The 142,051-nt window shown below is 42.3% G+C and overlaps 2 protein-coding genes across 11 annotated transcripts; both read left to right on the top strand.

The window, feature by feature from the left end:
* The first annotated feature begins 16,050 nt into the window (after positions 1 to 16,050).
* Positions 16,051 to 66,336, top strand: LOC106573052 (transmembrane and coiled-coil domain protein 3). 3 transcript variants are annotated; one of them, XM_045696855.1, is made up of 8 exons: positions 16,051 to 16,339; positions 24,718 to 24,812; positions 44,399 to 44,599; positions 54,002 to 54,091; positions 54,255 to 54,559; positions 54,804 to 55,247; positions 63,062 to 63,197; positions 63,609 to 66,336. In XM_045696855.1, the coding sequence occupies exons 3-8, from the start codon at positions 44,447 to 44,449 to the stop codon at positions 63,909 to 63,911; spliced, it is 1,431 nt and encodes a 476-aa protein (XP_045552811.1). In that variant the 5' UTR covers positions 16,051 to 16,339; positions 24,718 to 24,812; positions 44,399 to 44,446; the 3' UTR covers positions 63,912 to 66,336. The 3 variants fall into 3 exon arrangements, 2 of the variants coding, with proteins under 2 accessions (XP_045552811.1, XP_014003165.2); XR_001321250.2 differs by lacking the exon at positions 24,718 to 24,812 and having other exon boundaries at positions 16,053 to 16,339; positions 63,609 to 64,020; positions 64,487 to 66,336; XM_014147690.2 differs by lacking the exon at positions 24,718 to 24,812 and having other exon boundaries at positions 16,053 to 16,339.
* A 5,745-nt stretch (positions 66,337 to 72,081) lies between these two features.
* LOC106573051 (coiled-coil domain-containing protein 136) lies at positions 72,082 to 140,502 on the top strand. 8 transcript variants are annotated; one of them, XM_045696848.1, is made up of 15 exons: positions 72,082 to 72,346; positions 72,570 to 72,628; positions 75,481 to 75,561; positions 103,500 to 103,636; positions 107,088 to 107,238; positions 111,863 to 111,937; positions 114,569 to 114,669; positions 114,823 to 115,024; positions 116,047 to 116,164; positions 121,464 to 121,752; positions 122,178 to 122,309; positions 122,613 to 122,693; positions 124,880 to 124,992; positions 125,228 to 125,273; positions 137,564 to 140,502. In XM_045696848.1, the coding sequence occupies exons 2-15, from the start codon at positions 72,577 to 72,579 to the stop codon at positions 137,654 to 137,656; spliced, it is 1,671 nt and encodes a 556-aa protein (XP_045552804.1). In that variant the 5' UTR covers positions 72,082 to 72,346; positions 72,570 to 72,576; the 3' UTR covers positions 137,657 to 140,502. The 8 variants fall into 8 exon arrangements, 7 of the variants coding, with proteins under 7 accessions (XP_045552804.1, XP_014003163.1, XP_045552805.1 ...); XM_014147688.2 differs by lacking the exon at positions 75,481 to 75,561; XM_045696849.1 differs by lacking the exons at positions 75,481 to 75,561; positions 122,613 to 122,693 and adding an exon at positions 87,281 to 87,406.
* Positions 140,503 to 142,051: the final 1,549 nt, after the last annotated feature.

Here is a 142,051-nt window from a genome sequence, read left to right as displayed (position 1 = left end):
AAAAGTTTGGGGACACCTTCTCATTCAAGGGTTTTTATTTTTACTATTTTCCACATGTAGAATTATAGTGAAGATATCAAAACTAAGAAATAACACCTATGGAATCATGTAGAAACCAAAGTGTTAAACAAATAGAAATATATTTTGAATTTAGGATTCTTCAAAGTAGCCACTCTTTGCCTTTGACAGCTTCGCACACTTTAGGCATTTGCTCAACCAGCTTCAGGAAGTAGTCACCTGGAATGCATTTCAATTAACAGGTGTGCCTTGTTAAAAGTTCATTTGTGGAATTTTTTTCTTAATGTGTTTGAGCCAATCAGTTGTGTTGTGAGAAGGTAGGGCTGGTATACAGAAGATGGCCCTATTTGGTAAAAGACCAAGTCCCTATTATGGCAAGAACAGCTCAACTAAGCAAAGGGAAATGACATTCCATCATTACTTAAAGGTCAGTCAATGCAGAAAATTTCAAGAACTTTGAAAGTTTCTTCAAGTGCAGTCGCAAAAACCATCAAGCGCACTAATGAAACTGGATCTCATGAGGACCGCCACAGGAAAGGAAGACCCAGAGTTACCTCTGCTGCAGAGGATACGTTCATTAGAGTTACCAGCCTCAGAAATTGTAGCCAAAATAAATGCTTCACAGAGTTCAAGTAAGACACATCTCAACATCAACTGTTTAGAGGAGACAGCGTGAATCAGGCCTTCATGTTCGAATTGCTGCAAATAAACCACTACTAAAGGACACCAATAAGAAGAAGAGACTTGCTTGGGCCAAGAAACATGAGCGATGGACATTAGATCGGTAGAAATCTGTCCTTTTGGTCAAATGAGTCCAAAATTTAGATTTTTGGTTCCAACCGCTGTGTCTTTGTAAGACGCAGAGCAGTTGAACAGATGATCTCCGCATATGTGGTTCCCACCGTGAAGCATGGAGGAGTAGGTGTAATTGTGTGGGAGTGCTTTGCTGGTGACACTGTCAGTGATTTATTTAGAATTCAAGGCACACTTGACCAGCATGGCTACCACAGCATTCTGCAGCGATACACCACCCAATCTGGTTTCAAGACAAAGTGTGGCTACTTGGAAGAATCTCAAATATAAAATACTTTTTTGGTTCCTACATGAATTCCATATGTGTTATTTCATAGTGTTAATGTCTTCACTATTATTCTACAATGTAGAACATAGTAAAAATAAAGAAAACCCTTGAATGAATAGGTGTGTCCAAACCTTTGACTGGTACTGTGTGTGTGTGTGTGTGTGTGTGTGTGTGTGTGTGTGTGTGTGTGTGTGTGTGTGTGTGTGTGTGTGTACACACACACAGTGTTTTCAGACCCCTTGACTTTTTCCACATTTTGTTACGATACAGCCTTATTCTAAAATATATATTTTTTTTTATCCTTCATCAATCTACACAATACCCCATAATGACAAAGCAAAAACAGGTCAAAAAAATTGTTACTGTATGAACAATAAAAAACTAATATCACATTTACATAAGTATTCAGACCCTTTACTCAGTACTTGAAGCACCTTTGGCAGTGATTACAGCCTCCTAGTCTTTTTGAGTATGACGCTACAAGCTTGGCACACCTGTATTTGGGGAGTATCTCCCATTCTTCTCTGCAGATCCTCTCAAGCTCTGTAAGGTTGGATGTGTAACGTTGCTGCACAGCTATTTTCAGGTCTCTCCAGAGATGTTTGATTGGGTTCAAGTCTGGGCTTTGGCTGGGCAACTCAAGGACATTCAGAGACTTGTCCTGAAGCCACTCCTGCATTGTCTTGGCTGTGTGCTTAGGGTGGTCTTCCTGTTGGAAGGTGAACCTTCGCCCCAGTCTGAGGTCCAGTGTGCTCTGGAGCAGGATTTCATTAAGGATCTCTCTGTACTTTGCGCCATTCATCTTTGCCTCGATTCTGACTAGTCTCCCTGAAAAACATCCCCACAGCATGATGCTGCCACCACCATGCTTCACCGTAGGGATGGTGCTAGGTTTTTTCCAGATGTGACGCTTGGCCAAAGAGTTCAATCTTGGTTTCATCAGACCAGAGAATCTTATTTCTCATGATCTGAGAGTCCTTTAGGTGCCTTTTGGCAAACTCCAAGTGGGCTGTCATGTGTCTTCCGTCTTGCCACTCTACCATAAAGGCCTGATGGGGAGCATCACACATCGGTGGAGAAGGTGAAAAGCTTATAGTTCCTTTGTGTACACAATTTGACAATCAGAAATGGTCCACCCATATAGACAGTGTGGTGAAGAAGGCGCAACAGCGCCTTCAGGAGATTAAACTTGGCCCATAAGACTCTCACAAACTTTTACAGATGCACCATTGAGAGAGTCCTGTTCGGTTGTATCACCGCTTGGTACGGCAACTGCACCGTCTGCAACCGCAGGGCTCTGCAGACGGTGGTGCGGCCTGCCCAACGCATCACCTGGGGCACACTGCCTGCCCTCCAGGACATCTATAGCACCCGGTGTCACAGCAAGGCCAAGAAGATCATCAAGGACCTCGTGAGCCACGGCCTGTTCACCCCGCTACCATCCAGAAGGCAAGGTCAGAACAGGTGCAATCAAAGCTGGGGCCGATAGAAGCTGTTTTTCAGTATCTCAAGGACATCAGACTGTTAAATAAACTCAGCAAAAAAAGAAACAGCCCTTTTTCAGGACCTTGTCTTTCAAAGGTAATTTGTAAAAATCCAAATAACTTCACAGATCTTCATTGTAAAGGGTTTAAACACTGTTTCCCATGCTTGTTCAATGAACTGTAAACAATTAATGAACATGCACCTGTGGAACAGTCGTTAAGACACTAACAGCTTACAGACGGTAGGCAATGAAGGTCAGTTATGAACATTTAGGACACTAAAGAGGCCTTTCTACTGACTCCGAAAAACACCATAAGAAAGATGTTCAGGGTCCCTGCTTATCTGCATGAATGTGCCTTAGGCATGCTGCAAGGAGGCATGAGGACTGCCGATGTGGCCAGGGCAATAAATTGCAATGTCCGTACTGTGAGACGCCTAAGACAGGGAAACAGGACGGACAGCTGATCGTCCTCGCAGTGGTAGACCACGTGTAACAACACCTGCACAGGATCAGTACAGCCGAACATCACACCTGAGGGACAGGTACAGGATGGCAACAACAACTGCCCGAGTTACACCAGGAACGCACAATCCCTCCATCAGTGCTCAGACTGTCCGCAATAGGCTGAGAGAGGCTGGACTGAGGGCTTGTAGGCCTGTTGTAAGGCAGGTCCTCACCAGACATCACTGGCAACAACGTCGCCTATGGGCACAAACCCACCGTCGCTGGACCAGACAGGACTGGCAAAAAGTGCTCTCCATCCACTGACGAGTCACGGTTTCTTCTCACCAGGGGTGATGGTCGGATTCACGTTTATCATCGAAGGAATGAGTGTTACACCGAGGCCTGTACTCTGGAGCGGGATCGATTTGGAGGTGGAGGGTCCGTCATGGTCTGGGGCGGTGCGTCACAGCATCATCGGACTGAGCTTGTTGTCATTGCAGGCAAACAACGCTGTGCGTTACAGGGAAGACATCCTCCTCCCTCATGTGGTACCCTTCCTGCAGGCTCATCCTGACATGACCCTCCAGCATGACAATGCCACCAGCCATACTGCTCGTTCTGTGCATGATTTCCTGCAAGACTGGAATGTCAGTGTTCTGCCTTGGCCAGCTAAGAGCCTGGATCTCAATCCCATTTGAGCACATCTGGGATCTGTTGGAATCGGAGGGTGAGGGCTAGGGCCATTCCCCCCAGAAATGTCCGGGAACTTGCAGGTGCCTTGGTGGAAGAGTGGGGTAACATCTCACAGCAAGAACTGGCAAATCTGGTGCAGTCCATGAGGAGGAGATGCACTGCAGTACTTAATGCAGCTGGTGGCCATACCAGATACTGACTGTTACTTTTTATTTTGACCCCCCATTTGTTCAGGGACTCATTATTCCATTTCTGTTAGTCACATGTCTGTGGAATGTGTTCAGTTTATGTCTCAGTTGTTGAATCTTGTTATGTTTATAGAAATATTTACACATGTTAAGTTTACTGAAAATAAACGCAGTTGACAGTGAGAGGATGTTTCTTTTTTAGTTACCACATTACTCTGCCCCAAACTTTAGTCACTGTCACTAGACGGCTACCACCCAATTAGTCTACCATGAATCTTAGAGGCTGCTGCCCTATGTACATAGTCATGGAACACCGGTCACATTAACAATGGAGTACTGGTTACTTTAAATAATATTTACATATGGTTTAACTCACTTCATATGTATATACTGTATTCTAGTCCAGGCCTATCCTATTTAACTATAGCTGTACAAATACTATTCTTCAGATGTACAGTCATGGCCAAAAGTTTTGAGAATGACACAAATATTAATTTAACAAAGTTTGCTGCTTCAGTGTCTTTAGATATTTTTGTCAGATGTTACTATTGAATACTGAAGTATAATTACAAGGATTTCATAAGTGTCAAAGGCTTTTATTGACAATTACAAAGTTGTCAAAAGTTGATGCAAAGAGTCAATATTTGCAGTGTTGACCCTTCTTTTTCAAGACCTCTGCAATCCGGCCTGGAATGCTGTCAATTAACTTCTGGGCCATATCCTGACTGATGGCAGCCCATTCTTGCATAATCAATGCTTGGAGTTTGTCAGAATTTGTGGGGTTTTGTTTGTCCACATGCCTCTTGAGGATTGACTACAAGTTCTCAATGGGATTAAGCTCTGGGGAGTTTCCCGGCCGTGGACTCAAAATATCGATGTTTTGTTCCCCGAGCCACTTAGTTATCACTTTTGCCTTATGGCAAGGTGATCCATCATGCTGGAAAAGGCATTGTTCGTTACCAAACTGTTCCTGGATGGTTGGGAGAAGTTGCTCTCGGAGGATGTGTTGTTACCATTCTTTATTCATGGCTGTGTTCTTAGGCAAAATTGTGATACTGTTGGCATGATACAGGACTGATGGTAGCGCTCACCTTGTCTTCTCTGGACAAGCTTTTTTCCAGATGTCCCAAACAATCGGAAAGGGGATTCATCAGAGAAAATTACTTTACCCCAGTCCTCAGCAGTCCAATCCCTGTACCTTTTGCAGAATATCTGTCCCTGATGTTTTTCCTGGAGAGATGTGGCTTCTTTGCTGCCCTTATTGACACCAGGCCAACCTCCAAAAGTCTTTGCCTCACTGTGCGTGCAGATGCACTCACACCTGCCTGCTGCCATTCCTGAGCAAGCTCTGTACTGGTGGTGCCCCGATCCCGCAGCTGAATCAACTTTAGGAGACGGTCCTGGCGCTTGCTGGACTTTCTTGGGCGCCCTGAAGCCTTCTTCACAACAATTGAACCGCTCTCCTTGAAGTTCTTGATGATCTGATAAATGGTTGATTTAGGTGCAATCTTACTGGCAGCAATATCCTTGCCTGTGAAGACCTTTTTGTGCAAAGCAATGATGACGGCACATGTTTCCTTGCAGGTAACCATCGTTGACAGAGGAAGAACAATGATTGCAAGCACCACCCTCCTTTTGAAGCTTCCAGTCTGTAATTCGAACTCAATCAGCATGACAGAGTGATCTCCAGCCTTGTCCTCGTCAACAATCACACCTGTGTTAACGAGAGAATCACTGTCATGATGTCTGCTGGTCCTTTTGTGGCAGGGCTGAAATGCATTGGGAATTGTTTTGGGGATTCAGTTCATTTGCATGGCAAAGAAGGACTTTGCAATTAATTGCAATTCATCTGATCACTCTTCATAACATTCTGGAGTATATGCAATTTGCCATCATACAAACTGAGGCAGCAGACTTTGTGAAAATTAATATTTGTCATTCTCAAAACTTTGCGGCACGACTGTACAGAGCATTCGGAATGTATTCAGACCACTTTATTTTGTTCACATTTTGTTACGTTACAGCTTATTTTAAAACGGATTCAATTGTTTTCCTCATCTACACACAATACCCCATATTGACTAAGTGAAAACTATTTATTTGTAATTTTTGCAAATGTATAAAAAATAAATAACGGAAATATCGTATTTACATAAGTATTCAGAGCTCAGGTGCATCCTGTTTCCATTGATTATTCTTGATGTTTCTACAACTTGATTGGAGTCCAACTGTGGTCAATTCAATTGATTGGAAATTATTTGGAAAGGCACACACCTGTCTATATAAAAGGTCCCACAGTTGACAGTGCATGTCAGAGCAAAAACCAAGCCACGAGGTCGAAGGAATTGTCCGTAGATCTCCGAGACAGGATTATGTTGAGGGACAGATCTGGGGAAGGGTACCAAAAAATGTATTCAGCATTGAAGGTCCCCAAGAACACAGTGGCCTCCATAATTCTTAAATGGAAGAAGTTCGGAACAACCAAGACTTTTCCTAGAGTTGGACATCCAGCCAAACTGAGCAATCTGGGGTGAAGGGCCTTGGTCATGGAGGTGACCAAGAACCTGATGGTCACTCTGACAGAGCTCCAGAGTTCCTCTGTGGAGATGGGAGAACCTTCCAGAAGGACAACCATCTCTGAAGCACTCCACCAGACGCCTCACAAGTCCTCCAATGGCAGCTTCATAAAATAGTACTCGCAAAACACCAGTCTCAATGTCAACAGTGACTCCGGGATGCTGGCCTTCTAGGTAGAGTTGCAAAGAAAAAGCCATATCTCAGACTGGCCTTTAAAAATAAAAGATTAAGATGGGCAAAAGAACACAGACACTGGACAGAGGAACTCTGCCTAGAATGCCAGCATCCCGGAGTTGCCTCTTCACTGTTGAGGTTGAGACTGGTGTTTTGTGGGTACTATTTAATGAATGCGCCAGTTGAGGACTTGTGAGGCGTCTGTTTCTCAAACTAGACACTAATGTACTTGTCTTCTTGCTCAGTTGTGCACCGGGGCCTCCCACTCCTCTTTCTATTCTGGTTAGGGCCAGTTTGCGCTATTCTGTGAAGGGAGTAGTACACAGCATTGTATGAGATCTTCAGTTTCTTGGCAATTTCTCGCATGGAATAGCCTTCATTTCTCAGAACTAGAATGGACTGACGAGTTTCACAAGAAAGTTCTTTGTTTCTGGCCATTTTGAGCCTGTAATCGAACCCAAAAATGCTGATGCTCCAGATACTTTAATCAGAACAACAGTTTTCAGCTGTGCTAACATAATTGCAAAAGGGTTTACTAATGATCAATTAGCCTTTTAAAATGATAAACTTGGATTAGCTAACACAACGTGCCATCAGAACACAGGAGTGATGGTTGCTGATAATGGGCCTCTGTACGCCTATGTAGATATTCCATTAAAAAAATCTGCTGTTTCCAGCTACAATAGTCATTTACAACATTAACAATGTCTACACTGTATTTCTGATCAATTTGATGTTATTTTGATGGGTAAAAAATTTGATTTTCTTTCAAAAACAAGGACATTTCTAAGTGACCCCAAACTTTTGAACAGTAGTGTAGGTATTCTCTTGTCCAGATGGCATTGGGCAGTGTGCAGTGCAATGGTGAATTGCGTCATCCGTGGATCTATTTGGGCGGTATGTAAATTGCAGTGGGTCTAGGGTGTTGGGTAAGGTGGAGGTGACATGAACCTTGACTCGTCTCTCAAAGCACTTCATGATGACAGAAGTGAGTGCTATGGGCGATAGTCATTTAGTTCAGTTACCTTTTGCTTTCTTGGTTACAGGAACAATGGTGGACATCTTGAAGCAAGTGGGGACAACAGACTGGGATAGGGAGAGATTGAATATGTCCGTAAACACTCCAGCCAGCTGGTCTACGAATGCTCTTAGGACGCGGCTAGGGATGCCATCTGGGCCGGCAGCCTTGCGAGGGTTAACGCGCTTAAATGTCTTGCGGTGGTGGCACTGTGTTTCCCTTGAAGCAGGCGAAGAAGGTGTTTAGCTTGTCCGGGAACAAGATGTCGGTGTCCACGGCGTGACTTGTTTTTGCTTTATAATCCATGATTGTCTGGAGTCCCTGCTACATACATCTCGTGTCTGAGCCATTGAATTGCGACTCCACTTTGTCTCTGTACTGAATAATAAAGCATTGCATGCATTATCACTTTTGCATAGTGGCACAGAGCAGTAGAGTATAGGCGCTTGCAGAAGTTGCACACACATCACAGGAGGACAGTGGCACCTTAATTGGGGAGAACGGGCTCATAGTAATGTCTGGAACAGAATAAATGGAATGGTATCATACTCATCAAACACATGGCTGGTATACATGGTTGGTATATACACTGCTCCAAAAAATAAAGGGAACACTTAAACAACACAATGTAACTCCAAGTCAATCACACTTCTGTGAAATCAAACTGTCCACTTAGGAAGCAACACTGATTGACAATACATTTCACATGCTGTTGTGCAAATGGAATAGACAACAGGTGGAAATTATAGGCAATTAGCAAGACACCCCCAATAAAGGAGTGGTTCTGCAGGTGGTGACCACAGACCACTTCTCAGTTCCTATGCTTCCTGGCTGATGTTTTGGTCACTTTTGAATGCTGGCGGTGCTTTCACTCTAGTGGTAGCATGAGACGGAGTCTACAACCCACACAATGGCTCAGGTAGTGCACATCAATGCGAGCTGTGGCAAGAAGGTTTGCTGTGTCTGTCAGCGTAGTGTCCAGAGCATGGAGGCGCTACCAGGAGACAGGCCAGTACATCAGGAGACGTGGAGGAGGCCGTAGGAGGGCAACAACCCAGCAGCAGGACCGCTACCTCCGACTTTGTGCAAGGAGGAGCAGGAGGAGCACTGCCAGAGCCCTGCAAAATGACCTCCAGCAGGCCACAAATGTGCATGTGTCTGCTCAAACGGTCAGAAACAGACTCCATGTGGGTGGTATGAGGGCCCGACGTCCACAGGTGGGGGTTGTGCTTACAGCCCAACACCGTGCAGGACGTTTGGCATTTGCCAGAGAACACCAAGATTGGAAAATTCGCCACTGGTGCCCTGTGCTCTTCACAGATGAAAGCAGGTTCACACTGAGCACGTGACAGACGTGACAGAGTCTGGAGACGCCGTGGAGAACGTTCTGCTGCCTGCAACATCCTCCAGCATGACCGGTTTGGCGGTGGGTCAGTCATGGTGTGGGGTGGCATTTCTTTGGGGGGCCGCACAGCCCTCCATGTGCTCGCCAGAGGTAGCCTGACTGCCATTAGGTACCGAGATGAGATCCTCAGACCCCTTGTGAGACCATATGCTGGTGCGGTTGGCCCTGGGTTCCTCCTAATGCAAGACAATGCTAGACCTCATGTGGCTAGAGTGTGTCAGCAGTTCCTGCAAGAGGAAGGCATTGATGCTATGGACTGGCCCGCCCGTTCCCCAGACCTGAATCCAATTGAGCACATCTGGGACATCATGTCTCGCTCCATCCACCAACGCCACGTTGCACCACAGACTGTCCAGGAGTTGGCGGATGCTTTAGTCCAGGTCTGGGAGGAGATCCCTCAGGAGACCATCCGCCACCTCATCAGGAGCATGCCCAGGCGCTGTAGGGAGGTCATACAGGCACGTGGAGGCCACACACACTACTGAGCCTCATTTTGACTTGTTTTAAGGACATTACATCAAAGTTGGATCAGCCTGTAGTGTGGTTTTCCACTTTAATTGAGTGTGACTCCAAATCCAGACCTCCATGGGTTGATAAATTGGATTTCCATTGATTATTTTTGTGTGATTTTGTTGTCAGCACATTCAACTATGTAAAGAAAAAAGTATTTAATAAGATTATTTATTTCATTCAGATCTAGGATGTGTTATTTTAGTGTTCCCTTTATTTTTTGAAGCAGTGTATAACACGTGGTTTCCATAAAACACATGGTTTCCATTCCATTTTAGCCATTATTATGAGCCATCCTACCCTCAGCACCCTCCTATGACAGACAAAGCTGTGGGAAGTAAGGGTGCTGAGGATGCTGCAGCACCCCTTGAAACCATGTGTTTGATGCATTTGATACCATTTCACTGATTCTGCTCCAGCCATTACCAGGAGCCCATCCTCCACAATTAAGGTGCCACCAACATTCTGTGGATCATTCTGACAACATCCTACAATCTGGATTTTCAGTGCTTTGAAAAGTCACCACCTCACTGGACAACTCAAATAATTCTAAACACAAATACATGTTATCATCTGAAAACGCAACTTGAGCATCTTTCAAGCGTGCTTGGAGTAAGCGAATGCACAGTTTTGTCTCTTTGTTAGAGCATGACAACTTGATCTTCAGCAGACAAGTCTGCTTTTCTGCCCTTACAAGATATCCATAGGCATTATCACTGGTGTCTTTCTCAAGATGCATTTTATCCTAATCACTACCATAGAGCTTTGAAAAATGTCAAAACATCAGATTGGATGACCCAATCCTTATCCCTATCCAGATGATCAGAATCACATTTTTCAGTTTTGAAAACCCAATTCTAACATTTAATCCTATCCGATTGGCGAAATCCTAGCAGATCATTTTTGGAAAAACTGGCCCCTGGTCTGTACAGGCTAATTTAAATTAATTAATTACAGTAATTCCAGGTCAATTCGATGTAATTCCATAGAAAATGAGGAGGCAGAGGAATGGGGAGATTCCTGAGTTAAATTGCTTTACATATGGAGCCGCTTTCCCAAACACAGATGAAATCTAATCCAGATTAAGCCTGGACTAAAAAACCAGGACTATGCTTAATCTGTGTCGAGAGAACCTGCCCTTAGGATTTATTGATGGTAATCCCAAACTTTTATTCATATTCAAAAAGGTACAGTATGTAATATCTTAATGGACTCCCTGGAGTCAAGTGTACTTTCATTGTTGCTGATATTGATCTCTACATGAGGTGAATTGGAGTTAACCACATGCTCTCAGCTAAATGGTAATACCAATAACCCATACAGCCACTTGTATTATGAGAGGCTTTAGCTAAGAATGTATATAAGCATCCTATATAGGCTATAAGAGTATAGCTAAAAAGATATGCATGTGACTTGCTGCAGAATTTGAGAGAATTGATATTGCTGAATATCACAAAATAATTAGTAATTCAATACGGTTTGAGTAGGTGAGACACAGAATGAGAAATTGCCATTTCTATAGATCATGCTGCTGGACTGATGTTGCGTACCCACTGTTTCAATAAATTGAGAAAGTCAACAATCACAAAAGTTTCTCTATGACTATCAGAAAAGGGGCAATTATCTACCCACAATGCAGTCTCCTTCTGATAAAAGAATTTATAAGTTTAAAGATAATGATTAAATAATGCTACCCTTAAATTTAACCATTAGGGATTATAGGTTATGTAGCATGTATAAGGAATAATACAAAATATTAAACATAAATCCAACTAGTGTAACGGCTGTCTTCTGTAGAAATGGACCAAGGCGCAGCAGGTATGTGAATACTCATCTTTAATTAACATAAAGGAGTAGAGCATCCACTTAACAATTCAAATAATATATACGACAGGAACAGTTTTGCAGGCACACAACACGCAGTGCAAAAACAACTACCCACAAAACCAAGTGACAAACATACTCCTACATATATGACTCCCAATCAGGAACAACGATCCCCAGCTGTTCCTGATCAGGAGTCACAAGACCAACACAGAACAATCACACACACAAGACTGCCACGTCCTGACCCCAAAACTACAACAACAGCTCCATCTGCTGGTCAGGACGTGACAACTAGGTTGGACTGGGAAAGAGAGGAATGTGTGTGTGTGCTTAAGAAAACACAGAACAATTAAACTGTGTTTGATCCGACCTGGCTAGAACTCTGAGAATGTATGATAGGACAGGGAGTACCTCTCAAGGTTTCCCTAATCTCGGGGGAATGGAACTGTCGGCTGGGTAGTGATATACAGTGTTGAGAACTCTGGAGAAGAAGATAACTCTCCTAAAGGTTCGCGTGCATGTGGGTGCGTAAGTAAGCAGCATGGTATAAAATGGATGCCTTTGTATATGAACTGGAGAGTGCTCACGTGAATAAACATTGATTTGACTATTGTAAACTGGGAATTCTGTCTGTTTCATTTAAACGAGAACTTTACAAACTCTGGGTTGCAGACTGAGTAGATTAATTGAAGTTTATGAACACTGGTAACAAAATTCTATATCACCTAACCAGGGTCAAAGAGGCTATTTCTAACCTGGATTACCATATTTCCCAATTATATTGACTGACTTTTCAGTTTTCTTTTCTTCTGTAGTTTGTTCAGATTACATTGCTTACCATTCAAAACAATAAGAATCTATAGTATAATTGCCTATTATACTGTGTGTAGATAATCTTGACCTTATGACTATCTGCCTTATCCTGTTGTGACTTTGTTCTTGCAGCAGACTATGCCAGAGGTAGGAATATCTATTATTGTTATTGCAAAGAGGTGATCAATTATGACCAATTCGATAAAAATAGGCAAGTCTCCCCAGATCCAGATTACGTTACAGCTCTTGGTCTGTGTTTACACAGGCAGCCCGTCATTTATTTCACTAATGAAATCTGTTGACCAATCAGATCAGCTCTGAAAAGGATCTGATGTGAAAGATCTATTATTGGAAAAAATATAAGAATTGGTCTGCCTGTCTAAACTCAGCATTATTAAGTTGGTACCGTAACGAGCAACAGTAAATGTTATTCACATAGGCCTAGATGATTTACATGTCTTTCCCTTGAGTCTTTTCAATTATGCAAAATCTGTATATTGAGGTCCTAACAGCTTTGTGTTATCATAGTCAAATGTCTTAAAGTGGAAGTTAGTCTTATTGGTTGATCAATATTTTATCAGGCTGGTGCAAATAGGGTAGTGACGGGGGTAGTAGTGACACACACACACACAGACAGACAAGCATATATGTAAGCCCTGTTTTGCTGTTGTCACCTGGTGAATGTCTCCTAAAAATGAAACTCATTGGTAAGCACATTAAAACTTGATGAGCTAGTGAATACATTGCTGGCTTCTGTTTTTAGATTCCATTGTCAGGTAACCAGGGATCTAATATCCTCATATCTGATTCTACCGCTTCTGTACGGCCCCTATCATATTATCAATCAACTTCCTCAGCCCCTTTTGGCATTGGGACTATTATTTTACTGCACTGGGCACGAAGCATCTCCGAGTAAGATCAGGTCCTCTCTGTCCATATAATCAATCATATTCATTATGATTGTAGTGGAATTTTACTGTGTCTCTTTCTGCTTACAGTGTCTCACACTTGTCATACATGTTTGACCTGTTGCATACATAACTGATCTTGTGTCAGCACTCCGACTCTTTGTGAGTACGGGCCCTGTTCTCTGTTTGTGTCCATTCTGGTGACCATTCACTCATAAGTTTTGCATTTCAGACACAACCTGAGCCTCACCAACAGAACAGGAGACGTCGTAACAACAGCATGCCTGTCTGAGCAAAGAGTAAACACTCAAGCCAATGTCCTGATAAATCCTTAATTGCTTTGAGGGCTCTGTTTGGTGTTCGGTTGAAACTGGCTTCAGGGGGAATAGGTTATGGGTGTGGAGGTTTAGATAATGAGTGGATAAGTGAGTGTGAAATGTGTGTGTGTATGTATGTGTGTTTTTGTGTATGCGAGCAAGAGATGGAGAGAGATTAAGTGGCAGCCTGCTTTTGTCCTTTCAGATTTTCATGAATTTACCATGGTGTCATCCGTTTCTGTTGTTGCACATTTACGGTTGGAGTAGTGATAGGATAGGCTGAGACATTTACGGTTGGAGTAGTGATAGGATAGGCTGAGACATTTACGGTTGGAGTAGTGATAGGATAGGCTGAGACATTTACGGTTGGAGTAGTGATAGGATAGGCTGAGACATTTACGGTTGGAGTAGTGATAGGATAGGCTGAGACATTTACGGTTGGAGTAGTGATAGGATAGGCTGAGACATTTGTCAGACATTTGTTCATGTTAAACTGCTCAAGAGTCTCACAGATGCACAATATTCAGAACTGTTCTTGCTCTCTCACTTTTTCTCTCTAGGCTTCACAACAATGCTGCTAGTAATCCATGAGATGAAAGGATTGAACGACCACAACAGGTTCCAAACACGTCGAGAGTAGAGCGATAACACAGGCAAACTAACTTTTATAATATTAATACACAAATACATTGTAGCTGTACAGTATCACATCAAATTCAATGCAAGCCAACAATAATAGTTCCCAATCAAGTGGCATGTAACTGGTGGAGTTAAAACACATCTGGAAATATATTATTCAGGTTCTCCACGGCTGAGGCAAGCTGACTGTGTTGCATGATCCATCCCAGCATATTTTATGTCCTTCATGTTGGATTTGATTTATTAAGATCCCCATTAGCCGACACCAATGGCGATAGCTATTCTTACTGGGGTCTGACACGTAACAGAAAATACATTACAGACAAAAGACTTTACAATTGACATAGATTTAAAAACATTAACATGTAGTGTGCGTGTGTGTGCATCTATCCGTTACACATACATCTCAGTACATACACACAAGTAGATCACATGGGGGAGAGGCGTTGTGCTGAAAGGTGGTGCTTTGTTTTTCTTAAACCAGCTTTGCTGATCACTTGCACTATATGAGATGGAATGGAGTTCCATGCACTCATGGTTCTGTATAATACTGTACGTTTCCTTGAATTTGTTCCGGACCTGGGGACTGTGAAAACACCCCTGGGGACATGTCTGATTGGGTAAGTGTGTGTGTCTGTGCTGAGTGTAAGTTGACTTTGCAAACAACACGTTTCTTACAAAAACAAGAAGTGACGCAGTCAGTCTGTCCTCAACTCTTAGCCAAGAGAGACCGGGATGCATAGCATTAGTATTAGCCCTCTGATTACAATGAAGAGCAAGATGTGCCGCTCAGTTCCAGGCCAACTGCAGCTAATCCAGGTCTTTCTTTGCAACGCTTGACCATATGACAATAATCAAGATAATTTCAAACTAGAGCCTGTAGGACTTGCTTCGTGCAGTGTGGGGTCAAAAAAAATGAAGCATATCTTTATTACGAACAGACTTCTCCCCATCTTTACAACCATTGAATCTACTAAATAATATGACATCCTACAGGATCGGTGTCCCTAAACCAGGACGGTTGTTGCTAATGTGCGCTAATGTAACTAGAATGTCGTAAGTAACAGCCAACTTTCCAGGACATAGACATGTCTTATATGGGCAGAAAGCTTAAATTCTTGTTAATCTAACTGCACTGTCCAATTTACAGTAGTTACTACTGTGAAAAAATACCATGCTATTGTTTGAGGAGAGTGCACAACAACAAAACACTTATCACGGCAACTGGTTTGATACATTCACCTCTGAAGGTAAATAATGTACTTACATTCAGTAATCTTGCTCTGATTTGTCATCCTGAGGGTCCCAGAGATAAAAGGTAGCATAGTTTTGTTTGATAAAATCAATTTTTAGATTCAAATGTAGTAACTGGGTTCTACAGTTTGAACCCCTGCTGTCTCTGGCCCCACACCCACCCCTCCCGGCCATCTAGATGTGTAAAGGTTAGTGTATTTTCTGTAGGGAAGTTAATTATCCATCATGTATGACATTCCTGGGAGTGAATTTACGTTTTTTATTACTATAGCATTTTCGTATGTTCTCTATAGCTATGTAGTTACGCTTCACTGGATCAGTCTGAAACTTTGCACACACACTGCTGCCATCTGGTGGCCAAAAGCTAAATGACACCTAAACTATCTCACTGTGGCCTTTTCTCCTCCATTTCAAAGATGCTGAATTTTTGAAAACGCATTGTTTTTGTGTTTTGTATTATCTTTTACCAGATCTAATGTGTTATATTCTCCTACATTCATTTCTAGTTTCCACAAACGTCGAAGTGTTTCCTTTCAAGTGGTACAAAGAATATGCATATCCTTGCTTCAGGTACTGAGCTACAGGCAGTTAGATTTGGGTATGTCATTTTAGGCAGAAATGGAGAAAAAAAGGGTGGTAACTAGTTACGACCACTCTGCAGAGGCTAGGACTAGGTGGAGGGTGGAACGAGAAGAGTTAACTCCTCATCCTCGCGTTCGGCAGACCTTAAAGTGGGCGGTGTCGGAGTGCACATTGTTTTCTTGTATTTTAGCTCTTGGAAAGGAGAAACGAGAGTGGTCAGATCAGTGTGTGAAGGGTTGCTCGACATGGTGGGAGAGTACAGATGATGAAACATTGAGAACGGAACACTAGACCGACCATAGTTCCTAAAAACGGACCGCGAGACGAAACACGGTGATTATGCCCAGCGCAGCAGTGAGAAGTTTATCAGAAGTCGAAAAATACCTCAACAGCCGGAACGATATGGTAACTGACGACTTTTTGTTGTTGTTTTCCCTTTCTTCTACTCTACATAGCTTATATAGGCTAGGCTGCTCAAACATCGGAGGCATTGTACCGAATCGTCATCGTAATGGATCGAATGCCTCCATATGGGAACATCTGTTCTACTTCTCGCTCATATCCGATCATTCACTGGGTTATGGGCTATGCGTCTATTGCCCTGAACGTGGTTTAGTTGCGTTTTAAGGAACGTTCCGCGATTGCGCTCATGAAATGGTCAGATATCTGTTTATTGAGGCTCTACTCCGTTATGTATGCTACACTGTGTTCACTATTGTTTCTATTCTGTATAACCTTGTTAATGTTTTCAACAGATGTTAATAACATAATCATGCCATTCAGTATTGCCTAACATACGTTTGGCTTATTATTTGAGCATTTCAAATAACAAAATTGTATTTCATTGGTATTTCATTCTTTAAAAAAAAATGTTGTTGCCGTTTTTGAAAGGTAAAAGTTAAAAGAACACAATAGAATAGAAAGAGTTAGCAGCTCACCACGACAACCACTCACTTGGTTTTGGTCCAATATGACTTCCTACTGTCCAAAGCAATGTTCTGTTCTGTTCTCTGTTCTGTTCTCTTACGGTTGTGGCTGTTCCGATTGACAGCTGGATATACCTGTTATCACTCAGATAAAATGTTAAATATGGCTCACAGCGGGATACAGTTAGCTGTTCCATGATATTACAATGTTACAGCTGTACAAGCATTATCGAAACCCCGGTGTACTATTGAATAACATGGACTAGTGCACATCATGTAAATGACTGGAGTACTTGATCATTTATTGATAGTTTACCCCTTATTTCCAATTAGAGTATAAAACAACCTTATGTGTTGGCCTATGATGGGGTTAGACAGTTTACAAGGATGGCAATATCACAGAGTGGCCCTTTAATAAGGAAGTAGTTGAGCCACTGTTGAAAAATGTCCCTAATACTAGTCCACCATACAAATGAAAAACAGATTGGTCTTCACGTAGGCCTAATGACACACACACACACACCGAGTGTACTAGTACAGTGACACACACACACATTGGAATGCCCGTTCCCTCGAGCCTGGAGCGCGGTGTGTCCCATGGTTGTGTGTGAACACTCAGCGAAAACCCCAAAACATCACGCAACTGTCAAAGAGAGAGCATGCTGTTTCTATTGATCCTGGAGATATCATGCCTGCTGGCCAAATAACCACAAACCTTTGAGGATTAGCCAGTTTGTCTGTTGACTGACTGTTTGGCTGACTGGTTATTTCCAAGCTGTTTATCATGTTTGAACATGAGGAGGATGTCATCTTGAGCCGGTTGTTAAAGTGTTAAGTACACGTTCCTTGATTACTACACTCAACGCCTCACCTCTCCTTCGCAATATACACTACCGGTCAAAAGTTTTACAACACCTACTCATTGAAGGGTTTTTCATTATTTTTACTATTTTCTACATTGTAGAATAATAATGAAGACATCAAAACTATGAAATAACACATATTGAATCATGTAGGAACCAAACAAGTGTTAAACAAATCAAAATATATTTTATATTTGAGATTCTTCAAAGTAGCCACCCTTTGCCTTGATGATCAATGGAAACAGGATGCACCTGAGCTCAATTTCCAGTATCATAGTACAGGGTCTGAATACTTATGTAAATAAGGTATTTCTGTTTTTCACTTTGTCATTATGGTATTGTGTAAGAAAAATGTATATTTAATCAATTTTTAATTCAGTTTGTAACACAACAAAATGTGGAATCAGTCAAGGATTATGAATACATTGTAACACCAATGCCCTTAATGCATTGCACTGGGATGCAATCAGATATGTAGAAGTTTTAATATGTAGTTATGTTCTTGCCAATCTGACAACTTTTAATCAGGGTGCAATACGACTGAACATTGCGAAAGCTTATGGCTGTAACTCACACTGCGGTTATGCCACTTGATAATCCCCCACTGATTTAAAGGTTTCACATTCACAAGCTGTTGAACCTTTTCATACTTCTTCCTTACAGGGCATTGTGCCATACAGCTCAACATTTTCAAAAGTTATAGCTCTACTAGCAGTTATACCACTTGATAATGCCACTAATTTAAGAGGTTCACATTTGTAAACTGTCTGACTGGTTCATACTTCTTCATCTTACATTCTTAGTTGCTTCTTTACCCTCCATTCATGCTTTCTTTCCTTCTTTCTGCAGCTAATGAATTGACTGCACTTAATCTCCAATAGTCAGGGTTACGCAACACTTTAAAATGCACTGGGCCTAGGCTATACCTACCTAGTCAAGGTTTGTCTGTCTGATTGGTTCTCAGACAGGTACTGCTTCTTCCTTACCTTGCTTTCCTTCTTTCCATTTTTCCTCCTTTCCTTCTTTCTGCAGATAATGACTGTGCACTTTTCCCTGAAACAAACTAGATGCATAAGGGGATCAGGGGCCCTCTGTTATGCAACACTGCTCTAGCTGTAGGCTAACTGCAGTGCTGCTTATTTTACTTGCCAGCAGCATATCACTACTTTCAGTCTCTTTACAGATTTTTACAGCTTTACAGCGCTTTACAGCTTTTTCAATTTTTACAAACGACATGCCACTAACTTTGAGTAAAGCCAGTGTCTATGTATGCGGATGACTCAACACTATACAGCGACTGAAATGACTGCAACACTCAACAAAGAGCTGCAGTTAGTTTCAGAGTGGGTGGCAAGGAATAAGTTAGCCCTAAATATTTCTAAAAGTATTGTATTTGTAACAAAACACTCGCTAACCCTAAACCTCAACTAAATCTTTAAATAAATAATGTGGATATTGAGCAAGTTGAGATGACTAAACTGCTTGGAGTAACCCTAGATTGTAAACTGTCATGGTCAAAACATATTGATGCAGTAGTAGCTAAGATGGGGAGAATTCTGTCCATAATAAAGCGATGCTCTGCCGCCTTAACAACACTATCAACAAGGCAGGTCCTACAGGCCCTAGTTTTGTCGTACCTTGACTACTGTTCAGTCGTGTGGTCAGGTGCCACAAAAAAGGACTTAGGAAAATTGTAATTGGCTCACAACAGGGCAGCACGGCTGGCCCTTGGATGTACACAGAGAGCTAATATTAATAATATGCATGTCAATCTCCCCTGGCTGAAAGTGGAGGAGAGATCTTCATTTCGCCTGTCACATTATTTTACATTATGAAGCTTACCGTAGTTCCCCAGAACAGTTGAGCCAGTAACGTGTTTGTTTGTAAATGGCACAATGGGAGAAAGCGGGAGCAGGTGAGTCCCGCTATGTAGTGACAGGGGTTGCATTTTATATTGAAAGTGTTTTTTTTGCTTCAATAGAATAATGAGGGACATGCAACTGTAGTTTCCCTTCACAGAAAATACATCAGTGAAACATTCTACTGGAGAAGTGAACCTGAAGCACAAAATTTGTTTGATGCTGAGCAAAAATTACAGTAAGAAGCATTTTAGGTCTGTTTTGTACTTGTCTTGGTATAGCCAGCCTACTTTTCTAAAATGCAAGGTTAACTTTTTCACATATGAGTTCCAAACATCTCTAATGGTCGCCCCAGTGTGAGTTGCTTTCTGCATGTGATGTCAGAATGCACTCACTGTTCCAAAATGTGATTGGACAGTTAACACGCGCTGCCTGCTAATCAAATCCAATTTCATTTGTTTAGCAGATGTTATTGCGGGTGTAGCGAAATGCTTGTGCTTCTAGTTCCGACAATGCACCAATATCTAACAAGTAATATCTAACAATTTCACAATAAATACCTAATATACACAAATCTAAGTAAAGGAATGGAATTAAGAAAATATAAATATATGGACGAGCAAAGTCAGAACGGCATAGACTGTGAGACAGTAGATAGTATAGTTTCAGTATATACTTATGAGATGAGTAATGCAAGATATGTAAACATTATTAAAGTGACATTTTTAAAGTGACTAGTGTTCCATTTATTAGTGGCCAATGTTTTCCAGTCTGTATGTAGGCAGCAGCCTCTATGTTAGTGATGGCTATTTAACAGTCTGATGGCCTTGAGATAGAAGCTGTTTTTCAGTCTCTCCGTCCCAGCTTTGATGCACCTGTACTGACCTCGCCTTCTGGATGATAGCGGGGTGAACAGGCAGTGGCTCGGGTGGTTGTTGTCCTTGATGATCTTTTTGGCCTTCCTTTGACATTGGGTGCTGTAGGTGTCCTGGAGGGCAGGTAGTTTGCCCCTGTGATGCATTGTGCAGACCGCACCACCCACTGGAGGGCCCTGTGGTTGTGGGCAGAGCAGTTGCCGTACCAGGCGGTGATACACCCCGACAGGATGCTCTCTATTGTGCATCTATAAAAGTTTGTGAGGCTTTTTGGTGACAAGCCAAATATCTTCAGCCTCCTGAGCATCAAAGCTCAATTTAATTGTCAGATTACTTTCGATTTATAGAAAGTGTTTTAGTCAATTATTTCAATCAATGTTGAGCTTACCCGTGATGTGATGAATTATAAATAATAATTGCTGTTAGCTAATTCATATTGTCGTTTCTGTCGGCCGAGAGTTATCTAAATATGACCGCTTGTGTTACGTCAATATTTCCTTAGTTGGCGCTAGGACTAATCTAACCTACATTTTCCGGTTTGGATGATTGTGTTATGCTGTCATTACTTCTGTGAATGTCTGAATATTGCATCCAAAAATAAACTTATATAAACTTAGAAACTTATATGATGGCCATGGGTGGCTACTTTGAAGAATCTAAAATCTAAAATATATTATGATTTGTTGAACACTTTTTTGGTTACTACATTTACATTTAAGTCATTTAGCAGACGCTCTTATACATGATTCCATATGTGTTATTTCATAGTGTTGATGTCTTCACTATTATTCTACAATGCATAAAATAGTAAAAATAAAGAAAAACCCTTGAATGAGTAGGTGTGTCCAAAATTTTGACCGATACTGTATGTGTATAACTATATGAGCTAGATAGCCTGTCTTTGCAATTAGTTTATTTTTGTTTGCGCTCGTTAGCATATTTAGCTAGCAGCTTCCATGGAAATTCGCTATTACCTGTGCTAATTTTGTTATCATTTGCCAATGTTTTTTTGGCACCCCCTTGTGTACTAACTAAGCCAGTAATACCTTAAATCCCGGGATGAGAGAAGGACGGTATGACAATATAATACATCTGGATACCTCCCAACCCTAGTACATACCTTTCTCAGAGGATTTATGTAGGTTACTTTGTACTGTAACTATCCTTACTTGAATTCAGTTTTTTATGACGTTTAGACTTAGCCGTTTTATAGCATTCACTCACCATATTTTGGCCATTTGACAGTGTAAACATTTGCATAACTTGTTAATAAGATATGTAATAAGCTGTAGTCCCTGTTTCCATAATTAGTCTTCTGCTCAGAAGCTGTACTTTCTTGTGAACAAGCCGACAACGAACATCTTTGTGTCATGACTGTATTCATCTGAGTGTTAACCTCTCTAGGCTAGGTGGGATGCTACCGTCCCACCTGACCAACAAACTTTCATGAAATCACACATGCAATACACCAAATTAAAGCTACACTTGTTGTTAATCTGAGTGTTATTCTGATGAAGGCCATTGTAGGCCAAAACATTGATCTTTTAAACTTGCTTGAATAAAACAACGATTTTTCAATGGTGAGCGAACGTTGCGCCTTTTTCTTTGCAACGATGATTATATTTTTGGGTTACACCTCGACTCACGTAGGTTGATACTCCCTCCTCTTCTTTCCTTAATCTGAGCGCCGCACATACTTTACATGCATGTGAGCCTACATGTATGTACATTTTGTGGAAGCTCTTCGTCCCATGACAAGCCCTATTGCCACATTTCTTGGAATAGACACTTGATCCCAATACAAATCTGATAGGATCAAATATTCGTTCAGCAGAAGTACTCCTCGTTTTGCTTTTTTCTTGTCTTTCAGGAATTCAATCAAATCTTTCATTTCAAATGCTAATTTGTCTGTCTGTTCTCCATGTTAATCCTGGTACTTTCAAAGGAGTTCGAATTTTCGCTTACATTTTTTCCGTTACTTTCTCATTTGTCCATTCAGTTTGCAGCTTGTGTGAATTTGTTTTGCATTTGCATAGTTTCATGCTTGTGCTGTCCATGCTCTCTTTAGCCTTCATGGTTATATCAGAGGCTGTTTCTTTGTCCTCTGTTCCGCAGATAAGGTCGTCAACATGCAAGCATTCCATCAGTAAAGTTACCATGTCTGTATAGACCCCCTCATACTTGTTCAGATTGTGGCTGCTAAAAGCAATGGGCTTGCAGGTGCTCTAAATGGAACTCTCGTCATTCTAAGAGTGTACATCTTGATTTCTTCATTTAACATGGGGATTTCACTTGTCCATAAGAATCTCAGTACGTATCTGTCCATTTCGTTTTGTGAGGTTTGCAGAAATGCTTTCGTGATGTCTGCCATTAGCACTACGCTGTGCTGCCTGAAGTTAATTAGGATACTCAACAGGTCAGGGTTTAGATTTGGACCTGTTAGTAAGCAGTCATTTAACGAACGATGGTCATCAAACATCTTATTCCAAAATCATGGGCATTAATATGGAGTTGGTCCCCCCTTTGCTGCTATAACAGCCTCCACTCTTCTGGGAAGGCTTTCCGCTTGATGTTGTAACATTGCTGTGGGGACTTGCATACATTCAGCCACGAGCATTAGCGAGGTCGGGCACTGATGTTGGGCGATTAGGGCTGGCTCGCAGTCTGCATTCCAATTCATCCCAAAAGTGTTGATGGGGTTGAGGTCAAGGCTTTGTGCTAACAGAGTCCAATGGCAGCGAGCTTTACACCACTCCAGCAGACGCTTGGTATAGCGCATGGTGATCTTAGGCTTCTGTGCGGCTGCTCGGACATGGAAACCCATTTCATGAAGCTCCCGACGAACAGTTCTTATGCTGACGTTGCTTCCAGAAGCAGTTTGTAACTCGATAGTTAGTGTTGCAACCGAGGACAGACAATTTTTATGCTCTACGCGCTTCAGCACTCGGTTGTCCCGATCTGTGAGCTTGTGTGGCCTACTACTTCGCGGCTGAGCCGTTGTTTCTCCTAGACGTTTCCACTTCACAATAACAGCACTTACAGTTGACCAGGGCAGGTCTAGCAGGGCAGAAATTTGACGAACTGACTTGTTGGAAAGGTGGGATCCTATGACGGCGCCACGTTGAAAGTCACTGAGCTCTTCAGTAAGGCCATTCTACTGCCAATGTTTGTCTATGGGAATTGCATGGCTGTGTGCTCGATTTTTATACACCTGTCAGCAACGGTTGTGGCTGAAATAGGCGAATCCACAAATTTGAAGGAGTGTCCACAGACACTTTATATACAAAAGTATCTCTCTCATGCGAGGATGCATCAAACACTACTCTGAGGGATATCTGAATGATCACTAAGCACCTGCTGTACGATACCTTGGCTTATAAAGTCTTAAATCACATCTGTAATGCAGAGTAACATCTTTCTCATCAGATGGTGTAATCTGTTTTCTGCCGTTACATAATTGGATTGAAGCCTCATTTGATATCTCCTATGGATGTACTTCACGTTCTCTTCAAACTTCTATAGTGCGTCTTGATTCAACTGTGTTGCACTCTGCTCTTTTTCCATGTGAATACCGATAGATTCCGTTTCCCAAAATGTGCGCTATTGCTCAGAAGCGCTTGCTCTTCTCCACCACTCATGTGCATTAGGGAAAGGAAATGGAAAGGGGGATCCCTAGTTTTAGTTTAGTTCAGTTTATTAATTCAACCATTTTTAAAAACAAGCACACATAAAACTTGAAAAAGCCAAACATGCACATGAGTAAAATCATAGAGGATAACACACAAAGTCTGGGACTTTTTTTCCATTGTGGTCCTCTTGAGACAAGATGACTTGGCAAGATCGAACACAGTTAAACACAGTATTCCATTGAGATAATTAAACATAGTTAGTTGCACAACTGAATGCATTCAACTGAAATGTGTCTTCCGCATTTAACTTACTCCAATGTCTTGAGGTTCATATGTGACTGATAACACTGATGATTCTGTGCCTTGCACTAGCCATCCAATTGTGCTCTCCAGAGCCACTAGTCCTTCGTTCAGTCTCTCAATTCTTCCCGTCACAATTTTTCAATAATGATCACCTCCTATTAGAATATACAACTCTTCTGTGTTCATGCCTCTGATTGGGATGTTGGCCCCATGCAGTCCTCTCTCTTCGAAGATTTCTTCTCATCTGTTCACTTGCTAATTTCATATTTGACTTGCACACTTGGGGTGTCTCCAATAGCTTTATATCTACCCATTGGCTATTTTTCAGATTTCTCCAAAGCACCCTTACTTTTCTGCAGATTATCTTCTTGGGTGTAACTGAGCCGAACATATGCACATTCAAGACTTCCTGTCCTACTACAGGTAAGTTAAGTGTTCGTGAAATGTCTTTAATGCAACTGTGTTGGCTGCCCCCGTCTAGAAAACACCTGGCTACTTGACTCTGTTTAGGCACTTGTATAAACACTGTAGCTGTTTGCAGTAATACTGTGCTACCTTCACTGTTACCTGGTGAAATAAAAACTACAGCATCTGATGTGTCCATGTGCTCTCCATGGCATGTCTCTGTGCGCACTTGGCCTGTGCGTTCTTGGCGAGTCTCTGTGCGCATTGGGTACTCTGGGCGCTGATTGGCTGATTGAGTGCAGATTGTTCGGTGATGTATGTCTTGTACCTAGACACACAACACTTGCCTTGTCTCCTCAGCTTTTCTCATTTCCACCATTAACTCATTACAGTATTTGGATTTGTGATCCATTATGTCACAGAATATGCATTGTGACTCCTCCTTCGCACTTGTGTGAAAAGTTGCTGTCAAGGATGTGTTGGGATTTCTTCTCTCGAATGTTCTCCTCTCCCATGTCCTGTCTCCCGTTCCTTCTCTCTCTTGTGGAACGTTCTCCTGCTTTTTGTGTCGGTGTCAGATTAGCCGTCCCCTCTCGGCTTTCGACCTCCTTCATGAGATCTTTAACACTGAGAACTAGAGGTCGACCGACTATGATTTTTCAACGCCGATACCGATTATTGGAGGACCAAAAACAGCTGATACCGATTAATCTGCTGATTTTCATATAAATATACAGTAATGAGTGGAGAACAGGAGGGCTGCTTAAAGAAAAACGAACAGGTCTGTGAGAGCCGGAATTCTTACTGGTTGGTAGGTGATCAAATACTTATGTCATGCAATAAAATGCAAATTATTTACTTAAAAATCATACAATGTGATTTTCTGGATTTTTGTTTTAGATTCCGTCTCTCACAGTTGAAGTGTACCTATGATAAAAATTACAGACCTCTACATGCTTTGTAAGTAGGAAAATCTGCAAAATCGGCAGTGTATCAAATACTTGTTCTCCCCACTGTATATATTTGTAATAATGACAATTACAACAATACTGAATGAACAACGAACACTTTTATTTTAACTTAATATAATACATAAATAAAATCTATTTGGTCTCAAATAAATACTGAAACATACTCAATTTGGTTTAAATAATGCAAAAACAGTGTTGTCTCCAAAAAAGTAAAAGTGCAATATGTGCCATGTAAAAAAGCTAACGTTTCAGTTCCTTGCTCAGAACATGAGAACATATGAAAGCTGGTGGTTCAATATTCCCAGTTCTTCAATATTCCCAGTTAAGAAGTTTAGGTTGTAGTTATAGGAATTATGACTCGTTGACTATTTCTCTCTATACCATTTGTATTTCATATACCTTTGACTATTGGATGTTCTAATAGGCACTTTAGTATTGCCAGCCTAATCTCAGGAGTTGATAGGCTTGAAGTCATAAACAGCACTGTGAGTCAACCATTTGCTAAGAGCTGCTGGCAAACGCAGTAAAGTTTGAATGGATGCTTATGAGCCTGCTGCTGCCTACCACCGCTCAGTCAGACTGCTCTATCAAATCATAGACTTAATTATAATATAATAAACACAGAAATACGAGCCTTTGGTCATTAATAGGGTAAAATCCGGAAAATATAATTTCGAAAACAAAACGTTTATTCTTTCAGTGAAATACGGAACCGTTCCGTATTTTATCGAATGGGTGGCAACCCTGAGTCTAAATATTGCTGTTACATTGCACAACCTTCAATGTTATGTCATAATTATGTAAGATTCTGGCAAATTAGTTCGCATCGAGCCAGGCGGCCCAAACTGTTGCATATACTCTGACTCTGCATGCAATGAACGCAAGAGAAGTGACACAATTTCACCTAGTTAATATTGCCTGCTAACTAAATATGCAGGTTTAAAAAATAGATACTACTGTGTATTGATTTTAAGAAAGGCATTGATGTTTATGGTTAGGTACAGTCGTGCAACGATAGCTTTTTTCATGAATGCTCTTCTGTTAAATCATCCCCCGTTTGGCGAAGTGGGCTGTGATTCGATGATAAATTAACAGGCACCGCATTGATTATATGCAACGCAGGACAAGCTAGTTAACCTAGTAATATCATCAACTATGTGTAGTTAAGTAGTGAATATGTGAAGATTGATTGTTTTTTATAAGATAAGTTTAATGCTAGCTAGCAACTTATTTTGGCTCCTTGCTGCACTCGCGTAACAGGTGGTCAGCCTGCCACGTAGTTTCCTCGTGGAATGCAATGCAATCGGCTATAATCGGCGTCCAAAAATGCCGATTACCGATTGTTATGAAAACTTGAAATCAGCCATAATTAATCGGCCATGCCGAAAGTTGGTCGACCTCTACTGAGAACATTGTCATCATCTTGTGAACAAGTGATCTCTTCAGGGAGAATTTGTATTAGTATTGGAAATAGTAAGTTACCTCAACAACCCCCATTACATGTTTGGATTTCAATGTCTGTTGCTTTCTTAGCTGAAGTCAAGTTCAAGAGCTTGTTCATTAATGACTAGATTTTTACGTCCAAATCGATTCATTAGCATTAAAAATGTATTATTATTTTCCCCCAATTTTCGATCTTGTCTCATCTCTGCAACTCCCCAATGGGCTTGGGAGAGGCAAATGTGGAGTCATGCGTCCTCTGAAATATGACCCACCTTACCACGCTCCTTAACACCCGCCAGCTTAACCCGGAAGCCAGCTGCACCAATGTGTCGGAGGAAAACTGTTCAACTGGCGACCGGGGTCAGCCTTCAGGCACCCGGCCCGCCACAAGGAGTCGCTAGGGCGCGATGAGCCAAGTAAAGCCCTCCCCCCCAGCCAAATCCTCCACTAACCTGGACAACGCTGGGTCAATTGTGCGCCATCCTATGGGACTCCCGGCCACGGCCGGTTGCGGCACAGCCCGGGAAGGAACCCGGATCTGTAGAAATGGCTCTAGCACTGTGATGCAGTGAGATGGGTAAACTTGTCTGACTTACTGAGATTTGGGTTCTTTTCAATTTCCGTGTCATATTGACTCCAAAGCCTTTTTCATTGGGTAATGTCTTCCAATAACGTTTCAATGACCAGTTTGGGTAGTTTCACTGTGTGATTTCGCACATTGTCCAAACGATGGGAAGTAGCACTTGCATTGTCCTCATTTGCATTCCTCAAACTGTTTGATACATGTTTTCCTTACGATTATTTTGTCCATGTAACCCATTGCACTGTTCACCCCTTAATTCAATCTGTCCATGGGTGTAACATTTTCAATGTCCCGGTCATAGTCATTCAATGTCTTCTCCCAGTACCTGATTTAATTCTGATTAACAGACTTGTCGTAGCCGTCCTTGTCATTCCTCAAATCCATTTCAATTGTGCAAGTTGCTCGGCTATGGTTTCTCCTGGTTAACTCCACATTTCCAATATAATCCTCATTATTCCTTTTGTCGTTTTCTTTGAGGAATCCTTTCATTCCCTTCCTCTTTGGTTGTGGCACAAATTTGTGGTGTATAATCAGGAGGTATTGATTCAGTGGTTGCAGTTCAACTAAATCCAGGATTCTAAAACTTTGGGGAAAGGGCAATGGGAATAAAATCAAATCAAAATGGCATTGACTCGCCCTGCCGATCATCAAACATTTCGGTAGCCCCACAGTCCTCCTTCCCAGGTGTGCGTAATCACTCGTTATGAGCACTGCTGTGGTGCAACACAGCTAAAGAGGGGTCGGAACTAGAGGTCTTCGCGGTTTCAACAGAGCAGGTCCTGGGGTACACACAATACCCCATAATGACAACACCAAAAACAGGTTTTTAGAAATATTTGCAAAAAAAAATGAAATAAAACATTTCCATAAGTATTGAGACCCTTTACTCAGTACTTTGTTGAAGCACCTTTGTCAGAGATTACAACCTCAAGTCTTCTTGGGTATGACGCTACAACCGTGGCACACCTGTATTTGGGGAATTTCTCTCATTCTTCTTTGCAGATCCTCTCAAGCTCTGTCAGGTCTGATGGGGAGCGTTGCTGCACCGCTATTATCAGGTCTCTCCAGAGATGTTCGATTGGGTTCAACTCAAAGACATTGAGAGACTTGCCCCGAAGCCACTCCTGCGCTGTCTTAGCTGTGTGCTTAGGGTCGTTGTCCTGATGGAAGGTGAACCTTCGCCCCAGTCTGAGGTCCTCAGCACTCTGGAGCAGGTTTTCATCAAGGATCTCACTGTACTTTGCTCCGTTCATCTTTCCCTCTATCCTGACTAGTCTCCCAGTCCCTGCCGCTGAAAAACATCTCAACAGCATGATGCTTCACCGTAGGGATGGTGCCAGGTTTCCTTCGGATGTGACGTTTGGAAATCAGGCCAAAGAGTTCAGTCTTGGTTTCATCAAACTAGAGAATCTTCTTTCTCATGGTCAGAGTCCTTTAGGTGCCTTTTGGCAAACTCCAAGTGGGCTGTCATATGCCTTTTACTGAGGCGTGGCTTCCTTCTGGCCACTCTACCATAAAGGCCTGATTGGTGGAGTGCTGCAGAGATGGTTGTCCTTCTCCCATGTCCACAGAGAAACTCTGGAGCTCTGTCAGAGTGACCATCGGGTTCTTGGTCACCTTCCTGACCAATGAACTTCTCCCCCGATTGCTCAGTTTGGCCGGGTGGCCAGCTCTAGGAAGAGTGTTGGTGGTTACAAACTTCTTCCATTTAAGAATGATGGAGGCCACTGTGTTATTGGAGACCTTCAATGCTGCAGACATTTTTGGTACCCTTCCCCAGATCTGTGCCTCGACACAATCCTGTCTCAGAGCTCTATGGACAATTCCTTCGACCTCACGGCTTGCTTTTTGCTCTGAAAGGCACTGTCAACTGTGGGACCTTCAGGTGTGTGCCTTTCCAAATCATGTCCAATCAATCATGTCCACCTCAGGTGTACTCCAATCAAGTTGTAGAAACATCTCAAGGATGATCAATGGAAACAGGATGCACCTGAGCTCAATTTCGAGTCTTATAGCAAAGGGCCTTAATACTTGAATGTATTTCTGTTTTAGATTTTTTAATACATTTGCAAAAATGTATTAACCTGTTTTCGCTTTGTCATTATTGGGTATTGTGTGTAGATTGATGAGGATTTTTTTTTATTGAATTCATTTTACAATAAGGCTATAACGTAACAAAATGTGGAAAAAGGGAAGGTGTCTGAATACATTCGGAATGCACAGTATATCCATTTCATTTTCTTCATAAAAGAGGCACCAGCCTCATCTCTGAAGTGTTTACTAGATAGTTGATTAACCTTCCTGTTGAAAAAAATTGACTTACCCGTCAACTTTTCATTGCATAGACCAGTGTGTCCTCCTGTGGACTCTTAAAAATGGTTCTTCACCAAAATCTTTTTCGGTGTTGTAACCAAATAATGTCTCATAATTTGTTTTACAAATTAAACTTATGTTTTGAGAAAGTAGATAATTTACATCAAATATAACTATAATTTCAGTGAAGTGCAGTGACATAAACAATGAAAAAACTGTGTTGGAGTTTGTTGCAGAGATGCACTTGGAAAGAAGAAATACACAAGATGGGTTGAATAAATATATTTTAGATGTAATATAGTGGCTACATCTTCTATAGAAACAGGTCAGGCCTCTTTCTTAAAACCTGTTGAGGACGGAACGCCTCACCAATATCCAATGGTAGAGCATGGCGCGAAATACAAAAACCTTAAAAATGCTATAACTTCAATTTCTCAAACATATGACTATTTTACACCATTTGAAAGATAAGACTCTCGTTAATCCAACCACATTGTCCGATTTCAAAAAGGCTTTACAGCGAAAGCAAAACATTAGATCATGTCAGGAGAGTACCCAGCCAAAAATAATCACACAGCCATTTTCAAAGCAAGCATATATGTCACAAAAACCCAAACCACAGCTAAATGCAGCACTAACCTTTGATGATCTTCATCAGATGACACTCCTAGGACATTATGTTATACAATACATGCATGTTTTGTTCAATCAAGTTCATATTTATATCAAAAAGCAGCTTTTTACATTAGCATGTGATGTTCAGAACTAGCATTCCCACCCATAACTTCCGGTGAATTTACTAAATTACTCATCATAAACGTTGACAAAATACATAACAATTATTTTAAGAATTATAGATACAGAACTCCTTTATGCAATCGCGGTGTCAGATTTTAAAATAGCTTTTCGGCGAAAGCACATTTTGCAATATTCTGAGTACATAGCTCAGCCATCACAGGCTAGCTATTCAGACACCCGCCAACTTCGGGGCTCACTAAACTCAGAATTACTATTAGAAAAATTGTATTACCTTTGCTGTTCTTCGTCAGAATGCACTCCCAGGACTTCTACAAATGTTGTTTTTGGTTCCAAATAATCCATAGTTATGTCCAAATATCCCCGTTTTGTTCGTGCGTTTTTTTTCTCTCAAAATGTTCCATTACCGTACTTAGAAGCATGTCAAACGCTGTTTAAAATCAATTTTTGTGCTATTTTTCTCGTAAAATAGCGATAATATTCCAACCGGACAATGTTGTATTCATTCAAAGAGGAAAATAAAAAATGGCGAGGTCTCGTGAACGCGCATCTCCAGTCTCTCTGTCACCAGGCAGTCCACTGACAAACTGTGCTGCTGCCCAGAGAAAGGAGACGCGTCAATCCGGTATCTGAAGGCTTTAGAAAGCCAATGGAAGCCTTAGAAAGTGTCACGTAACAGCTCAGATACTGTAATTTCGATAGAGATGCAACAGAAGGACTACAAATTGTCAGACAGGCCACTCCCTGCTTGGAATCTTCTCAGGTTTTTGCCTGCCATATGAGTTTTGTTATACTCACAGACACCATTCAAACAGTTTTAGAAACTCGAGAGTGTTTTGTATCCAAATCTACTAATTATATGCATATTCTAGTTTCTGGGCAAGAGTAGTAACCAGATTAAATCGGGTACGTTTTTTATCCGGACGTGAAAATACTGCCCCCTATCCACAACAGGTTAATTAAATGGCCTATACAAAATGTGTTTTGTTTAGGCCTATATGCATGCCCTGATGCATTTATTGCTCAAATCCATGACAAATATTGTTTTAAGTAAAAACCAATAAAACAATAGACAAAAATTTTGAACATGCTACACAACAAATCATTTTTGTTGTAATTAGTTATAGGCAGTTTTTAAGGACACGTAACTGTGGATCATTTGGCCAATATCGCTTGTTTATTGATGGCGCTGGCAGCGCCCAGTTAGAGGTTTCTTTCATTTAGATCTGAACGGTTTCTCGGATCCGAACCAACAAGGGTTTGTTTTCCACAGTCCTTTTCGGAACAGGTCTGACTGTCCTCGGGTCAATTCGGAACGGGTCTCCGTTTAAGTTTGAATTTATTTATGCATAGCGGGTCAGGTGGGGAAGCCACAGATCCATTTCTGAACGGATTCAACTTTTTGGACCCATGAAGACCTCTAGTCGGAGCCCGGTGTAAGTCGGTGACGCCTCTCCACACGTCAAACCAATCAAATGCCTTGCTTGGGCAGAGCTCCAATGGTGCTCACCTGTTTAGTGCCGTAGGAACAACAGTGCTTGACTAAAAATATCAACAAAACAAGCACGGGTGACAACACATTTTACAATGTTTGCAGCATACTGGTTTTCACAGCATTTCTCTGTTATTTCGAGATGAGCTAGATGGTTCTTGAAATGTAACACACAATCCATTTTTGTACTACAAAATTCTCCAGACTTCCAAGGGAGGTGTGACAACGAAATTATTGTGGACGTATGGCAACGCAAGACTAGTCCAGGCCTAGCCTATATTCTGACTCTTCATTTTCTGCTGTCTCAATGCAGCATTCATCCCCCTTTTTCCAACTTTTGTTTAAAGACGTGGAATTAGTATTTCACTCATATTCGAATTTGACATAGACAGTTTGGAAACAGAGCATGATAAACATTTAGATTAGAGCATTTAAACTTTGAAGTGGCACTCACCCCTTTTAAAAAGTGTTTTACTTTAATTGAGTCTATTAGAGATAGCAGCGGCGTATTTAACTAGCCCAAATAAAATTCCACTCTGGGAAAAGGGCTTAAGTTATTCAGAATTAGTCTGTCATTAGGTGTTAGGAAACTTCTACATTTTCAACTGATGTCTCCCTCTTTTTTTGCATCCCTTAGTTAGTCTAAGTCAAATGTGTGTTGCACAATGTTAAATAACTACAAAAGTGCAGTTTTGCGCTTTTTTTATTTTGTGGTGTTAGTCATTCACGTTTGACCTCTACACTATACAAGGTGTTTTATAATGAGTATGACACTGGAAAGGACAGCTGTGGGATGCAGATGAGGAAGAGTGGGAAAGAGAGGTGACGGGGTATGAAGGGTCTACATTTAGAAATGTTTTTGTGAACGAGTTTTTGAAAATCTTGTTCACATAAAAAAAACTGTGGGAGATTTTAATTTCATTCTATTACAAAATGTAACTGTTCTTCAAGTATATGTTTTTGTAAAAATTTCTGTGGACATTTTTGAAAGTAGTCCTTGTGCATAGAGTTGGTTGTTTAAGTATGGTTTGTTTAACTTTGCAATCAATGTTTTTTTGTCTGTCATATATTTTAAAGTGAAAAAATCTCTCGGCATCATTCCGTTGAAACCATGAAATTGCCCCTCTCTCGTTCCGCCGCTTGCTTGCTGCACCCTGTGCTGAGGAGGCTGGCACATCTTTCTGTCTCCTCTCTCTTGTTCTGTCTTTCTCTCGCTCTCCCTAGCGGGATGGCTCTGTCTCTGGTGGGGGGAGTGTGTGTGTCTGTTTCTCGCTTCTCTCCTTCTCTCGTCTTCCACTGAGACTAGCAGGATGGCTCTGTCTCTGGTGGGGGGAGTGTGTGTGTCTGTTTCTCGCTTCTCTCCTTCTCTCGTCTTCCACTGAGACTAGCAGGATGGCTCTAGCGGCAGGGGGAGTATGGTGTGTCTGTCTCCATGAGGATCAGCACTGGCCAGATGCCTGGAAGGAATACCAATAAAGCACCACCGGATCCTTCCTCTCTCTCCCCCGTGTGTGTGTGTGTGTGTGTGTGTGTGTGTGTGTGTGTGTGTGTGTGTGTGTGTGTGTGTGTGTGTGTGTGTGTGTGTGTGTGTGTGTGTGTGTGTGTGTGTGTGTGTGTGTGTGTGGAGCAATGGATTCACTGTGCAGTTTCCCTAATTCTTCCCCGTCTAGACTACTCATCACAGTCAGCATCGAACCGCACACTACTCAATATTTATCACACAGCTCAATATGTTACCACACCCCTAGTATATGGCTTATTCACACCATTTTTTTGCATTACTCAATATTTGTTCCATAACTCAATATTTATTACGCCCTCTGCCAAATTGACTGTTTTTTTTGCTTCAATTGATAGAATCAATCATTTTTATGCTGCTCAACTCAATAGCTTAGCCCTTAAACACGTTTTGGAAGGTGTAGGGTTCGGAAAGCATATGAATTGTGAACTGCACGTTTTTCTTAATAGCATCAAAACGAAGTCAATAGCCAATTATGACAGCAGTATAACTGGCCCCTCTCAATGCTCCATTGTTGTGTGCATATGAGCGAAAGGTTTGTTATTGCATGAAATTGGATTGTAACTCAGATCATTGATCCAAGAAGGGATTCATTGTAGCACAAAATATTACAGCAATATCTTCTAGTGCTATACTGGCCCTGACCATAGACGAAGAAGTTGTCTGTCAATGGACTTGTTTTTCCCAGACCTCAAAAGTGGTCCCTGATGTGGTTCAAGCATTGTTGTGGACTTAAAACATCCAGTTTGGTTGTTTTTCTATTCGAGTTAAAATGACACAAAAACACACACAGACACACTCGCTACAATCTTCAGTTCAGTGTGTCAGTCAAGACTAGTGCTAGGAAGGTTGTGTTGTGCTGGGTTTGGTCTGATTGACGCAGCCTTGATTACAATCACCGGATTACAATCATCACTCATGCTCACATTCTCCTGACCTCAGTGCACCCTGTCTGGCCTCAGTGCACCCTGTCTGCACATAGGCTTGTCTATCAGGTTTCAGGTAAGACCCAAATGCAGACTGTGTTGAAGTAACAATGTTTATTACAGCAACAGGGGCAGGCGGACGACAGGTCAAAGCAGGCAGGGGTCGATAATTCAGAGTAGTGGGCAACGGTACAGGACGGCAGGCAGGCACAGGGTCAGGGGCAGGCAGGCTCAGAGTCAGGACAGGCAAGGGTCAAAAACCAGGAGGGCAAGAAACAGAAAGACTGGGGAAAAGCAGGAGCTGAGAAAACGTTGATTGACTTGACAAACAAGACAAACTGGCAACAGACAAACAGAGAACACAGGTATAAGTACCCAGGGGTTAATGGGGAAGATGGGTGACACCTGGAGGGGGGTGGAGACAAGCACAAGGACAGGTGAAACAGATCAGGATGTGACATCATTCAGTGTGTCAGTCAGTAGTAGTACTGACTGACACACTGAACTGAAGATTGTAGTGAGTGTGTATCTGTGTGTGTTTGTGCGTGTGTGTGTTCTGTTCAGGCAGGTTGATGTAACCTTGCCTGAAACTAAGAAACCTCACCTCCGTTGAACTGTGTGTGATTCAATGTGAATCACTATAATTGACTGGTAAACACTGTGTGGAGCAGGGCCTCTTGTGCTAGAGAAGAGACTGCTAGCTAGTGGACAGAAGAGCAGGCAGATACTCCTTTACAGCTGAGGCAGGCTCCCTCCCCTGAAAGTCCTCCATCTTGGTAACGATACCAGTATCACGATACCATGATACTCGCTTTTCCATGGCAAAGAAGAAAACACGAAGCAGAGTTACCTCTATGGTCCTTTAAAAACCTGCTGTATGTAAACTATTGTGTGATATAGCTTGGAAAAAAACAAATGTGACACGTGACAGGAGGCTGTGTGTTTGCAACATTATAATGATTTTTCTCAGGTAAATAAGTCTGCTTCATGTTTTGTTTCCTTGCCACAATATATCCAAGTATCGCGATACTGGTATTGTGATAACCCTATTGGTTAGAGCAGGGCCATACATGGCCGGCCCCAGGCAATTTCCCCCCCCTGTTTCAGCCATGATGGAAACACAAACGTCTGAGTATTTTTAGACAAAGCACAGGTTTAAATCCCTCGAGTGGAAATGGCCCACAAGACTCTGGACCCAGTGAGGCCCCAATATCGCTCGCCTATTGCTGTCTCCTACATTAGTAGAATCCTCTCTCTTCTCTGTTTCCTTTCTATAAGTCCTCACCCAGGGACCTCCACTCGCCTCCCCAACTTCCCTCTTCTCCAATAGTATACCTCTGTGCAGCTTTAGGAAAAAGCTTAAGTGAAAATGAGAGTAGCTCCAAGGCAGATTGGGAGTACAGTCAGTACACTTTCTTATTAGCTTTAATTCATTTCTAAGAGTCTCTCATCTGAAGAGAAGTACAGATTGAGAAGCAGTTTGAGAGTCAGTTGTGTAGAAACGCGAGACAAACGGCAGTGTAAGTTATAGCACGACAAGGAGCAAGCAGGTGTGCAGTAAATGTGAATGTAGTTTTGTTTTTCTGATGAGTACTATTCTTTCCAAGATCACCAACTCATGTCAGGTTTTGCCCCAGCTGCAAGCCAAGAGTCATCAATATAGAAGTCATCTGAGCAGCAAAACTCTCCCTTAATTTATTTATATTTCTACGTTCCACATCATGGCACCGTTCAGTACTATAACCACAATGGCAGCTTCACGCTTCAATCTAAACCAGAAATAGCCTAAACAGGTTGTCCTCAAACCGAAGTCATAGAATCAAAGAGCTGTTGCCTCAAGCGTTTTCCAATGGTTCCAGAGCCAGACTAACATGCCGTGCATTCTGGGTAACTCTGGGGCAGAAACAGACAGGTCTTTGTGTCTGTCTCTGAACTCAAAAACACCACTGGTAATCGGACCAGACTCACATGCACACACTTCTCTGCACTTCCTCATCAAAGAGGACATGTAACCAGCTTCTCTCTCGGAGTCTGACAGAGTGTACCATTTTGAGTTTCCGAAGGATTAAAATACAGCGTTGTATTGGGGCACCATCTTAGATATTAAAATAAGATTAAACTTGTCCCACCCAGGGCCCATATGTCAGAAAACACTGATTGAGTCAGGACAGAGGATCCATATGCATTAGCTGGGCCATTGGACCACAGTCCTGGGCAGAGGCTGGAGGCTGGACAATGAGTTGTTCTCTGCAAAGAATGAGGCCTCTGTTTAGGGAAGCTTGACACGCAGCGAGAGGGAGAGAGGCTGGAGAAAGAGAGGGAGGCAGAGATGTGGTTGTGAAGAGAGTGTTCTGTTCGGACTCTTGTTCTACAGTATTTATACATATACAGGAGCCACATGCTATGATAGAATGGCAGATAAAGCCTGAGTAGATACATACGTAAGAACTAAAGGCTGCAGGTAGTAGTTCTCACAGTGTATCTGTAAAACCATAATGGTTCAACCCACATCCTACCAAGATCTGTGCAGACCTACGTTATAGTCTTCATGATGTTCATAACATCACATGCTTTCTCGCTGTATCACACCGAAACCTAGTGTGTGGCGTCAGGAAGAAGAGCCATCAGGTGACGCGATCTGAGAAAGATGGCATCCTAGCAGTTCCTCGTAGGGTACTATACCCCTTTGTCTCCCAAATTCATGATAGTTTGAACTACCACCAAGCTATTTGCACTATTTCATTAACTTTCAGTTATAGCCAACAAAAACGCAACCTTCCCCATTACGCACGTGCCACAGAAACGCTCGATAAGGTCCGCAGCATGGAATCGTGCGAGAAAGAGACTTTATCCTATTCTTTCTAAGCTGTATTGGAGAAACACTTCGCACGAGCCTCGATGCCCGCCTGGACTAGCTGAAATCTGGCCAAAATGAATACAAGAAAGACATCAAAGAGCTGTGCGATGACTGTGTTTCTTTGTCCAAGCTCGTGGGAAAATCTGAGGCCACTATTACCAAACACAGAGAATCACTTGAACCCAAGCTCGAACTTCTAGAATCCAATCTTTTCGAGATGGAAGATTGAGCAAGGAGAGAACCTTCTTTTAATCAATCTAGAAGAAGGAATTGAAAAGAACAATGCTATTTCCTACTTAACAGAGTATATCCCCAAATTGTTCCCACTGCTCTCTGGTTCTCCCATAGAACTTACAGTATGTGCTGTCACCACATAGGCATACCTCGGCCTAACAAGAAGAGGATAATGATAATGAAGCTTCTCCGGTATACTGATGCCGACCGCATGGTCAAGGCTTCCAGGGATTCTTCACTGGAGATTGCGGCCAAGCCGTGCGCTTTGCCCCTGGCTTCAGTGTGCACACCAGGAGCAGACACCAGCCCTGCTACCCGCTGATGAATAAGGCACGGGAGGCCGGCTACCAAGCCTTCCTCCTCTACCCAGCAACCATCATGTTGACTCGGGCAACAGAGCAGCTAACCTTCCAGGACATTACCAAGGCTGAATGCTTCATTGCATCCTGGGACTCTACTTTAATCACCTGCAACCAAGCATGGAAAGCCATATCCCAAAATGGACAACTACAACAGGGATAAGACCTGAAAGGGGCTAATAAAACTGTACTATTAATTCTGACTATTGCAGTAGAAAGTGTTTTCCTCCAATCAGCTTACTTATTCTAATATTGTTCGCAAGCTATACCGAATAGCATGTCATTGTTTTCATGGCTCCGATGTTTGCTTATTAAATAGGCCTGTGATTACACACCAGGCCCTCCTATTGGTTAAATCCGTAACCAATAGCATTGTTTTTTTTTTTTTAAATGGTGTTGTTTTACTCTCTAATTTAGGACTAATTTGCGTTAGTTTCTATTTTGAAAAATCTCATTAGTGTTGTTTAGTGTAGGCCTCGCCTACACCAGCGTTTCCCAAACTCGGTCCTCGGGACCCTAAGAGGTGCACGTTTTGGTTTTTTCCCCTAACACTACACAGCTGATTCAAATGATCAAAGATTATTTGAATCAGCTGTGTAGTGCTAGGGCAAAAACCAAAATGTGTTTGGGAAACCCTGGCCTACACTAACACAGACTAAGCCACCATCATTTTCCTTAGAGTAGGCCTACTTAACTTATTTTGGCTCAAATCCCGTTAACGGGATCGATTTCACAACAGCCAGTGAAATTGCAGGGCGCCAAATTCAAACAACAGAAATCTCATAATTAAAATTCCTCAAACATACAAGTATTATACACCATTTTAAAGATAAACTTCTTGTTAATCCAACCACAGTGTCCGATTTCAAAAAGGCTTTACGGCGAAAGCATACCTTGCGATTATGTTAGGTCAGCGCCTAGTCACAAAAAAACACAGCCATTTTCCAGCCAAAGAGAGGAGTCACAAAAAGCAGAAATAGAGATAAAATTAATCACTAACCTTTGATGATCTTCATCAGATGGCACTCATAGGACTTCATGTTACACATGTTTTGTTCGATAAAGTTCATATTTATATAAAAAAATCTCAGTTTACATTGGTGCGTTATGTTCAGTAATGTTTTGCCTCCAAAACAACTGGGGAATTTGCAGAGAGCCACATCAATTTACAGAAATACTCATCATAAACTTTGATATAAGATACCAGTGTTATACATAGGATTAGAGTAGAACTTCTCCTTAATGCAACCGCTGTGTCAGATTTCAAAAAAGCTTTATGCCGAAAGCACACCATGCGATAATCTGAGTTCAGACGCTCAGCCACCAAAACAAGCCATACAGATACCCGCCATGTTGTGGAGTCAACAAAAGTCAGAAATAGCGTTATAAATATTCACTTACCTTTGATCTTCATCGGAATGCACTCCCAGGAATCCCAGTTCCACAATAAATGTTTGTTTTGTTCGATAAAGTCCATAATTTATGTCCAAAATACCTCCTTTTTGTTTGCGCTTTTAGTTCACAAATCCAAATGCACAAACCGCGGGCATTAAGTCCAGACAAAAAGTCTAAAAAGTTCCATTACAGTTCGTAGAAACATGTCAAACGATGTATATAATCAATCTTTAGGATGTTTTTATCATAAATCTTCAATAATATTCCAACCGGACAATTCCTTTGTCATTAGAAAGGAAAGGGAACGGAGCTCGTGCTCACGGCCGTACGCGAGACTAAACTAAAGGCTTTCAGCCTGGAAAATTGTTGAAACAGCTCTTATTTGCTCCCCTTTCACAATAGAAGCCTGAAACAACTTTCTAAAGACTGTTGACATCTAGTGGAAGCCTTAGGAAGTGCAATCTGACCCTGTTTACACTGGATATTGGATAGGCAATCACTTGAAAAACTACAAACCTCAGATTTCCCACTTCCTGGTTGGATTTTTCTCAGGTTTTTGCCTGCCATATGAGTTCTGTTATACTCACAGACACATTAAAACAGTTTTGGAAACTTGAGAGTGTTTTCTATCCAAATCTACTAATTATATGCATGTTCTAGCTTCTGGGTTTGAGGAACAGGCAGTTTACTTTGGGCATGCTTTTCATCCGGACGTGAAAATACTGCCCCCTTGCATTAGAGGTTAAACAGGTATAGTTTGCCTTAATTTACCAATTAAAGTCTTGAATAACTTGATCTATTTGTTTTGGTTATTAATTTACAGTACAAGCTAAGTTCTTTCTTTTCCTTTTTTTGTTTCTCTTTTCTACGTATTTTTCTATTATCAGGCCTATTATTACTGTTATTATTATACTTTTGGGGTGGGACTATTATCAATATTCAAATTGATTCACTTTTATTTTAAGCTTGGTTGTCTTTTTTTCAGGATCGGTGGGGGATGAGCTTGCGTCCGCACTCCTAGTGGGCCGGGTTGTAGATTCATTTTGTCTCTGGCTCGATCACTTGGGATTTTCTTGGGTAGGGTTATTGGGAATATGTGTCTGTCTTTGTATGTCTTAGGGAATGGGTCAGGACCTTACTATAGTCTAAATACAGTCAGTAAAATAATTTGGAGGTTATTTCTTATAGATGTCCATTCACCTGCAATAAAAACATTTAACCTGAAAAATGACTAATCTCAATATGCTCGCTTTTAACGCACACAGGCTCAATACTTCACACGAAAGGACGAGCTGTCTATATTTATTCTGTCTGAAAAATGGTTGATATAGCTCTCATACTACTGAAAGATGTTCACAGGGTCAACAACAAACACTTTAAAGTATTTTCATTTTCTTCATTCAGAAAAAAGCGAGGGGCACAATGATAATTGGGAAGCGGATTGGTGATTGTGATTGTAGAGGCCAGGTCAGCTGATGCAGCACTCCATCACTCTCCTTCTTGGTCAAATAGCCCTTACACAGCCTGGAGGTGTGTTGGGTCATTGTCCTGTTGAAAAACAAATGATAGTCCCACTAAGTGCAAACCAGATGGGATGGTGTGTCGCTGCAAAATGCTGTGGTAGCCTTGCTGGTTAAGTGTGCCTTGAATTCTAAATAAATCACTGACAGTTTCACCAGCAAAGCACTACTGTACATAGATGGTCTCTGACATTGTGGACAGTTGTAGCTTACGTGCGTTCCAAGACTTGAAAAATAAATACGATCTGCCTGGTTCCTCATTTTTCTTTTCTTTTCACTTTGTTCGGCTCTACGTGCTTATGGAGTAGCCTGGGGTTCAGATCTCATACTATACACAAAGTAATGGCAGCAAGGGTAAGTAAGGGCATAGTCTCCAAATTATTTATATATATATATGTATATATATATATATATATATTCCTACTCAAACCAACATTACCAATTACCAATCTGTTCAAAATGCAACGAAGATACACCAGCAGTAGATATTAACTGGAGTACCTTCTGGTCCAGTATCACATTTTCATCAAGAAACCCAAATTACCCACTATAATTTTGCCCATGAGTTATGCGACTCTCAAAAACTTTCCAGATGAACATATACTCAACCCCTGTCAGTATGCTCTGACCCCAGGGTACTCTTGGCACATTTATTCATATGGTCTGGAAGTGCCCAGAAGTTTTCTCCTTTAGGCATTCTGTGGCTTCATCACTATCAGGCATTTTGTCTAAACCCATCCCATGTCTGCCTAATGTGCTTCTGCTTAATGATGACTCTTCACTGATCTTAACATACAGGCAGAGAAAGATTTGGCTTGCCGGCCCAACAGCAGCCAAGAGAATGGTTGCCTTATGATTGCAAGCTCCACACACTCTGCCACATCAGAAATGTATTTAGTTATGGACGTAGCTCGACTTGAACTCTCAATCTCTCTATTGCATGTTGCAAAATCAGAGAATATTAACATATGGACTACAACACTTGGCAGTATGAAATCATTACTTTAAGATATGTGCTTAAGTAAGCAGGTACTGTGGGTGGGGGGATAAATGTGTATTTGTGTCATGTCCGTTGGTTTGTGTTTTTCGTTGTTGTCTTGTCAACAAAAAATGTTATAAAAACTTCGTCACAAAAAAAAAAATCCTAGTGTGACAAGTTGAGTGTAACCAAGGGTAAGATAGTAAGTTAGTGCCAGTGAGAGACAAAGTGACTAAAATGTTGCTGTTTCAAAACCAAAGCAGGAGTAGGCTTCTGTTGTGTTCTTGCGAAACACATCTAACCCTTGTGGGAGTATAAATGTTGCATGAAGACAAAGATAAGGTTGTCAGCAACTTTGGTGCTATACCAAGAGCTTGATACACAGTTTTACAAAATACCAAAATACGGGTACTGACAGTGATGGGAATGAAAAGAGGAAGCGCTGAGCTGGAAGTGTGTATCTGAATGTTTGTGTGGTGTGTGTTTCTCTCTTTGTGTGTGTGTGTGTGTGTGTGTGTGTGTGTGTGTGTGTGTGTGTGTGTGTGTGTGTGTGTGTCAGAACAGCTTAACCAGGCTGTTTCTGAACCCTCTCATTGTTTCAGCTGACAGTCATGGGGCAGAGGGATAGCTTTAACTCTAGATGTCAAGTTGTGTTTTAGTCCATTGATCAAGGGTTAGGGTTAGGCTACAACATTCTCCTACAGTAGTTTGGGTTATGTGATTTTCGCCCTCGCATTTCCTTGGTGGTATTCAGTGTTATAAAATTGTTAAAAGTAAGTGCTGTTGGGAACCTATATTGATCAAGGATTAGGCTACAGCATTCTGAAGTATTTTTATGTTTTTTTTTTGTTGTCTTGTATGCTTCAGTAATTATATAAATCGATAGTTTAAGGCTTTTTATCTCACATGGCTTTGATATTCAGTCAGTAAATAAATGGTTAACACTATGACTTCGGAAGTGTGAGTTATTCTCTTTTCTCGTAATGATGAACTTCTCACGTACCTAATATTCTCACGCACGGTTTTGCCAAGATGGTTCACTTCAACTCTGTAAGGAACATGATACTTTAGTTTAGTGAAAGCCATATGAACAAGAGACTGAAACTGGCAACAACAAAAGCCCTAACCCCAATGTTTGTTTCTAGTGGTGTAGATTCTAGTCCCCAACATAGCCCAACAGCCTGGTAGGTAAATATCTGATTAGTACCACCATTTTACTTAACTAAAAACACTATTACTAGTCTTACAGGATGAGCATGATAACAATGTGCTGATTTCATAGGAAAATAATAACACTGTGTCAATACCAAAGGATGGAAGATTGGTTCTTCCATCTTTGCGGGACCTATAATCCCCAAAAGTCCCCACAAGGATAGTAAAACAAGGGAAATTATCCCATGTGGGGACATTCCCCACGTACCCATGATGCCAACGGCTATTTTAAGCTTAGGTGTTTGGGTTACAATTAGGGTTAGGGTAAGGGGTTAGTGGTTAGATTTAGGAGTTAGGTTTAGGGTTATAGGTTAGGGTTCAAGTAAAGTATAGGGTTATGACAAATAGGATTTTGAATAGAAATCAATTGTAGGTCCCCATAGGGATAAAAGAACAAGGTGTGTGTGTGTGTGTGTGTGTGTGTGTGTGTGTGTGTGTGTGTGTGTGTGTGTGTGTGTGTGTGTGTGTGTGTGTGTGTGTGTGTGTAAAAAACCCTTATTTGGCACCTGTTATATTTTGGGACCCAGATTCTTATTTGTTTACGCTGTAGCGTCCAACAAATATGACGGCCATATTGTGTGTTATGATTATGAGAAATGCAGCGTGTACATCTAGGTCAAAGATAATGACCGAGCAACACACACACATACACACAATACAGCACCAGAAAAATAGGTATTTGGAACACATATTTGAAATAGCCTTTGTGTCAATATAGATAAGGTTGAGCTTTCCAGTGGCATTTGGAATATGTCTCATGTCAGTTAGGGGATTGAATGTTACATTGTAATATTGTCTGAGATTGTAGCCAGCCCTCTGCAGCTCTCTGTGGATTAGTTTATAAACCCTTATGTAAAGTATACTTATGTACCTTATTTAAGGTGTTAACAAACACTTCCATTGTGTGGCGGGGCTTGTGTGGTGGGGCTGGATACTGTGACAGGAAGAATAACAACTTCAATTGTCTCTGTATAATGGGTAAATAAAGATGAATTGTATAGCATTGTGTCTGTCTGACTGAAGGTTCTGTGGTTGTCTCTGGCAGGCAGAACGGAGCAGTGGCGAAGGGAACTCCCGGAACATTCCGGAGTCGATGCATCGCGGCAGCTCGGAGAACAACCTGGATCTGGACCTGAGCGACATCCCAGACTCCCAACGCTACCTCGACTCCTCCCACCGCAGCCTAGACTCCTCCTACCGCTCCCTGCCCCCCGGACTCAACAGTCTGCAGCAGAAGATCCTCAGGGTTTGTTGTTTAATGGTTATAAAGATCTCCTAGAGTTTAGAGTGGTTGGCCAGCAACAGAAGGGAGGGATGCTGGTTCAAATCCAAAAGGCCGATTGGAAAATCTTGTGGGGAGTGGGCCGCAAAAGGGTTCCTGGCATAAGTATCCTAGATGCAATCTCTTGCCATTATAACCTGCCATTATACAACGTGTTTGTGTGCCTAGCAGGTTTGGGTTCAAATAAAATAAAACAAATTTCTGTGGACTGTAAGGAACATGGTAAAGAACATGAAGGCCCGTTTATGCTCCCAATTAATGCTTTATTGACAACGTTTCGATCCAAAACACATTTTCATCAGGTTTAACAGACTGAGTGCTCACTTTGCAAAATATACACATTATACACAAATATACACGTACACAAAATATACACATTACACCTCGCATGCTTCCCAGCCGAAACAGTTCGGAAGAGTTTGTGTATATATTATGACAACATTTTGTGACGTTTTTCTTCGTTTTGGACTTCTTCAGTAAGTGTTTTTTGGCTGTTCGGGCACACACATTTTTTTCTCAAAGCAAGCCTAAGTCGGTAGCTGAAGTCTAGGACCCTTCGTCGATGATTGGTCAACAGTAGGGATTCTTCAGTAAAGTCTTTGTTGTCATTCAACGAGAGACAACTCGTTTTCGTGCAAATTTTTTCATTGAGAAATACTGCACCAAACATCTTAGTTAGATGTCAAATTGCGTAAGTAAGATCACTTCGGCAAATAAAATAAAAAAATCTTTAGTTGTCTTAGAATGACTATTTTGAAGAAGTGTATACTGGCTACAGCGTCTCAAAATATACAATAGGTATTATCAAAGATTTCTATAACTAACCCAAATAGACCACAGCCTGGCACTGCTCCGGTGCTCCATGTCCTTACCTACCGCTCCGTTAAAAATCACTCCACGCTCACAGGGAAAAAAACTCCCGCTCCAAATTTGCTCCATTAATTGAAATCACAATTTAATTAACACCCATCTATTTTTGTGACTACCTGGACCTACAATTTTTTTTTAGGTATTGAAACCAAACCATATGGGTTTGAACGAAAAGTATTTGAATAAACATGAAAAGGTGAATGTAAGAAGCGAACATCATTTCAAATGGGCTACATTTCATATTAAACAGTATATAAACACTCTAAATAGGTCAGGAGCCAGGCAGGGAGCTTAAGAAGGAACAAAAAATGTATTATTTAGGCTATATTATCTCAATTATTTCAAGGCTATAGCCTGCAAAGTACATTGTGAAAGATTTGTGAGTGCGACAAAATAGGCTGGTAGGGACATAAAGAGCTCAACATTTAAAAAAACATTTTGTTGCATTAAATCGTTGTAGTCTATAAATTGCACATACTCAGAATTCAGATGTGACTTACTTATAATTAAATACAAATTAAAATGAAAAATGACTAACAGTTGAATTCGGAAGTTTACATACACCTTAGCCAAATACATTTGAACTCAGTTTTTCACAATTCCTGACATTTCATCCTGGTAAAAATCCCCTGTCTTGGGTCAGTTAGGATCACCACTTTATTGTAAGAATGTGAAATGTCAGAATAATAGAAAAAGAGTGATTTATTTCAGCTTTTATTTCTTTCATCACATTCCCAGTGGGTCAGAAGTTTACATACACACAATTAGTATTTGGTAGTATTGCCTTTAAATTGTTTAACTTGGGTCAAACGTTTCGGGTAGCCTTCCACAAGCTTCCCACAATAAGTTGGGTGAATTTTGGCCCATACCTCCTGACAGAGCTGGTGTAACTGAGTCAGGTTTGTAGGCCTCCTTGCTTGCACATGCATTTTCAGTTCTACCCACACATTTTCTATAGGATTGAGGTCAGGGCTTTGTGATGGCCACTCCAATACCTTGACGTTGTTGTCCATAAGCCATTTTGCCACAACCTCGGAAGTATGCTTGAGGTCATTGTCCATTTGGAAGACCCATTTGCGACCAAGGTTTAACTTCCTGACTGATGTCTTGAGATGTTGCTTCAATATATCCACATAATTTTCCTACCTCATGATGTCACCTATTTTGTTAAGTGCACCAGTCCCTCCTGCAGCAAAGCACCCACACAACATGATGCTACCACCACCGTCCTTCACGGTTGGGATGGTGTTCTTCGGCTTGAAAGCCTGCCCCTTTTTCCACCAAACATAACGATTGTCATTATGGCCAAACAGTTCTAGTTTTGTTTCATCAGACCAGAGGATATTTTCCAAAAGGAACAATCTTTGTCCCCATGTGCAGTTGGAAACCATATTCCCGCTTTTTTTATGGGGGTTTTGGAGCAGTGGCTTCTTCCTTGCTGAGCAGCCTTTCAGGTTATGTCGATATAGGACTTGTTTTACTGTGGATATAGATACTTTTGTACCTGTTTCCTCCAGCATCTTCACAAGGTCCTTTGCCGTTGTTCTGGGATTGATTTGCACTTTTCGCACCAAAGTATGTCCATCTCTAGGAGACAGAACGCGTCTCCTTCCTGAGCGGTAAGACGGCTGCGTGGTCCCATGGTGTTTATACTTGCGTACTATTGTTTGTACAGATGAACGTGGTACCTTCAGGCGTTTGGAAATTTCTCTCAAGCATGAACCAGACTTGTGGAGGTTTACCATTTTTTTCTGAGGTCTTGGCTGATTTCTTTTGATTTTCCCATGATGACAAGCAAAGAGGCACTGAGTTTGAAGGTAGGCCTTGAAATACATCCACAGGGACACCGCCAATTGACTCAAATGATGTCAATTAGCCTATCAGAAGCTTCTAAAGCCATGACATAATTTTCTGGAATTTTCCAAGCTGTTTAAAGGCACAGTCAACTTAGTGTTAACATGTTAAGGCTCCTAGGAGGGGGGAGATATTGATAATCTGTCACTGAGAAAATAATTGTATTGGACTCACAATTGATCCAACATGTCTCCTAAAGGTCTGAACCAAGAGTTTGATGTCAGACCATTTCTTACATGAATATGTTACGTTGATTTGTAAAAAATGTAAAAAACGGAAATGTACATTTACATAATTATTCAGACCCTTTACTCAGAACATTGTTGAAGAACCTTTCGTAGCGATTACAGCCTCGAGTCTTCTCTGTAGATCCTCTCAAGCTCTGTCAGGTTGGATGGGGAGTGTCGCTGCACAGCTATTTTCAGGTCTCTCCAGAGATCGGTTTCAAGTCCAGGCTCTGGCTGGGCCACTCAAGGACAATCAGAGACTTGTCCCAAAGCCACTTCTGTGTTGTCTTGACTATGTGCTTAGGGTCATTGTCCTGTTGGAAGGTGAACCTTTGCCCCAGTCTGAGGTCCTGAGCCCTCTGGAGCAGGTTTTCATCAAGGATCTCTCTGTCCTTTGCTTCGTCCATCTTTCCCTCGATCCTGACTAGTCTCCCAGTCATGCCGCTGAAAAAATCCCCACAGCATGATGCTGCCACCACCAGATTTCCTTCAGACGTGACACTTGCCATTCAGGCCAAATAGTTAAATCTTGATTTCATCAGACCAGAGAATCTTCTTTCTCATGGTCTGAGAGTCCTTTCAGTGCCTTTTGGCAAACTCCAAGTGGGCTGTCATGTGCCTTTTACTGAGGAGTAGCTTGTGTCTGGCCACTCTACCATATTGGTGGAGTGCTGCAGAGATGGGTGCCCTTCTGGAAGGTTCTCCCATGTCCACAGAGGAACTCTGGAGCTCTGTCAGAGTGACCATCGGGTTCTTGGTCACCTCCCTTTTTTTCTTTATTTATTTCAACTTTATTTAAACAGTTGAGAACAAGTTCTCATTTACAACTGCGACCTGGCCAAGATAAAGCAAAGCAGTGCGACAAAAACAACAACACAGAGCTACACATAAACAAACGTAAAGTCAATAACGCAATAGAAAAATCTATGTACAGTTTGTGCAAATGTTGACGATTAGGGAGGTAAGGCAATAAATAGGCCATTGAGGTGAAATAATTACAATTTAGCATTAACACTGGAGTGATAGATGTGGAGATGATGATGATGTGCAAGTAGAGATACTGGGGTGCAAAAGACCAAAAAGATAAATAACAATATGGGGAAGAGGTAGTTAGGTGGGCTATTTACAGATGGGCTGTGTACAGGTACAGTGATCGGTAAGCTGCTCTGACAGCTGATGCTAAAAGTTAGAGGGAGATATAAGTCTCCAGCTTCAGTGATTTTTGCAATTCGTTCCAGTCATTGGCAGCAGAGAACTGAAAGGAAAGGCAGCCAAAGGAAGTGTTGGCTTTGGGGATGACCACTGAAATATACTTGCTGGAGCGCGTGCTACGGTGGGTGTTGCTATTGTGACCAGTGAGCTGAGATAAGGCGGGGTTTTACTTAGCAAAGACTTATAGATGACCTGGAGCCAGTGGGTTTGGCGACTAATATGTAGCGAGAGCCAGCCAACGAGAGCGTACAGGTCGCAGTGGTGGGTAGTATATGAAGCTTTGGTGACAAAATGGATGGCACTGTGATAGACTACATCCAGTTTGCTGAGTAGAGTGTTGGAGGCTATTTTGTTAATGACATCGCCGAAGTCAAGGATCGGTAGGATAGTCAGGTTTACAAGGGTATGTTTGTCAGCATGAGTGAAGGAGGCTTTGTTGCGAACTAGGAAGCCGATTCCAGATTTCATTTTGGATTGGAGATGCTTAATGTGAGTCTGGAAGGAGAGTTTACAGTCTAACCAGACACCTAGGTATTTGTAGTTATTATTTTTTTAACTCCATTGTGTCCTCCTCCCAGAGTGCTAAGAGCCTTGGACAACACCCTGTCGTTTTCCGCTAACATCAAGGCGGTGACCCGATCCTGTAGGTTCATGCTCTACAACATTCGCAGAGTACGACCCTGCCTTACACAGGTCCTAATCCAGGCACTTGTCATCTCCCGTCTGGATTACTGCAACTCGCTGCTGGCGGGGCTCCCTGCCTGTGCCATTAAACCCCTACAACTCATCCAGAACGCCGCAGCCCGTCTGGTGTTCAACCTTCCCAAGTTCTCTCACGTCACCCCGCTCCTCCGCACACTCCACTGGCTTCCAGTTGAAGCTCGCATCTGCTACAAGACCATGGTGCTTGCCTACGGAGCTGTGAGGGGAACGGCACCTCCGTACCTTCAGGCTCTGATCAGTCCCTACACCCAAAGAAGGGCACTGCGTTCATCCACCTCTGGCCTGCTCGCCTCCCTACCTCTGCGGAAGCACAGTTCCCGCTCAGCCCAGTCAAAACTGTTCGCTGCTCTGGCACCCCAATGGTGGAACAAGCTCCCTCACGACGCCAGGACAGCGGAGTCAATCACCACCTTCCGGAGACACCTGAAACCCCACCTCTTTAACCTCTATGGGCTAGGTGGGACGCTAGCGTCCCCCCCGTGGTGCACTCCATCAACAGCAGGTGCATTTCAAGAGCGGCAAATTTGAATCCAAATAAATGTCAGAATTCAGATTTTTCAAACATACAACTATTTTACACCCTTTGAAAGATAAACATCTCCTTAATCTAACCACGTTTTACGATTTCAAAAAGGTTTTACGGCGAAAGCATAAATTTAGAGTATGTTAGGACAGTACATTTACAAGAGTTGTGTGTAATGTTTTGTCAATTCAAAGACAGGGTCACCAAAACCATAAAACCAGCTAAAATGATGCACTAACCTTTTACAATCTCCATCAGATGACACTCCTAGGACATTATGTTAGACAATGCATGCATTTTTAGTTCTATCAAGTTCATATTTATATCCAAAAACAGCGTTTTACTATGGCATTGATGTTGAGGAAATCGTTTCCCTCCAATAACCGGCAGTCAAGTCAACACCACAAATTAAATAATTAAAATTAGAAAACATTGGTAAAATATTATATTGTCATTTAAAGAATTATAGATTTACATCTCTTGAACGCAATCAACTTGCCAGATTTAAAAATAACCTTACTGGGAAATCACACTTTGCAATAATCTGAGCACTGCGCCCAGAAAAATACGCGTTGCGATACAGACTAGACGTCATGTTGGGGAGATCTAAAATCGAAAATACTATGTAAATAATCCATTACCTTTGATTCTCTTCATCAGATGTCACTTCCAGGTATCACAGGTCCATAACGAATGTAGTTTTGTTCAAAAAAGCTCATCATTTATGTCCAAAAATCTCCGTCTTGTTAGCACATGATCTAAGCCAGCCGGACTTCTCGTCATGAACGAGGGGAAAAAATATATTTACGTTCGTTCAAACAGTCAAACGTTGTATAGCATAAATCATTAGGGCCTTTTTAACCAGAACATGAATAATATTCAAGGTGGACGAATGCATACTCTTTTATAACGTATTGGAACGAGGGTACCCAACATGAACTCGCGCCAGGTGTCTAATGGGCCATCATCGTTCCATGGCTCTTGTTCGGTCAGATCTCCCTCCAGAAGACTCAAAACACTTTGTAAAGGCTGGTGACATCTAGTGGAAGCAATAGGAAGTGCCAAAATATTCCTCAGCCCCTGTGTTTTTCAATGGGATAGGTTTAAAGGTAATACAACACATCAGGTATCCACTTCCTGTCAGAAAATGTCTCAGGGTTTTGCCTGCCAAATGAGTTCTGTTATACTCACAGACACCATTCAAACAGTTTTAGAAACTTTGGAGTGTTTTCTATCCATATATAATAAGTATATGCATATGCTAGTTACTGGGTAGGATTAGTAACCAGATTAAATCGGGTAAATTTTTTTTATCCAGCCGTGCAAATACTGCCCCCTAGCCCTAACAGGTTAAGGAATACCTGGGATAGGATATAGTAATCATTCTAACCCCCCCCCCCCCCAAAAAAAAGATATAGATGTACTATTGTAAAGTGGTTATTCCACTGGATATCATAAGGTGAATGCACCAATTTGTAAGTCGCTCTGGATAAGAGCGTCTACTAAATGTAAATGCAGTTGTCCACATATTCTAAGTCAGAACCGCCCAGACTGGTGATTTTATTTATATTTTTTACCTTTATTTAACTAGGCAAGTCAGTTAAGAACAAATTCTTATTTTCAATGACGGCCTAGGAACAGTGGGTTAACTGCTTTGTTCAGGGGCAGAATGACAGATTTGTACCTTGTCAGCTCGGGGATTTGATCTTGCAACCTTTCGGTTACTAGTCCAACGCTCTAACCACTAGACTACACTGCCGCCCCAATGCTGGTCGGGCGGGCGGGTGCGGGCAGCAATCAGTTGAAGAGCATGTATTTAGTTTTACTTGCATTTAAAAGCTGTTGGAGGCCACGGAAGGAGTGTTGTATGGCATTGAAGCTTGTTTGGAGGTTTGTTAACATAGTGTCCAAAGAAGGGCCATATGTATACAGAATGGTGTCCTCTGCGTAGAGGAGGATCAGAGATTCACCAGCAGCAAGAGCGACATCATTGATGTATACAGAGAAGAGAGTCGGCCCGAGAATTGAACCCTGTGGCACCCCCATAGAGACTGCCAGAGGTCCGGACAACAGGCCCTCCGATTTCACACACTGAACTCTATCTGAGAAGTAGTTGGTGAACCAGACAAGGCAGTCATTTGAGAAACCAGGGCTATTGAGTCTGCCGATATGAATGTGGTGATTGACAGAGTCGAAAGCCTTGACCAGGTCGATGAAGACAGCTGCACAGTACTGTCTTTTATCGATGGCAGTTATGATATTGTTTAGGACCTTGACCAGGGCTGAGGTGGATAATTTTAGAACGAGATTGTCTAGCCCAGCCGATTTGAAGGGATCCAGATTTTGCAGCTCTTTCAGAACATCAGCTGTCTGGATTTGGGTGAAGGAGAAGCAGGGGGGGCTTGGGAAAGTTGCTGCAGGGGGTGCTGAGCTGTTGGCCGGGGTAGGGGTAGCCAGATGGAAAGCATAGCCAGCCATAGAAAAATGCTTATTGAAATGATCGATTGTCGTAGATTTATCGGTGGTGACAGTGTTTCCTAGCCTCAGTGCAGTGGGCAGCTGGGAGGAGGTGCTCTTATTCTCCATGGACTTTATAGTGTCCCACAACTTTTTGGAATTAGTGCTACAGGATGCAAGCTTCTGTTTGAAAAGGCTAGCCTTAGCTTTCCTAACTGACTGTGTATATTGGTTCCTGACTTCCTTGAAAAGTTGCATATCTCGGGGGCTATTCGATGCTAATGCAGAACGCCACAGGATGTTTTTGTGCTGGTAAAGGGAAGTCAAGTCTAGGGTGAACCAAGGGCTATATCTGTCCCATTATGGATGCAGGCAATGAGGCAGTGTTCGCTGAGATCCTGGTTGAAGACAACAGAGGTGTATTTAGAGGGCAAGTTGGTCAGGATGATATCTAAGAGGGTGCCCATGGTTACAGATTTAGGGTTGTACCTGGTATGTTCCTAGATAATTTTTGTGAGATTGAGGGCATCTAGCTTAGATTGTAGGACGGTCGGGGTGTTAAGCATATCCCAGTTTAGGTCACCTAACAGTACGAACTCTGAAGATAGATGGGGGGCAATCAGTTCACATATGGTGACCAGGGCATAGCTCCCTGACCAAGGCCCTTCTCCCCCAATTGCTCAGTTTCAGAAGAAAGGTCATTTTTTTCTGGCCATTTTGAGCCTGTAATCGAACCCACAAATGCTGATGCTCCAGATGCTCAACTAGTCTAAAGAAGGCCAGTTTTATTCTTTAATCAGTACAACCGTTTTCAGCTGTGCTAACATAATTGCAAAAGGGTTTTCTAATGATCAATTAGCCTTTTAAAATGAACTGGGATTAGCTAAAACAACGGGCCATTGGAACACAGGAGTGATGGTTGCTGATAATGGGCCTCTGTATGCCTATGTAGATATTCCATAAAAAATCTGCCTTTCAAACTACAATAGTAATTTACAACATTAAGAATGTTGTCACTGTATTTCTGATCAATTTGATGTTATTTTAATGGACAAAAAATGTGCTTTTCTTTAAAAAACAAGGACATTTATAAGTGGCCACAAACTATTGAACGGTAGTCTATGTAAATAATTTCATTTTTTTCATTTATTTTTCATTAGTAACATTTTCAAAAAACCTTTTTTCACTTTGTCATTATGAAGTATTGTGTGTAGATTGTTGAGGGAAAAATAAATTGAAATCATTTTAGAATAAGGCTGCAACGTAACAAAATGATCAATGGGTCTGAATACTTTCCGAATGCACTGTATGTACCTCTGTGATTAATTATGATTGACTGTGCGCAAAAGTGAATTGAATTGTTTCCACACCCACCATGTATGAAATGTGTACATGTATTCTTCATTAGCCCAGCACCTACGTTTTTAAAGATGTGCATATGACCACAAACTTTTCTGTAAGGAACATGGACCATAAAGTATCCTTCTTCTCCTTCCCAAGGTGACAGAGCAACTGAAGATTGAGAAGGAGTCACGAGACGACAATGTAGTAGAGTACCTGAAACTGGTGAACAGTGTCGACAAGCAGCAGGTGTTTACCTTTTAAGTTTTTAACGGTTGTACTTTCTTTTCTTTCTTGCACACACACTCACACTTGTATTTTATTACTAGCATTTATTTAGCTGCAGCTAGGGGCTATTTCAAAGAATAGAATCTGATTGCTAAATGTCCCCCTTATGTAAATGTTGATGCAGGTGGGGCGCATCAAGCATGTGTTTGAGAAGAAGAACCAGAAGTCAGCCCAAAGCATTGCCCACATGCAGAAAAAGCTGGAGCAGTATCATAAGAAGATGAAGGACAGCAGTGAGAAGGACGCCAGCTCCAAACACCAGAGCATCTCTAAAGAGAGCTCAAAGGACATGCTGAGCCACACCATGAGCAACGTGAGCAGTGGTAGTGGACGACACCCACTGGACAAGATCAAGACAGTAGGGCCTGGCGTCTCGCTCTCGCCACCCTTCTTTTTCAGCAAGCCCCGGGACTTTGCCAACCTCATCAGGTACTGATGCAGTGTTCCATGCTGACCATGTGTTCCAACCTCTGTCAGTGTGTGTGTGTGTATACACAATGGATAACACAGAAGGATTGATTTTGGGTCTCAGACAGGAGAAGCAGCTGGTCTTATCGCACACCCTCAGTGACTGCAGTGGATATGGATTAATCAGGCCACCATAGATTAACAAATCTGTGTCCTATGACGATAGATAATACAAGTTAATCTTCTTTTTTCTCTTTTTCTTCAGGAACAAGTTTGGCAGTGCCGACAACATCGCTCACCTGAAGACCTACCTCGACACGCCCTCTCCCTTCCAGTCTGATGGAACTGGGCGGGCCTTGAGTGGGAGCGCCACCTTAGTGGGTGGGAAGACCCCTGCCGCCACACCCACGCCCAAGTACACCAGCGATGACGAGTGTTCCTCGGGCACGTCCCTGTCGGCGGACAGCAACGGGAACGCAATGGCTCTGGGCGTTGGCCTGGGTCTAGAAGTGGGTGTCGGGGCGGTGATGACCCCAGGACAGATCCTGGAGTCTGGGGACAGCCAGGAGAGGCTGGGTCTGACCACGGAGGAGGTTAGGGAGATCAGGGAGGCCCAGGGGCAGCTGGAGGAGGACATGGAGGGTTTCAGGACCCAGTTCAAGAAAGACTACAGCTTCATCACCCAAACGCTACAAGAGGAGAGATACAGGTCAGGTCACAGTTATATACACTATACAGTGCATTCGGAAAGTATTCAGACCCCATGACTTTTTTCACATTTTGTTACAGCCTTATTTTAAAATGGATTAAATCGTTTTTTTCCCTCATCAATCTACACACAATAACTTATAACGACAAAACAAAAAACGTTTTTTAGACATTTTTGCCAATGTATTAAAAATAGCGGGCATTGATGCAGTAACGGCCCCTCTATCTACTTTTGTTGACTTTTTTATTAGACCACTCACAGAACATCTCCCCTCCTTTGTAAAGGACACAAGCAGTATGGTCTCTATCATTGAATCTCTTGATCCTCTCCCTGAGAACACCTTGTTAGTTACTTTTGATGTTGAGTCGTTATACACAAATATTCCACACGAGGGCCGTATTGAAGCCATGGAACATTTTCTTCTGCAACGTGACCCTAATGAACTACCTTCCAGTGCCTGCATTGTAACATTGGCTGAAATAGTACTCACACATAACTATTTCATGTTTCTAAATGATTTCTTTATTCAGACGAAGGGTACTGCTATGGGATCCCACATGGCTCCTAACTATGCTAATTTGTATGTGGGTTACATGGAGAAACAATCAATTTTCAACCCTCTCAAAAATTAATTCTTGCCTAACATCATTATTTGGAAACGGTATATTGACGATATTTTTGTTCTATGTGATGCAGAACAGCTCCAGGCATTCCAAGCTTTTCTTAACTCCTGTTCTGAACATTTGAGATTTACTATGCAATCTGATACACGTCAAATCAGTTTTCTTGATCTTCTGATCTTGTGTGAAGATAATGTTCTATACACTGATCTTTACAGGAAACCTACTGATCGTAACAGTTTGTTGAGGGCTGACCGTTGTCACCCACTTCCCTTGAAAAATAGTTTGCCCTACAGCCAATTCTGTCCAATCAAAAGAATTTGTATAAAACAATCAGATTTCGACAGAAATATGGCTGAGACGCAAGGAAAGTTCAAGGAGAGGGGGTACAACAATGATCAGATTAATATTGCCATTGAGAAAATTCAAAACAAAACGAGACATGACCTTTTTCAAGGTCAGTCTCGCAAAAAGACGCATTCTTACTACCCGCTATTCAAAGTGCTCTGAACAAATTAAAGGAATCGTTCACAAACATTGGCACATTCTGAAATATGATGATAGTCTCGGTAATGTGTTTTCTGACCTTCCCCTGGTCGTATTCTCGCGGGGCAGAAATCTCAGAGACCAATTGGTACACTCTGATTTACCACCCCAAGATATTCCTGAACAACGTCTATTTGCGCCCCTACTGGATGGAAACTACAAGTGTAATGGCTGTGCTCAATGCAATGGCACTTATAAATGTAGATCCTTCAAACACCCCCAAACAGGGAAATCTATCCCAATTAAAGGTGTTATTACGTGTTCCACTAAGGCAGTTATTTATCTTATAACTTGTCCTTGTGGTAAAAATTATGTGGGTAAAACAAAGCGTGAATTAAAAGTACGTATCTCAGAGCATCGTAGCACCATTAGGTGCAAAAACTTGACTTACCCAGTTGCGGCCCACTTTTTGGAAGAAAACCATTCGATTTCGTCTCTGCGTTATATTGGCATCGAACCTGTCACCCTCCCGAGGAGAGGGGGTGACCTTGATAATTTATTGTTAAAACGAGAAGCTGCCTGGATCTTTAATTTAAAGACCCTTGCTCCCTTCGGTCTCAACATAGACTTTGATCTGAAGCCATTCTTGTGATTATTGTGATTTTGCCATTGTAATTGTTTGTTAGATACATTTTAGACTACAAATGCTATGATCGTATGCTATCCATTTGTTTGTCTTTTTGTATGTTCTTTGTATGCCATTTTTTTTAAATATTTGAGTTAACCAATGATATTAGGCCACACTTGGCCATGATTACAAACACCTGTGTGTCTTCTGACACTATATAAATGACTCATCTCGCAGTGTTTGTGATGATACCCAGATGAAGACAGCTTTGCTGTCGAAACGTTGGTTATTAGGTTATGACATTTTTGCATCTGAGCTCTTAGATTGTGCGGCTTTCCCTTATTTTGTAATGTATTAAAAATAAACAGAAATACCTTATTTACGTAAGTATTCAGACCCTTTGCTATGAGACTCTAAATTAACCTCTTTTAAGCTCAGGTGCATCCTGTTTCCATTGATCATCCTTGAGATATTGCTGCAACTTGATTGTCCACCTGTGGTAAATTCAATTGATTGGACATGATTTGGAAAGGCACACACCTGTCTATATAAGGTCCCACAGTTGACAGTGCATCTAAGAGCAAAAACCAAGCCATGAGGTCGAAGGAATTGTCCGTAGAGCTCCGAGACAGGATTGTGTCGAGGCACAGGTCTGGGGAAGGGTACCAAAACATTTCTGCAGTATTGAAGGTCCCCAAGAACACAGTGGCCTCCATCATTCTTAAATGGAAGAAGTTTGGAACCGCCAAGACTCTTCCTAGAGCTGGCCACCCGGCCAAACGGCGCAATCGGGGGAGAAGGGCCTTGGTCAGGGAGGTGGCCAAGAACCCCATGGTCACTCTGACAGAGCTCTAGAGTGCCTCTGTGGAGATTAGAGGACCTTCCAGAAGGACCACCATCTCTACAGCACTCCACCAATCAGGCCTTTATGGTAGAGTGGCCACTCCTGAGTACAATGCACATGACAGCCCACATGGAGTTTGCCAAAAGGCACCTAAAGGACTCTCAGACCATGAGAAACAAGATTCTCTGGTCTGATGAAACCAAGATTGAACTATTTGGCATGAATGCCAAGCGTCACGTCTGAAGGAATCTTGGCACCATCCCTATGGTGAAGCCTGTTGGTGGTAGCATTATGCTGTGGGGATGTTTTTCAGCGGCATGGACTGAGAGACTATTCAGGATCGAGGGAAAGATTAACGGAGCAAAGTACAGTTATCCTTGATTGAAAACTTGCTCCAGAGCGCTCAGGACCTCAGACTGGGGCGAAGGTTCAGAGGATCTTGAGAGGATCTACAGAGAAGATTGGGAGAAACTCCCCAAATACAGGTGTGCCAAGCTTGTAGCGTTATACCCTAGAAGACTTGAGGCTGTAATTGCTGACAACGGTGCTTCAACAAAGTACTGAGTCTGAATACATATGTACAGTTGAAGTCGGAAGTTTACATACACTTATGTTGTAGTCATTAAAACTCGTTTTTCAACCACTCCACAAATGTCTTGTTAACAAACTATAGTTTTGTGCATGACACAAGTAATTTTTCCCAACAATTGTTTACAGACCGATTATTTCACTTATAATGTATCACACTGTATCACAATTCCAGGAGGTCAGAAGTTTACATACACTAAGTTGACTGTGCCTTTAAACAGCTTGGAAAATTCCAGAAAATGATGTCATGGCGTTAGAAGCTTCTGATAGGCTAATTGACATCATTTGAGTCAATTGAAGGTGTACCTGTGGATTTATTTCAAGGCTTACCTTCAAACTCAGTGCCTCTTTGCTTGACATCATGGGAAAATCAAAAGAAATTGCCAAGACCTCAGAAAAAAAGTGTAGACCTCCACAAGTCTGGTTCATCCTTGGGAGCAATTTCCAAACGCCTGAAGGTACCAAGTTCATCTGTACAAACAATAGTACGCAAGTGTAAACACCATGGGACCACGCAGCCATCATACCGCTCAGGAAGGAGACGCGTTCTGTCTCCTAGAGATGAACGTACTTTGGTGTGAAAAGTGCAAATCAATCCCAAAACAACGGCAAAGGACCTTGTGAAAATGCTGGAGGAAACAGGTACAAAAGTGTCTATATCCACAGTAAAATGAGTCCTATATCGACATAACCTGAAAAGCCGCTCAGCAAGGAAGAAGCCACTGCTCCAAAACTGCCATAAAAAAGCTAGACTATGGTTTGCCACTGCACATGGGGACAAAGATCGTACTTTTTGGAGAAATGTCCTCTTGTCTGATGAAACAAAAATAGAACTGTTTGGCCATAATGACCATTGTTATGTTTGGTGGAAAAGGGGGAGGCTTGCAAGCCGAAGAACACCATCCCAACCATGAAGCACGGGGTGGCAGCATCATGTTGTGTGGGTGCTTTGCTGCAGGAGGGACTGGTGCACTTCACAAAATAGATGGCATCATGAGGTAGGAAAATTATGTGGATATATTGAAGCAACATCTCAAGACATCAGTCAGGAAGTTTAAGCTTGGTTGCAAATGTGTCTTCCAAATGGACAATGACCCCAAGCATACTTCCAAAGTTGTGGCAAAATGACCCACTGGGAATTTGATGAAAGAAATAAAAGCTGAAATAAATCGTTCTCTCTGCTATTATTCTGACATTGCACATTCTTAAAATAAAGTGGTGGTCCTAACTGACCAAAGCCAGACAATTTTTACTAGGATTAAATGTCAGGTATTGTGAAAAACAGAGTTTAAATGTATTTGGCTAAGGTGTATGTAAACTGTAAATGTGATATTTCTGGGTAAAAAAAGAAGAAAAATGTCTAAAAAGTTGTTTTCGCTTTGTCATTGTGGGGTATTGTGTGTAGATTGCTGAGGGGAAAAAAACGATTTCATCCATTTTAGAATAAGGCTGTAACGTAACATATGGAAAAAGTCAAGGTGCCTGAATACTTTCCGAAGGCACTATATATTGGAAAGTATGTGGACACTCCTTCAAATTAGTGGATTTGGTTATTTCAGCCACACCAATTGCTGACAGACAAACACTGGCAGTAGACTGGCCTTATTGAAGAGCTCAGTGACTTTTAACGTGGCACCGTCATAGAATGCCACCTTTCCAACAAGTCAGTTTGTCACATTTATGCCCTGTTAGAGCTTCCCCGGTCAACTGTTAGAGCTGCCCCGGTCAACTGTTAGAGCTGTTATTGTGAAGTGGAAACGTCTAGGAGCAACAACGGCTCAGCCGCAAAGTGATAGGCGACAAACTCACAGAACAGGGCCGCCGAGTGCTTAACATAAAAATTGAGTGTCCTCGGTTGCAACACTCACTACTGTGTTCCAAACTTCCTCTAGAAGCAACGTCAGCGAAAAACTGTTCGTTGGGAGCTACATTAAATGGGTTTCCATGGTCGAGCAGCCGCACACAAGCCTAAGAATAACCATGCATAATGCCAAGCGTTGGCTAGAGTGGTGTAAATCTCTCTGACATTGGACTCTGGAGCAGTGGAAACACTTTCTCTAGAGTGATGAATCATGCTTCACCATCTGGAAATCTGACGGAATAATCTGGGTTTGGCAGTTGCCAGGCGAACGCTACCTGACAACTGTGGAGAAGGAATGATTGTCTGGGGCTGTTTTCATGGTTCGGGCTAGGCCCCTTAGTTCCAGTGAAGGGAAATCTTAATGCTAGAGCATACAATGACATTCTAGACTATTCTGTTTGGCGAAGGCCCTTTTCTCTTTTAGTATGACAATGCCCCCGTGCACAAAGCGAGATCCATACAGAAATGGTTTGTCGAGATCGGTGTGGAAGAACTTGACTGCCCTGCACAGAGCCCTGACCTCAACCCCATCGAACAACTTTGGGATGAATTGGAATGCCGACTGCGTGCCAGGCCTAATCGCCCAACATCAGTGCCTGACCTCACCAATGCTCTTGTGGCTGAATGGAAGCAAGCCCCCACAGCAATGTTCCAACATCTTGTGGAAAGCCTTCCCAGAAGAGTGGAGGCTGTTCTAGCAGCATAATGGGGACCAACTCCATATTTATGCCTATGATTTTGGAATGAGATGTACGATGAGCAGGTGTCCGCATACTTTGGTCATGTAGTGTACAAGCTCCATTTCAATAAGTTACTATTACAACTATTACAAGCTCCATTTCAGTAGTAACTACTTTAGTAACTTTTGGTGTAAAAGAGAATACGTTCTTCATGAGGGGAGATACAGGTCAGATTACTTTATCAGCATTATTAAACCTCCATTACAATACAGACGTAACCACAAAAGCAAGAACATAACTAAAATGTTAGCTAATCCCCCACACTGTACTTGCCAGTATTACTTTTTTATTAAGATTATGTATCGACATCATAAGCGAATCTATCATATTACACAGGTGTTGTTAGTCACATCATCTATTGGAAATCTGCTTATTTTGCTGTTATATTTATTATATTCTCCAGCTGGTCTTGTTGCTATGTATGCTGCCAGCGAATGACCAATCCACAGAATTAAATATATCACTAGTATTGTCGTGTCTTTAGTATCCTTAATGTGATGACATGCTATTTTATCAAATCAATTACCTAACGTTTAATTGATTATGTGATTGAATTAAATCATGTAACAATTAACTCATGAATAACCTGTGGCACCACGGAGAAGTTTATTTAACGAGTTCCGTCTTCCGAATGAACTCTCTTACATTTCAGTCATCAGTCATTCATTATTCTTTACCTCAGTCTCATCTGAACATCGTAAAATTCTTGGTTATCTGCACGAACCCTGGTTTCCATAATAAATCAGCAATATACAAATTGGCTTAATTATTTATTTACTAACTAACTAAATAATCACAGAAATACATAACAAACAAACAGTAGATATTCGTTACTAACAATGATAGAACAGTCCCTAGTGGGCTTAGCTGATATGACAGCTTGGTAGACAAAAGGAAAGGGGTGGGACTGAGAAAGAGCGGGAAAGACAAAATGGATTCATTACACACAGTCTATAATAATATTAATTGAAATGCTATAATAATATTAATTGAAATCCTTTGCACATGAACGGCAGCTCATTCAAGAATAATTGCAATGTATATATATTTACGTCCGTATGTTGTTATTGTCTTCTCTGTTGGAATACTCGATTGTCCTGTAGGGTTCATCAGAGTCTCTGGGTAACTTTCATTGAAGTCACAAAGTCTTTCGTGGTTGTAGGTGGTTAGAATGGTTACTTCAGAGTACCATTCAGACATGTTCTCATAGAATAGATGCTTCGGCGGTTGTCAGTATTCTCGTTCTATGTTTATGTAATTTCTAGCTACATACTAGTAATTTCTCTTATTCTGTAGTGATCGATAGTCTCAGAGTTTAACCATTTGCAACCTTAGCTTACACCGTGGTTTGCGTGGTCTTAATCATTTGTGACGTCCGGTTTACCGTGGGTCTCTTTGGAATGAAATGTCAATTTCGTTACCGGTGTTTTTATACATTTCAGAGAAAAGGGCGGTTCCATGACACCTGATGTAATGGCTAGCCTCACGGGGGCGTGGCCACTGACTAGTTAAACTTTACATGGAAGACAGTTCTCTCATTTTAAAGGTTAACGTCACATTACATCATTTCACAAATAGTCTCATCTTTACTCATTCATTTAATACAAGAATTAGATGCAAACCCCATAATTGAGAAATGTACACATTCAGACGTACAGTTATGTGTGTTTCCTGTCCTTCATGAGATCACCAAATGAAACACACTCAACATGACTGTCCCATAAGTGGCCATAGACCATTCCCACATTCTCAAAAGTAGACATATTGTTAAATTCTCCCATTTTGGGGATTTATGAGTTTGGCCAAGTCTTTTTTTGTTCTCTCTAGTCTCTCTACCTCCATAATGCATGGCAGTTTACACCCAGAAAGGGCCACGTCATGGCAGTATACTACACAATAGTATTGTATTGCATCTCTATGGATCAATCATTGTCTATAATTCTATTTCATGGTAGCTATGAGAATTACCGATTTTAGTGTTCATGTAATTCTATTTCCTGGTAGGTATGACCAATCACAGTGTATATATAATTGTATTTCCTTGTAGGTGTGAGCGGTTGGAGGACCAGCTGAATGATCTGACTGAGCTCCACCAGGCCGAGACAGCCGACCTGAAACAGGAGCTGGCCAGCATTGAGGAGAGAGTGGCCTACCAAGCCTACGAGAGGGCTAGAGACATACAGGTACTGTACACACACACTGGTGCATTGCTACTGGCGTCAGCGCAATGACAGCAGCTAGCTGTTCCCATAGACTTCCAGTCATAGAGCCATTGACTATCAATTTAAAGAAATATATATTTAAAAAATGACATTTTTTGCAGTGTTTCCCCTATATATTAATATAGGGGAACCACTGCACACAATCTAGATTACTGTCTAAACTGATTTTATTTGAAACAAATCCCATTGCTTCTATTTTGAAATTGAATTCTGAACCCAAAGGCGATGTTTTCTAGACAGGGTTTATAGACCACGTTCTTCTTTCTCTCTCTCTCTCTCTCTCTCTCTCTCTCTCTCTCTCTCTCTCTCTCTCTCTCTCTCTCTCTCTCTCTCTCTCTCTCTCTCTCTCTCTCTCTCTCCCTCCCTCTACAGGAGGCCCTAGAGTCATGCCAGACGCGGGTCTCTAAACTAGAGCTTCAGCAGCAGCAGCAACAAACCGTACAGCTTGAGTCCCGTGATGCCAGGGTGCTTCTGGGTAAAAGCATCAACATTATGCTCGCCATCGTCACCGTGATCCTTGTATGCGTCTCCACGGCCGCCAAGTTCGCCGCGCCCCTACTGCGGAGCCGTCGCCACGTGATGGGCACCTTCCTGGGCATGTGTCTGTTGGCGCTGTTCTGGAGGAACTGGGAGAATCTACAGTGTGCTGTGGAGAGGGTCCTGGTGCCAGCCTGAGGGAGGACAATAGTCTAATGGTGTCCATGTCACTCACTGCAACAAAGGATCTACGGACTGATCTCAGAACTCCAACAAAACAGCCTATTGATGTAGTAAAATGCAGAAGGTGCATAATGCAGAAGAAGTCCGATGGGGGGAAATGGAGCTAGCAAAGCATGGTCACTGACTAGTTAATCACATCACCCAGAATAACACTGAATATCAAGACAATGTGGGGTGAATGAACACACAATGACTGACATAACAACAGAAACTACAACCACACTGCTTGAGAATGTTGTAATCCTTAATCAATGCAATTGTAAGGTGTAATCTATGCTCCCAGAAACAAGTCTCACAGTGTTAAGTCCATCATGAGAGACTACTGACTTCAATATATAGGTTCTCCATTGGTCAAAAGAGGGGATGCTGTCCAGAACACACTACAACAAATAATTTCCAGACAGTCAGATCACGTGCATAGTGCAGAAGAATTGTGATAGAGCAAGGATGATTGGGGAAAGATGGGAGCTGGGTAAAGTATGGTTACTAACTGACTGACTGTTCATCACAATCTCCAATGTCTCTGACAGGGTTGGTAGGTTGGTCACGGCACACAATCAGAGGGAACGGTTGCATCACGGTTGTCTTACGGTCGCAGAGGTTCATGGTTCTTCACCCTATCCACGCCATCAATACACACACACACACGCACACACACAACTCAGCCTTGATGGGCGGCTCTCCCAACATTCTACTACAGAGACTACAGTCCACAATACAGGAGTCAGGGAGGTGGACATCTTGTTTTGATCTTTTATGTCTTAAGGCTTATGTCTTACAGCCAATCCTCATTCCTTCTTTATTACCTTGCCTGCAGTCAGAAGTTTGTCAGCCTTCTTTTAAAACTGTTGTTGACTTGGTTAGTTTACTTCTTTTATTGGATACATTTTAAAAGTGAAATATGTTTGATAGATTTTTAACAACCACTTGTTTGTTTGTTGTTTTTAGGAAATAATGTTCTCTGTTTCCCTCTAGATGGAGAAGTGACGGGATGCTGTCTGAAGGTTGGGGGTTTGGGGGATGTAAAAAAAAAAAAAAACATGTATTTTTTTTACTCCATCTACAAACTTATACATACGAACAACAAATTACAGACACAGCCAAACAATGACTACATCTCATCTGCCCAGAACAGCATGCTCACACACCCATCCCTAGTGCCTGCACTATTGTTTGCCACTTGTCCCTAAATTGTATCAATTTGTTTTTCTCAGTCGCCCGTACTATTTCAATATTTAAATTATACCGAATGCCAATAGTTCTAATGAATAGATAGAGAAAGTATTTCTCGGAGAGGAGGAGGGACTGATAAAGTTGATTGGCCAATTGATTGATGTTTGATGACCTTCAAGAGGAAATAGTGGACTCTCTATAACACTGTCATATGAGCCACTGGGCTATTTTACTGTCCCTCTAAAACACTTTTTCTGTTCCAATGGGTGATAGGCTAGCTAGCTACTCTAGTACAATGAGAAGCAACTGAGCATTGAGCAGCCTTACATACTCCGCAGTGGACAGAGGACACTACAGGTTTGCTTCAAGATAAGCTATAAAAGGAGTATATTTTATGGACGTCTGGGGGGTGGACTAGCATGGGGACTAGTATCTGACTAGTATCTGTATGTGGACTTAACATGACAGATATGGACCATATCTAATGTTTGTTTGTTGTAATAACATTTCCTCTAATTTGTTTGTTTGTGTTGACCTAGTTACTCACAGACAGGGTTGTTGTTATTTACCTGCTGCTGACTGTATGTACAGTATGAGATTTGGGTAATACTTTATTTTACAGCCCAGTTTTAGATGGTTCTAGTGTTGCAATACTCAGGTAACTTTCCGAAAATGTCCCATGTTTTCCAGAAATCCTGTTTGGAGGATTCCCAATTCCCTGCTTATTCCCATTTTGATTCCAGGAATCTTCCAACTGGGAATTTGGGGAAAGTTACCGGAATTTTGCAATTATTACGTAATTACTGTTTTAACATTTTAATTTCTAACTACAGTACCTGCTAAACAGGGGGTACAGAGATGATTTATGTTCCTCTGTTTTGATACACCTGAAGAATTTACCTGACCATGGATTAGATTCATTACAGTCTCTTATTCATCTTCAGTGAACATGGATTAGATTCATTACAGTCTCTTATTCATCTTCAGTGAACATGGATTAGATTCATTACAGTCTCTTATTCATCTTCAGTGAACATGGATTAGATTCATTACAGACTCTTATTCATCTTCAGTGAACATGGATTAGATTAATTACAGACTCTTATTCATCTTCAGTGCATAATAATATGATTTACCTGTTCTCATACATTATGTGCCTTCTTGTATGCGACAATTCTGTTTAAATTAAACCACAAAATGTAGTCAACAAACCACTCCATGATATTTGAGTGAGTGGGATATGTTGTGCTTGCCTGTCGGATGTTTGCCTATGGAAAAAAAAAGTCAGGAATACCACCTTAGTGGTATGGATGACAGTAATGGTCAAAATAATGAATGAACTAATGAAATAAAGTAGTTATTAGTTCATTCATGTCTGAGGTTTCTCCATTGATAAAGTCGAGCTGTCAACTGTCCAGGTCTGTACTATAACCACAAGGGGGTGGAAGTGCTTCAACATAAATCCTGATGAACAGTTACCTAAACAGTGCAACAGCAGCCTCGACTGGCCGTGATATATCACGACATGACTCCTCCACTAAGCTCTCTTCCGTCTAGTTTCCGTCTAACACTGCAGTGAATCAAGGTCTGTCTGTCCATCCGTGGATCGATTCCAGTGTAACTATGGCAAAAATTACCCCTCTTTCTCTCTGTGTGTGTTGTCTCCGACAGGGTTGCCATCCATGGGTTTCTAGGGTAGTGTTATAGTTCATAGAAAGAGATGCTGCTTAGCCTGGCGGGGGGGGAAGAAAACAGATTTCCTCTGCCTCTGCGATGTGGGTCACCTATCTGGCTGTGCCGTGTGTGTGTGTATGTTTGACCGACTTTGTGACTGCCTGCATGTCAGGAATAAGTGCAGAGAGAGAGAGAAGGAATGAGGATGGCACATGGATGCATAGAGCTAAAAATATGTATGTGTACAGCGTTCTAACTCTAGATAGATAGCAGTATCAAAAAAGTAAAATCTGAAAATAAGATACTGTAGCTAGCTGTATCTGACCGTGTGGATCACTGGTACCCATGTAATAGCTCCATCTTGCTGTATGAGGTATGGGAACCATAGACTGGGAGGTTGGAGCTTAAAACAGAGCCAGCCACACAATTTGTGTGTGTTGTGTGGGTGGACTAGCTCTGGTTGGCTTTGTGGAACAGCGAAGGCCTCTAGGGGAAAACACAAGCATCTCAGATGTGTGTGACACAGAGAGCATGGCTATGACTGAGCTACACACGCACGTTGGGACACAGGGATTAAGAGATGTAGTAGTGGGTATAAATGGGGGACAATCATTTCTCAATTCACTCCAATCTGTTTTCTGTAAAGCTGTGTTTATTATGCACATAAAGAGAGAGCGCAAGAGAGAGAGAGAGCTGTCTGGATGTAACCTCATCGTTGAGTGTTTTCCATTCATTACTTCCCAGCTGTGTGTGTGTGTGTGTGTGTGTGTGTGTGTGTGTGTGTGTGTGTGTGTGTGTGTGTGTGTGTGTGTGTGTGTGTGTGTGTGTGTGTGTGTGGCTGCAGCCTATTAGCTTGGCTCTGCTTCATAATGAGCTAGTAATTATCCTGGGACTTCATCAATTCTCTACAGACACACACAGAGGATGCATCCCAAAAGGCACCCTATTCCCTATATAGTGCACTACTTTTGACCAGAGCTTATGGACTTTAGTGCTCTATATAGGGAATGTGGTGTAATTTAGGACAAAACCGCCGAGCAGAGGGGCTGGAGAGCCTCCTCAGGTTGGCATGGTGACCACAGCAGGCCAGGGGATGGGTCGGGGAAGTGAGCACTGTAAAGCGCTACTGGAGGAGAATGGGGTGAGGGTGAGATTATTTTTGCGTAGAGAAAGTTTAGACAATGTGTGCAAAATCATTGTCAAATCAAAATCATTATTTGATGTTACATCAATGCCATCCCTTAATTTGTGTGTGTGTGTGTGTGTGTTTATTTCTCAGATGGGAAAGTTATGACCTCGCCAACCAACTTTCAGGCGATGATTTAAACTGCTCTGGCAGTATAAGACCCTTCCTATTTCCTGTTGATGCTGTCATAGCAACAGCACATGTTTATCTTCACCTTGCCCTCTATTATAACAAAGTTTATCCCGGTTTTATTCATTATAATACAATGTGTCAATGCACTTTGAAACACATGAACAAATTGTTATACACACTACAAGACATGTAACCCAACAATATACACTACATGACCAAAGTATGTGGACACTCGTTGAACATCTCATTCCAAAATCATGGGCATTAATTTGGAGTTGTTCCCTTTGCTGTTCCCTTTGAGTGTGTTGCCCTTTGCTGTTATAACAGTCTCTACTCTTCTGGGAAGGCTTTCCACAAGATGTTGGAACATTTTACAAATTGACTTGTTGGAAAGGTGGCATCCTATGACAGTGCCATGATGAAAGTGCCAATGTTTGTCTATGGAGATTGCATGGCTGTGTGCTCGATTTTATAGACCTGTCAGCGACGGATGTGGCTGAAACAGCCGAATCCATTCAGTTGAAGGGGTGTCCACATACGTTTGTACACATAGTGTATGTATGCTTGAGTGTCCATGCAAGATTTACATTTCACAAGTTCACAAGGATCATAGTAATCTTCCTCAACTAACACACATGATATCAAATTCTGTTTTCTGTGGAAGTATTTGATCGGTAAGAACCCTGAATTGTTACATAACCCAGCAAAGCAATTCTTTCAAATGCCATAATTCAAAGGCACCTCAGATTTGCTGCTTTAGTTGCTTAGCAACCATCCAGCTCCACGGCTATGCTTGAAGGTAAAACACAGCAGCTGCAGCAGCACAGTTTTCCTAAGCAGTAGATTGTATGTCGGGTGAATGTGCGTCACTGTAGTTTTGAACCCAAAGGTTGCATTACATGTATTAGCTAATGTAACATTGTGAAAAGTTTATTTTACTCATTCCATGTGAAATAAGTTGATTGTGCAGGTGTAAATAAATAGCCCACTGGACTAACGTCATGTATCCAGGGGAACTCGGAGGCAACAGCACGTCACACCCGTGTTCATGGTCAATATTTCTTAGATTTGTGTCGGGACTATATGTTGTGGAATGATTAAATAGTATGAATAAATAAATCAAAATAACATTGTTTTATGAAAATATGTCAATCATTATTTGAATATGTCGGTAACCCGTTGTATAAAAGTGATAATGCCCTAAAGGCCGGTGTTTGGAGGATAAATTGGCACGGTTTGCCAGCCCGAGACAAAGTCTCGAACCTAACAACACCCATGCCAATATATCCTCCAAACACCGGCTTATCGGGCATTATCACTCAAATAAACCATACAAACTATACATTCCATCATCATCTCTGCATGTTAAAACACATAGACAAAACAAAGACCACAGTATGTTTGACTGAGAGGATCCGAGGAGAACTCTTTCCCCTCCTTATGACCTCACAATGGGAACATTCTCTCTGGGAATATTCTCTTGGCCTTCCAGGACAAACAAGTTCTCTTCTCTCTGAGAAACACTGACTACCACTGCATGAAGTCAACATTCCTAACCTCCCGTCAGTCCCCTGGCTCTGCTGTGGCTGTTCAGACGTAGAAATAGAGCAGGAAAAGTCCCTCAGACCATGACAATCTAACAGTACATTCATGGATGCACCCAATATGGCTGACATGGTATTTGTGATGCATATTATTGCCTAACTTCTCCTGCCAATGCTGTGGCTGCGGCTGTTCAACCCATGAAAGCCCCTCAGACCATGACAATCTAACAGTACATTCAATATGGCTGTCATGGTCTTGTGATGCATAGAATTGCTATGGTAATTATATTTTTATAGTTCAGTTTACACAGAGATACATCTTAAGCGTATTCACATGGGACTAGTATTACCATAGAACGTCGGTATTGTAATAATTACCCCAGCATGTCCGTGCACGATTCGGAAGGGATTAGCTTTACCAAACTGCCCCTGTGTGTGTCTGTGGCAACCACTTCCTTATCTGACGGTACATCTGTTTGAGGAAACAGACACGTGGAATTGATGAAACTATTTCTAAAGAGACATCAATCTTTCTGTCTGTTGTTGAATTTCCTTGTCTCATTGACTCTTGGATCTTGTTTTCTGTCCTTATCACTCACTCATTCACTCACTCACTCACTCACTCACTCACTCACTCACCCACACACACACTTACCAAAATATTTTTATGCACTCCATTTACAGACAGTTCTGTCACATCACATGCAAGTGTTTGTTTCTCAGTGCTGTACAGATATAGGAAAACATGTTGTTTTGAACACTTTTCTCATTCAGATAAAACATGCTGCTTGATTCATGTGTGAGCACTTCCTGCTTTGTGTTGTGATATGAACATCCTCTGGTGAGGGAGGGAGGCCAACGAGGAGTTAAGCCCTCTCTCATCTCTTCTCTTCTACTCTCTTCTCATCTAGTCCTCTAGAGTCATATTTTCAGACTCTGTCTCACGGCACGATTCTGGCTTGTTGCGTAGATAAGCTGCCATATGTGAGAAAGACAGTCGTAGATAAGCAGCCAGATGTGAGTGAGAGAAAGAAAGGAAGGAGGAAGAAAGAGAAAAGTGGAGAGGGGGGTGAGGGGAGGACGTATACTTGAGAAGCGTTTTTTAGAATAAGAGCTGTTCATTAGCAGTAAACATGAGAAAGAGAGAAAAACTCAAACCGGGGGAGGGGAAACAAACAATGGAGGGGTAATGATCAGCAATCTGCAGAGCTAGCTGTCAGCCTCCACAGCCACACACATGCAAATTATATTTAGCCTAATCCCTAATCCTAAACCTAACCTTAAATCTAAAATATCATCTTTCCTTTTGGGGACCGGCGAAATGTCCTCACATTTTCTTTGTTTTACTATCCTTGTGAGGACTTTTGGTACCCAAAAGGATAGTAAAGTTAGACACACACACACACACACAAACACACATTGCTGAGAGATTAGTGTTTTTCTAGGTCGGTTCAGTTTCAGTTTGATTATTAAAAAATAATCACATAAATGCATTCTAAAATAACATATGGAAGTGTTTTAAAATGGTCATACCATGTATCATTTAGATATTTGGACTTTTAGGCCTCTTTTAGGTATATAAAAAAATATATATAAAAAATATAGAATTTGGCTTTACTTCTATAGCCCATAGAAACACATTGAGTAAGACATTCTTAAAATGGCAAGAAAGACAGTCAAAAGAAAAATAATAAGGAATAAGGTTTTGAAGTGTCTGTCCTATATCTAGGAGATATAAGAAAGTTCTGGAAACGTTTTTTTTTTACACATATTTAACCCCTTATTTTCTTTTCACAAAACTACCTCCCTTACTTCTATTTTTTGTATGGGTTACCTTCAGACGAGCGTTCATGAGAGTCTCCCCTTTTCACATATTAGTTTGTAGCTCAAATGGTTCAGACGCTACAGACATAAATTGGCACATCAGCTTTGCCAACTTCAGATGAGTCCTGTGACTCTTGTTGGGCTCGTGGAGCAAAAAGGATAATACTGTAGTTTGTAGTAATAGCCAAACCGTTCAGACGCTACAGATGTTTTCATGAGAAGACCAATTTTCGGGATGTCTTATGGTCTGACAAACATCACTATAGTTCGGCCACCTTCCACCGCAGATGCGGAAGGCTGACATAGGCGGATGCGGTGGATTGGCTGATATCTCTAGCTTAAAGTGACAGATTTTGATGGGGATTTTTGTATTATGTTACTTAGATTGGCGCACTGGTGCAAATTTTAATAACTGAACCCCCACCGAAATGTTGGTTAATCGCTCAGCAAAAACACACACACACACACACACACACACACACACACACACACACACACACACACACACACACACACACACACACACACACACACACACACACACACACACACACACACACACACAGAGTCTGGATCTCATTATAAGTAAATACATTTGGCACTGGGTCCGTGTGTGTGTGAGCGGGAGAGAGCAAGAGGGAGTGCTGAAAAGCTTTCAGAACTTTGGCGCACACACACCACTGTGCAGAATCAGTTGTAGAAAAAAAGGGAAGGAGACGGAGGTTGTTGTTTGGAAAAACTGCATATTTTTGCTTTCATTCTGCTCCTCCCCTCTTCTCTCTCGGCATCTCTCTCTCCCACGCTACCGAGAAGAGAGCAGAGGCTTCAGCTCCCTGGAACTCTCCACTACTCCTAAGGTATTGACTGTGTGTGTAGTGTCTGTTTGTTTGTGTGTGTGTGTGTTTGCCAGCTGCTGTGCTGCCTTTCAGCTCTTTCCGTGTGTTTTGTCTCTGCCTGCAGCTGAGGTGGGCGTGTGGAGGAGTTCACTGACCATCTCGCCTACTCTCTATCTTCCCCCATCATTCTTTCTCTCTCTCTTTTGTTCTCTCTCTCTCGTTCTCTCTCTCTCTGCAATTGCAGGGAGGTCATGGATGGACTGCGATTACCTCCACTCATAGAGGATGCGCTCGAATCTACAGGTCTGTGCCCTCGTTGCCAGCGTGTGTGTGTGTGTGCAAATTGTTTGTTGAGTATCTGTTTACGAGTGTATGTATTTATGCAGGGGTGTCATGCCCCTCCAAAAATCTGAGGGGGCCCAAAGTTCATGAGGATGGCTGGGGGGTGGTCCTATGAGGATGGCTAGCTCATCCGTGTGTGAAAGTTGGAGAATTCAGCATTTTTCAAACAACTGAAACTGTTTTTTACTGCAACCGAGAGCCATAATCATTATGCTTAATTATATGTAAAAAAATATGTTTATTTTTCTGAATATCTAACCATACCTCTTGAGCTGACTGTCCTGACTGGTGGTTATTGTTTAAACGAAACAACATGTGACCGACCGGCTCGATTTGGTCTTATGTAGCAAAATTTGAAATTGTGTTTTGTGCAAGTAGAGACTCAGAGCTAGAAAATGGTATATCATACACTACAGATGAGGAACAATGGGAAAGTAATTCCGCTTTGAAAGTTGATAATCTTGTAACCCCATTTTTGAGAAAATGGCCCTTAAATATTTTGGTACACCTACTGGAGAGCTCTTCTTTGTCTACACCCATTCACCATTGTTCATATCCTCTTAAGCTTTAGCCCCACCCATCTCTTTAAGGATTCACATGTGGGCCATGTGCTGAACAGAGTGTGTACAGTAGTATACTAAACAACCAAAGATTTCAAGACTAAAGACTGGGTTATACTATGTCAATCGACATGTCTGTAGACAGTTGTCCCAGTGACATCCTGAACATTCTATTGTCGTCCGACATCAAACTTGTTGTTATGAAAAAGTATAAACACAAAAACGACAGGCTGCCTGGTGGTCCAAAATAGCAGAACTGGTGTATTTTAACACCAGTAAACCCATCAGTTTAAAAATGAATTTAATATACAGTATGTCAATCTAGCAAACCAGGCAACTAAAAGCAACTTTCTAAATGTTTTGGTTGTTTCTAGCTTGTTAGTTAATGTTAAGTTAGCTAGCGAGCCAGTTCAAATAATGACCATATCATATAGCTGACAACGTCTTAAATTGAGATAATTTGTATTAATTATTACAGGAAAATAAACTCACAGAAGATCATTATTTACAAGTTAATAGCGAGTTAATTACAGAAAATAGTTTACGGTTGTGAGTGTGAAGAAATAAAAGAATGGCATTCTAACGAAACCTTTTGAACTTGGACACTGTCCAATCCTAATTTGACTTTGGTGCAGGTCATGTTGTTCTTCACATTAATGTCTCTGGTAAATGCATGCTATATGAAATACAATCAAAGTTTATTTGTCACATGGACAGGATACAGAAGGTGTAAAAAACGGTACTTTGAAATGGTTACTTGCATAGTGGAGTCTTTTGATTAGACATGTAGCTAGCTAAACAATGAACCATAATCCCAACTCATAACGTTACTACCCTGTATGAATCTGCAGGTAGGTAACCAACTAGGTTTAATGTTAGCTAGATAGCTAACATTAGGCTATAACTAGCAATGCAAATGACTCTGAGATACGAATAATATTACTACACAGATCATACACGTCATGTTAGCTAGCAAGTAATGAAACAACTTTTTGACAAAATTAGACATATATAATATCTGAAAATGTAGCTAGCTAGACGCTCTTACCCATATACATGGATGAACGCTTCTCCCTCTCTGTCATGGATGCCATGGTTAGCCTTAGTTTGAAGATGCAATCCGGAGACAGGTGTTTTATACAACAGCCTTCTGTGTTCTCCTTTTGACTCTCTTCGCATATTTGCAATCAAATGCCAGAATTTTCTCCATCTCCTTAGCTATCATGCTCTGCTTCCACCGGGCATTCCACATATTTCACAACTCAGTCCTCCAGAAAGTGGAGAGCAATACTTTTGCAGTTCTTCGTGATATCTTTCAAAAGAAAGAATTGCCTACACATACTGAGCCGCTCATGTTATAGAAAGAAGCATGCTACATGACAGACCAATCCGAACTCATCTCTCGGCATGTCCAGCCCATCTATTATTACATTTACATTTAAGTCATTTAGCAGACGCTCTTATCCAGAGCGACTTACAAATTGGTGCATTCACCTTATGATATCCAGTGGAACAACCACTTTACAATAGTGCATCTAAATTTTTTAAGGGGGGGGGGGGTTAGAAGGTTTACTTTATCCTATCCTAGGTATTCCTTAAAGAGGTGGGGTTTCAGGTGTCTCCGGAATCTGAATATTATCTCAGCCAATGATGGCTAGCAGGAAGGTACCTGTCTTTTTCTGTGGTTAAACCAACTAGGCTTGTTATCTAACAAATGTATTCACATTTACAGATGGCTTACAAGTTTGTTATTAAGGCACATGAAGGTTCACATGGTCCAGAAGGCATTTCTCTCAAAAAGCATATTTTGTTAAAAAAAACAAATGTTTACGTTCAAATGTAATCAATTGTGCTATTTTGTTCATTTTTTTGCATTGATTGTAACTTATTTTTTTACTTATTTTGTACATAATGTTGCTGCTACCGTCTCTTATGACCGAAAATAACTTTTGGACATCAGAACTGGGATTACTCACCACGGACTGGAAGAAGCTTTTTCCTTAAACGAGTCTGACGAGAAAGACTGCTCTCCTGAGAACAGGCCCAGATCGACTTAATTTGCGTGAAGATAAGACAAAGGAAAAGAGGACGCAGATCAGGCTGCCTTTTGAGAATCCGTAGGCGAGCGAGAACTCCCATTGCCATCAATTCTACTTGCTAACATGCAATCATCGGAAAATAAAATGGATGACCTACAATTATGATTATCTTACCAACGGGACATTAAGAACTGTAATATCCTATGTTTCACAGAGTCGTGGCTGAACGACGACACGGACAATATAGAGCTGGAGGGGTTTTCAATGCACCAGCAGAACAGAGAAGCCACATCTGGTAAGAAGAGGAGTGGAGGTGTGTGTCTTTTTGTCAATAACAGCTGGTGTGCGATGTCCAATATAAAAGAAGTCAAATCTGACCATAATTCTATCCTCCTGATTCCTGCTTACAAGCAAAAACTAAAGCAGGAAGTACCAGTGACTCGCTCAATGCGGAAGTGGTCAGATGGTGCGGATGCTACGCTACAGGACTGTTTTGCTAGCATAGACTGGATGTTCCGGGATTCATCTAATGGCATTGAGGAGTGTACCACCTCAGTCATCGGCTTCATCAATAAGTGCAACGACGACGTCGTCCCCACAGTGACCGTACGTACATATCCCAACCAGAAGCCATGGATTACAGGCAACATGCGCATCGAGCTAAAGGCTAGAGCTGCCGCTTTCAAAGAGCGGGACACTAATCTGGACGCCTATAAGGAATCCCCTTATGCCCTCAGACGAACCATCAAACAAGCAAAGCGTCAATACAGGATTAAGATCGAATCGTTCTACACAGGATCTGACACTATTACGGACTACAAAGGGGAACCCTAACGCGAGCTGCCCAGTGATGCGAGCCTACCAGATGAGCTAAATGCCTTTTATGCTCACTTCGAGGCAAGCAACACTGAAGAATGCACGTGAGCACCAGCTGATAACGCTCTCGGAGCCGATGTGAGCAAGACCTTAAAACAGGTCAACATTCACAAAGCTACGAGGCCAGATGGGTTACCAGGATGTGTACTCAAAGCATGCGCAGACCAACTGGAAAGTGTCTTCACTGACATTTTCTGTGATACCTACATGTTTCAAGCAGACCACCATAGTCCCTGTACCCAAGGAAGCGAAGGTAACCTGCCTAAATGAATACCGCCCCATAGCACTCACGTCAGTAGCCATGAAGTGCTTTGAAAGGCTGGTCATGGCTCACATCAACAGCATCCTCCCGGATACCCAGACCCACTCCAATTCGCATACCGCCCCAACAGATCCACAGATGACGCAATCTTAATCGCACTCCACATTGTCCTTTCCCACCTGGACAAAAGGAACACCTATGTGAGAATGCTGTTCATTGACTACAGCTCAGCATTCAACACCATAGTGCCCACGAAGCTCATCACTAAGCTAAGGACCTTGGGACTAAACACCTCCCTCTGCAACTGGATCCTGGACTTCCTGACGGGCTGCCCCCAGGTGGTAAGGGTAGGCAACAACATGTCTGCCACGCTGATCCTCAACACTGGGGCCCATCAGGGGTGTGTACTTAGTCCCCTCCTGTACTCCCTGTTTACCCATGACTGCATGGTTAAACACGACTCCAACACCATCATTACGTTTGCTGACGACACAACAGTGCTAGGCCTGATCACCGACAACGATGAGACAGCCTATAGGGAGGAGGACAGAGAACTGGCAGTGTGGTGCCAGGACAACAACCTCTCCCTCAATGTGAGCAAAGCAAAGGAGCTGATCATGGACTACAGGAAAACAGGCCCGCCTTTTAACATCAACGGGGCTGTAGTGGAGTGCGTCAAGAGTTTCAAGTTCCTTGGTGTCCACATCATCAATGTTCTATCATGGTCCAAACACACCAAGACAGTCGTGAAGAGGGCACGACAATAACCTTTCCCTTCAGGAGACTGAAAAGATTTGGCATGGGTCCCCAGATCGTCAAAAAGTTCTACTGCCGCACCGTCGAGAACATCCTGACCGGTTGCTGTGAAGAGGCGACTCCGGGATGCTGGCCTTCTAGGCAGAGTTCCTCTGTCCAGTGTCTGTGTTCTTTTGCCCATCTAAATCTTTTATTTTTATTGGCCTGTCTGAGATATGGCTTTTTCTTTGTAACTCTATAACGCCAGCATTCCGAAGTCGCCTTTTCACTGTTGACGTTGGGACTGGTGTTTTGTGGGTACTATTTAAGGAAGCTGCCAGTTTAGGACTTGTGAGGCGTATGTTTCTCAAACTCTAATGTACTTCTCTAATGTACTTCTCCTCTTGCTCAGTTGTGGACTGGGACCTCCCACTCCTTCTTCTATTCTGGTTAGCGCCAGTTTGCGCTGTTCTGTGAAGGGAGTAGTACACAGCGTTGTATGAGATCTTCAGTTTCTTGGCAATTTCTCGCATGGAATAGCCTTCATTTCTCAAAACAAGAATAAACTGACAAGTTTCAGAATAAAGTTATTTGTTTCTGGCCATTTTGAGTCTGTAATCAAACCCACAAATGCTGCTGCTCCAGATAGTCAACTAGTCTAAAGAAGGCCAGCTTTATTGCTTATTTTACTAGGCAAGTCAGTTAAGAACAAATTCTTATTTTTAATGTCGGCCTAGGAACAGTGGGTTAACTGCCTTGTTCAGGGGCAGAACGACAGATTTTTACCTTGTCAGCTCAGGGATTCGATCTTGCAACATTTCGGTTACTAGTCCAGCACTCTAACCACTAGGCTACCTGCCACCCCTTTAATCAGGACAATAGTTTTCAGCTGTGCTAACGTAATTGCAATAGGCTTTTCTTATGATCAATTAGCCTTTTAAAATGATAAACTTGGATTAGCTAACACGACGTGCCATTGGAACACAGGAGTAATGGTTGTTGATAATGGGCCTCTGTATGCCTATGTAGATATTCCATTAAAAATCAGCTGTTTCCAGCTACAATAGTCATTTACAACATTAACAATGTCTACACAGACAACACATTTGCTTTTCTTTCAAAAACAAGGACATTTCTAAGCGACCCCAAACTTTTGAACGGTAGTGTATATACTAGGCGGTGTCAGAGGAAAGCCCATAACATTCTCAGAGACTCCAGTCACCCAAGTCATAGACTGTTTTCTCTGCTACTGCACGGCAAGCGGTCCCGGAGCGCCAAGTCTAGGACCAAAAGGCTCCTTAACAACTTCTACCCCCAAGCCATAAGACTGCTGAACAATTAATCAAATGGCCACCAGCCTATTATATTGACCCCCTCTCCATTTGTTTTGCTGCTACTCACTGTTTATTATCTATGCATAGTCACTTCACCCCTACCTACATGTACCATTTACCTCTAACCTTTACCCCCGCATACTGACTCGGTACCGGTACCCCCTGTATATAGCCTCGTTATTGTTATGTTATTGTATTACTTTTTATAGTTTTTTTTTATTTGGTAAATATTTTCTTAACTCTTCTTGAACTTCACTGTTTGATAAGGGCTTGTAAGTAAGCATTTCATGGTAAGGTCTACACTCGTTGTACTCGGCAAATGTGACAAAGAAAGTTTGATTTGATTTTTGATTTGAAATGCCTCTCCTGTGAAGTAGTGATGTGGCGACATACGCCTAGTTTCCTGAAACGAGTCACAAATATGCTTCTCTGCCTCTGCTAAAATCTGGGTAAAATATTGAAAGGGATGTGTCTCTTACTCAGTACATTTAGTTATTGCTTGCTTTTCTCAAGTCTAGCATGCCAGCTAAAATAGTTAGACAAGCTAGCTACTCTAACTTGATTGATAGCCTGAAATGGCTTCTTGGTAGCTAGTTATGAGGTTGGGAGATTGGATTAGCTAAACCCAACTATAGGCATGAGGCCTCTGTCTTTATATGTACATATTTGCATGTGTTTTTGCATATGTCTGTGTGTGTATGTGTGTATTTCTGTGATGGTTCTATAACATCTTTCAACAGCACCAGGTCAAAAGAGCAGATACACTCAACTGATATGATAATATCTTTGTATGTATAGGTCTGTGTGGTCAGTGAGGAAGATCAGAGAATGTTCCTGAACAGGAGAGAGGGATGAGCTGTTAAACTGAGGAGGTGGAGAGGGGCACGTGGTCAGGTGGTTGGAGAAGAGAGGAGAGGAACGAGAGGGGGGGAGAGAGACCGATGTGCTAGCTAGTTTGTTCTCTTCATATCAGATAAGAGGAGAGCTACATTCCGTCTCTGTTGTCAGGCTTCAGGACTTCAGATAGGAGAGACTGCAGAAAGGAGACAGAGCGGATGTTACTGTGTGCTATCTATGGGACTACAGTAGATTTAATGGTGCAACCACAACCACAGCATCAGGTATGAATGGACTGTTTTAATGATGGGGTGGAAGTGGAAATAATATTGCCAGGGGTGTATAGAGGCAGTCAGTCGAAGTGAATGGTCAATTATTAAGGATGACTGTGATCTCATGTTATGTGATGTTACAGAGTCAGGTTTGATGGATGGAGAATTGTACAGTGGGAATAGCATTTTACAAAATGCTGTATTGTCAGTCTTTAGAAGTGAATAGTCAATAGAAATTATTGTATGTGATTTGATATGATCTGATGTTTCTTTAAATAATAATGTTTAGTGATGTAACATTTACCAGTTCCTTCTTGATCAGCTCTTGCTTGAATGATCTGTAACCAGTTCTATTTTTTAGTACATTTTTATGAAGGTGCCATGTCTGACTGCTGATATTCTGTTTAAACTCAGTTCAGTTCAAATCAAATCAAATGTATTTGTCACATACACATGTTTAGCAGATGTTAATGCGAGTGTAGCGTAGTGCTTGTGCTTCTAGTTCCGACCATGCAGTAATATCTAACAAGTAATCTAACCTAACAATTTCACAACAACTACCTTATACACACAAGTGTAAAGGAATGAATACGAATATGTACAAAAATATATGAATGAGTGATGGTATAGAACGGCATAGGCAAGATGCAGTAGATGGTATAGAGTACAGTATATACATATAAGATGAGTAATGTAGGGTATGTAAACATTATATAAAGTGGCGTTGTTTAAAGTGGCTAGTGATACATTTAGTTACATCAAGATGGCAAGATGCAGTCGATGGTATAGCGTACAGTATATACATATGAGATGAGTAATGTAGGGTATGTAAACATTATATAAAGAGTCATTTTTTTAAGTGGCTAGTGATACATTTAATTTCCTCAAGATGGCAAGATGCAGTAGATGGTATAGAGTACAGTATATACATATGAGATCAGTATTGTAGGGTATGTAAACATTATATAAAGTGTCATTTTTTAAAGTGGCTAGTGATAAGTTGATAAATTTTTCCATCTATTAAAGTGGCTAGAGTTGAGCCTGTATGTTGGCATCAGCCACCCATTGTTAGTGATGGCTGTTTAACAGTCTCTCGGTCTCCGCTTTGATGCACCTGTACTGACCTCGCCTTCTGGATGATAGCGGGGTGAACAGGCAGTGGTTCGGGTGGTTGTTGTCTTTGATAATCTTGTTGGCCTTCCTGTGACATCGGGTGGTGTAGGTGTCCTGGAGGGCAGGTAGTTTGCACCCGGTGATGCGCTGTGCAGACCTCACTACCCTCTGGAGAGCCTTGCGGTTATGGGCGGAGCAGCTGCCGTACCGGGCGGTGATACAGCCCGACAGGATGCTCTCGATTGTGCATCTGCAAAAGTTTGTGAGTGTGTTTGGTGACAAGCCGAATTTCTTCAGCCTCCAGAGGCTGCTGCACCTTCTTCACCATGCTGTCTGTGTGGGTGGACCATTTCAGTTTGTCTGTGATGTGTACGCCGAGGAACTTAAAACTTTCCACCCTCTCCACTACTGTCCCGTCGATGTGGATAGGGGGCTGCTCCCTCTGCTGTTTCCTGAAGTCCACGATCATCTCCTTTGTTTTGTTGATTTTGAGTGTGAGGTTATTTTCCTGACACCACACTCCGAGTGCCCTCACCTCCTCCCTGTAGGCCGTCTCGTCGTTGTTGGTAATCAAGCCTACCACTGTAGTGTCGTCTGCAAACTTGATGATTGAGTTGGAGGCGTGCATGGCCACGCAGTCATGGGTGAACAGGGAGTATAGGAGAGGGCTGAGAACGCACCCTTGTGGGGACCCAGTGTTGAGGATCAGCGGGGTGGAGATGTTGTTACCTACCCTCACCACCTGGGGGCGGCCCGTCAGGAAGTCCAGGACCCAGTTGCACAGGGCGGGGTCGAGACCCAGGGTCTTGAGCTTAATGAATAGGGTACTATGGTGTTAAATGCTGAGCTGTAATCGATGAACACCATTCTTACATAGGTATTCCTCTTGTCCAGATGGGTTAGGGCAGTGTGCAGTGTGATGGCGATTGCGTTGTCTGTGGACCTATTTGGGCGGTAAGCAAATTGGAGTGGGTCTAGGGTGTCAGGTAGGGTGGAGGTGATATGGTCCTTGACTAGTCTCTCAAAGCACTTCATGATGACGGAAGTGAGTGCTATGGGGTGGTAATTTAGCTCAGTTACCTTAGCTTTCTTGGGAACAGGAACAATGGTGGCCCTCTTGAAGCATGTGGGAACAGCAGACTGGGATAAGGATTGATTGAATATGTCCGTAAACACACCAGACAGCTGGTCTGCGCATGCTCTGAGGACGCGGCCGGGGACACCGGTTGGGCCTGCAGCCTTGCGAGGGTTAACACGTTTAAATGTTTTACTCACGTTGGCTACAGTGAAGGAGAGCCCGCAGGTTTTGGTAGCGGGCCGTGTCAGTGGCACTGTATTGTCTTCAAAGCGGGCAAAGAATTTGTTTAGTCTGTCTGGGAGCAAGGCATCGTGGTCCGCGACGGGGCTGGTTTTTCTTTTGTAGTCCGTGATTGACTGTAGACCCTGCCACATACCTCTCGTGTCTGAGCTGTTGAATTGCGACTCCACTTTGTCTCTATACTGACGCTTAGCTTGTTTGATTGCCTTGCGGAGGGAATAGCTACACTGTTTGTATTCAGTTATGTTTCTGGTCACCTTTCCCTGATTAAAAGCAGTGGTTCGCGCTTTCAGTTTTGCGCGAATTCTGCCATCAATCCACGATTTCTGGTTGGGGAATGTTTTAATAGACGCTGTGGGTACAACATTGCCGATGCACTTGCTAATAAACTCGCACACCGAATCAGCGTATTCGTCAATGTTGTTGTTCGACGTTATGCGGAACATATCCCAGTCCACGTGATCGAAGCAATCTTGACGCGTGGAATCTGATTGGTCGGACCAGCGTTGAACAGACCTGAGTGCGGGAGCTTCCTGTTTTAGTTTCTGTCTATAGGCTGGAAGCAACAAAATGGAGTCGTGGTCAGCTTTTCCGAAAGGAGGGCGGGGGAGGGCCTTATATGCGTCGCGGAAGTTAGAATAACAATGATCCAGGGTTTTACCAGCCCTGGTTGCACAATCGATATGCTGATAGAATTTGGGGAGCCTTGTTTTCAGATTAGCGTTGTTAAAATCCCCGGCTACAATAAATGCAGCTTCAGGATATGTGGTTTCCAGTTTACATAGAGTCCAATGAAGTTCTTTCAGAGCCGTCGATGTGTCTGCTTGGGGGGGAATATACATGACTGTGATTATGATCGAAGAGAATTCTGTTGGTAGATAATGTGGTCTGCATTTGATTGTGAGGAATTCTAAGTCAGGTGAACAAAAGGACTTGAGTTCCTGTATGTTGTTATGATCACACCACGTCTCGTTAATCATAAGGCATACACCCCCGCCTTTCTTCTTACCAGAGAGATGCTTGTTTCTTTCGGCGCGGTGCATGAAGAAACCAGGTGGCTGTACCAACTCAGATAGCGTGTCTCAAGTGAGCCATGTTTCCGTGAAACAAAGAACGTTATAATACCTGATGTCTCTCTGGAAAGCTACCCATGCTCGGATTTCGTCTATCTTGTTGTCAAGAGACTGGACATTGGCAAGTAGTATGCTCGGGAGCGATGCGCGATGTGCCCGTCTACGAAGCATGACCAGGAGACCGCTCCGTCTGCCCCTTCTACGGCGTCGTTGTTTTGGGTCGCCGGCTGGGATCCGATCCATTGTCCTGGGTGGTGGGCAAAACAGAGGATCCGCTTCGGGAAAGTCGTATTCCTGGTCGTAATGCTGGTGAGTTGACGTTGCTCTTATATCCAATAGTTCCTCTCGACTGTATTTAATAAAACCTAAGATTACTTGGAGTTACATTGTAAAAAATAACACATAAAAAAACAAAATACTGCATATTTTCCTAGGAACACGAAGCGAGGCGGCCGTCTCTGTCGGCTTCATGCGTACTACTTTTAAGGTGCACAAAGCACTAATTGTAATTTACTCTGGATAAGAGTGTCTGCTAAATGGCAGAATATAAAGGTGTTAGATAATGTACAATGGCCTTCTGTCACTGTCACATAAACATAAGTATAACAACACAATAATATTGTTATAGTACCCATTTTGAGAGGAATGCAAGGAATGCTTTTGGTCTTATCCATGTAGGAAAGAGCTGCAAGGATTCAACGCGTGTGTAGGGCAGTGAATGGGCTGTCTCAGTGGAGGTCTGTGTGTCGACATTACAGGGAGGACACACACACACTCGTTACACAGTGGATCAGAGGAGACACAGGTCAAGCTCATTTTGACCACTGCTGTGGTTGGAGCTTTCTGTTCAAATCTTGTTGTTGTTGTCTGCTGGATACTGAACGGCTCCTTTTGCTCCTTTTGACCAACGTTGGGTTTACCAGATTGGAGATTCCTGTTCTTCCATGTCTTGTAGTTATCTCTTGACTGAACTGGGAGCCTGCAGAGTAGAATGTGTGTTAAGTTGTACTTGTATCCTCCTCCTCACACCACCCTTGGGTGCAGACTCAGAATCCAGAACAGTGTTTGCTGGAGATGCACTGTTGTTAAGGCCCACTAGCCACTTTGCTCCACTAGCTACATGGAATAAGTCAAGTTTACTTGACTAGAGTGTTAATGCATCTTCACCTTTTATTAGTAATGCTAAGGGGAACTCGGTAGTCTTTTGTTACCCCAAACAGAGGACTCAAAATGTCTCTGTGTCAGCCAGAAGAGGAAGATGGATCCTGACTCAGGTCAGGTCCGGAGTGGCTCTTCCTGTTATCTCAGGACTCCCAGGGACTTCTCTCCTGTCATCAGCTTTAGGCCTGACACATCTCAGGCATGCATTTAACTAGCTTGGTCAAACCAGACTGATCACTGCACCATGGTTTCACTTGAGGCCTGCTTTTAGAACCTTGCTGTTAAAAGCTCCCTTACAGTGTCATTTTAGGTTTACTGTTGAAGTGCATCTTACACTTGATCGACAACTGATGCTGAAAGAGAACTGAGAACTGAAGTGGAGGCTGATAACACTATCATGTCAATGTATGGATATATTTTAGGACTGGGGATTCACCCTGAGTTGTGTTGCTTCTTCTTTTTGTTTATCTTTTTTGGGCTGTGGGCTTACTCTACATACAGCACAGAGAGTACCATCTCATAACAAAACTAGACACACATCCCTCAAGAGTGCACAGCCTGCACACGCACACACATGCTGCATGCATACACACACACACAACGCACATACAGCAGTCGTGAGCGAATCGTGTACCCCACCATCCTCACCCACCACCTCTTACTCCCACACGGATTTGCCCACCCAGACAGTTTTTCCCATGATTACAAGTCAGTATTCGACATCCATCCATGTCTGACGAGTCGGGAGATGACATGGAAACCGGCCACTAGGGGAAACAGTGAGCTCTGTTAACTTCTGATTCCAAGGGTTGCAAGTTCAAATCCAGTGATAGCAAGTTCTTTTTAAGATTTGTGTTTTAAGCCTATCCCTAACCTTAACCTTAATTCGGGGTTAATGCCTAACCTTAAGGATTTGGCTTTAATGCCTAAACTTAACCTTAAACACTTTGATATTTGACATTTGGAACAACTTTGAAATTTGACGTTTGAGAAACATAGATGAAGGTCTTATTCTGACATGAGACTGTGAGAGCGGGTAGTGCCCACCATCACTCTCTCGCTCTTTCTGTCTCTCTCCCACTCTTCCCTTTCTCTGCCCCCTCTCTCTTTCAGCAGCAGTCCTACGCTCTCTCTTGGTCTCCCATACACAGTGGTACCTGACTCCAGTGTTCATACTGCCCACACAATGCTCCTAACCACGCTTCTCCTCCTCCTCTCTTCTGCTCCTTCACTGTCTTCCAACTGGTGGCGTAATACCTACACGAGTCACGATGCTAGTCTTTTCCAGTGCTCCTTTCCTCCTCCTCTCCTCTCCTCTCCTCTCCTCTCCTCTCCTCTCCTCTCCTCTCCTCTCCTCTCCTCTCCTCTCCTCTCCTCTCCTCTCCTCTCCTCTCCTCTCCTCTCCTCTCCTCTCCTCTCCTCTCCTCTCCTCTCCTCTCCTCTCCTCTCCTCCACATCCAGTGCTAGTGCTGTATGCCCACTCAGATGAGAACTCCCCCAGGCAGCCCTCTCCCTCTCACAGGCCTGCACCCCTGGGTTTTGATTTCCCTCTCTCTCCTTCTCTGCTTTCAGGGTAGTGTGCTGCAGGTCCTTGAAATATTGAGTATGTGATGTGTTTTTTCTCTTTTGGTTACATAATGGAAAAATCTCTGCTCTAAAGTTCCACTAGTTGGACAGGGAGGGATGTTAGTGAACTCATGGGACTTTTCCTTTTTTTCTAGTTTGTACTGAATCCTTAGCTACTCTTCTCCTTTCTGCAAGACTTTGTTGTTGTCAACTTGCCCTCATCATTGCTCATTGCTTGTGTGTGTGTGTGTGTGTGTGTGTGTGTAGGCTTCTATGCATGCATGCCTGTCTGTCTGTATACTGTACATGTGTGTGACTGTCACTATGTTTATATGTGTATCTACTATGTGTTTATAATACATGTGTTTTTCTGTTTGCATGTGTTTCTGTGAGTCTGTGTACTATATATATGTGTTTTCTATGTATGTCCAGTATGTATGCCATGGATACATCTTTGTGGCTGCTTGCGTAGGTGGCTTTGCATTATTCACATACCACCCACTCCTGCCCTTGCTCTGAAGCCTCTCTCTCTCTCTCTCTCTCTCTCTCTCTCTTTTATTTAGCAGTACTCCCTCTCTTCCTCACAATTTAAATGAGATTTCTAAAGAATACTGAATGCATTCAGGTGGGAACTGCAGATTTCTGATCAAAGCATGTATTCCCACATCACTTGTCTCTCTGCTTTGTTCTCTCTGCTGTTTACATCCCTGTAGAACAGATCAATAGAAATAACACGCACGCATGCGCACACACACACACACACACACACACACACACACACACACATGTTTGTTTTACTATCCTTGTGGGGACACAACAAAATGATATTTTCCCTTAACCTAACGCTAACCTTAACCCCTAATCCTAAATCTAACCTTAACCCTAATTGTAACCCTAACACCTATGCCTAGAAAAGCCTTTTCCTTCTGGGGACCGGCAAAATGTCCCCACTTGTCCAAATTATCCTTGCTTTACTATGCTCATCTAATGAGGCCCATTCTGTAATATGTCTATTCATCTGACCCACTTACAATGTTTCCCTTTGAAAGAGCAAATATGGATAACCATTTAAATAACACCGTGGCTCATTAAATCAGCCGAACTCTCTCTTCGGTGCCTCTGTAATGCTACTGCACTCTTTAGTTCTGTAGTTCCTAACTTCCACTTCGCTTTTGTTTTCCTCTTTTTTCCCCCTTGTTTTCCACCATACATTACCCCATGTATGGTGTTAGTTAACTCACTCTATATCTCTCTTCCTCTCTCTCTCTCTCTCTCTCTCTCTCATTCTCTCTTTCTGTCCCTCATTCTCTCTCTCTCATTCTCTTGCTCTCTCTCTCTCTCTCTCTCTCTCTCTCCACTCTCACTCTGTCCCCCTCTTTCTTACTCTTTCTCTCTCTCTCGCTCTCTCTCCATCGCTCTCTCATTCTCTTCCTTTCATCTGAGAGCATCTCTGTTTTATGTTTGAAGTGATCGTCCTCTCCTGTGATGTTGACCTAACTAACCATATGGGTCTGATGAGACGGGTTGCCGTTGACGCTGACGCTCTTTGGTCACCAGGGGCAACGAATCGAGCACACCTGGGCACCTCTCAAGGTAGATGAGATGAGGATGGAACCTTTTTATACAGGAAATAAAAACATAGTAAACAAAAACAGTGGGTTCATTAGCATATTCATATTCCATACACCTCTTAGCCTGGTGGAGGGGGGGGGGTTGTCACCATTGTGATGATGCGAGAGTATCACTTCATGCTCATCTAATGAGGTCCATTCTGTACTATTTCTATTCCTCTGATCCACTTTCCCTTCTTCCCATTGAAAGAGCAAATACAGATTATCCATTTAATTAACACAGTGGCTCATTAAATCAGCCAAATTCTCTCTTCAGTGCCTCTGTAATGTTACTGCACTCTTCAGTTCTGTAGTTCCTTCCACTTTGCTTTTGTTTTCTTCTTTTTCTCTACTGCTTTTCTCCCCTCTGGGGTTTGAGTGACTTGAGTCATAAACACAAAGTGGCAATGGGATAACATTACCCCATGACACACTATGGTGTTAGTTAACTCACTCTGTATCTCTCTTCTTCTCTCTCTCGCTCTCTCTCTCTCTCTCTCTCTCATTCCCTCTCTCCCTCTTTATCCATTTCTCTCTGTTTCTCTCCCTCATGCTCTCTCTTTACATCTCTCTCGCTATCTTTCTCTCTCTCTTGCTCTCTCTCTACTCTCACTCTCTCCCTCTCTCTCTTACTCTTTCCCTCTCTCTCGCTCTCTCCATCGCTCTCTCATTCTCTTCATTTCATCTGAGAGCATCTCTGTTTTATGTTTGAAGTGATCGTCCTCTCCTCTGATCCACTTTCCCTTCTTCCATTTGAAAGAGCAAACACAGATTATCCATTTAAATAACACAGTGGCTCGTTAAATCAGCCAAACTTTCTCCTCAAGCTCTCTCTTCAGTGCCTCTGTAATGTAGCCAACTACAAAAATTGCATCAACTGGTTACAAGTAAATTAGTTAGGTTTTCTCAATTGAAAAAAAGTACATTTGTTGAAAACAAATGCCAACTGTTGTATTTGATTATTAACAAACTTATATTTCTAGTTGAAACCTATTTCTTTCAACACTTAACTTACTTTCCCCCTTTGGTTAAACCTAATAAATAACATAACATTTATTAAGTTGGTTCCAAACATGAAAAAATGACTCCAAGCACTTTATTTTTTATAAGACTTTCACATTAACTGATTACAATATTGACTCTCACGGATGGCCAAAAATAACATAGGGAAAGCCACGCCCCCAATAAGCCACTCCAACTCTTCTAATAGATTGAATGAACCAAAGCATAATTTTGGATCATACCAATCCATAGAGAATGATAAAGGCCTCTAGTGGCCAAAAGGCCATTTTAGCATGGGCAGAGCCATTGAGGGCTTCCACCATGCTTACGCCATTTTAAAGTAGTCAAAGTAGTCAACTGGTTGGGGATTGCTATGGGTTGTAGCCATAGAGAATGATAGAGACCTCTAGTGGCCAAAAGGCTGTTTTCCACCATTTTAATTTGGTCAACTGCATGGGACATCCAACTTCATTGGCTGATCCCTCTGGTGACCCTGTTGGAGTCATGTCCAACTGGGTCATTAGAGGGATCAGCCAATTGTGAAGACGAAAATGTACTACTTCAAAATGGAGATGGCCTCAATGGTGCTGCCCATGAGAGAGTGAGAGAGCGAGAAAGAGAGAGCTTCAGAACAGGGACATAATGGGGGGTGAATAATGCAAAGCCTCCTACGCAGGCAGCCACAAAGATGTATACTGTACATACATAGAAACACATATACAGTACAAGTCCAAAGTTTGGACACACATACTCATTCAAGGGTTTTTCTTTATTTGTACTATGTTCTACATTGTAGAATAATAGTGAATACATCAAAACTAGCAAATAACACATATGGAATCATGTAGTAACAAAAAAAGTGTTAAGCACATATATATTTTTGATTCTTCAAAGTAGCCAGCCTTTGCCTTGATGACAGCTTTGTACACTCTTCGCATTCTCTCAACCAGCTTCATGAGGACTGCTTGTCCAACAGTCTTGAAAGTTCCCACATATGCTGAGCACTTGTTGGCTGATTTTCCTTCACTCTGCCGTCCAACTCATCCCAAACCATCTCAATTGGATTGAGGTCGGGTGATTGTGGAGGCCAGGTCGTCTGATGCAGCACTCCATCACTCTCTTTCTTGGTCAAATAGCCTTACACAGGCTGGATGTGTGTTTTGGGTCATTGTCCTGTTGAAAAACAAATGATAGCCCCACTAAGTGCAAACCAGATGGGATGGCGTATCGCTGCAGAATATTGTGGTAGCCATGCTGGTTAAGTGTGCCTTGAATTCTAAATGAATCACAGACAGTGTCAGCAGCAAAGCACCATCACACCTCCTCCTCCATGCTTCACGGTGGGAACCACACATGCGGAGATCATCCGTTCACCTACTCTGCGTCTCACAAAGACACAGCGGTTGTAATCAAAAATCTCAAATTTTGACTCATCAGAAAAAAGGACAGATTTCCACCGGTCTAATGTCCATTGCTCGTGTTTCTTGGCCCAAGCAAGTCTCTTCTTCATATTGGTGTCCTTTAGTAGTGGTTTCTTTGCAGCAATTCGACCATGAAGGCCTGATCCACGCAGTCTCCTCTGAACAGTTGATGTTGACATGTGTCTGTTACTTGAACTCTGTGAAGCATTCATTTGGGCTGCAATCTGAGGTGCAGTTAACTCTAATGAACTTATCCTTTGCAGCAGAGGTAACTCTGGGTCTTCCAGAGGTGGTCCTCATGAGAGCCAGTTTCATCATTGCGCTTGATGGTTTTTGCGACTGCACTTGAAGAAACTTTCAAAGTTGTTCCGGATTGACTGACCTTCATGTCTTAAAGTAATGATAGACTGTCGTTTCTCTTTGCTTATTTGACCTGTTCTTGCCATAATATGGACTTGGTCTTTTACCAAATAGGGCTATCTTCTGTATACCACCCCTACCTTGTTACAACACAAGTGATTGGCTTAAATGCATTTAGATGGAATGAAATCCCACAAATGAACTTTTAACAAGGCACACCTGTTAATTGAAATGCATTCCAAGTGACTACCTCATGAAGCTGGTTGACAGAATGCCAAGAGTGTGCAAAGCTGTCATCAAGGCAACGGGTGGCTACTTTGAAGAATATCTAATGTAAAATATATTTTGATTTGTTTAACACTTTTTTGGTTACTACATTATTCCATATGTGTTATTTTATAGTTTTGATGTCTTCACTATTATTCTACATTGTAGAAAATTGTAAAAATAAAGAAAAACATTTGAAACTGTAGGTGGGTTCAAACTTTTGACTGGTAGTGTATGTGTTTTCATTTAGAGCTAGAAGATAGGATAGATAAAATAGCAGTTTTCCTAAAATGGCCTTAGAAATAAGTATGTACCAGTGTTTGAGCCTGTGTGTTGCTAGTGATGTCCACTCGACAGCACTGTAGAGATCACAATGGTGAGTTAGACCTCTCTGATTGGTGACAAAATGAAGGTCTGCATGATACACAGTCAAGAGCCTTCAGTGTTGAGCATGACGGTTGCACATAAATACAGTGAACAAAAATATGAACACAACATGTAAAGTGTTGTACAAAAATCTTATTACTATAAACTTTAGTGCACAAATTTGTTTACATCCCTGTTAGTGAGCATTTCTTCTTTGCAAAGATAATTCATCCAGCTGACCGGTGTGGTATATCAAGAAGCTGATTAATTAAACAGCATGATCATTACACAGGTGAACCTTGTGCTGGGGACAATCAAAGGCCACTCTAATTTGTGCAGTTTTGTCACACAACACATTGCCACAGTTTTGAGAGAGCGTGCAATTGGCATGCTGATTGCAGGAATGTCCACCAGAACTGTTGCTAGAGAACTTAATGTTCATTTCTCTACCATAAAGCAACTTTGGAGGCCAACGTTGCTTTAGAGATTTGGCAGTAGGTCCAAGTGGCCTCACAACCGCAGACCATGTGTATGGCGTTGTGTGGGTGAGAGGTTTGCTGATGTCAATGTTGTGAACAGAGTGCCCCGTGGTGGTGGTGGGGTTATAGTATGGGCATGCATCAGCTACGGACAACGAACACAATTGCATTTTATCAATGGCAATTTGAATGCACAGAGATACCGTGACGAGATTCTGAGGCCCATTGTCGTGCCATTCATCCGCCGCCAAGATCTCATATTTCAGCATGATAATGCACGGCCCCATGTCGCAAGGATCTGTACACAATTCCTGGAAGCTGAAAATATCCCAGTTCATCCATGGCCTGCATACTCACCAGACATGTCACCCATTGAGCAGGTTTGTCTCCTCTCTCAATATGTCTCCCAATGTTGTTGATATAGATAATAAACAGCAGGGGACCTAAAATGTATCCTTGAAGCACACCCAAAGACAACTCTGTGGTGTCCGACTTACAATCATCTATCTTAACACACTGGGTTCGATTTGACAGATACTTCACGAACCACTCCAAAGCATGACCAGTAATCCCAATACACTTCAATCTCTGCACCAAGACAGTATGGTCCACATTGTCAAATTCCTTTGCCAAGTCTGTGAATACAGATACACCATGCAGTTTTCTATCCCGGGCACAGTGAATATCATTCAAACCTTCAAAGTTGCTGTGACAGTGCTGTGGCCACACCTGGAACCTGATTGCAAAACACTCAAAATACTGTTTTCCTGGAGGTAGGCCTTAAGCCGCTTATTGACTAGAGACTCCAATACCTTTGCCAGAACAGACAATTTAGATGATGGGCTGTTATTCAGTAGAGTGGGATCACCTTGTGTGACTCCAGATGTTTCTAATGATAAGTAGCTAGATGATGTGATGTCTGATCTGCACTAGCTGTGACCGCTAACTGGATTTGTTAGCGCATGAACGGATGTCAAAACAGCATCAGCATTATGTTTCTCTCCTACTCTTCTGCTGTCTCTACTGATTTCTCACTATTTCTCATTGTCAGCACATTGGCAGCCTTTCTTTTTGCTCTCCACTACGGAGTTTTGACCAAGACACAAAACAAAAGACAGATATAATGCCAAAATGGTCTCATAAATTCGCCTGATATATCCTGCACATGCAAAATATCAGAAATAACTGTACTTGTAAGGTGTTTTTAACTAAAAGAGTAGGCCATAGCTGCGTCAGCGAATTTCACTGTGCAAGACACACATATCAGATGTTGGGATGACAGGTGCTGTATGCAATGTGAACTTCAGTTCTGCCTAGGCCTTTTTTTTATTAATCTGTTTGTCAGTGTCAGCAGAGTAGGCTAGCCTACTCTAAAGTCTAGTAGAATTGCATGAAATGTGTTTAGAAAAGGTCAACAAGAAATGTATCTGATATGCATATAGCCTCGGCCTAGTACTCTACACCACTATGCTCTGTCTTTCTTTGCGGCCAGTGATTGAGTTATATTATTAGCCTAAATTATGATTATCCAATCTAATCATCACATTAGGAATAGTAGGCTATGTCACATAAGTCTGCAAATGCGAGTATGCATGGAATGCTTTATTATAAAGGTGCATGTTTATGTTGAAAATGAGCTTCCCGACACGCCACCGATTTTAAAAGGTAGGTCTATTGTATGTTGAAAGTGATGTGACAAATCTTTAAGCTACTAGGGCCACAGAGATCACATCTGAAATGAATAGGGATTCTATATGTAATTATATGAATACACCTAGGCTTTATAAAAAAAAGATCTGCACACATTGGGTGTCCCATACCGGTAAGAAATGACATCTACTTTCCCCCCTTTACGTTATTATTACATCAGCTGGTGCGTTATTTCAGAGGACGATTTACACAGGATTAATTTTTCAGAAATCCTGTAATTCTTATTTTATTATAGTTTTTATTTTCTATTGACTCTTATGAAGGAAGTCTGGAGGTTTTTATTACAGGTGTGAAGATATGTCTATTCAATAATAGGCTTTACTGATAACTCGTGCATGGCTGTCAAATGTATAGGTGTCCCCATAATATTTAAAATGAGAATTTAATTTAATTTTTTATTTAACCTTTATTTAACAGTGATTATAATTATTATTTTAGCAACCACAGTAAACATCCCTCCTAATGAAAATGCCCCCTATCCTGCTGATGTGAATTGCTGAACAGCACACTTGCACTTGACGTGCGTTTATGGATGAGAACGTTAATTTGCCATTTTCAAAGAGTTTAGCTCAATGGGAAACAGCGGATGTCCTGCTTTGCAATTTATTGCCTACATTTACAGCCAGGGCAGAGCCGGTGTTATGGGCGGGCCTTAGGGGTCCTGGCCCGCCCTAACGTACCTCCTTGCCTGTCGAAATAAAATATTTAAATATTGATCATTTATTTGACTGAGACAGGCGCTGTCAGAAAGACCCATCATTGTCAGATAAAGCATCTGAGCAAGCGAAACAGCATCTCTCTATCTCAGTATGTGTAGCCCATGTATCTGATGATGTCTGGACTAAAAGAGTATGGCATGACATCATTTTTTGACCAAACCACATCAGATACATTGGGCTACAAGACAGAAGGGCGCTGTTTCAGTCGATCTGATGCTATTTTGGACTAACGTGTGAAGGTAACCTATTACTACTAAGTTATTTGTTTTACAATCAGATGAAAACACCATGACTGGTTGTGTTCATGCCACATTAACAGTCAGGCTAACACATTGGTATAGTTACATGTTGTTACTATAAAACCCACAATAGAACTGCTAAAGCAGTCATTTGGACTGCTCATGAATGTGAGGAATTTATTACAGTGCAATTTTTAAAGTCATGCCCCACTCTGTCCTTGCCATTGTTAGAATCTTAATATCACAAACAGAACTGGTGTTATAGACAGTTTTAGGATGGCATGTCATATATGGTTTTCCCTGTTGCCCCGCCTTCTCTCAACATTAGGGCCTGATCCCCTCCTTCTCCTGATAGTCGATGATGCCAAACTCACTCTGATATGTCTGCCCAGTCATGTGAAATCCATAGATTAGGACCTAATGAATGTTTTTCCATTGACTGATTTCCTTATGTGAACTGAACATTCTTTTTGCTCTCCACTACGGAGTTTTGACCAAGACACAAAACACAAGACAGATATAATGCCAAAATGGTCTCATAAATTCGTCTGAAAATATTTTGATTTCAGCAAGTTACTTTGGGATTGCTATTGCAGATGGAAATGATCTACGTTGCTAAATCTGTGCATGGTCCCTGGCAAATAAACTGCATTTTATGTCTGTTCTCAGAAAGAGGAGCAGTGGAACTGTAATTCCGTATTCCATTCATACCTGTTCTCAGAAAGGGGAGCAGTGGAACTGTAATTCCGTATTCCATTCATATCTGTTCTCAGAAAGGGGAGCAGTGGAACTGTAATTCCGTATTCCATTCATACCTGTTCTCAGAAAGGGGAGCAGTGGAACTGTAATTGCGTATTCCATTCATACCTGTTCTCAGAAAGGGGAGCAGTGGAACTGTAATTGCGTATTCCATTCATACCTGTTCTCAGAAAGGGGAGCAGTGGAACTGTAATTCCGTATTCCATCCATATCTGTTCTCAGAAAGGGGAGCAGTGGAACTGTAATTCCGACTTAATGTGATGTGTTTCACTCTAAATGTGTTCCCAGAAGATAAACCAAGCGTTTTTCCCCTTTGAAGGCACGCCCCTTTATTTGAAAAATCAACTAAAAAGGAGCCCTGCCATGGACATTGTTTACAAACTATGGAGTATAACATATTTATTTGGGGTTCTGATGGGGTTTGACTGTTGAACTAAGCTCATGAAGCATTTATAGGTGATATTCTTCAAGTATCAACAGCTGTATCATCAATGGCTATATTTAAAAGTCCCAAAATGAATGTTCCAATTGCAGATCGTAGCTTTAAGCCTGTTTCTCTGAAGCTGTCAAACAAGCAGCTCCTGTGGTTACATTCCTGCTCCAATCAGGCACCCAGATTGGTGTGTGTGTGTGTGTGAGAGAGAGAGAGTGTGCGCATGTGTGCGTGCATGCGCACTACTGTAGTTACTGTGTGTGCCTACTGTGTGTGCCTACTACTGTGTACTTTTGAAGAGTGATGTAATAAGTTATGTGTTAGGATATTAGGGGAATGGCCTGTATGACTTCTGATAGAATTTAGCAAGAGTTGAATGGGGTACAAGATGGACACTATAGGGCAGGATATGAGAGTTAGTGAACAGAAGGCTAAAGTTGTGTGGTGTACTGTACGATTAATGTCAATGGAGTGAGTGAGGTACTGTAGCAATTAGCTGTCAACTGAGGAAATAAGTGCTGCGTGCTTCTAAAGAGAGATGTGATATAATCAGTTATGTGTAAGGATGACTGTTGAGGGGAGTGACTTCTACACTTACACGTCTCACATGCATAATTGCAGTTTCTGTTTCTGTTTCATTCCTACTTCCTTGACTCTAAATTAGGTATTGCAGGATATAAGCGTTGATGAACAGAAAGTTAAATATATTGTGTGATACAATCAGAGTAAATGGAAGTTTTCGTAAAGTTTCATATCTACTGAACAAAAATATAACGCAACCCCCCCCCGACTCCGGAAGCCAGATGTGGAGGTCCTGGGCTGGCATGGTTACACATGTTCTGCAGTTGTGAGGCCGGTTGGACGTACTCTCAAATTCTCTAAAACAATATTGGAGGTGGCTTATGGGAAAGAAATGATCATTCAGTTCTCTGGCAACAGCTCTGGTGGACATTCCTGCAGTCAGCATGCCAATTGCACGATCCCTCAAAACTTGAGACATCTGTGGCATTGTGTTATGTGACAAAACTGCACATTTTATTGTGGCCTTTTAATTGTCCCCAGCACAAGGTGCACCTGTGTAATGATCTTACTGTGTAATCAGCTTCCTGATATTTTCAGAGAAATAAGCTTTTTGTGCGTCTGGAAAATGTATGGGATCTTTTATCTCAGCTCGTGAAACATGGCACCAACACTTTACATGTTATGTTTATATTTTTGTTCAGTATATATACTTGACTACTGTATGAATGATGCTTCTTAGTGGTTAGAGCGTTGGGCCAGTAACCGAAAGGTTGCTGGATTGAATCCCCGAGCTGACAAGGTAAAAATCTGTCATTCTGCCCTGAGCAAGGCAGTTAACCCACTGTTCCCCGGACGCCGAAGACCTCTGATTCAGAGGGATTGGGTTAAATGCGGAAGACACATTTCAGTTGAAGGCATTCAGTTGTACAACTGACTAGGTATCCCCCTTTCCCCCTTCTTCTATCTGTGTCCTGATGCCCTAGCAGGCAGCCTCTTGGAGCTATGCCCCCCCCCTCTCTCTATCTCTCAATGCTCTTCATTACTAACTCATTACAACAGCATCAAACTTTAATGAGACACTCTCATTCAACGACGCACACCCAAACCCTTCCAGGCCTTAATATGTTTTCAATCAAAGGTGATTGTACAGGGTATACGTGCATGCGTATGTGTACATGCGGCAGAAATAATTACCTCTGTCATTGCTGTACATGTTTCCCCTGAGATGTGAGATTTTGCAATTGGACCCTCTAGGCTACTGTAGCACATTAACTAGACAGTCTGGTTAATATCAGGAAATAGGAAAATGTATCAGTTGGTACACGCACACACCGTTAGTTAATGTTTTACTCTCTGTCCCTCGCTACTTTTTTCTCTCTTCTCTCGATTGTTCTTTCTCTCTCTTTTCCTCTCTTTTGTCTGTCTCTCTTCTCTTTCTCTTTGATTTTGTCTCTCTGTCTCTGTCTTTCTCTGTCTCTGTCTCTCTTCTATTTCTCTTTCTCAGCATATCTGGATTGTCACCAGTCATCAGACAGTCTGGGATATATCGGGAAATAGGAAAACATATCACATGGTACACACGCACACACGCATGCACGAACACACGGACGCGCAAACACACACACACACACACACACACACACACACACACACACACACACACACACACACACACACACACACACACACACACACACACAGGACCAGGATTAATTCAGCACAACAACTTGACCTCCAGGTCAGACCTATTTTGAAATCTAAATGGATAGACGTTTGTTTTAGAGCAGTGTGGAAGTACTCCAAAGTTGTTGGAGAAGATAGACGTTGGAAACATTGTTTACAAGGTGAGAGAGTGAGAAACAGAAGCAAAGAGAAGAGAGAAAGAGACAAAGAGAACGAGAACAGCGACATCACTCCCTCCCTCCGTCCCTTCATCTCGCCGTCCGCTGTCCAGCCAATGACTGTAGCTTACTTTATTTTTCACTTAACAGAATACACTACAAAACAAACAGGCCTATATGGACATAGGAATAGGCACAAAACAGTAGTACAAAAAGCGACAACACAACCATGAAATGTGAATGAGGGGGGAGAAAGAAGGAAAGAAAGTAGCAGAGGACAGTAGCTTACTCTCACCCCACCTGGAGAAATGAACGTTTGGTTTGTAGTAAAAGGAGAAGAAGAATGTAAAAAAATCTGAGTTATGTTTGCTAGCCAAGCTACAATGAATCTTTTACCAACACTGCCATGGATGGATGTCTTTGTGAATTAATTCCATGTGAATTAATTCAGAAACCCAGAACACTGTGTCTTTGTATGCTGTAGGCTTTGTGCGCACACAGAGTTTAAAAGATTGACCTGTTGTCTTGTTTAGTAAATGTCAGCGCATTACATTCAAGCTTGATCTTCAATAATGCCATTTTTGTTCCTGACCAACATCAAATATGGGCTCTGTGCTCATACACCATGTAGGTGTGTTTAATTCTACAACTGTGTCAATATGCCCAAACTTTAATACATGCTATATGACCACAGACTGTGGGCCATGTCTGATGCACTCTAGGAGCTGCATCACTAGATGACGCTGTTGGATATAATGTTGAAAAGGCCCAGAGGAAAGAGACATCTCTGGAGCAGCTTTGATGAAAGTAAACATAAGATAATAGCCTTGGGGCTGGTTTCTCGGAACAAGGTTAGATTAAGCCTGTAGGTCAGGGATGCTCCAATTTTTGGGCTTGGTGGGCCAAAATATATTCTGAGTGGTGGGCCGCAGATCGAACAAATAGACATTAGGTATTTAAGCAGTAAGGCCCGAGGGGGTGTGGTATATGGACAATACCACGGCTAAGGGCTGTTCTTATGCAAGTTTTTTTGAGGCTGTAACAAAATGTGGAAAAAGAAGTACATTAAATATGCTTCAACTGGTGTGTGTATTTCTACACACCCCCACTTTGCCATACCCTAGGCTTAGCTGAACTTACGCCACGTCCCGTGGATGCAAGGACTGACCATAGATATCAATATTTCAGTTGTAGCCCTTTCCTGCAGTCAATTACCAAATCGTCATCTTTGGCCTCATGGGTGGAATGTTAATGTTTGTCATAATTTCATAATTAATAAAGATTATTAAAAATATATATATAATTGTTTTTCACAATTCCTGACATTTCATCCTGGTAAAAATCCCCTGTCTTAGGTCAGTTAGAATCACCACTTTATTTTAAGAATGTGAAATGTCAGAATAATAGTAGAGAGAATGATTTATTTCAGCTTTTATTTCTTTCATCACATTCCCAGTGAGTCAGAAGTTTGCATACACTCAATTAGTATTTGGTAGCATTGCCTTTAAATTGTTTAACTTAGGTCAAACATTTTGGGTAGCCTTACACAAGCTTCCCACAATAAGTTGGGTGAATTTTGGCCCATTCCTCCTGACAGAGCTGGTGTAACTGAGTCAGGTTTGTAGGCCTCCTTGCTCGCATTCGCTTTTTCAGTTCTGCCCACATATTTTCTATAGGATAGAGGTCAGGGCTTTGTGATGGCCACTCCATACCTTGACTTTGTTGTCCTTAAGCCATTTTGCCACAACTTTGGAAGTATGCTTGGCGTCATTGTCCATTTGAAAGACCAAGCTTTAACCTCCTGACTGATGTCTTGAGATTTTGTTTCAATATATCCACATCATTTTCCTCCTTCATGATGCCATCTATTTTGTGAATTGCACCAGCCCCTCCTGCAGCAAAGCACTCCACAACATGATGCTGCCACCCCCATGCTTCACGGTTGGGATGGTGTTCTTTGGCTTACAAGCATCCCCCTTTTTCCTCCAAACACAACGATGGTCATTATGGCCAAACAGTTCTATTTTTGTTTCATCAGACCAGAGGACATTTCTCCAAAAAGTACGATCTTTGTCCCCATGTGCAGTTGTAAACCGTAGTCTGGCATTTTTATGGTGGTTTTGGAGCAGTGGCTTCTTCCTTGCTGAGCGGCTTTTCAGGTTATGTCGATATAGGACTTGTTCTACTGTGGATATAGATGTTTTTGTACCTGTTTCCTCCAGCATCTTCACGAGTTCCTTTGCTGTTGTTCTGGGAATTATTTGCACTTTTCGCACCAAAGTACGTTCATCTCTAGGAGACCGAACTTATCTCCTTCCTGAGCGGTATGACGGCTGCGTGGTCGCATGGTGTTTATACTTGTGTACTATTGTTTGTACAGATGAACGTGGTACCTTCAGGCGTTTGGAAATTCCTCCCAAGGATGAACCAGACTTGTGGAGGTCTGCAGATTTTCTTCTGAGGTGTTGGCTGATTTAGTTTGATTTTCCCATGATGTCAAGCAAAGAGGCACTGAGTTTGAAGGTAGGCCTTGAAAGACATCCACAGGTGCCCCTCCAATTGACTCAAATGAAGTCAATTAGCCTATCAGAAGCTTCTAAAGCCATGACATCCTTTTCTGGAATTGTCCAAGCTGTTTAAAGGCACAGTCAACTTAGTGTATGTGAACTTCTGACCTACTGGAATTTTGATACAGTGAGTTGTAAGTGAAACAATCTGTCTGTAAACAATTGTTGGGGAAATTACTTTTAATGACTCCAACCTAAGTGTATGTAAACTTCCGAATTCAACTGTATATATATATATATATATACAGTGGGGGGAAAAAGTATTTGATCCCCTGCTGATTTTGTACGTTTGCCCACTTACAAAGAAATGATCAGTCTATAATTTTAATGGTAGGTTTATTTGAACAGTGAGAGACAGAATAACAACAAAAAAATCCAGAAAAAACGCATGTCAAAAATGTTATAAAATGATTTGCATTTTAATGAGGGAAATAAGTATTTGACCCCTCTGCAAAACATGACTTAGTACTTGGTGGCAAAACCCTTGTTGGCAATCACAGAGGTCAGACGTTTCTTGTAGTTGGACACCAGGTTTGCACACATCTCAGGAGGGATTTTGTCCCACTCCTCTTTGCAGGTCTTCTCCAAGTCATTAAGGTTTCGAGGCTGACGTTTGGCAACTCGAACCTTCAGCTCCCTCCACAGATTTTCTATGGGATTAAGGTCTGGAGACTGGCTAGACCACTCCAGGACCTTAATGTGCTTCTTATTGAGCCACTCCTTTGTTGCATTGGCCGTGTGTTTTGGGTCATTGTCATGCTGGAATACCCATCCACGACCCATTTTCAATGCCCTGGCTGAGGGAAGGAGGTTCTCACCCAAGATTTGACGGTACATGGCCCCGTCCATCGTCCCTTTGATGCGGTGAAGTTGTCCTGTCCCCTTAGCAGAAAAACGCCCCCAAAGCATAATGTTTCCACCTCCATGTTTGACGGTGGAGATGGTGTTCTTGGGATCATAGGCAGCATTCCTCCTCCTCCAAACACGGCGAGTTGAGTTGATGCCAAAGAGCTCCATTTTGGTCTCATCTGACCACAACACTTTCACCAGTTGTCCTCTGAATCATTCAGATGTTCATTGGCAAACTTCAGACGGGCATGTATATGTATTCTTGAGCAGGGGGACCTTGCGGGCGCTGCAGGATTTCAGTCCTTCACGGCGTAGTGTATTACCAATTGTTTTCTTGGTGACTATGGTCCCAGCTGCCTTGAGATCATTGACAAGATCCTCCCGTGTAGTTCTGGGCTGATTCCTCACCGTTCTCATGATCATTGCAACCCCACGAGGTGAGATCTTGCATGGAGCCCCAGGCCAAGGGATATTGACAGTTCTTTTGTGTTTCTTCCATTTGCGAGTAATCGCACCAAATGTTGTCACCTTCTCACCAAGGTGCTTGGCGATGGTCTTGTAGCCCATTCCAGCCTTGTGTAGGTCTACAATCTTGTCCCTGACATCCTTGGAGAGCTCTTTGGTCTTGGCCATTGTGGAGAGTATAGAATCTGATTGATTGATTGCTTCTGTGGACAGGTGTCTTTTTTACAGGTAACAAGCTGTGGTTAGGAGCACTCCCTTTAAGAGTGTGCTCCTAATCTCAGCTCGTTACCTGTATAAAAGACACCTGGTAGCCAGAAATCTTTCTGATTGAGAGGGGGTCAAATACTTATTTCCCTCATTAAAATGCAAATCAATTTATAACATTTTTGACATGCGTTTTTCTGGATATTTTTGTTGTTATTCTATCTCTCACTGTTCAAATAAACCTCCCATTAAAATTATAGACTGATCATTTCTTTGTCAGTGGGCAAACGTACAAAATCAGCAGGAGATCAAATACTTTTTTCCCCCACTGTGTATATATATATATATATATATATTAGTGTTTCTATGTCAAACTGTTTTGTTATATTTCAGTCTTCTGTGATGTATATAAAGTGTAATATTGAGATGCAAACTCAAAATGTAATACATTTCAACTCTATATCTTACATGGTACAGGTGTCTTCTGTTTATTAAGTCCATAACCATGTGTGTGAAGTGTATACTTTTGTTTCAAAGTAAATATGTTTAAGACTACCAAGAATCACTCTCTGTGACCCTGATTCAGCCCACTGCAGTAAAAAGTTAACCATGTTTTTAGCCTATACAGTGGTTGTTACCATTTAGTTTGTTTAAAAAACAGTGGAGTAAAGCACGCTTATATTTTGGCTTCTGATGGGGTACGACAGTTGAACTAAGCTGATGATGTGTTTATACTTTATATTCTTCAAGAATCAATGTAAACATGTCATTAATATGTTCTAAAATGGATGTAGCAACTAAGGATTGCCCCTTTAACTGTCAGTAACCTTCATACAGCAAAACTACATTGAGAATGCCAAACATTAGGAACACCTTCATGATATTGAGTTGCATCCCCCCCCTTTTGCCCTCAGAAAAGCCTAAATTCGTTTTGGGGCAGGGACTCTACAAGGTGTCGAAAGCTTTCTACAGGGATGCTGGCCCATGTTGACTCCAATGCTTTGCACAGTTGTGTCAAGTTGGCTGGATGTCCTTTGGGTGTTGGACCACATGGGAAAAACCAAGCGTTGCAGTCATTGACACAAACCGGTGCGCCTGGCACCTGCTACCATACCCCGTTCAAAGGCACTTACAGTTTTTGTCTTGCCCATTCACCCTCTGAATGGCACACATACACAATTCATGTCTCATCTGTCTCAAGGCTTAAAACTCTTTATTTTTCTCCCCTTCATCTACTACACTGATTGAAGTGGATTTAACAAGTAACATCAGTAAGGGATCATAGCTTTCACCTGGATTCACCTGGTCAGTCTATGTCATGCAAAGAGCAGGTGTTCTTAATGTTTTGTGTACTCAGTGTATGTCGCCATTTGAACGGGATCCATTACCTGCCCCCAACAAAATGTATTCTGTCCATTGTTCTGCGAATGTCCCGTAAAATCATTCCCTTGTCCCGCATTTGGGCTTTTTAGGTGTCTTCACCTTAATTCCACTGGTGGAAACAAGCTACTGCAACATGTTAAAACCTATCTTTTCACATGTGAAGAGAATAATATTATTTCAACCCTGCATATGACTCTGCAATTCCACATGTGAAAGTGAGATTTTCACAGTTGGAGTTTTAAAATGTATGCTCCCCATGAAAACAGTTACAGTATTTCACATGTGAACGTGCAAATTTGACATGTGTTTTTTTGCAAGGGTTTCTTAATTTAAAGGGCTTTTTAGTCCAATCTGTGTCTGGGAAAGTGGCTCTGGAAGTAAAAGGTCTTCAAGAATATATAGCTGAGCGATCTGAGTAGGTGTTGTGTTTCTACCATAAACTATAGGGTTTCAAACATCTATAATTCTGTATTTTTTCAATCACTCTCAGATGAGCCCTGTGGAGATCTGAAAGCGGAGAGCATCCCCAGCCTGAGCCCCAGCATGGACAATGAGATCACAGCCAAGGAGAGAGGAATACTGGAGAACAACGAAAAGGAGACAATGGACAGAGATCAGGAGGAGGAGGTAGAGAAGCTCTTATATTTGTTGGTGGTATCTGTTGTAGTCTTTATTCGTCTGGCATGTTTATGGGTCCTGATTTTGTATTCAGTTTGTTTGTTTTATGTGTGTCTTTTTTATCTGCTGGTGTTTGACATTACATTTAGTTTCCATGTGATTGATACCATTTCATTCACTCAATTCCAGCCATTATTATGAGCCGTCCTTCCCTCACCAGCCTCCTGTGAGATGGCTGCCGTTTTACGGGCTCTTAACCAATTGTGCTATTGTGTGTGTGTTTTTTTTTGCGTTATTTGTAACTTATTTTGCACATAATGTTTCTGCCACCGTCTCTTATGACCGAAAAGAGCTTCTGGATATCAGGACAGCGGTTACTCACCTCGTACTGGATGAAGATTTTTTATTTAACGAGTCGGACGCGAAGGATTTACTTCAGACACCCGACAAGGCCAACATCCCCTTCATTTGCAAGAGAAAGAGATGGAGATATCGGGACATAGGTCGGAGTCCCTTGTAAGGATCCAATGGCGAGTTGGTAATCTGCCTCTACCATCAGTCCTATAAGCCAACGTACAATCATTGGATAACAAAATAGACAAGCTACGATCACAAATACCCTACCAACGGGACATTAAAAACTAATATCTTATGTTTCCCCCGAGTCGTGGCTGAATGACGACATGGATAAAATACAGCTGGCAGGGTTTACGCTGCATTGACATGATAGAACAGCTGCCTTCGGTAAGACAAGGGGTGGCGGTCTGTGTATATTTATGTAAACAACAGCTGGTGCACGAAATCTAATATTAAGAAAATCTCAAGGTTTTGCTCGCCTGAGGTAGAATATCTCATGATAAGCTGTAGATCACACTATTTAACAAGAAAGTTTTCATCTATATTTTTCATAGCTGTCTATTTACCACCAAAAGGAACGCACTCAATGAGCTGTATAAGGCCATAAGCAAACAGAAAAACGTTCATCCAGAGGCGGTGCTGCTAGTGGCCAGGGACTAATGAAGGGAAAACTTAAATCCATTTTACATTTCTACCATGTTAAATGTGCAACCAGAGGAAAAAAAACTTTAGACCACCTTAACTGCACACACAGAGACACGTACAAAGCTATCCCTTGCCCTCCATTTGCCAAATCTGACCATAATTCTATCCTCCTGATTCCTGCTTACAAGCAAAAACTTAAGCAGGAAGCACTTCAATAAAGAAGTGGTCAGATGACGCAGATGCTAAGCTACAGGACTGTTTTGCTAGCACAGACTGGAATATGTTCTGGGATTCTTCCGATGGCATTGAGGAGTACACCACATCAGTCACTTGCTTCATCAATAAGTGCATCAAAAATGTCCCCACAGAAGCCATAGATTACAGGCAACATCCACACTGAGCTAAAGGATAGAGCTTCCACTTTCAAGCAGCGGGACTCTAACCCGGAATTAAGAAATTCCGCTATGCCCTCAGACGAACCATCAAACAGGCAAAGTGTCAATACAGGACTAAGATTGAATCATACTACACCGGCTCCGACGCTCGTCGGATGTGGCAGGGCTTGCAAACTATTACAGACCACAAAGGGAAGCACAGTCGCGAGCTGCCCAGTGACACGAGCCTACCAGACGAGCTAAATTACTTCTATGCTCGCTTCGAGGCAAACAACACTGAACAATGCATGAGAGTATCAGCTCTTCCGGACGACTGTGTGATCATGCTCTCCGTAGCCGATGTAAGACTTTTAAACAGGTCAACATTCACATGGCCGCATGGCCAGATGTATTAGCAGGATGTGTACTCTGAGCATGCACTGACCAACTCGCAGGTGTCCACTGACATTTTCAACCTCTCCCTGTCTGAGTCTGTAATACCAACATGTTTCAAGCAGACCACCATAGTCCCTGTGCCCAAGAACACCATGATAACCTGCCTAAATGACTACCGACCCATAGCGCTCACGTCTGTAGCCATGAAGTGCTTTGAAAGTTTGGTCATGGCTCATAATCAATACCATTATCCCAGAAACCCTAGACCCACTCCAATTTGCATACCGCCCCAACAGATCCACAGATGAAGCAATCTCTATTGCACTCCACACTGCCCTTTTCCACCTGGACAAAAGGAACACCTACGTGAGAATGCTATTCATTGACTACAGCTCAGCGTTCAACACCATAGAGTCTTCAAAGTTCATCACTAAGCTAAGGACCTTGGGAATAAACACCTCGTTCTGAAACTGGATCCTGTACTGGTGATAAGGGTTGGTAACAACATGTCTGCCACGCTGATCCTCAACACGGGGGCCCCTCAGGGGTGCGTGTGCTCAGTCCCCTCCTGTACTCCTTGTTCACCCATGACTGCATGGTCAGGCATGACTCCAACACCCTCATTAAGTTTGCCGACGACACAACAGTGGTAGGCCTGATCACCGACAACGATGAGACAGCCTATAGGGAGGAGGTCAGAGACCTGGCCGTGTGGTGCCAGGATAACAACCTCTCCCTCAGCGTGATAAAGACAAAAAATATGATTGTGGACTACAGGAAAAGGAGGACTGAGGACGCCCCCATTCTCATTGACTGAGCTGTAGTGGAGCAGGTTGAGAGTTTCAAGTTCCTTGGTGTCCACATCACCAACAAACTATCATGGTCCAAACACACCAAGACAGTCGTGAAGAGGGCATGACAAAGCCTATTCCCCCTCAGGAGACAAAAATATATTTGGCATGGGTCCTCAGATCCTCAAAAAGTTCTACAGCTGCACAATCGAGAGCATCCGGACAGGTTGCATCACTGTCTGGTATGGCAACTGCTCGGCCTCCGACCGTAAGGCACTACAGAGGGTAGTGCGTATGACCCAGTACATCACTGGGGCCAAGCTTCCTGCCATCCAGGACCTCTATACCAGGCGGTGTCCAAGGAAGGCACTAAAAATTGTCAAAGACCCCAGCCACCCTGGTCATAGACTGTTCTCTCTGCTACCGCACGGCAAGCGGAACTGGAGCACAAAGTTTAGGTCCAAAAGGCTTCTTAACAGCTTCTACCCCCAAGCCATAAGACTCCTGAACAGCTAATCAAATAGTTACCCAGACTATATGCATTGTCCCCCCTCACTCTTTTATGCTCCTGCTACTCTGGTTATTATCTATGCTTAGTCACTTTAACTCTATCACCTCAATTTCCTCGACTAACTTGTGCCCCCACACATTGACTCTGTACCGGTACCCCCTTGTATATAGCCTCGCTACTGTTATTTTACTGCTGCTCTAATAACTATTTGTTATTTGTTATTTTTACTTATCTATTTTTTACTTAACACTTGTTTTTCTTAAAACTGCATTGTTGGCTAAGAGCTTGTAATTAAGCATTTCACTGTAAGCTTTACACCTGTTGTATTCGATGCAGGTGACGAATAAAAATGTATTTGATTTGATCTATCAATCTCTATCTCGGAGGAGGAGAAGGGGAGGAGGGAGCAGCAGGAGCCCCTGTCTGAGGAGCAGGAGCTGGAGGAGTTGAGGAGCCAAGTGCTGCAGCTCCTTCTGGAGTTAGAGGAGGCCAGAGAAATGTCCAACAAACACCAGGAGGCCTTCCACGAGCTACAGGGTAAGAGAGTAGTTGATGCGAAATGGATAGCTAGTTAGCTGTTAGCTGTGGTCCATTAGCAGTGCCATATTATAGGTCAGGGTTCTCCAACCCTGTTCCTGGAGAGCTACCCTCCTGTAGGTTTTCGGAATGAAAACCTACAGGACGATAGCTCTCCAGGAACAAGGTTGGAGAGCCCTGCTATAGGGTGTCCAATCAAAAACACATATTTTGACCAGTGGGTAAATTGTTAATTGGGTAGGTAATCCTCTCAGAAAACCAATGGTCCAAACCTCATGTCTCTATCATAATCCGTTCAAAAGCTATACATTTTTACCCTTGTAGGATGGGCAAAATTAAATTAATAGAGACCAGATACTCTGCGAGTTTTAAATCTAACAGGTTCACTCTCCAGTTGAACTCTTCATCTTTCTTCTCCCAGGACATAAACATTATAGAGGTCAGATGTAGTATTTTCCTATTTTAGTGTACGCTTTTCATATTAATGCAAAATTCATGTTCGAGTAGAAGATTTCTCACAAAAACAAGTGTATCTCTGTAAAATGTAAATGGTGCACTGAGCGTACCTGAAGATTTTTAAAGCCTTTTACATTTCATTCAGTTCGTGTCATGCAAAATTCTATTTTAGCAACCCGCGGAAACAACATTGAAGATGACCACCACAACATGTAAAATCATCAAAAGTTGCTGTGAGAAAGCTGCACCGCTCTGTCGACAGAGCTGATTATCGGATGTATTAGGTTACGAAATCGGACTTTTTGGATATACTGTTAATTAAATGTTAGAAAAAGACCCCACTGATCGATTCAGAACATAAATAATCATATCTGTCTTGGTAAAATATATTTTATAACACAAGGAAGTGAAATGTCATCACCAAAGTGGGTTTTCACCCACTCTGGGCAAAGTAGGTGGACACCCTACATACTGCAGTCATATTCCCTTCCCTGAGATTGCTAGATGTTTTGTCTCATACACGCTGAGTAAGGCCTTAGTGCTATGAACATAGTGAACACACTGAGTAAGGCCTTAGTGCTGTGAACATAGTGAGCCAACTCAGCTCAGTGAGAACAGCTCATGCCGGGGTACTTTTAGAGTGGTGAGCTCAGTGTCAGTTGTTTGTCTGGTAGGGAGCAGGCATTTCACAGACAGACAAAAAGCTGCATGCTCACAGCACGCTCAGACACATGTACATGCGCACACGCGCGCACACACGCACATTCAGCACGCTCAGGCTCCAGGGAAGCTTCCAGGTTGGGTTGGACCGCACTATGATGTCATCACTCCCCATACGCTGGGGACAGAACGGGATGTCTGGGACACTAAATATATATTTATGGTGCATTACCACCACTAGTTGGACAGGGTATAGAACAAGAAATAAAAAATCCATTGCGGGAAAGGGGGAAAAACGCCATCATACAAAATTCAAAAATAGACACGTCAACAAACAAAATACCCCCAAATTATATTATATTTATTCATGATATTATGAATAGAAACAGAAGAGTTATGTTACATATGCAGTTATCAAAAATATATGGGAATATCTGCTCAATCCAAACTTACAACCAGCTGATTGCAGCACTACCACAAAAATGAAGGCAAGTGGAAAAGGGAGAAGGTAGGGAACGTGTTTGCCTGCCATATATTAAAGATACAAATTGGTTGAAAGGAAATATACCAGTTTCATTTGAGGACAAAAATGTTGACATCACTGTGCCATACAGGTTGTAAAATAAATGGGAAGAGCTTTTCGATGTACCAATTCCATGGCATATGGTTTATGAACTGGTTAAAAAAGCTACACTTGATTCAAAAATTAGAGTTTTTCAATTTAAATTATTATATACAATTCCGGCCACCAACAGAATGCTATATATACCGCTGAAGTCAGATGTTTACATTCACTTAGGTTTGAGTCATTAAAACTAGTTTTTCAACCACTCCACAAATTTCTTGTTAACAAACAATTTTTATTTAACCTTTATTTAACCAGGCAAGTCAGTTAAGAACAAATTCTTACTTTCAATGACGGCCTAGGAAAAGTGGGTTAACTGCCTTGTTCAGGGGAAGAACGACAGATTTTTATCTTGTCGGCTCAGGGATTCAATCTTGCAACCTTCCGGTTACTAGTCCAACGCTCTAACTACTAGGCTACCTGCCGTTAACAAACTATAGTTTCGGCAAGTCGGTTAGGACATCTAGTTTGTGCATGACACAAGTAATTTTCCCAACAATTGTTTACAGACAGATTATTTCACTTATAATTCACTGTATCACAATTCCAGTGGGTCAGAAGTTTACATACGCTAAGTTGACTGTGCCTTTAAACAGCTTGGAAAATTCCATAAAAGGATGTCATGGCTTTAACCTGAAAGGCCGCTCAGCAAGGAAGAAGCCACTGCTCCAAAACCGCCATAAAATAGCCAGACTATGGTTTGCAACTGCACATGGGGACAAAGAGCGTACTTTTTGGAGAAATGTCCTCTGGTCTGATGAAACAAAAATAGAACTGTTTGGCCATAATGACCATTGTTATACTAGTCTTCCCTGTAGCTCGGTTGGTAGAGCATGGTGTTTGCAATGCATGGTGTTTGCAATGCCAGGGTTGTGGGTTTGATTCCCACGGGGGCCAGCATAGAAAAAAAAATGTATGAAATGTATGCATTCACTACTTTAAGTCACTCTGGATAAGAGTGTCTGCTAAATGACTAAAATGTAAATGTTATGTTTAGAGGAAAAAGGGTGAGGCTTGCTATCTGAAGAACACCATCCCAACCATGAAGCACGGGGATGGCAGCATCATGTTGTGGGGGTGCTTTGCTGCAGGAGGGACTGGTGCACTTTACAAAAATGATGGCATCATGAGGGAGGATAATTATGTGGATATATTGAAGCAACATCTCAAGACATCAGTCAGGAGTTTTAAGCTTGGTCGCAAATGGGTCTTCCAAATGGACAATGACCCCAAGCATACTTCCAAAGTCGTGGCAAAATGGCTTAAGGACAACAAAGTCAAGGTATTGGAGTGGCCATCATAAAGCCCTGACCTCAATCCCATAAAAAATGTGTGGGCATAACTGAAAAAGTGTGTGCGGGCAAGGAGGCCTACAAACCTGACTCAGTTACACCAGCTCTGTCAGGAGGAATGGGCCAAAATTCCCCCAACTTATTGTGGGAAGCTTGTGGAAGGCTACCCGAAACGTTTGACCCAAGTTAAACAATTTATAGGCAATGCTACCAAATACTAATTGTAATGTGAAATGTCAGAATAATAGTAGAGAGAATGATTTGTTTCAGCTTTTATTCCTTTCATCACATTTGTAAACTTCTGACCCACTGGGAATGTGATGAAAAAAAAAAAGAGCTGAAGTAAATCATTCTCTCTGCTATTATTCTGATATTTTCACATTCTTAAAATAAATTGGTGATCCTAACTGACCTAAGACAGGGAATTTTTACTAGTATTAAATGTCAGGAATTGTGAAAAACTGAGTTTAAATGTATTTGGCTAAGGTGTATGTAAACTTCTGACTTCAACTGTATATGGCATATAACAATCTCAGCTCTGTAGATTTTGCTGTGAAGAGACAGAATCAATAGATCATTTATTCTTGTATTGCCCCTATGTAGCTTGTTTCTGGTCATAGCTTCAGGAATGGTTAAAAAATCACAACATGCATTTAAAATTAACCCTACAAATAGCAGTGTTGGGCGATCTGGAAAGCCATAGTCAGGCAATAAATAATATAATAATAATCATAGGAAAGGTTTTCATCTTTAGCTCACAATCTGTGGATACTATACGATTAGAAATGTTCAAAAAGTATGTAAAACATCATAGTACAATTGAAAATTATATGGCACATGGAAACCAAATGAGGGTGATCTATGGTGATAGATGGGATGGGCTGAGAGTGGCTGAGGGTTGGGATTAAAGAGCTTATGTTTGGTAAAGTATTGTTATGTGACTGCTTTATAAAAGTACCATGTATGTAAAATGTGTATTGAAAATGTATATGTAAAATGTATGTATATGTAGCAAAAAAGCTGTAAAAAAACTAAAATATATTTGTCTTCCGAAGATGGGGGGTGATGGAGGGGTTAATGGTAAAAATAAATAAAAATGATAATAATTTAAAAAATGATGTAGCTTAAAAAATATATTTTCTGCTGATTCCCTCACTCGGATCAGACCGGGTCTGGATCTGACTAGGTCTATTTACGGAATGGGTCTAGTTGTCCTCAAGTCTGTTCAGAACGTGTCTTTATATTAATTAATTTATGCATATTGCGTCCGGGTGAAAATGTCCCAGTTCCATTTCAGAATGGGTCCAACTTTTTGGACCAGTGAAGACCTTTAGAGTAATTTACTACTGTATTGTCACATCACATGCCAGTTATGTATATGGGTGTAAAACCTAAAGGCTTGCTAACAAGACCATTGATGTGGATGTCAAATTTTAAGGCTTTGAAAATAAATACAATATATGGACAAGGCCAATGTCGATGCTTCAGAAAAATGTGCGAAGTGAGAATAAACCACTACACCATAAACTGCTGACTCATTCTTTCTCTCATACCTCTCTCCTGTTCTCTCCCTCCCTATGTGCCCATACAGGTCTGCTGGAGGATGAGCGTCTGGCCAGTGCCCATCAGGCAGAAGCCTTCGCACGACAGGTCCACAACCTGCAAGGTACTGTCTGCAGCAGATGTATGTTTTTCTGCTCCCGAGTGCTTTAATCCTGGCACCAAATAAGTGAAACCATTGTGAATTTGGTGACAATAATAAAGCACCAGGAAGCATCAGTATATATCATGAGGCACTCCAGCACCTGTACTTAGAACGTTTGGGATGTGCATATCACCGACTCACGCTTCACAGCAGCCACAGAGCCGAGACAATTACACGTAAGGCTGTTTGACACAAAGATTGCTAATGGGGAAAAATTATGATTGGTAATGAATAGATAATTCATCAACGTCCAATCACCATATGGAATTCCATTGTCCCACCTAACCTCTAATGAAAAGTTTACATTTGAGGGGCCACAGAGACAGTGTGTGCCCCCACAGAAAGGCAACATAGACAAAACGGCTGTGTTGCATAAGTGTGAGGTGATGCAATTGGCTGTAAAGTGTTACATGTGTGTGTCGTCATTTGTCTTACGGGGATCTGAGTCAATTGTCTGTTGTCAATGTCTGGGGCTCACTTACAGCACATTTACCACCAGTTACACCAGCTACTCTTGAAATCCCAACTTACTTTTCTCCCAGGAACACCCATATGCTCATGCACACTGTTATCAGATCTCCTCACTTATCACTACCTAACTCATTGTAGCCTACAACTAGCAAATCAAATCAAATCAAATGTATTTATATAGCCCTTCGTACATCAGCTGGTATCTCAAAGTGCTGTACAGAAACCCAGCCTAAAACCCCAAACAGCAAGCAATGCATGTGAAAGAAGCACGGTGGCTAGGAAAAACTCCCTAGGAAAAACTCCCTAGAAAGGCCAAAAACCTAGGAAGAAACCTAGAGGAACCAGGCTATGAGGGGTGGCCAGTCCTCTTCTGGCTGTGCCGGGTGGATATTAAAACAGAACATGGTCAAGATGTTAAAATGTTCATAAATGACCAGCATGGTCAAATAATAATAATCATAGTAGTTGTCGAGGGTGCAGCAAGCACGTCCGGTGAACAGGTCAGGGTTCCATAGCCGCAGGCAGAACAGTTGAAACTGGAGCAGCAGCATGGCCAGGTGGACTGGGGACTGCAAGGAGTCATCATGCCAGGTAGTCCTGAGGCATGGTCCTAGGGCTCAGGTCCTCCGAGAGAAAGAAAGAAAGAGAGAAAGAGAAAATTAGAGAGAGCATATTTAAATTCACACAGGACACCGGATAAGACAAGAGAAATACTCCAGATGTAACAGACTGACCCTAGCCCCCCGACACATAAACTACTGCAGCATAAATCCTGAAGGCTGAGACAGGAGGGATCAGAAGACACTGTGGCCCCATCCGATGATACCCCAGGACAGGGCCAAACAGGCAGGATATAACCCCACCCACTTTGCCAAAGCACAGCCCCCACACCACTAGAGGGATGTCTCCAACCACCAACTTACCGTCCTAAGACAAGGCCGAGTATAGCCCACAAAGATCTCCGCCACGGCACAACCCAAGGGGGGGCGCCAACCCAGACAGGAAGACCACGTCAGTGACTCAACCCACTCAAGTGACGCACCCCTCCCAAGGACGGCATGGAAGAACACCAGTAAGCCAGTGACTCAGCCCCTGTAATAGGGTTAGAGGCAGAGAATCCCAGTGGAGAGAGGGGAACCGGCAAGGCAGAGACAGCAAGGGCGGTTCGTTGCTCCAGCCTTTCCGTTCACCTTCACACTCCTGGGCCAGACTATACTTAATCATAGGACCTACTGAAGAGATAAGTCTTCAGTAAAGACTTAAAGGTTGAGACTGAGTCTGCGTCTCTCACATGGGTAGGCAGACCATTCCATAAAAATGGAGCTCTATAGGAGAAAGCCCTACCTCCAGCCGTTTGCTTAGGCATTCTAGGGACAATTAGGAGGCCTGCGTCTTGTGACCATAGCGTACGTGTAGGTATGTATGGCAGGACCAAATCGGAAAGATAGGTAGGAGCAAGCCCATGTAATGCTTTGTAGGTTAGCAGTAAAACCTTGAAATCAGCCCTTGCCTTAACAGGAAGCCAGTGTAGGGAGGCTAGCACTGGAGTAATATGATCAAATTTTTTGGTTCTAGTCAGGATTCTAGCAGCCGTATTTAGCACTAACTGAAGTTTGTTTAGTGCTTTATCCGGGTAGCCGGGAAGTAGAGCATTGCAGTAGTCCAGCCTAGAAGTAACAAAAGCATGGATTAATTTTTCTGCATCATTTTTGGACAGAAAGTTTTAGATTTTTGCAATGTTACGTAGATGGAAAAAAGCTGTCCTTGAAACAGTCTTGATATGTTCTTCAAAAGAGAGATCAGGGTCCAGAGTAACGCCGAGGTCCTTCACAGTTTTATTTGAGACGACTGTACAACCATCCAGATTAATTGTCAGATTCAACAGAAGATCTCTTTGTTTCTTGGGACCTAGAACAAGCATCTCTGTTTTGTCCGAGTTTAAAAGTAGCACACCTGATTCAACTAGTCAATGGCTTGATGATTATTTGCCAATTTAAATCAGGTGAGCTAGCTCTGAAATAGATCATATGGAACTGCTAAGGGTCCCAGAGGAGAGGTTTGAAGAACACTGCTGTACGTATAACCATTTAAACTCTTGTCCCTGTATGTCTCCCTCCCCAGCCCAGCTGCGTTCAGTACAGGAGGAGATGGACTCTCTAGAGGAGGAGAAGGAGAGTGAGCTGACTGAGGCTCACGAGGAGCTACGCCTCGCCCAGGAGGAGGTGGTGCTTTACCTTATGCTATTTTACTTTACTTTACTAGTTCTAGAAGTATGTGTTCTCTGCATGCGATGATGAGTTCGACTGTTCTGTTCCTTGTGTTAAAGGTGGTGCTGCTGAGTTTGATTGATTGATTGATTGGTTGATTATTTGCAGGTTCTGCTTCTGCAGCAGGCGGCTGAGGAGGCAGCGGCCGAGAGGGAGAACGACATTGCGTCCCTGCAGGAGGAGCTGTGTCGCCTCCGGGCCCAGCTGGGGAGGCTCAACGATGAGGCGCAGGAGTACGAGCTGGAGATCACCACACTGAGAGCAGAGATCAGCATGAAGAGTCAAAGGAGGGAGGAAGAGAGGAAAGGAGGTGAGAGAGAGGGGAGGAGATAAGAGGAGCAGCAATAGGAGCTAGAGATCACCACGCTGCGAATCGAGATCTGGGAAGGTCTTCACAGTAAATTTGCTGATCTTATTATCTCTGACCCCTGACCTTGTCCACTGGCCAGGTCAAAGAAACATCAGCAAAGGGCTTCTCTAGACCCTTCGTCCCTTCCCTGAGTCACACCCTAACCCTCACCACCAGAGCAGAGCAGTGATGTCCCCTCTACTCCCCCCTGCCTTGCCTCATTCCATGACTCAGAGGGTGACATCACTGACATCACCGTCACCCTTGGTATCCCAAACACACACCCCTATCACCCCACCACCACCCCTGCAGCTCCCTGTGTGAGACATGTTTGCAATGTTTAAGCCTTTCCTCTACCTCTTTTATTAAACCCCAACTATCTTTGACTGTGAGATTCTAACCATGATGCAGCTAGCAATAACACAGCCAGGACCTCATGCACAGGTTTCATCATGTTATCAGTGTAGATGCCTAGACAGAGCAGTACAGGAGTGGCAGTCAGTGGGGTTTGGGTCACAGTTTTATGAGTGTCAAATTCCAGTCTGACGTTAGGTTTACAGACAGTAGGTCTTTCTCTTTCTGTGTCTGTCATTGATGTCTATTTGCAGTGGGCAGAGTACAGACATGTACAATAGGCAGAATGGTTTTGATGGGTAGGGCACATAAGTATAGACTCAGAGTTGATACTTTAGTTAAACTTCCCATGTACATAGTGATGAGCGGTACATCTATCATACCCCATGTTTGCCTGTGGTCACACAAACAGAACTTGTGGAGGATGTGTTACTGTGTAGCTATTGGGTTGTGTCCATTAGGGGACACATTAGCAAAATGTTTCAAAATGTGCAACGGAAAACAAGTGTTTCTTATTGGACAAGTTCAGAGAGTACCTCCCATGATCACTCCGTTTCAGACCGTTTTCTTACGTTTTGTGCCGACTGAACTCAACCCTGATGTGTGATGATCCTGTTGTGTTCTGTCAGGTGATATAGGTACACTGAGGCAGGAGTGTGTCACTTTGAGGGAGGAGTGTGAGACTCTGAAGGATGACAACAGACGCTTGACTGAGAAACTACAGCTCCTTCAACTACAGAGGACAGGGTGAGAGGACGCATCCAATTATTTGGCTACTTAGTCTGCTTACAGTATCTGCTAACCATTTAAACTGAACAAAAATATAAATGCAACATGCAACAATTTTTTACTGAGCTTCAGTTCATATAAGGAAATCGGTCAATTGAAATAAATTAATTAGTCGCTAATCTATGAATTTCACTAGACTGGGAATACAGATATGCATCTGTTGGTCTGGTGAGTATGCAGGCGAAGAACTGGGACATTTTCAGCTTCCAGGAATTGTGTACAGATCCTTGCGACATGGGGCCGTGCATTATGATGCTGAAACATGAGGTGATGGCGGCGGATGAATGGCACGGCAATGGGCCTCAGGATCTCATCACCGTATCTTTGTGCATTCAAATTGCCATCGATAAAATGCAATTGTGTCCTTTGTCCGCATCTTAAGCCTGCTCATACAGTACCATAACCCCACTGCCACTATGGGGCACTTTGTTCACAACGTTGACAACAGCAAACTTCCCACCCACATGATGCCATACACGCTGTCTGCCATCTGCCCGTTACAGTTGAAACTGGGATTCATCCATGAAGAGCACACTTTTTCAGCGTTCCAGTGGCCATCGAATGTGAGCATTTACCCACTGAAGTCGGTTACAACGCCGAACAGCAGTCAGGTCAAGACCCTGGTGAAGACAATGATCACGCAGATGAGCTTCCCTGAGACAGTTTCTGACAGTTTGTGCAGAAGTTCTTTGGTTGTGCAAACCCACAGTGAAGAAGCCGATGTGGAACTCCCAGGCTGGCGTGGTTACACGTGGTCTGCGGTTGTAACAGAGATGGCGTCAACAGAGATGGTCGCCTCGCTTTGAGTCATTAGGAAACTATGCAGTATTTCGTTTTTATATTTTATTATTTCTTACATTGTTACCCCAGGAAATCTTAATTCTTATTTCATACAGCCAGGAAGAACTATTGGATATAAGAGCGACGTCAACTTACCAACATTACGAACAGGAATACGACTTTCCCGAAGTGGATCCTCTGTTTGGACCACCACCCAGGACAATGGATCTAATCCCAGAAGTCGACCCAAAACAACGGCCCCGCAGAAGGGGCAGATGGAGCGGCCTCCTAGTCAGGCTCCGTAGACGGGAACGGTGGGAGATGTGCACGATTATACTACTTGCCAATGTCCAGTCTCTTGACAACAAGGTAGACAAAATTCGAGCAAGGGTTGCCTTCCAGAGAGACATCAGAGATTGTAACATTCTCTGTTTCACGGAAATATGGCTCTCTCGGGATATATTGTCGGAATCAGTTCAGCCACAGGGCTTCTCCATGCATCGCGCCGACAGAGATAAACAACTCTCTGGGAAGAGGAAGGGCAGAGGTGTATGCTTCATGATTAACAACTCATGGTGTTATCATAACAACATACAGGAACTCAAGTCCTGCTCACCCGACCTAGAATTCCTTACAATCAAATGCCAGCCATATTACCTCCCAAGAGAATTCTCATCAGTTATCGTCACAGCTGTGTACATTCCCCCTCAAGCAGACACCAAGACAGCCCTCAAGGAACTTCACTGGACTCTATGTAAACTGGAAACCATATATCCTGAGGCTGCATTTATTGTAGCTGGCAATTTTAACAAAGCAAATTTGAGAACAAGGCTACCTAAATTCTATCAGCATATTGAGTGCACTACGCACAGGGGGTAATACACTCTATCACTGCTACTCTAACTTCCGCGATGCATACAAAGCGCTCCCCCGCCTTCCCTTTAGCAAATCCGACCACGACGCCATATTGCTCCTATGTCTTATAGGCAGAAACTCAAACAGGATGTATCAGTGACTAGAACCATTCGAAGCTGGTCAGACCAATGGGAATCCACGTTTCAAGATTGTTTTGATCCAGCGGACAGGGATTTGTTCCAATCAGCCTCAGAGGACAACATCGATCTATACGCTGACTCTGTGAGTGTCTTTGTAAGGAAGTGCATGGGAGATGTTGTACCCACTGTGACTATTAAAACCTTCCCTAACCAGAAACCGTAGATTGATGGCGGCATTCGCGCAAAACTGAAAGCGCAAACCACCACATTTAACCATGAAAAGAGGTCTGGGAATATGGCTGAATATAAACAGTGTAGTTATTCCCTCCGCAAGACAATCAAACAAACGAAATGCTGGTACAGGGACAAAGTGGACTCGCAATTCAATGGCTCAGACACATATGTGGCAGGGTCTACAGGAAATCATGGACTACAAACAGAAAACCAGCCACGTCACGGACACCAACGTCACTCTTAAAGACAAACTAAACACCTTCATTGCCCGCTTTGAGGATAATGCAGTGCCACCGCCGAGGCCCGCTAAAAAGAACTGCGCCTCTCCTTCTCCGTGGCCGACATGAATAAAACATTTAAACGTGTTAACCCTCGCAAGGCTGCTGGCCCAGACGGCATCCCTAGCCGTGTCCTCAGAGCATGCGCAGACCAGCTGGCTGGTGTGTTTACGGACATATTCAATCGCTCCCTATCCCAGTCTGTTGTCTCCACATGCTTCAAGATGGCCACCATTGTTCCTGTACCCAAGAAAGCAAAGATAACTGAACTAAATGACTACCGCCCCATAGCACTCACTTCTGTCATCATGAAGTACTTTGAGAGACTAGTCAAGGATCATATCACCTCCATCTTACCGGCCACCCTAGACCCACTTCAGTTTGCATACCGCCCCAACAGGTCCACAGACGACGCAATCGCCATCACACTGCACACTGCCCTATCCCATCTATACAAGAGGAATACCTATGTAAGAATGTTGTTCATTGACTACAGCTCAGCATTCAACACCATAGTACCCTCCAAGCTCATCATCAAGCTGGAGGCCCTGGGTCTCAACCCCGCCCTGTGCAATTGAGTCCTGGACTTTCTGACGGGCCGCCCCCAGGTGGTGAAGGTATTTTGTATTTATTATGGATCCCCATTAGCTGCTGCTTTCCTATTAGCTGCTGCCAAAGCAGCAGCTACTCTTCCTGGGGTCCAGCAAAATTAAGGCAGTTTATACAATTTTAAAAACATTACAATATATTCACAGATTTCACAACACACTGCGTGCCCTCAGGCCCCTACTCCAACACTACCACATATCTACAGTACTAAATCCATGTGTATGTATAGTGTGTATGTTATCGTGTGTGTGTGTGTGTGTGCCAATGTTTGTGTTGCTTCACAGTCCCCGCTGTTCCATAAGGTGTTTTTTTAATCTTTTTTTAAAATCTAATTTTACTGCTTGCGTTAGTTACTTGATGTGGAATAGTTCCATGTAGTCATGGCTCTATGTAGTACTGTGTGCCTCCCATAGTCTGTTCTGGACTTGGGGACTGTGAGGAGACCTCTTGTGGCATGTCTTGTGGGGTATGCATGGGTGTACAAGCTGTGTGCCAGTAGTTTAGACAGATATTTCTCATAAATAAAAGTACTGATGAAGTCAATCTCTCCTGCACTTTCAGCCAGGAGAGATTGACATGCATATTATGAATATTAGCTCTCTGTGTACATCCAAGGGCCAGCCGTGCTAGTAGGAAGGTAGGAAACATTTCCACTTCGCTGACCCTCAACACTGGGGCCCCACAAGGGTGCTCAGCCCCCTCCTGTACTTCCTGTTCACCCACGGCTGTGTGGCCATGCACGCCTCCAACTCAATCATCAAGTTTGCAGACGACACAACAGTAGTGGGCTTGATTACCAACAACGACGAGACAGCCTATAGGGAGGAGGTGAGGGCACTTCGGTGTGTGGTGTCAGGAAAACAACCTCTCACTCAACGTCAACAAAACAAAGGAGATGATCGTGGACTTCAGGAAACAGCAGAGCGAGCACTCTTCCTATCCACAGCGAAGGGACAGCAGAGGAGAAGGTGGAAAGTTTTATGTTCCTTGGTGTACACAGCACAGACAAACTGAAATGGTCCAACCATACAGACAGTGTGGTGAAGAAGGCGCAACAGCGCATCTTCAACCTCAGGAGGCTGAAGAAATTTGGCTTGTCACCCAAAACCCTGACAAACCTTTACAGGTGCACAATCAAGAGCATCCTGTCGGGTGGTATCACAGCCTGGTACGGCAACTGTGCCGCCCTCAACAGCAAGGCTCTCCAGAGGGTGGTGCGGTCTGCACAACGCATCACCGGGGGCAAACTACCTGCCCTCCAGGACACCTACAGCACCCGATGTCACAAAAAGATCCTCAAGGACAACAACCACCCGAGCCACTACATGTTCACACTGCTACCATCCAGAAAGCGAGGTCAGTACAGGTGCATCAAAGCTGGGACCGAGAGACTGAAAAACAGCTTCTATCTCAAGGCCATCAGACTGCTAAACAGCGAACACGAACTCAGAGGCTGCTGCCTACATTGAGACCCAATCACTGGCCACTTTAATAAATGGATCACTAGTCACTTTAAACAATGTCACTTTAAATAATGCCACTTTAAGAAAGTTTACATATCTTACATTACTCATATCATATGTATATACTGTATTTTATACCATCTAGTGCACCTTCCCTATGCCGCTCGGCCATCGCTCATCCATATGTACATATTCTCATTCACCACTTTAGATTTGTGTGTATTAGGTAGTTGTTGGTGATTTGTTAGAATAGTTGTTAGATATTACTGCACTATCAGAACTAGAAGCACAAGCATTTTGCTACACTCGCATAAACATCTGCTAACCATGTGTATGTGACCAATAAAATTTGATTTGAGGCCGGTTGGAAGTACTGCCAAATTCTCTAAAACGACTTTGGATAGGTGGGTTATGGTAGAGAAATAAACCTTACATTCTCTGGCAACAGCTCTGGTGGACATTCCTGCAGTCAGCATGCCAATTGCACACTCCCTAAAACTTGAGACATATGTGGCTTTGTGTTGTTTGACAAAACTGCACATTTTACAGTGGCCTTTTGTTGTCCCCAGCACAAGGTGCACCTGTTTAATTATCATGCTGTTTAATCAGCTTCTTGATATGCCACACCTGTCAGGTGGATGGATTATCTTGGCAAATGAGAAATTCTCACTAACAGGGATGTAAACAAATAAGCTTTGTGTACATATGGAAAATGTCTGGGATCTTTTATTTCAGCTCATGAAACATGGGACCAACACTTTACATGTTGCGTTTATATTTTTGTTCAGTTTAGTAAAAAGCCTAAGATATAATTGTTCACCACATCAATTCATCTTCTTCTCCTTCTTTTCACCTAATCCCCTTTGTGATTTTACTCTCTCCTCTCTCTCCACACCAGCTCCAACAGCGTATATCTGTCCCTGAAGGATGGTGAGATAGCTGGTACAGGAGTGGGGGTGGGCACAGAGGAGGGGGGCATGGCGGAGAGCTATATGACCATGGTCGAGTGCCAGTCTACGAGCCCTGGCACCAACAGCCGCCTTGTGGATGCCTCCATCCAGAAGAACATTTCGTTCGATGGGAAGCCCATGACCCCCACCGGCTGGAATGGAGGATTTGGGGAGATCTTCTCACTGAGGGACCAGCTGAAACAGGCTGAGGAGAAGGCCTCGCTGGTACAGAGACAGGTATATTAGGCACCAGACTGTACCATAGTAACTATAGTAGTGGATGCTCACTGACTATTGGAGCAGTTTTAATCAGCCAGATTTAGAATTGTGCTGAAGAAAATGATAAAGCCACACAAATCAGTGGCAAAGAAAAACAACAGAGCAGCAGCTGCACAATCACTAACAAATTATTAGGCACTGCAGCAATGGACTACGGCACAATTTACAGACCTGGCCTGTAATGTGTCGGGATGAATCTCTGTTCTGAAGTGTTCAACAACTGTTCTTTCTAGGGAGTGTTTTCTTGCCACTGTGCTTCTGCTTGCTCTTTGAGGTCTAAGCCGGATTTCTGTAAAGATCTTTGTGACAGCTGTGGATGTAAAAAGGGCTTTGTTAATACATGTGATTGATTGATCCTTTATGTTCTACTCTGGCTCCCTCAGTGTGATGGGTTGAAGACGGAGCTGCGGGAACTGCAGGAACTCTATGACTGCAGCCAGAGGGAGAGGGCTGAATTGGAGGAGGAGCTACTGCACTGCAAGGCAGAGCTCGAGAGGTTGGCTGGAGGGTGGCAGGTGAGAGGTCACACTGGGGTTAGAGGTCAGGTGTCACCATAGTGATAGGAGTTAATAACGGTATATTGCATAGCTATCAGGAGGCTTTTTGGGTTTGTTCTGATTGTTTCTGACTGTTTTTTGACTTCAACATTTCCCCGCTTGAGATTTTTGACTGTTGTGTTTTATAAAAACGTTCAAGTTTACGCAAATGAAAACAAGAAATACAGCACACACATCACACCTATTCTGTGTCTGTTTATTCCACATGTTATGTGTATAGATACTGTTGAAATATTTTTATTTTAACCTTTATTTAAGCAGGGAAATCCCATTGAGACCAAGGCCACTTATACATGGGAGCCTTGCATGTACACAATCAATACAAATGTATCAAGGCACAAGGTGAGACCCAGATGCAGACACAGGAGGCAGATGGTTGGAGTCTTAGAATGTTTATTAATCCAAAGGGGTAGGCAAGAGAATGGTCATGGACAGGCAAAAAGGTCAAAACCAGATCAGAGTCCAGGAGGTACAGAGTGGCAGACAGGCTCATGGTCAAGGCAGGCAGAATGGTCAGGCACGCGGGTACAGAAACAGGCATTTGTTATATTTTTGACTCTAAGGTGTTTGAAGATGGCCTGTTTACCTGCCATAGAGATAAAAACAGATGATTGGGGAAATCTCTGAGTAAGACATTTATTTTATTTCTTTAACTAGGCAAGTCAGTTAAGAACAAATTCTTATTTACAATAACGGCCTACCCCGGACGATGCCGGGCCAATTGTGCGCCGCCCTATGGGACTCCCAATCGCAGCCAGATGTGATATAGCCTGGATTTGAATCAGGGACTGTAATGACACCTCCTGCACTGAGATGCAGTGCTTTAGACCACTGCGCCACTCGGGAGCCCCAAGATACATATCATGAAGAAACCCTTGGGGAGAAAAAAAATGTAAAAACTATAATTATACGAGGATCAGGTCTGTTTGCTATTTCTAATGCATGCTACAGGACAGTGATCACTGAGCTAATTTGCAACGGCACCACCGGACAAGTACTTATGGGGGCAAGTTTCCAGAATTAGGTCAATCAGAGAGAAGCAAACTCCTTTCTTTTTTTTACATTAATCCATGTGTGTTCTGAAATAAGTTGAGTCAAGTAAAATATTCTTAAAATGATCTGAGGCCAGGGTAAGCCAATCTATGTTAAATTCCCGTAAAACAACCAACTCAGATGACAGAAAAGACCTTACCAATAATTGTATGTGTGGGGTACAGAGATGAGGTAGTAATCCAAAATCATGTTATTATTGCACACAGAGTGAGTCCATGCAACTTATTATGTGGCTCGTCAAGCCAATTCTTACTTATTTCGGCTTACCATAACAAAGGGGTTGAATACTTATTGACGCAAAACATTTCAGCTTTTCATTTTTAATCAATTTGTAAAAATGTCTAAAACATAATTCAACATTACGGGGTATTGTGTGTAGGCCATTGACAAAAAAGTCTCAATTTAATACAATTTAAATTCAGGCTGTAGCACAACAAAATGTGGAAAAGGTCAAAGGGTGTGAATACTTTCTGAAGGCACTGTATATCAATATACATACATATGTGTTTATATACATAATTGACTGTATATTATAATATGCTTTGATATAAGCTGACAATGACTGTCAGATCATATCAGAGAACATGCTTGAGGGCTATGAACTCTGTCTGTATGTGGCACTGCAAATTGCCCTCCACTTGTCTGTCATGCCCTCCCTATGGCAGCACTGTCCCTTGTGTCAAACTGTCTGCCTGTCCCAGTCTACAAATACTGTCCCTGTGCTTTGTACTATATGTCCACACACTTTGTGTTTACCGTGGACATGGGAAATTATATTAAAAAAAAATGTTTTTACCTTTATTGAACTAGGCAAGTCAGCGAAGATTTTTTTTTGATTTACAATGATGGCCTAGCCCAGCTCAGACAACGCTGTGTGCCGCCCTATGGGTCTCCCAATCACAGCCAAATGTGATTCAGCCTGGATTTGAACCAGGGACTGTAGTGACACCTCTTGCACTGAGATGAAGTACTTTAGACTGCTGCACCACTCGAGAGCCCCAATGAATGAGGAAAGAGTTAGGAGATTTTCACCATGTGTTTCAACATCTTGTTTTGTGTCACTATTTTTCATTTTTGATTGTTGTTTGTTTTGTCACCACAGACAATTTCAGTCACATATGCACATAAACAATCACATGCATTGTACTAATATATTTCATTATTTTTTTCTTAAAATCTTTGTCAAAATATGGTGGCTTACCTTGGCATAATAAATTCGTATGTACTGTCGATCAGTCGAATTGACGGAATCTATCTATCTAGCTTTCCATCCCTACCCTATTTGTATCAGTCCATACCATAACTCCCCTACCCCTTCATAGCAAGGTCATATCATGTTTCATTTTGGATTCATTTGAGTGATTTGTGGTGTCCATATGTAAACGTTTTTGCCCTCCACTCATTTATTATTTTGTTTTCTCCATTGCCCCTCCATCTTCATCCACCCCCTCCCTCCTTTTCTTCCCCTAATCCAGAGCAACATCCATTCGTCTGAGTCCCCTGTTCTCTCCATCCCCTTCATAGGAATGATTGTAATATTGGGAGTGGTTTGGTGCTGGTTCTCCGAGCTGGCGTTCCAGAAAGCAAGGTAGGAGGAAGGATACTTCTCTGTCTGTCGGTCCTCTGCACTTTGTTATGTCCATATAGATAGTTACTGTACATAAAGTTAAGGCCCTATCTTAAAGTAAAGTAACTTGCAGGGGAATGGAAGCATTTTACAAGGTAGGCCATATAAAACAATCTAAACAAACCCTAAATACATGTTCTAAGTGTTTGTCATACAGAAACTGCTACTTTGAATAACTTTGAATATCTTTTTCCAGAGCCAATGCTAATTTGGGACTAGGCCCTGCCATTAAAATTGCCATGGTAATGACGCAAGCTGCAACTTCATTGACTGGGTCCAAACATTTGGAACGTTGATTTATTATTGTACAGTAAGGGGAGTGAGAGCTCTCACATCCAAATATTAAAGGGTTTCCACCCTAGAAATGAAAAGTGTTACATCATCATGATAATTGTGTGTAACTACATTTGTTAGCTAGCTGTATAGCTAGCAAGCTTGACCAGAGAGAGAGCACTGGGGGTTTTGAAGTCAATTTATCTGCAACAGATTTCCATAACGATTTTCATTTTTTTTTATTTAACCTTTGTTTAACTAGGCAAGCCAGTTAAGAACAAATTCTTATTTACAATGACGGATTGATCAGAAATACAGTGTAGAAATTGTTCATGTTGTAAATGACTATTGTAGCTGGAAATGGCTGATTGTACGGCTATGTAGATATTACATAAAACAGAGGCCCATTATCAGCAACCATCACTCCTGTGTTCTGATGGCACGTTGTGTTAGCTAATCCAAGTTTTTCATTTTAAAAGGCTAATTGATCATTAGAAAACCCTTTTGCAATTATGTTAGCACAGCTGAAAATAAATACTACCCGCAAAACACCAGTCTCAACGTCAACAGTGAACAGGAAACTCCGGGATGCTGGCCTTCTAGGTAGAGTATCCTATGTCCAGTGTCTGTGTTCTTTTGCCCATTTTAATCTTTTCTTTTTGTTGGCCAGTCTGAGATATGGCTTTTTCTTTGCAACTCTGCCTAGAAGGCCAGAATCCCGGAGTCGCCTCTTCACTGTTGACGTTGAGAATGGTGTTTTGCGGGTACTATTTAATGAAGCTGCCAGTTGAGGACTTGCCTTTGTTATAACTATGAAACAGAAAGCATTGGTGTTGGATCCCGGTATAAGCTTCTTCTTATAACTACAAAATACAAATAAATACCCCAACCACCAAAAAGTACAGTCAGTAAGATGCATAGTCAAGTGACAAAAACATCAGTAGCCTAAACATCATTACAAGCACCAAGTGTGCTTGATAATGGAGAATATCATCACAAACGCAATAATGGCATTATGAATATAAGTGTTGATATGACAGCAGTCAAAAAGTCAGTTATCAGTTGGAACATGTCCATGTCACATAGCCTAATCAACGAAAGCTATTGGTGCACTGTTGATTTTATGTCTTGCTTGAGATGTAGGGCCGGCTCCCTCAGTGATGACATTTGTGGTGATAATAGCCCGTAAAATTTTCACCGGCTTGTTCTATTCCAAACCCTGCCATCCTCTCTCCTGTCTCAACTTTTCATTTGGTGGTGGCGTGGGCACCTGCACAGTGCAGACAGTTCTAGCTTTTTTTTTAGCTTAGGTTTCGGAGGTGTAGATTCAGGTTGAGGCTCAGAATCAGAAGAATACTAAACAGAGAAGTCATCATGATTAATTTCTTCCCCTCCATTAGAAGTCGTTTTCATTCAGATTTTGTAGAAATGCTAACGAGTGCATCCATTCGTCTTGGTCTTCGTGACATTGTAAATGATGCACGCTCTCACTGTGTACTCCAAGTAGGCCAGAGTAGACTGATATAGTGCGTAACATTTTGAGATTAGAATTAGAATTGTTCAATACAATATAATGGCCCGCCCTGTTCTTCATTCACAATTGGCGATTACATAATTATGCATACTTCACTTCCATTTTCCCATATCATACTTTAGCCTACTTCGTGTATTTAATCTCTTACTATACTGAACAAAAATATAAAACGCAACCTGCAACAATTTAAAAGCTTTTGCTGAGTTACAGTTTATGTAAGGAAATCAGTCAATGGAAAAACATTCATTAGGCCCTAATCTATGGATTTCACATGACTGGGCAGACAATCAGAGTGAGTTTGGCATCATCGACTATCAGCAGAAGGAGGGGATCAGGCCCTAATGTCGAGAGAAGGTGGGGCAACGGGGAAAACCATATATGACATGCCATCCTAAAACTGTCTATAACACCAGTTCTGTTAGTGATATTAAGATTCTAACAATGGCAAGGACAGAGTGGGGCATGACTTTAAAAATTGCACAGTAATAAATTCCTTACATTCATGAGCAGTCCAAATGACTGCTTTAGAAGTTCTATTGTGGGTTTTATAGTAACGACAGGTAACTATACAAATGTGTTAGCCTGACTGTTAATGTGGCATGAACACAACCAGGCATGGTGTTTTCATCTGATTGTAAAACAAATAACTTAGTAGTAATAGGTTACCTTCACACGTTAGTCCAAAATAGCATCAGATCGACTGAAACAGTGCCCTTCTGTCTTGTAGCCCAATGTATCTGATGTGGTTTGGTCAAAAAATGATGTCATGCCATACTCTTTTAGTCCAGATATCATCAGATACATGGGCTACACATACTGAGATAGAGAGATGCTGTTTCGCTTGCTCAGATGCTTTATCTGACAATGATGGGTCTTTCTGACAGCGCCTGTCTCAGTCAAATAAATGATCAATATTTAAATATTTTATTTGGACAGGCAAGGAGGTACGTTAGGGTGGGCCAGGACCCCTAAGGCCCGCCCATAACACCGGCTCTGCCCTGGCTGTACATGTAGGCAATAAATTGCAAAGCAGGACATCGCTGTTTCCCATTGAGCTAAACTCTTTGAAAATGGCAAGTTTACGTTCTCATCCATAAACGCACGTCAAGTGCAAGTGTGCTGTTCAGCAATTCACATCAGCAGGATAGGGGGCATTTTCATTAGGAGGGATGTTTACTGTGGTCGCTAAAATAATAATTATAATCACTGTTAAATAAAGGTTAAATAATTTTTTTTTTTTAAAGATAATTTTAAATATTATGGGGACACCTATACATTTGACAGCCATGCACGAGTTATCAGTAAAGCCTATTATTGAATAGACATATCTTCACACCTATAATAAAAACCTCCAGACTTCCTTCATAAGAGTCAATAGAAAATAAAAACTATAATAAAATAAGAATTACAGGGGGCATTTTGGAAAAATTTATCCTGTGTAAATCGTCCTCTGAAACAACGCACCAGCTGATGTAATAATAACGTAAAGGGGGGAAAGTAGATGTCATTTCTTACCGGTATGGGACACCCAATGTGTGCAGATCTTTTTTTTTTATAAAGCCGGTTTGGAGCGAGCAGTCGCACTACGCTTCGCTCCACAGGTAATATTACACTTCACTACATTACAACGGCTTGATTTGTTTGATCTGAGCAATTCTTCTTAGCTAGCTACATAGCCGTCTTTGTATCAAAGATAATTGTGTAGTTTAGAGTAATTATCGAGGCTAGCTATCTTCGTCCTCCTAATGTAGTCAACACTGCTAGCTGCTAGCTAGCTAGTCATCACTGCTAGCTAGCCAACTTCTACCGACTAGCAGCACTGTAGAAACTATTACATTACAACGTAACGACTTGATTAGTGTGGTGTTAGTGTTAGTTAGCCAGCTACTAACATAGTTGTCTTTGCTGTCTCTGTATCTAAGATAATTGTGTAGTTTGAGTAATTATCGAGGTGAGCTAGTCAGCCGCGACGCGGCGCCAGACTTAGTCAACACACCTAGTCATCATTAACCCACTGCTAGCTAGCCAACCGTTACCGACTAGCAGCGCTGTAGATACTAATACTTTACAACGGAACGATTTGACTAGTGCAGTGTTAGCTAGCTAGCTACTTAGTTGTCTTTGTCATAGCTTGATAATTGTGTAGTTTAGTAATTATCGAGGTTAGCTAGCCAGCCATCGAGGTTAGCTAGCCAGCTATTTCCGTCCCCCGCGACGCCATTTTTCCTAACCCAGCCAACTATTACCGACGAGCAGCATTGTAGAAACTAAATACATTACAAGGAACGTCTTGATTAGTGTTATGTTAGCTAGCTAGCTACAAAGTTGCTTTGTATCATGACAAGGTGTAGTACTGAAACTATCGAGGTTACCTAGCCAGCTACACGTTCAAAGTCAACAACGCAGCCACTGCTAGCTAGCCTACTCCACCAGCCAGCAGTACTGTTTCATTTGTCATTTTAGTCAATAAGATTTTTGCAACGTAAGCTTAACTTTCTGAACATTCGAGACGTGTAGTCCACTTGTCATTCCAATCTCCTTTGCATTAGCGTAGCCTCTTCTGTAGCTTGTCTACTATGTGTCTGTCTATCCCTGTTCTCTCCCCTCTGCACAGGCCATACAAACGCTCCACACCACGTGGCCGCTGCCACTCTAACCTGGTGGTCCCAGCGCGCACGACCCACGTGGAGTTCCAGGTCTCCGGCAGCCTCTGGAACTGCCGGTCTGCGGCCAACAAGGCTGAGTTCATCTCAGCCTATGCTACCCTCCAGTCCCTAGACTTCCTGGCGCTGACGGAAACATGGATTACCACAGATAACACTGCTACTCCTACTGCTCTCTCCTCGTCTGCCCACGTGTTCTCGCATACCCCTAGAGCATCGAGCCAGCGGGGTGGTGGCACTGGAATCCTCATCTCTCCCAAGTGGACATTCTCTCTTTCTCCCCTGACCCATCTGTCTATCTCCTCATTTGAATTCCATGCTGTCACAGTTACCAGCCCTTTCAAGCTTAACATCCTTATCATTTATCGCCCTCCAGGTTCCCTTGGAGAGTTCATCAATGAGCTTGACGCCTTGATAAGTTCCTTTCCTGAGGATGGCTCACCTCTCACAGTTTTGGGTGACTTTAACCTCCCCACATCTACCTTTGACTCCTTCCTCTCTGCCTCCTTCTTTCCACTCCTCTCCTCTTTTGACCTCACCCTCTCACCTTCCCCCCCTACTCACAAGGCAGGCAATACGCTTGACCTCATCTTTACTAGATGCTGTTCTTCCACTAATCTCATTGCAACTCCCCTCCAAGTCTCCGACCACTACCTTGTATCCTTTTCCCTCTCGCTCTCATCCAACACTTCTCACTCTGCCCCTACTCGGATGGTATTGCGCCGTCCCAACCTTCGCTCTCTCTCTCCCGCTACTCTCTCCTCTTCCATCCTATAATCTCTTCCCTCTGCTCAAACCTTCTCCAACCTATCTCCTGATTCTGCCTCCTCAACCCTCCTCTCCTCCCTCTCTGCATCCTTTGATTTCCTCTGTCCCCTATCCTCCAGGCCGGCTCGGTCCTCCCCTCCTGCTCCGTGGCTCGACGACTCACTGCGAGCTCACAGAACAGGGCTCCGGGCAGCCGAGCGGAAATGGAGGAAAACTCGCCTCCCCTGCGGACCTGGCATCCTTTCACTCCCTCCTCTCTACATTTTCCTCTTCTGTCTCTGCTGCTAAAGCCACTTTCTACCACTCTAAACTCCAAGCATCTGCCTCTAACCCTAGGAAGCTCTTTGCTACCTTCTCCTCCCTCCTGAATCCTCCTCCCCCCCCTCCCTCTCTGCGGATGACTTCGTCAACCATTTTGAAAAGAAGGTTGACGACATCCGATCCTCGTTTGCTAAGTCAAACGACACCTCTGGTCCTGCTCACACTGCCCTACCCTGTGCTTTGACCTCTTTCTCCCCTCTCTCTCCAGATGAAATCTCGCGTCTTGTGACGGCCGGCCGCCCAACAACCTGCCCACTTGACCCTATCCCCTCCTCTCTTCTCCAGACCATTTCCGGAGACCTTCTCCCCTACCTCACCTCGCTCATCAACTCATCCTTGACCGCCGGCTACGTCCCTTCCGTCTTCAAGAGAGCGAGAGTTGCACCCCTTCTGAAAAAACCTACACTCGATCCCTCCGATGTCAACAACTACAGACCAGTATCCCTTCTTTCCTTTCTCTCTAAAACTCTTGAACTTGCCGTCCTTGGCCAGCTCTCTTGCTATCTCTCTCAGAATGACCTTCTTGATCCTAATCAGTCAGGTTTCAAGACTAGGCATTCAACTGAGACTGCTCTTCTCTGTGTCACGGAGGCTCTCCACACTGCTAAAGCTAACTCTCTCTCCTCTGCTCTCATCCTTCTAGACCTATCTGCTGCCTTTGATACTGTGAACCATCAGATCCTCCTCTCCACCCTCTCCGAGCTGGGCATCTCCGGCGCGGCCCACGCTTGGATTGCGTCCTACCTGACAGGTCGCTCCTACCAGGTGGCGTGGCGAGAATCTGTCTCCGCACCACGTGCTCTCACCACTGGTGTCCCCCAGGGCTCTGTTCTAGGCCCTCTCCTATTCTCGCTATACACCAAGTCACTTGGCTCTGTCATATCCTCACATGGTCTCTCATATCATTGCTATGCAGATGACACACAATTAATCTTCTCCTTTCCCCCTTCTGACAACCAGGTGGCGAATCGCATCTCTGCATGTCTGGCAGACATATCAGTGTGGATGACGGATCACCACCTCAAGCTGAACCTCGGCAAGACGGAGCTGCTCTTCCTCCTGTGGAAGGACTGCCCGTTCCATGATCTCGCCATCACGGTTGACAACTCCCTTGTGTCCTCCTCCCAGAGTGCTAAGAGCCTCGGCGTGACCCTGGACAACACCCTGTCGTTCTCCACTAACATCAAGGCGGTGACCCGATCCTGTAGGTTCATGCTCAACAACATTCGCAGAGTACGACCCTGCCTCACACAGGAAGCGGCGCAGGTCCTAATCCAGGCACTTGTCATCTCCGTGCTGGATTACTGCAACTCGTTGTTGGCTGGGCTCCCTGCCGGTGCCATTAAACCCCTACAACTCATCCAGAACGCCGCAGCCCATCTGGTGTTCAACCTTCCCAAGTTCTCTCACGTCACCCCGCTCCTCCGCTCTCTCCACTGGCTTCCAGTCGAAGCTCGCATCCGCTACAAGACCATGGTGCTTGCCTACGGAGCTGTGAGGGGAACGGCACCTCCGTACATTCAGGCTCTGATCAGGCCCTACACCCAAACAAGGGCACTTCGTTCATCCACCTCTGGCCTGCTCGCCTCCCTACCTCTGAGGAAGCACAGTTCCCGCTCAGCCCAGTCAAAACTGTTCGCTGCTCTGGCACCCCAATGGTGGAACAAGCTCCCTCACGACGCCAGGACAGCGGAGTCAATCACCACCTTCCGGAGACACCTGAAACCCCACCTCTTTAAGGAATACCTGGGATAGGATAAAGTAATCCTTCTAACCCCCCCTTAAAAGATTTAGATGCACTATTGTAAAGTGGTTGTTCCACGGGATATTATAAGGTGAATGCACCAATTTGTAAGTCGCTCTGGATAAGAGCGTCTGCTAAATGACTTAAATTTTAAAAAAATGTTAAATGTAATCATATAATTACATATAGAATCCCTATTCATTTCAGATGTGATCTCTGTGGGCCTAGTAGCTTAAAGATTTGTCACATCACTTTTAACATACAATAGACCTTCCTTTTAAAATCGGTGGCGTTTCGGGAAGCTCATTTTCACCATAAACATGCACCTTTATAATAAAGCATTCCATGCATACTCGCATTTGCAGACTTATGTGACATAGCCTACTATTCCTAATGTGATGATTAGATTGGATAATCATAATTTAGGCTAATAATATAAGTCAATCACTGGCCGCAAAGAAAGACAGAGCATAGTGGTGTAGAGTACTAGGCCGAGGCTATATGCATATCAGATACATTTCTTGTTGACCTTTTCTAAACACATTTCATGCAATTCTACTAGACTTTAGAGTAGGCTAGCCTACTCTGCTGACACTGATAAACAGATTAATAAAAATGATATTGTCTGAACCATATTGTAATGGCAGGCCTCGAACCCTCAACCTTCTGGCCCGCTATCGACTGCGCCAAGGATATAGCTAAGCAACTCTTGGTTACGTCTTGGTTGGACTGGCGTCTCGGATTGGTGGGCGATTGCTATTCTTGGTTACTTCTTGGTTGCAGACGGCGATATGATTGGTTGTCGCAACCAGAAATGTCCTCGACTCACGGTTGTCAGGGGGTGCCCAGGGTATAGCTCATCAGTTGAGGTTGCGACACCAGGAATTAAAGAGTGTAGCGAATTCGTGGGGCATTTTCTACCAAGAATGAACATACTCGCCGATGCCGACCCTGTATCGAACCCCTACACGGCTGCTGTATTTAGCCTCAAATCATTTTTAATGCTTTCTTTTCCTTACCGTGACAATCTGAGAGTAGAAAGGAATCGGGCTTCATCCGATAATCCTCGTTCCTCTCAAATACAGGCTGGAAGGGCTGAAAAGTAGAACTATTAATTTAATTAGATCAATAGATTTAAACACCATCAAAATACGCTCCTTTGTTTTACTTATCTATTATCTCCATAAACTAAACATCATCATTAATGAAAATAATAGCTCCAGATTAGTATGAAAATAGTGGGGTTGACAGACTATTTTGATGGTCAAAGTCATCGGATGTTAAACTAGCTAACGTTACGTTACTTCTGTGTCGATAAGATTGGTTGTCGCAACCAGAAATTTCCTCGACTCGCCGTTGTCAGGGGGTGCCCCAAAAGCATGAGTCGATATCCGCGCTTATAAACCCAGGATAGTTACAATACTTTATTTATTTCACCTTTATTTAACCAGGTAGGCAAGTTGAGAACAAGTTCTCATTTGCAACTGCGACCTGGCCAAGATAAAGCAAAGCAGTTCGACACAAACAACAACACAGAGTTACACATGGAGTAAACAAACATACAGTCAATAATACAGTAGAAAAATAAGTCTATATACAGTGTGACTGTATACTCCCTCCTTTCAAAGAGCGCGCTCACCGGCCAAGCACATGCACGTTCGTGGATGCAAGGTCCGATCACTTCTGACACCGATGTAATGAAACGGGCAGGGAAGTAGGTCTTGAACCCTCAACCTCTGTCCCGAAGTCCAGCGCGCTATCGACTGTCGATATCCGTGCTTATAAACCCAGGGTCGTATAAAATAATAGGACTATGAAAAGGGGAGACCCAAATACGATATGACATCAATCTAACCTGGAGGAGGAAATTCATGTCCAAAAACAAACAAAAGTGGCACTGATCCAATGATAAAGACAGTGAATATGCACACTGGGGGATATCTATGGCCAATGTTCTCCGCTGGTGCCAATATGAGACGCCACTTACTGTTTGCACAATTAAGTTGAGAATGTTAATAATTAAAGATAGATTGGAGTCTTCTCATTGTCATCTCTTTACAGCAATAGCCATTTGCTTTCCAGTTTTTCAGTGATTGTATTTTTTTTAATAATCAATATATCCTTACAGTTACTAAACAATAACTAAACAATAATCTATTTGGTAATTGCGGGCCCTTCCGACTGTAGGCAATGCGATTTAAAACAATCCACAGCTTTAAAAAAAAAAAGAAGCTCTCTAATGATCCTCTGTGGGCCAAATCATGCTTTCTGGTGTAGTAGCCTATTTTGAATAATTTAATGTATTTATGTATAGACAGGAGTAGGCTAATTAGGCTATGTACTTTTGGCAATTCAATTTACTTTAGGGAAAGCTTAGCTTCTCCTAGTTTTATGGGCGTGCTGCCTATGCCTTTTAATGCAGCATAAACACAACCAGTCATGATGTTTTCAACCGGCGATTGTCAAATAATCACTTAAAAAAGACACTCCTGTAGGCTACCCGTGCAAAATATTTCCAGCATCCAAACCCTGACAGTGCACTGTGCACCCGCAATTTGATAAATGGAAAGATACATCTGTTACAAAACACCTACGTGTATTATGACATTCTGCGATTATTATTAGGCCTACACTTGTAGCTTGAATTGATACGTCCACTGTTGTCCGCAAGAGCCTTGGTCTCGGCCACTCATCTCTGCCTTGGCAAAAATTTTCATGAAGTGTTCTCGTCGAACCACAACGCAATTTGAAGCGTATACCATCCGGCTTCAAGTCAATTCGCCAATTTTTCATGCGGCTGACATGCAGTAATGTTAATGGTGGAATAGCCTGTAGTGTTTTGGCATTTTGTTTTAGATGTGATAGGCTCACGTTTTACCGGTACGGCATATCCCCACTATTTATTTTGCTGGGACACTGGCCTATACCGGCTTACTCTTACCCTTGATTGCGTAACTTATGGCCTAATATAGTCCTGTCAGAATAGGCTTTAGTCTTATCAATTAGCCTACACTAATATCCATTAAAAATAATCTGCAATTCTGTTGTAAAATATACCAACAATAGCCTAACTGTCAATCCCATATTCACGAAATTCGCCGGTTTAGGTTGCACATCAGAATATCTTATATTGATTATGTATTCTTGTTTGTACGTTCAAAACGCAGGGCTTTTTAGCAGTTTTTCAAATACAGCCTGGAGTTAGGTAGGCAACTCTCTTAAAAACAGTAGGCTAATAACATCCTTCATTGGATTTTGTTGTAGGCCTTGTGCAAGATAATTGTCAAATTGATCAAATGTAAAGGAAGCTTTATGTGAGTTGAGGGCTTGCGAAGTTCACATTGCATACAGCACCCGTCATCCCAACATCTGATGTGTGTCTTGCACAGTGAAATTCGCTGACGCAGCTATGGCCTACTCTTTTAGTTAAAAACACCTTACAAGTACAGTTATTTCTGATGTTTTGCATGTGCAGGATAATGGAAAGACACAATGTATAAAATATATTGATAGGGAGAGTTTAAAGGTGAAAGAGCAGACCTATGGCTAGTAGACTACAGTGTGATGCTGATCAAATTCACAACCATTGGGAAAATAGAAATTCCAGCAACCTGTCACCTACATAATGATGAATAATTTATCAATTTGAGTTAAGCATGTGGTGGTCAATGCTGACAATACATTTTAATTTGAGTGTGTAAACTCTAGAAACCGACAGATTTGTTCTCTCTTGCAAAGCACAGGTGGTAAATCCACTACCGTAGTCCTACTAGGCCTTATATTTAGCCTACGAATTATGGTTAAGAATGAGCTTTTCAATAGGTAGCCTTCAGCTTTAGCCTATTCATCTTCACTTGTCTCCTGCGCAATAACGCACTTCCGCTTGCCTCTCCGCTGACCTTTTAGCAATTCCTCTAAGCTTTGTTGAGTCGTAGGGAAAAGTAGGCTACAACTTTTTGGGCAGTTATTTTAAATACGTTTTGTTACTATTAGCCTATTTGAGGAGAGAACCAACCTTGCTTTTGGTTGCTGAATGTAAATACAGCATAGGCTAAATCAACTGGTGGGGAAAAGTTTGACAGGAGATTAATTGATACATTGTTGCACTGACAGTATGCACTGGACAGGCAGATATCTGTAGTCTAATGAGAAAAATAAGATCCAAAAGAGTTCACAACCATTAGAAAAATAGAAATGACCTGCAAACCACTTGAGCAACAAGCATTACAGGCCATCATAAATCAGCATTCTGAAATGTTTCTACCCAGTCACTGATGTAATAATATGAACCCAAAAGCATGGCGATTTACAGTTACAGTTAGAACCTAGTGTTTCCATCCAAGTAAAGTAAGACAGATGCTGGTTCAAATCCATCTTGAAGGACCACTAAGACTGTCAGAGATTTTATTTTGGTTACTACTGCTCTTGTGTAGTTTTGGTTTGATCAGGTGTTCAGAGTTGACATAGGAGTTGAGATATATCGTTGATACTCTATGTTTAAGAAATAACAAGAATATACCACGGTTAAGGGCTCTCCTTACGCACGACACAACGCGGAGTGCCTGGATACAGCCCTTAGTCGTGGTATATTGGCCATATATCACAAACCCCTGAGGTACGTTATTGCTATTATAAACTGGTTATCAACGTAATTAGAGCAGTCAAAATAAACGTTTTGTCATACCCGTGGTATACAGTCTGATATACCACGGGTGTCAGCAAATCAGCATTCAGGGCTCAAACCACCCAGTTTATAAATGTGGATAATTACTAGTCTCGTGCCAGTCAGTTTGTGCTTTAGCCAAGTCTCTTCATTCATTGTCATGTAAGGCAGAGAGAAGTTGGCTACGGCACATACAGTATGGTACCAAACAAAGTTATTGCTAGCTATAGGGTGGCAATTAGAAAGTCACATTTATCGTAAGATGCACATGCATAAAACATACCAAGTATCTTTGAGTGACAGACATGGGACGGTAGGTAGTTTCACACAGTGCTTTCATGTATGACATCACTGTTATATTTGAGATCATTTTTGTTGTAACTTCAGCAAATTATTTTATGCCGAATATGTACATATTTGTGATTTAAATATTTGGTGACAGTTTTCAGTGTACGTTTGGCGTAAATGTGTTTGTGTGTGCATGTTTATTTCTATTTATTGTATGCCTTACTAAGTGTGAATAGGTCTCTAAAAGCTACCCCTAACCTTTGTCTCTGCATCCTCAGGGGAGTGATATAGAATGGAACCCTATTCTGACAGTCACCGCAGCAACAGCTGTGCTTCTGATCATGGTTAGCTTGTTGAGAGCCTTGACCTGATGTTAAGCAGAATGACAACAACTGTATACGGACAAAGACAGTGATGTCTGCTTATCGACCGCTACCTTCCATTCTACCCTCCTATCACATCTATTTGGGACCCTACCAGGGCACCAACAACAGATCAGACACCATTCCTCTAATTCATAGCTTGGAAGCAGCAAAATATATTTAGATGGCAACTATTCAGAAAACCACAGGATTGTGAAAGGAATGTTCTGAAATTGGTAGATAAAGTGATGTGCTGCCACAGCTTTTCAGATGAAAACAGATGGATTCATTTTCTCTCCTGTTCTGGGGAACACATGTCAAGACTTAAGAGAGTGTCTTCATGAAGCTAAGAAGAGAGTGTGAATACATAGTTTCAATGGGAGAGTACCTGTTGAGCCTAAATCTGTCTACTCCTGTGGTATCCTATTCCTTTCCTTTCTCTCTGTTGATTTGCTTTTATCTCAACTCCAGGTCTTGACAATGGGACTGGATTAGTCCTCCTGAGTTCGAATGTCTAGTATTATTCAACACTCACCTTGTATCTTTCTACATGTATTTATTATGCTAATATCAATGTTGAGTTCTCTATTGATTTGTCTTTGTGATTAGTTCTCTTTAACAATAGCAACCTCTGCATCTTGCACAATTGCTGAATAAAGCTCTTAACTCATGATATTGTAACTAAGTACTAACAAAAATGTTCTTAAAATATAATTATATCTATGTGTAATGAATTATTTAAAGCACCTGTCAAACTCATTCCACAGAGGACCAAGTGTCTGCAGGTTTTCGCCCTTGTACTAATTCGTAAGAAACTCTCCTTGGTTGTCTAGGCCTTAATTGAAAGGAAAACCCCCCCAAAAAACAAAGACAATCTGCACTCCGTGGAATGAGTTTGACACCTCTGATTTAAAGGAATATGTCAAATACATAAAATAATTATGTATTTTGAACAGCTTGTGTCTTGTGAATAGCTAAAACCATAGGGATTTCTCTAAATTAAAGTGAAATTAGTCATGAAGATCAAGTCTAGAGTGACAGATACTTTCCCCTAAAGGCAATAACTAATTTATAACACATAGACTATCAAATATGTTCTCATCAATATACACTGTTGTGAAAAAGTTTTTGCCCCCTTTCTGATTCTCTACTTTAGCATATTTTTGATACTGAATGTTATCAGATCTTCAACCAAAACCTAACATTAGATAAAGATAACCTGAGTGAACAAATAACGCAACAATTACATACTTATTTCATAAACAAAGTTATGCAACACCCAATATCCCTGGGTGAAAAACAAATAGGTATTTACAACTTGGACACAAAGATTGAACATCCTCATCCTCACTAAAGATAGGACGAGTGGAATGATCTTTGTATTTTGAAGTAAATGTACATGTACAGTGCCGTGAAAAAGTATTTGAAAAAATAACTGACCCCTTACGCTCAATAACTGGTTGTGCCACCTTTAGCTGCAATGACTCCACCCAAACGTTTCCTGTAGTTGTTAGGCCATTCCACAAAAGTCACTGAGTTAAAGCAGTTCTGCATGGAAGTGTGGGACAAGATTCTTTCACAGTGAACTGAGAGACTGATCAACAACTACAGGTAGTGTTTGGTTGTAGTCATTGCAGCTAAACCCCCCCCAAAAAATGTATATGCTAGATTAAACAAGTCCGCTCACATGCCAAGTAGGGTCACATTTGGAGGTGTCTCTGACACGTCTTTGATGTCTTCACCAGTTCCCCTTGAAATCTGAAATGTTTTGTGCAGTAACACAGTGTTAAATTACCTATTTGTAATGTATTGATAATGTTATCTACTTATTTGAACATACAGTAGCAGCTATTCAGTCAAAGGACAGTGGGTATTTAACTTTGAACTTGAGAATATTTACAAAACACCTGTACGCACTAATCATAATTGAGTTTTCCCTGTATCCTCTCTATTTTATTACTCAAAATACTATTATTATTCAGTATTACTACTCTCGTTAAAATGTATATAAAAAGGAACCTACAGGTGTTTTTATGAGAAGGACAACAGACTTTAGTGTCTCAGCTCGGTGTTTGCACATGTAGCTGAGACTGAGATGTCACTAAAATGAATTGTTCAGTTTGTTCTAGTTCCAGGTACACAGCATGAGAATGTTGACAGTCAGCATACCATAGTTTAATGCTCTTGTGGTCATACCAGAGATAGTACATTTACTTTCTACCATATCTGGTCATAACATGACAATAAGCATGAGTGGTGGTGGTGGCAGAAGGTTGGTAGACCAAGTGGCAGCTAAACCAGTTTGATTGCAGAAACCATTCTTGAAATTGGATTGTTATGTCAATTACGTTCATTTTCTTTGCTAATTCAAAATATGTCTAGATTGAACTGTCCTATTTGTCACATTCAAATCCAAGGCAGCATTTTAAATGTTTCAAATTCTCTGATAACACCTGGGAAATTTTGTGACACAGTAAAAGTATAGCTACTTTCGAATTAAAAAAACGCATGCTACATACAGTCTAAGAGAAACGTTATAGTTCATTTATGTTTAATATGATGTTTCTGTTCTACTTTGTATTTGATGTAAATAGTCAGAAGTGGTATAGAGTAATGGGAGAGATATATTTCTCTATTTGTAATAGCTTTGTAGAAAGTCGATCTATTTTGAAAGAGCAGTGTATATTTGATAGCCAAATGAACCTATATGTAAATGTCTATTCATGGTGAGTTTATATTGATAATTGTTTTCAATACCTATGTTTGGTTGTGTAGTCACTGGATGCATATAGAGGTTGTTTTTTGTCTTAGTTGCCAGTATGCTATCGCTAAAATAAACAACCCACCAAAAGCAATACTGATCCTGCATTTCATTGAGTTGTATATTTGCCTATGTTACAGATACAAATGTATCTTAATTTTTGTTGTGGGACATCTAATAGTAGACAACAGTTAGTTCTCATTCAAGGTCCTACATCTTGACAGGCAAGGTAGAACTTATAATGCATCTTTATGGTAGAACTATATAATGCATCTTTATGCTGCTAAACTTACTAAACTTCAGTCCCTAATTCCTATATGACTGCAATAGTGCATATGAATGTTGCTTTATCCTGAACACGATTGTTTAAGCTTATTTTACCTATGTTTCATAGCAAATGCTATTGTGTATATATATGAGTTATGAGCCTCTATTTCATAGTTCTCAGTTTGCTGCTTTGCATTTGTTTCCCTTTGACTTTGTTGTTTTGAATATACAGTAGGCGTGGTCATTTTGATACCTGGAGGTATATTTTGTACAGTAAATGATTAGAAAAATAAATTATAATCCATATAATGTGTCAGTGCCAATGATACGTATTAACACATACAGTGCATTCGGAAAGTATTCAGACCCCTTGACTTTTTCCACAATGTGTTATTCAATCTGGATAATAAAAAAAAACACAAAAAAACTCAATCTATACACAATACCCCATAATGACAAAGCAAAAACAGGTTTTATATAAATGTTTGCAAATGTATAAATAAAAAAACTGATATCATATTTACATATGTTTTCAGACCCTTTACTCAGTACTTTGTTGAAGTACCTTTGGCAGAGATTACAGCCTTGAGTCTTCTTGGGTATGACGCTACAAATTTGGCACACCTGTATTTGGGGAGTTTATCCCATTCTTTTCTGCAGATCCTCTCAATGTCAGGTTGGATGGGGAACGTCGCTGCACAGCTATTTTCAGGTGTCTCCAGAGATGTTCGATTGGGTTCAAGTCCGGGATCTGGATGGGCCACTCAAGGACATTCAGACTTGTCCCGAAGTCACTACTGCGTTCTCTTGGCTGTGTGTTAGGGTCGTTGTCCTGTTGGATGGTGAACCTTCGCCCCAGTCTGAGGTCCTCGTGCACTCTGGAGCAGGTTTTAATCAAGGATCTCTCTGTACTTTGCTCCATTCATCTTTCCCTTGATCCTGACTAGTCTTCCAGGCCCTGCCGCTGAAAAACATCTCCACAGCATGAAGCTGCCACCAACATGCTTCACCGTAGGGATGGTACCAGGTTTCTTCCAGACGTGACACTTGACATTAAGGCCAAAGAGTTCAATCTTGGTTTCATCAGACCAGAGAATCTTGTTTCTCATGGTCTGAGAGTATTTTAGGTGGCTTTTGGCAAACCACAAGCGGGCTGTCATGTGCCTTTTACTGAGGACTGGCTTCCGTCTGGCCATTCTACCATAAAGTACTAATTGGTGGAGTGCTGCAGAGATGGTTGTCCTTCTGGAAGGTTCTCCCACCTCCACAGAGGAATTCTAAAGCTCTGTCAGAGTGACCATCAGGTTCTTGGTCACTTCCCTGACCAAGGCCCTTCTCCCCCGATTGCTCAGTTTCGCCCGGATCTAGGAAAAGTC

This window comes from Salmo salar, chromosome ssa16 (genome assembly GCF_905237065.1).
Source record: "Salmo salar chromosome ssa16, Ssal_v3.1, whole genome shotgun sequence".
Taxonomy (NCBI): domain Eukaryota; kingdom Metazoa; phylum Chordata; class Actinopteri; order Salmoniformes; family Salmonidae; genus Salmo; species Salmo salar.
Note: the sequence above shows the minus strand (reverse complement) of the source record. Positions and strands in the feature narration are given on the sequence as shown.

What these genes read in the sequence shown, in the direction of transcription:
- LOC106573051 (XM_045696848.1), top strand. Translation starts at nt 72,577, where the DNA reads ATGGATGGACTGCGATTACCTCCACTCATAGAGGATGCGCTCGAATCT. An exon ending in CAAATGTATCAAGGCACAAG is followed by an intron (nt 122,694 to 124,879) that starts GTGAGACCCAGA and finishes CCCCTAATCCAG; the next exon opens with AGCAACATCCATTCGTCTGA. An exon ending in CTGGCGTTCCAGAAAGCAAG is followed by an intron (nt 124,993 to 125,227) that starts GTAGGAGGAAGG and finishes ATCTTTTTCCAG; the next exon opens with AGCCAATGCTAATTTGGGAC.
- LOC106573052 (XM_014147690.2), top strand. Translation starts at nt 16,274, where the DNA reads ATGCCCAGCGCAGCAGTGAGAAGTTTATCAGAAGTCGAAAAATACCTC. An exon ending in GACTTTGCCAACCTCATCAG is followed by an intron (nt 54,560 to 54,803) that starts GTACTGATGCAG and finishes CTTTTTCTTCAG; the next exon opens with GAACAAGTTTGGCAGTGCCG. An exon ending in CTACAAGAGGAGAGATACAG is followed by an intron (nt 55,248 to 63,061) that starts GTCAGGTCACAG and finishes ATTTCCTTGTAG; the next exon opens with GTGTGAGCGGTTGGAGGACC.